The 102,313-nt window shown below is 37.1% G+C and overlaps 7 protein-coding genes and 2 pseudogenes across 27 annotated transcripts; 3 read left to right on the plus strand and 6 right to left on the minus strand.

The window, feature by feature from the left end:
• Window positions 1–17,771: 17,771 nt before the first annotated feature.
• LOC103939070 (tRNA-specific adenosine deaminase TAD3) lies at window positions 17,772–27,076 on the plus strand. 7 transcript variants are annotated; one of them, XM_009349126.3, is made up of 10 exons: window positions 18,178–18,195; window positions 18,450–18,571; window positions 22,378–22,561; window positions 22,647–22,720; window positions 23,202–23,323; window positions 24,253–24,335; window positions 24,891–24,990; window positions 25,661–26,116; window positions 26,235–26,356; window positions 26,463–27,076. In XM_009349126.3, the coding sequence occupies exons 3-10, from the start codon at window positions 22,440–22,442 to the stop codon at window positions 26,620–26,622; spliced, it is 1,239 nt and encodes a 412-aa protein (XP_009347401.2). In that variant the 5' UTR covers window positions 18,178–18,195; window positions 18,450–18,571; window positions 22,378–22,439; the 3' UTR covers window positions 26,623–27,076. The 7 variants fall into 7 exon arrangements, with proteins under 7 accessions (XP_048436673.1, XP_009347404.2, XP_009347401.2 ...); XM_048580713.1 differs by having other exon boundaries at window positions 18,179–18,195; window positions 21,940–22,561; XM_048580715.1 differs by having other exon boundaries at window positions 18,179–18,195; window positions 21,940–22,561; window positions 26,241–26,356.
• On the minus strand, window positions 26,961–28,960 carry LOC125475816 (annotated as a pseudogene).
• A 219-nt stretch (window positions 28,961–29,179) lies between these two features.
• On the minus strand, window positions 29,180–31,327 carry LOC103939071. Its single transcript, XM_009349130.3, has 2 exons — window positions 30,380–31,327; window positions 29,180–29,661 (listed from the first exon to the last, which is right to left on the minus strand). The coding sequence occupies exons 1-2, from the start codon at window positions 30,543–30,545 to the stop codon at window positions 29,429–29,431; spliced, it is 399 nt and encodes a 132-aa protein (XP_009347405.1). The 5' UTR covers window positions 30,546–31,327; the 3' UTR covers window positions 29,180–29,428.
• A 9,535-nt stretch (window positions 31,328–40,862) lies between these two features.
• LOC125475682 (eukaryotic translation initiation factor 3 subunit K-like) lies at window positions 40,863–51,829 on the plus strand. Of its 14 annotated transcripts, XR_007257036.1 has the most exons (10): window positions 40,863–41,934; window positions 42,152–42,231; window positions 42,520–42,603; window positions 42,909–43,010; window positions 43,120–43,205; window positions 43,297–43,359; window positions 44,930–45,001; window positions 45,437–45,521; window positions 49,322–51,456; window positions 51,551–51,829. XR_007257036.1 is itself a non-coding variant. In XM_048580721.1 (7 exons), coding segments are annotated over exons 3-7 (276 nt in total). In that variant the 5' UTR covers window positions 40,873–41,934; window positions 42,152–42,231; window positions 42,520–43,145; the 3' UTR covers window positions 51,552–51,829. The 14 variants fall into 14 exon arrangements, 7 of the variants coding, with proteins under 7 accessions (XP_048436678.1, XP_048436679.1, XP_048436682.1 ...); XR_007257033.1 differs by having other exon boundaries at window positions 42,520–43,010; XR_007257037.1 differs by having other exon boundaries at window positions 42,193–42,231; window positions 42,909–43,205.
• Window positions 51,830–52,322: 493 nt separating this feature from the next.
• Window positions 52,323–54,517, minus strand: LOC125475680. Of its 2 annotated transcripts, none has more exons than XM_048580718.1 (5): window positions 54,147–54,517; window positions 53,855–53,917; window positions 53,168–53,273; window positions 52,730–52,862; window positions 52,323–52,648 (listed from the first exon to the last, which is right to left on the minus strand). In XM_048580718.1, the coding sequence occupies exons 1-5, from the start codon at window positions 54,205–54,207 to the stop codon at window positions 52,487–52,489; spliced, it is 525 nt and encodes a 174-aa protein (XP_048436675.1). In that variant the 5' UTR covers window positions 54,208–54,517; the 3' UTR covers window positions 52,323–52,486. The 2 variants fall into 2 exon arrangements, with proteins under 2 accessions (XP_048436675.1, XP_048436674.1); XM_048580717.1 differs by having other exon boundaries at window positions 53,855–53,925; window positions 54,147–54,510.
• Window positions 54,518–58,882: 4,365 nt separating this feature from the next.
• Window positions 58,883–67,834, plus strand: LOC125475817 (annotated as a pseudogene).
• A 391-nt stretch (window positions 67,835–68,225) lies between these two features.
• Window positions 68,226–74,195, minus strand: LOC125475683 (sucrose-phosphate synthase 4-like). Its single transcript, XM_048580727.1, has 14 exons — window positions 73,571–74,195; window positions 72,751–72,840; window positions 72,440–72,666; window positions 72,269–72,332; window positions 71,937–72,136; window positions 71,354–71,834; window positions 71,069–71,197; window positions 70,666–70,797; window positions 70,402–70,578; window positions 70,222–70,275; window positions 70,023–70,085; window positions 69,033–69,875; window positions 68,788–68,915; window positions 68,226–68,681 (listed from the first exon to the last, which is right to left on the minus strand). The coding sequence occupies exons 1-14, from the start codon at window positions 73,775–73,777 to the stop codon at window positions 68,402–68,404; spliced, it is 3,075 nt and encodes a 1,024-aa protein (XP_048436684.1). The 5' UTR covers window positions 73,778–74,195; the 3' UTR covers window positions 68,226–68,401.
• A 10,980-nt stretch (window positions 74,196–85,175) lies between these two features.
• Window positions 85,176–85,802, minus strand: LOC125475818. Its single transcript, XM_048581181.1, has one exon. The coding sequence runs from the start codon at window positions 85,800–85,802 to the stop codon at window positions 85,176–85,178; it is 627 nt and encodes a 208-aa protein (XP_048437138.1).
• Window positions 85,803–88,146: 2,344 nt separating this feature from the next.
• LOC125475684 (eukaryotic translation initiation factor 2D) lies at window positions 88,147–94,034 on the minus strand. Its single transcript, XM_048580728.1, is given in 9 exon segments — window positions 88,147–88,326; window positions 89,369–89,503; window positions 89,768–90,413; window positions 91,147–91,255; window positions 91,351–91,775; window positions 91,863–91,961; window positions 92,054–92,244; window positions 93,231–93,342; window positions 93,720–94,034. Coding segments are annotated over 8 exon segments (1,839 nt in total). The 5' UTR covers window positions 93,855–94,034; the 3' UTR covers window positions 88,147–88,326; window positions 89,369–89,381.
• Between the last annotated feature and the right edge of the window lie 8,279 nt (window positions 94,035–102,313).

Consider the following 102,313-nt stretch of genomic DNA (forward strand, 5'->3'; position numbering starts at 1 on the left):
CAGACTCATATTTCAATTGTTTTTTAAATGTGTCCCGGCTAAAAAAAATGTAAAATTATGTTAGTTAAGAGACTATGAACCGTTGAAAACTCAACATTAATACTCTATCTTCATTGACACTAGGAGGTCTTTGTATAAGGTGAAGTTGGCCCCTTGAATTGAGCTTAAGGAGATCGGTCCTCGGTTTGAATTGAGGCTTTTTAAGGTTAGTACTCTATCTTCATTGTTGAGAAATTTGTGCTTCTTGCAAGGATATAGCACATGTTTCATTTTGCATTCACATGTTTGTGTTGTTTATGTCGTATGGACATTAGTTAGATATAAATAAATATGAATTCTCTTTATGAATAGTTATGAACTCTTTAATTGTTTCTTCTTAAGAAATGCCATTTAGCATGAATAGATTTAAAATTTAATGTTGTGCTTACTTTGTACATATTGAATATGTTATTGCATTTGAATTGGATATGTGATTTATTGTATTGGAATTTGGATATATGTGTGGTTGTGATATATTAATGTGCATTGTTATTATATTTGTTAGGATGGATGGGTCTAGTAGCCAATCTAATACACCTATGGTCTCGGTATTAGGAAAACGAAAACAAATCCAAACTGGTGGTACCCTTCAACTAGGCACTCCCTCACCTCAAGATTATTTGCATGATGATTATTATGAAGATTGTTGGGATGATGATCCGGATGTGGAAGAGGATATTGCATTAGAACAAGTAGAAGAATAGGGAGAAGAGGGGAAAAGGAAGTAGAAGTAGTGAGAGAATGGGAGGATCCTCCTAAAAAAAAGGGCAATAGGAGAAAGGGCCCAAGTCCAGCGTGGAACGATGCTAAGAGGGTAACTACCACCGATAATAATGGGGTGGAATTGTACATGGCCGAATGCATGCATTGCAAACTCTTAGTACCTACACACCTTAGAATTCATGAGAGGGCGGGAATTCTTAAGCATTTGAATAAATGTCTGGGTTCTAGTCTCTTTGAGAGTGTGGATCCGAACCAACCAACATTGACACAACTGACGATGGGAGGTGCAGTTGTCACTCACACTTTCAGTCAAAAAAGACTTCATATGAGATGTGTAAGGTGGATTATAATAGCAGGAGATGCCTTTTAAGGTGGTCGATCAAGCGGACTTTCTAGCTTTTATTTGTGACTTGAATCCAAAGTACAAACTTCCTAATAGGCAAAAGGTGGCGGCAGCGGTTTTTGAGTCGTTTTTCAAAGAGAAAGCAAAAATAAAAAGTGTGATTGAGGGTTTGAGAGTGAGTATCACGACCAATACTTGGACTTGGATCCAAAAGATAAACTATATGGTCATCACGGCCCCTTTTTTGGACACTAATTGGGCATTGTATAAAAGGATCCTAAACTTTGTCCAAGTTATATCTCACAAGGGTGATGACATTGGAAGGTGTCTAGAGGTTTGCTTGAATGATTAGGGCATAGACAAGATGTTTAGCATTACCGTTGACAATGCTAGTGCAAATGACACCGTTATTGCATACATGAAAAGAAGACTCAAGTTAAATGGTACTCTTTTACTAGACAAGGCTCACTTTCACATGAGATGCGCTTGTCATATCCTCAATTTGATAGTTAAGGATGGAATGGCGGATCTTAGTTGTGAGATTGATACCGTAAGAAATTGTGTGAAGTTTATATACTCATCCCTGGCAAGATTTGAGTCTTTTAGGGAATATTGTGTCATGTTGAGACTTGATAAGATGTCAAGTATCCCTTTTGATGTTGTCACAAGGTGGAATGCCACCTATGAAATGCTTAATAGTGCTTTCAAGTTTAAAGAAGTGTTCTTTAAGATGGTCTTTGAGTGTGACTCTTTTATTGCTTACCTTATAGAGGAGGTCTCGAAAGACGTTGATGGGGTGACAACAAAGGCCAAGTGGGTGGGTCCTCCAGAGGTGGATGATTAGGAAAGGTTGGTGAGTTTTGCTCACTTTCTCAAAAAGTTTTATGATGCCACCTTGACATTGAGTGCAACCCTTACTCCAACATCACATTTAATACTTAGCACGGTGATTGCTTTGCAAATGGAGATAGAAGAACAAATTTTAAACACCTCTAATGCCACTTTGCAAAGTGTGGCTACCTCAATGAAACTCAAGTTTCACAAATATTGGGGTGACATTGAAAATGTGAACCTTATTCTCTTTGTAGCCCAAGCACTCGACCTAAGGTACAAAATTGAAATGTTGGAGACAAATCTAGAAGAGCTCGGCTATGGATGGGACAAAATAAGGGAGGAGAAAGCATGGGTTAAAAGCCATGTAACCGGGTTGTATAATGCATATAAGGAGGGAGTGGTCCTTAGTAGTAGTACTAGTACTAGTAGTAGTGTTACTTCAAATGTGGAGCAAAGATCAAGTGTTGCACTAGATGATTGGGGGGGTGTGGTAGATATTGATGTTGCTAAAAGGATGACAAGGAAGATCCAACAAAAGAGGGCGGTGGCACAACAAAATGAGATAGCCAATGAAGTGGATATGTACTTCAATGATCCACATCAAAGTCTAACATATGAGGGTTTCAATCTTTTGGATTGGTGGAAAGGAAATAGTGGTACATATCCAACTCTTAGTAAAGTTGCTAAGGATGTATTTGCTCTTCCCGATGTGGTAAAAACCAATACACAAATTAAACCCTTTTTAGACAATTGTAGTATGAGTAAGTAGGGATCGTTCTAAGCCGGGGATTAGAATGGATGCTAATCAATACAAATTGGACTTAAAAACTGTAAACTAGGCGAAACTAACATAAATAAGAACTAAGGGGGAGTTTTGGACGAATTTTGCACTAAAAGAACTAAATTGCAGAAACAAAGTGAATTTGGACGACAATTGGGCGAAAGGCTAGCTAGAGGATTCTTCTCCACACATGAACCATATGCATACAAATCGATTTCCAAAACCATGAATGACAATGCCCTAAATTAATCGTGAACATCACTAATTAACTCTCAGATTTCATTGAATTGGACTTAGCGACACAATCAAATTATTCTTATCAAGTTCCTTATATGAACAGCATGATCGAGATACATATCAATGATCATTAAGTTCTCTGAAAATCATAAGCATTGATAAGGCATTTGTAACTATGAACTGCATGATACTTCTGCCAGGAATTTACATAACACAATCATGACTAGTGACATTTACTACTTGTAAATAGAAGTTCATAACGATTAGATGAAATTCCCTTATATTCTAGCATCAAATCCCTGCATGCAAACTAAGTGTGCACCCTTAATCAACACACAAGAACATGTTCTTAATAAAGCAGATAAGTAAATCGCATTCATGTTTTGTGAAACAATAACTGGATGTAATCAATTCATATAAAACATATGTTCATGGCTTCGAATTCACCTCTAGCTAAAAAGGAATTTAGTTACACATGTTTGTCATAACTAAATAAAAACAATCTAATTTAAACATTGAAACTAAAACTAAGGATAGAAAGAACCCAAAAAAGCTCCAGCAATGACAGATTCGGCACCCCCTCTCATTCCTTGCAAACTGCGACACAATGTGTTTATTCCGCTATATTTTTCTCTTTAAAACTCCCCCTCTAAGTTCTGTGGCAAGGGTGTGCATTTATAGGGTAGACATACGGCACCGTTTGTGGAGGAAAAGGATTAGGGCATCGCACAATTCTAGAAGAAACGGAATTAAATTGTTTGCATAATTTCATGACTTCTAGAATCAGATATGCATTGTTAAAACATGATAAGAACTCATAAATTCAGATGGAGATGAGTTTAGAAAATGTTGGATTAAATAGGATAATGTTTGGATAATATGGGATAAGATAAGATAAGACTGGATAAGATAGGATAAGGTTGGATAAGATCTCCTTGTTTTCAGCTGATTCCTTGTCTTCCAAGCCTTAATTTAATTCTTCCAGATTTGTAGCACATTTTTAGCATCATTTGTCACCAAAAACGTCCATCCATTATGCTCTATACACATGTTATCCAATCCAAGTCCAAAACTGCCCCAAATTGCTCCTTTTGGCCATTTATTGTCATCTTCACCAATTGAACCTATAATAATACGAAAATAAACTAAATCACTATAATAAATGGAAATTAACTAAGTAAATGCAAAGAAATAAGATAACAAAGTCGCATAAATATGCTCATATCACTTACTAATAGCACCGTTGCTAGTGAGAATGCCTTTAGTCTTGGTGAGAGAGTTGTTGATCCTTTTAGAGCTTCCTTAACACCTAAAATGGTTGAGGATTTGGTGTGTACTAGTGATTGGTTTAGAGGAAATGAATTTTGTTTCTACAAGGAGCCTACACTCGACGAATTCAATTTCTATAAGGAACTTGAACGCTTACAAAAAAGTAAGTAAATAATTTAATTTCCTCTTTTATTTTCTTAGTATTTATTATCTATTTCTATAATTCAATCTAAATGATTTGTGGTTTATTGTTTTAGGCACGGCTAATTTGGGAGGTGAGGAGCATACAACACAAGGAGATGAAATGCCACTTCCACCTCCTCGACCACCTCAAGTTGAAATTCAACAACGTCAAAATCAATCACAACCTCCACGAGCACCCATTTTAAGGGGAAGGGCTCAACCATCAACATCAAGGGGAAGAGTACCAAAAAGAAGGGGAGATGGTCAACAATCAACAACAATAAGCATCGTAAGGGAGCAACCACAACCATCAACAAGATCAAGGGACCGAATGGGCCGAAGAGGCCAACAATCTTCATAAATTTTAAGCTTTTCTTTTTGCTTTTGGTTTGTAAGTTAATTTATTTTGAAACTTTGACTTGTAACTAATTTTTTTGCATGCATATGGAATGTAGAATTTAAATAGTTTGATAGTAGACTATATTTGAAGAACAATTCATAATTTCATATTTCAATTTGGGATTCCCGATTTGTCCCGAAATGCCTAAAATATTTCAGGATTCCCGAAAATTTGGTTTGGGATTGGTTTTCAAATTCTCATCCCGAAAAATTTCGGTTTGGGATTTGGGATACTAGTTTCAGTTCGGTATCCCATACCAAACCAGCCCTAAATACCAGAGTTATTCTTTTGATTTAACCAAGGCCTCGGAGATCTATGAAGAATTGGTGCGGGCAAGAGTGATCGTGCCCGACAACACCAAAAAGATGCCTAAGCTAGAAGAGCTAAGAGGAAAGAAGTATTGCAAGCTGCACTATACCTTCAGTCACTCCATAACCCATTGTGTCAAGTTCAGGGATTGGATACAAGACCTCATAGTGAAGGGAAAGTTGTTGTTGGAAAAACCACAAGCCAATATGATGATTGACACGGACCCCTTCCCAGAAGCCCCAATAAACATGATCAACTTGACTTGGGCTGAAAAAGGGAAAGGGAAGGCCACTTGGGAAGTGAAAGCAGAAAAAGGCAAGTTAATAGATCGACAGAAGGAATTATCAAGTTGCCTGAGAAACCTAAAGCAGCCATAGTTAAAGGACTAGTTTTGTGTAGCAAGTGCCAACATCAGGAGCTATTATTGATCAGGAGTTGATCAGAAGAAAGAGACTTCCAAGAATGTTTTCCAAAGGTTGGGAGGGGACTCTCAACCAAAGAGATTGTCAGAAGTATTCAGAGATTAGGATGCCTCTGAAGAAGTGGAAGACAGAGAAGCCAAAATACCAAAATGGGTGGATGTGAGGCCCCCCCAGCCAAGTTATGTCAGTGGAGATGTCAGAATAAAAGAAAGGATAGTGAATCCAGTCACGAAGTAGAATCCTGCCCGATTTGGGTAGAAATGGTATGTGGTTGGAAATAATGGAATACCTATCAAATAAATGGGAGCCTTTATGATCAGGAAGGTCCAGATGCAACATAAAGTCCATATGAATTCACTAAAAGTCTTTGCTGCCACAGAAATCTCTGAAAATGTGAATTTGAGAAAGTACCTCATAAAGGGAGAAATCAACTTCGTTAGGAAAGCAAAAAAGAGGTAGAAAGGGCAAATAGCAAGACTGAAAGGGAAAAAGATCACATGCCATAGAGCCTTCATCTAGGAAAATACAGGATCTTAAGGAGAGCTCAAAAGGACAGGGTAATTATGCCAACCCCAAGATGGGGCTCAGAACCTATATGTTTTGGAACTATTTGGCCCAAGAGAGGATTGCCCGCACCTTTACTGGTCGATACTCTCTGTGAAAACATAAAGCAAGTGCAAAACTTTAGTATAACTCGGGATGAAAGGTTATCCGAGCTGATGTTGCCAAAAAAAACACAGGTCTGGTTAGATGAATTCATGGACCATATTGGGTGCAAGAATGAGGACTTACCTGAACCTAGCAATTTCAACTTAAACATGACATATGTTTTATCTACCATGTTTTATGTTGAGCCTGATCAACCTGCCACAATAAAGGGTGATTACTTAGCAACATAACCTATGATGACACATGTTAGTGTTAAAGAAGCAGGAAAATAGAAGTCTGGCAAAATAGGTTTGCCTAAACTCGCAAAGAAAGAGCCCGAAACAGTATACACAGACATAATGGTCTTCAGTTTCCCGAGTTTAGCCCTAACTAACCATCTTAAGCCTATATATATGACTGCTTATCTGGAGGGAATAACTTTCAAGAGGGTTTTGATTGATGGTGGAGCGACGGTGAATGTGTTGCCATATAAGCAGATGAAAATCATGTGTAGAAGTAAGAAGGATCTCATCCCCACAGATTTAACACTTTCCAGTTTCTCTGGAGCCATCATTAGAAACCATGGGATATTGCCCCTAGAGGTTAACTTGGGTTCCAAGCAAATCATGCTGGCCTTCTTGGTTATGGACAGTACTTCCACCTATAGAGTTTTGCTTAGCCGAGATTAGATTCATCAGAGTATATTTGTGCCTTCCATCCTACATCAACAAGTAGCAGTTTACCATGAGGAATGAGCTATAAAACCAGGATTTTGGGAAATAGTGTAGGTCGAGTCACGGCATTCTTCCCCACAGCCAATGTGGCAGAAACCAGCTTTTATAATCCAAGTATTTGGATTCTCCAGTGCTTGGAGCTGATGAGAACGGCCGCTCGACTAAGGTGACGGCCCAAAAGCTAGTGGAACAAGGATTGTTCCTCACAATGGAAGAATGGGATAAACCCCATATTGTCTCGACTCCCCAACACCAGTAATGTCAGAACAAAGAAGAAAAGACCAAGTAGTTGTAGTCAGGTCCTTAATCAAAAAATTGTTGGTGTATGGAAGAGAGAGGAAACAAGAAAGGAATAGCTTGGCCGACGAACAAGAGGAAGAAGCTTCAAGCAGCTAGAATAGAGGTGAAGAAAATTTTTTGGAAGAAAGTTGGAGACAGCTATCCAAATGGCTAAATGTGCATATAACTTGGATAGGCCAGAAGACTTGCCCGAGAATTTAGAGTTGGTCGAATTTTTGTGTGCAAAACCTGACAAGCCATCACCAGAGGTACAAAACCCTTAAAACCATTGATTTAGGGACTAAGGAGGATTCAAGGTCTATACAAGTCAGTGGCTTGTTAGAAGTTGAAGATCAGGCAAAGATAGTTAGCATTTTGCACCAGTTTAAAGACTATTTTACTTGGCATTACACTGAAGTGCTAGGTTTATATTCAACCTTAGTAGAACATAAAATGCCTATTAATGAGGGATATAAACCTATAAAGCAAGCCCCACGGAGGATGTCAAATTAAATCAAAGAAAAAGTCAAAGAAGAAATTGAGAGGCTAGTAAAAGCTGGATTTATTAGGCCTGCCAAATATGTCGAGTGGTTGGCCAACGTTGTACCTCTATTAAAAGCTTTAACCAATGTAGTTCGATGTTGTGTTGACTATAGAAACATTAATGGAGCCACGCCTAAAGATGAATATCCCATGCCCATAGTTGACTTATCCATAGATGCAGTGGCAAAACATAAAGTTATCTCTTTCATGGATAGGAATGCTGGTAATAATTAGATAAAAATGGCTAAAGAAGATATACACAAAACAACTTTTAGGTGCCCAGGTCATGTTAGAGCATATGAATACTTAGTAATGTCATTCGGACTCAAAAATGCTGGTGCAACTTATCAAAGAGCAATGAATGCCATTTCTCATGACTTAATTGGCCATAAGTATACATTGATGACATCGTGGTGAAGTCTAAAACTAAAGGACAGCACTTGGTAGACCTCAGACAAACACTAACAAGAATGAGGATCCGTAAGCTAAAAATGAATCCTAAGAAATGTGCTTTTGGGGTGAGGTCAAGCAACTTTTTGGGATTCCTCGTTCATCAAAGAAAAGTGGAAGTCAACAAAAATAAAGCTCGGGCAATAATAGAATCACCTCTTTCTACCAATAAAATACAACTACAAATGCTACTGGCGAAGATCAACTTCTTAAGGAGATTCATTGCTAACTCGGCAAGCATGATTCAGCCGCTAACTCCTCTGCTAGGATTGAAAGACTAAGAAGAGTTTGAGTGGGGCCCACTACACCAAGAAGCCTTTATTTTGAGTGGGGCCCACCACACCAAGAAGCCTTTGACAAAATAAAGGCTTACTTGGCCTCTTCACTAGTGCTCATGCCACCTCAGAGAGGGAAGCCTTTAAAGCTTTATATTTCTGCCTTTGGGAAATCAATGGGAAGCTTGTTGGCTCAAAATAATTAAGGTGGGAAGGAACAAGCAATTTACTACCTCAGTAGAATCTTTACTGAGGTAGAAACAAGATATACTCTAGTAGAAAGGTTGTGTTTGGCTTTATACTTTACTACATGCAAGCTAAGGCATTACATGTTGCCTTGCCACATCCACATTATTGCCAAGACTGATGTGATTAAGTATATGTTGTCAAAACCAATGCTAACTGGAAGGATTGGAAAGTGGATTCTTACACTTTCAAAGTTCAGCTTTCAATATGTGCCTCAGAGAGCGATCAAAGGATAAGCAATTGCAGATTTCTTGGTCAAACACCAAGAGTATCAAAATGAGATTATCATTATCTCAAAAACTCTGGAGGTAGCCAGTGTGTAGATCCCACCAAGCAAAGCCTTCTTGAGTAGAGAAGAATGGATCCAGCAAGAGATAAAAAGAATAACTAGCCTCTAGATCACTCATTGGAGATTGTATTTTGATGGTTCTTACACTCAAAATGCTGATGGAGCTGGGATTGTCATCATTGATCCCAAAGGTACTCACCATTGTTATTCGTTCCTCTGGATTATCAAGGGAATACCAACAATCGGGGCAGAGTACGAAGCATTAATAATTGGCCTAGAAATCTTAATTGAGTTGGGGGCAACTGAAGTCGAGGTGTTTGGTGATTTAGAGTTGGTGATCAATCAGCTAAGTGGGCAGTACAAGTACAGACACATCACCATAGCCGGTTATTACTTGGCGGCCACTTAATTGTTAAGCTATTGGGGCACTGAAATATCAGTCAGCCATATCCCCAGAGAATCAAATGCAAAGGCCAATGAGATGGCACAGTTGGCTTCTGGAGCACAAATCCAAGAAAAAAGATTCAAGGAAGAGGTGGAAGTGCAAAGAAGAAATCTCCCTTCTATCTTTGATAGAGGATTCAGCTTAGATGTAAGGACTAGGGAGCCCGAGATGGAAGATTGGAGATCACTTATTATTCAATACTTGAAAAATCCTTCTTTCCTCACAAGTAAGAAAAATAGACATTAAGCAACTAAGTATGTCATGTGGGAGGAAAACCTGCTAAGAAAAACTCCAGATGGATTGTTGTTAAAATGCTTAGGCCAAGAGGAATCTATAAGAGTTATGGCTGAAGTACATGAAGGAATTTATGAAGCACATCAAACGGGAACCAAGATAAGGTGGTTACTCAGGAGATATGGTTATTTTTGGCTCGACATAGAAAAAGACTGCAAAGCTTATGCCTGAGGATGTGAGGAGTGTCAAAGACATGAACATTTCCAACATGTGCCCTCAGTACCCTTGAACCCCGTGGTCAAGCCTTGGCCTTTCCGAGGATAGGCAATGGACTTCATCGTGCAAATCTACCTAGCTTCTAGTAAATGACATACATTCATAATCGTGGCAACAGATTACTTCACCAAATGGGTGGAAGCTTCAACTGTGAAGACTATCACTTCAATTGCAGTCAATAAGTTCATTGAAACCAAGATCTTACACAGATTTTGGGTGCCCGAGACAACTTTTACAGACCGAGCCATCTTTTATTTCAAATGAAGTAGAAGAATTTGCAAATAAGTTCAAGATAAAGATGTTCCAATCTAGTCCTTACTACCCCCAATCAAATGGTCAAGCAGAAGCCAACAACAAGATCTTGGTGAACATTATCAAAAAAATGGTGGCAGATAGTCTAGAAAAGTGGCATGAGAAGTAAGGAGATACTTTGTGGGCTTACAGAACCTCCAATAGGGCAGGAACTGGACTACTCCTTACGCCCTAACCTTCGGGCAAGACGTCGGGCTCCCTATAGAGATAAATATTAGTTCTGTTAGGAATCAAAACCAATTTGGGTTGCACAATGAAGAATATATTCAATCTATGTGTCAAGGAGTTAAAGATCTGGATGTAGCCCGAATTGAAGCTTTAAATAAAATTCAAAAAAGGAAGAGAGTTGTTGCCTGAGCATACAATAAAAAGGTAAGATTGAAAAACTTCAAAGAAGGAGAATTAGTTTGGAAAACAAATTTGCCCTTAGGAGCTCAAGTAAGAGGCTTTAGGAAATAGAGTCCTACTTGAGAAGGTCTTTTTATTATTCACCAAGCACTGGATAAGGGGGGATATTACTTGACAGATCTAGAGGGAAACTTGCAAAAACATCCAGATAATGCTAAGTTTTTAAAGAAATATTACCCAACCTTATGGGATGTTAAGGATTGTTATATTGTAGAAGGTTAAACACTGTGAGAAATTTAAAATTAGTGTATAATAAACATAGTAGAGTTTAAGAAAGAATTACAAGCTAAAGTAAGGGAAGAAGCCTCTTTCATTTCATCAGATATTGAAGTTACATCAGGATTAGCTTAACAGTTTTACATCATTAGCTAAGGCAACTACCTTGGAATGGTATGCTTGCATGATAGTAAAGATTCTGCCAGGCTCTTCCAAGGAAATATTACTATTGGCTAGTTGTGCTTTAGCATCCTCAACTTCAACATTTACTTCCTGAACTTCTTCAATCTTGTGAAAAAGTTGGTTGGTTAAAGTCGTTTGTTCGGCCTTAAGTACAAAAAGTTTCTCTTCCAACCTTCCAATTTCAGAAGTCACCTCTGTAATTCTTGCCTCTACAACAGAGCCTTCTTCTACAAGGTTCTCCTAGGAAAATGAAGTTCTCAAAAACTTCTCTTTGTAGCACCGTACTCTATCAGCATTCCTCTTCACCCTCAAATGCTGACCTCTTAATGCTCTTAAGTTCTCAAGAAAGTTAAGAAATGACTCAAACTAAACCTTTGACATATGTTGGGCTTTATAGAGTTTGGTCAGAGCCTTAACCTCTTGAAGATCCTTGAGACTAAAAAAAGCATTGAAGTCCCTCTGCATCCATTTTTGAAAAATCCTACGTTGATCTTGAAGTTGTTGAGGCTCAGAATGGCACCTAGATGACCTCAACCTTGTTTTGATTTGCTCGAACTCTTTGACAAGATCATGTAATAAAGTTATAGCAAGAATAGGTGCAGAAGATGGCGGTGGAACTTCACTACTCTCAGAAGCGGTAACGGTAGTAAAGACAACCTTAGTTACAAAAGAAGGATGACTGGAAATTGGAGAGGTAGCAGTAGTCTTTCTTTTCCTTGGTCGAGGGATGGGAATCCCTGTAACCCGAGGAAGATGAAGGAGGCCGTGAAAGATCTGATTTGCCTATCAAGGGCGGTGGAGAATTGCCCGAGCACTCTATAGAACCCTGCTACAACCAAATGAGATAAGTTAAGAAAATAAGTGCAATTCAGAATAAAGGAAGGCATGATGAGAAAGGTTATTATACTTGAGTGGAGCTCAAAACCTTAGAGGGAGGTGGAGGAGAAATTGTTTCCCTTGCTTCCTGAGAAGGAACATCCTTGCTTGCTAGGGAAACAGAAATAGTGCCCGAGCCCTCGTCAAAGGCCTTTAAACATCAAGGAGACAAATGTCAGGAAAGTGGTTTGTAGAAAACAAAAGGCAAAAGTCTAAGTATTAGTATACCTGAGGAGGAACTTGACGTTGAGAAATAGGCACCTTAGGAGTCGCAGCTGCATCAGCAAAAGAAGCCCGAAAAGTCCGCAAGCTAGTTGCCTCTAAAACCACGGGGATCTCAAGAACTATAGACTCCCCAAATGCAGAGGCTACTGGCTGATGATATTTTTGTGCTAGGGAAGACTGGGAAGAAAGTAAAAGGAAATGACTATAAAAGGAAGAAGACTTTAAGCATAAAAGTGTTAAGGGAAAATACTCATTGAAATCTTATCTTCATCCACAAAATGCAGCATTTCCCCAGTCTTTGGATTGAATTGGGAGGTTGGAGTCACCACCAATGCAGGAACGAGAATAAAAGACTTAGGACTTAAGCCTTGCCTGATCGAATACACAGGTTCTCTAACCTTGGCCTACAAGGAAGTGTAAGTTAGTCATTAACTTCCAAAGTAGTAAATTTACAAATTTAAAGCCAAGAATGAGAAAATATACCTTGGAAGATTTAGCCCGAGAATGAGAAACATGTGCCTCTTGTGCAGGAAGTAAAGAGGCATCGGGCAGAGAGATCCTTTGTTCCGTTATGGCCTGTTTCATATATCAAGCAAAGAGTCAAGAAGAGAGTAGAAAAGAAGAAAATGGAAGAACTCAAAGGAGTAAAACTTAAGATGCAAGTTATACCTCTAGAGCTTCAAGAGTGGAATATTGCAAATCATTGGCCTTTTGATACATCTCGACCCCTAGTGGATCCTCCCTTGAAACAACGATAGGCTTCTTGGTTGCTTAAGGCCCTAGATTCGAGGAAAATGAAGTTGTTAGCTCTTAAACACAAAATGCAAGAATAGAGGGTTGAAGCAAAATTTACTTACTGGAAGCCTTCTGCTTTTTTCTACTCGCTTCAACGGGATGAGCAGTGGAAGACTTAGAAGACTTGGCGGTCTGTACCCTTGTTCTTTTCTATGTTGGGGTTGCCCGCTAACCAGGAATGGAGAGTTAAGCTCAAGGTCGCTCATCGGGCTCGGACTCTAAATAATCTATCACCAATGCCCTTGTCCGACGCATAGCCCGAGGCTTCATTACAAGCTCTGCCTCGCCCTCTGAGTCCCCAAGCAGCTCAGAGACATCCCCACCTTTTCCAACACCTTGTCTCTCTGCTTCAGCCGTAGCTTCTTGAAGCACAAAGGCGCCTACGACATCCTCATCTTGCCCGACGTCCATTTCTATGAGGTTGCCTTGGGGTGCAGGTATAAAGAAACCAAAACAAGTATTAGAAAAAGGCAGATTCATGAAATTTCATAAAATTACAAGTTAACGAAGATAATAAATACCTATTAGAATAAGCTGGTTCTTATGGTGAATCATCTCCTTCCAGTCTTCTAGCTCGCTCGAGCTGGGATGAGACTTGATGGAAAATTGCTTGAAGAGGCGGTCATGGGCTTTGCGCATATCTCATCCATACTTCTTGTTCCATTTTGCTTCCCACCAAAAAGAGAAGGATGTGGAGCATTCAAAATTAAGAGCCATGGGCTTTCGGGCAATTTTGCTCATAACTTCAAGGCTTCGTCGGGCAGCTCGGAAAGTAATGGCTGGTGGAGAATGAAGATGATAGGAAGTGCCACAATGAATGAAGTCAAAAAATGGCACCAGGATAGCTTATCTAAACCCCAACTATCTAGCATAGAAGTTTGCGTGGTAAACCTCTAGCCCATCATAGCGGTCACTTCTTACTCACCAAGCTAAGTCCCTTGGTCAAATACAACTGATAAATCTCTTTCTACATAAAAGACTAGCATCTTCTCCAAATGCGTCTTGGAAGGCTTGGTCATAAAACCAAGGTTATCTCCTAAGCATGGAGACCCCGCATTCCAGATCTGCCTGAGTTCTGCAAACTCTGAAGAAATAAAGACAAGCGAATGTAGAATGATTGGTTGGAAAAGCTTTGGCTAAATTCAAGCAAGAGTAACATCATCAGGGAATTCAAGGTTGGGAGCCCGAAGCTCGAGGAAATACCATTGAAGCCAAAGTTAAATCATCCAAGTTTGACCATTAAGGTTGGTTTCAAATGGTTCACCCTTGGTAATCTCATTCAGGAGATGATAAAGATGAGCAAGGAGGAAGGGGCTTGTTGCCATATCATCGAAGTTATGCAGAGTTTCCACTAAAGGGATCCATTCAACTTTCACTCATTTGGACTTATTTGGGAAGACATGTTTGTTGAGCTAATACAACTGAAAGTACATGTGTTTTTGGTCTCTGTTGGCGTTGGAGGAAGAGAGGCCAAATTCTTTCTTGGAAAACTGGATGAAGCCTGTAAATGAGGTTTTGTAGCTCTTGAAGGTTGAGGAGTTATACTCCATTTGAAGAAAGGGGGCAGAGCTGCCCGAGCTCTCAGCGGTCGGGCGAGAAGGAAGAGCCCAATCATCGGTAACATCTACGACCCTGCCCGAGGGCCTTAGCCTGAAGACCTGGGCCATGTCGAGGATGGTTGGGGACATTAGGCCCATCCTAAAGTCGAAAGTATTGGTGCCCGAGTTCCTAAAAAAAAGAGTTGTTATGAGCAACTCAAGCTTGGCAATGACCGTGGTCTTGGTGAGCATTATCAGCTCATAAATTCCGTTGTTCATCCATTTTTGCTTGAAGGTGGGCTCGAGCTTGTTGACCCATTGTGTCTATGTCTCATCTTTCATGAGTGGGAATGCACGACGGTGGTTTGACCATTTGGAAGACGAAATGCCCAACTTGGCCTGAAATGGGTTAAGGTATACCAATTCTCCTTGGGCATGTTGGTCTCTACTGCAATTGGGACCTGAGATGTCCATGCAGGCCCCAATGAATGTATTCATCCCTCCTTGAAGATAAGTTCAGTGTGCAAGCCTGCCCAAGGGCTATGAAGGCCTTTGAGCAAACGGCGCATGGTGGAAATGCCTTCACCAAATTCACAGGGAGATTGAGTTCGAACAACTTTGGGTGCCATTGAGGATTCTGAGAAGAAGATGGGAAGAAAAAGTTGGAATTAGAAGTAAAGACTGAGAAAGCAAGGAGAAATTTCTGGAAATTATGAAAGTTCTAAGGATTCTGGGAAGTTCAGGAAGTTCGAAGGTTTAAAATTGCTAAGGTATTTGGCCAAAGAGTTTAAGTGAGTATTATATAGTAAGTGGTTGGTTAACGTTGGAATTTGTGGGTTAGTGCAAAGGTTTATTAAACAACGGTTAGTTTAAATGGCGCAAGTCCCGAGTGAAGGCGTGTGGCGGCTATTTAATCATTATTAACACCTCGATTTACAGACTCAACAATGATTAAAGGGGGCACTGTTTGGGTTAATATTTGAACATTGGGCTTAGATAAAGGAAAGCCCAAGGATGCCAGATTAAAGGGGACTTGGCCGAAGCCCAGCATCGAGTCCAAGGGCAAATTAAAGCCTTCTCAGCCAAGATGTAAGCCACGTGCTTACCATTGAAGTGACAAATGATGGAGACTAACCTATAACCAGCCAAAGAACACTTTCTAGTGGCATTCTAAGTAAAAAGCTGATGACTCACTACCCTCCAAGTGTTTTTAGGCAAGAGCAAAAATCACAGCAGTCAGGCTAATTTGCCTATAAAAGGAAGAAGAGGCCCCAGAGTCAAGGACACTCAACCAATCAAACAAACAAACAAACAAACTCTGCTCTCAAGTTAGATTTTGCATCAACAAGCTGTAATCAACCCAGATCTCAGATCTTTTAGTAACAAGCTATCTTTTGTCTAGTGTAAAAGCTCTGTTATTTCCCTCAGTGGTGTAGTATCAATTCCCTTGTGTAAACTTATTTACCATCCATCCCTTTTTAGCATATAAACCCTATAATTTCAAGGAAAAGTAATTGTAAGAAGTTCAACCTTGCCATACAAGGTGAAATCTTGCCCGAAGCTCTTTGTTTGTTTTCTAAGTTAATAGATCTATTACTTAATGCATTCTCCAGTATGTATTCAAGTCATATCCACCTCTTTTCCTACTTTAAGAGTCTCATTTGTATCTAGATCTAGTCACTTTAATGGATATGCTTTCATCAAAATCAATCAAGAACCAAACAAATGACTTAAGGAGATATGGACTCCCTTCATTTGAACATACAAGATTATGAATTAAAAGTCCTTGTTCACAAGGCAAGAAAAAGAACTTAATGTGGACTTAACCCATCCACGACAATCCTTTGATAACAAGAAATCCGATTAACTTGGGGCGCAAAGTAATTGACTTAAAACACACTTGTTCTACATCTGCTATACTAAGATAGCAGTGGCACGCCTAGCACTTAGTTAGTTTTGATTACAAGCCTCAAGGCCTACACATGAGGCCCCACAAAGGCACATTTCAGAACTAACTTTGTCTTCTTCTTGTAGCACATCAACAAGCAAGAGCGCGACTACACATCCAAAGTGTCAATCCCTTGGGAAGCTGTGCTGAGGTCCGAGGAGCCTTCTTCAGCGAAATTTTTGCCCGAACACCTATATCTTAAAATTCATTGTCCACTTGTGATTTGTTTTATTTTTTTGTGGTTATTTTGCGAGTTACATCAATTGCCACTTAGTATGAGGGTCTAGTGATATTTTTTTCCACCAGTGAGTGAGAGCTTTTAGGTTTGATTTTTGCCAAAGGCTAATTTGAACCATATTATTGCTAACTCATTATAAAGGCTAAGCCCACTCCCTCCCCCTTAGTATGGATAATATCATTTGTTCAAAAAATAAAAAACACGATGTATAACCTTCATTATAGTATTCTTATCCTACTCATGACAACTTATCATGCGCTAACAAATACATTATATACATATGCAATTAGTGTAATGATGTATTTATGTAAATACAAATAAATTAATTAGATACCTTTTGCAATTTGAGAAGCAAGAATTGGCACATAGACTCCAGTATAAGACTTTCCTGAAATATACAACAGATTTGGTTTAAACTCTGAGAATTGCTGAGACCACTGTGATTGCATAAACAGTACGTAATTCTTAGCAACAAAATAGAAGAAACAAACGAAAAAGAAAATATATAGCATCACAGGACAACAATTTTAATCCCCTTTATAATCAATAAGCATATGATGATATGTAATATGATATTGAGGAGTAGATTAATTCATTAGAAAAACAAATTAATTACCTGGAGGAGAAAGGCATGGGTATCAAGAGCAGTCTGGATATCCCGAATGATATATTTGGTTTGGTTTTGAGAGTAAGAAAATCCAACACCAGCAGAAGAATCCAAATAAATTATGTTGGAAATCTGATAATTAATTAATTTAAGTTTTATAAACAGTATGTGTGAGGACATGCAAATCTCACACATCAGTTTTTTTTAATTTTTTTAATATTAAAGTTACGTTTTTTCATTAAAATTTAAGTTCTTTTGTCTTTTTTTTAAATTAAAAGTTAAGATTTTTTTTATTAAAATTTAAATCTTTTTTATTAAATAAAATTATAGTATAGTTTTTTGTTAAAATAAATTTAGCTCAATCCTCATTTCTCTTTCGAGCCCACTCTAAAACCCAACCGGAAAATAACCCAAGTTACCAACACGTGACGTGACCCATCAACGCAAAAAAAAAAGATAAGAATATAAAGCAAAGTGAAAAGATAGCCTCGGCTAAGTTGTTGTCGAGTTGGGCACAGTGACAGCCAGCCGAGAAGGAAGAATACTGGGAGAATTAGGGTTTCAGAGAAAGAGCCGTAGACTCTTCTCACCACCTGATCGATCAATCGCGCGTCTTCCATTACTAAGGTAAGTCCCCCAATTTTCCAGATCGATTTTATCGAAACCCTAATTTTGTTTCTGGATATTCTCTTCCTAACCCAAAAGAATATATTGACGGTTTCCGCAAAATCCTAACAACTGTTTCAGCTCAATTTTTGTTTTTAATTTACCAATTTTTTTTATGTCTGATGATGGATGTTGGCGTGTCTCGATATGCAGGATTAATTCTTTGCTTCGTCGAAAAATGGGTAATTTGATACAAGAGTCGCCAAGTTAGATGGAGGACTGGGGTAATACTGCTTGCTTTAATTCCATCTTAAGTATTCCTGTAAAATTTTGTGAGATGTGTTTGTGGGGTTTTTTTTTTTTTTTTTTTTTTTGTGGGTAATTTTTGTTGATCTTGTTATATTCTCTTAATAATTGTTATGTTTAGTACTTACCACCTAAGTTCTCTTGCCTAAACCTTTGAATAACAATTCCTTTGCTATAATTGATATAAGTGGAGTTATTTTGTTTACAAAGCTGGCTTTTTTCTCTGCTTCAGAAGATGAGAAAGTTTCAGCTCTCCCTGCTAAGGACCAACCAATACATAAATGGGATGACGAAGATGTGGATGAAAATGATAGTACGGAGTCATGGGAGGATTTAGATGAACCTGCTCCTCTGGTACGATCAATAACGCAGTTGTCATCTTATTATTTTGTTGAGTTTCTGAAAGCAATTTTGTTCCTGCTCATCATTCAGAATCCCTGTCATAGGTTGATTGATGATTGTTCTTGTTTGAGTACTAGCTAATTGGCTGGGGAATGTTTCATGTATATTTATCTTTAAAATGACCACGAACAACATTGTTTTTTTTCTTGTGATGTGAAAATCCAATTTTGTATCTTGCGGCAATATATGCATATAAATGGTGAAAGGCACACGACTTTTTAATATTATATGGGATGTCTTTGATTGGTCACACCATATATTGTCACTTTGTACTGCATTTGTCTATGCATAATAGTAGTCATATTACAAATAGTTCATTGAGCGGTAGTTCTCTTCCTTGCCCTTAATTGAAAAATGAAAATAGCAAGGTTCTAAAAAACGCTAGGCGCTACTTGGGCGGCGGGCTAGCACCTAGCGCCTAGGCATCTAGGCGGTCTAGGTGGATTTAGGTAAATTTCTTGTATATCTTGTAAGTAAGTGCATATTGACACTTACAAAAAATTATACTGGTATAAAATTCATGAATACAATAATAAATAATAAAATAATAAAATGCAAAACTAGTATCCAAAGTTCAAAATTTAAAAACACACATATATGCCATATTAGTTAGGATATTTTGAATGGTTCTCTCTATTTTTCATAAAAATAAAAATAAAAATCCCATGTATTGTGTGAAGAGGTGCATGCATCCTCCCCAATTTCAAAAAGCACGTGGGGTGACCCTTACCCCCCATCCCTAGTCCCCATCCCTCACATCAGTCAAAAAACCCCCTTTTCATACCTTGAAAACCGAAACTTTTAGTAATTTTATTTCTTTTCTTTTTCTTATCTGCTTCGTCTTCTTTCCCACTTCTTCTTCTTTCTTTTTCTTTCCGTTTCCCTTCTGTACATTTTCCCTTTTTTTCTTGTTTCCTCTACTTCTGAGTTCCTCTTCTTCGAAGGAATTCATAGAGAGCGAGTCGCAACAGCTAAGAAGGTGGTGGTGCACAAAGAGAGGGACTCGAAGCGGTGGAATTTCTTCTCTGGAAACCTCCACTCCGCCTACACAGCCGCCTTGACCGCCGCCTAGGCCGCCTAAGAGCGCCTAGGCGAGCGCGTAAAAGCTCCCTGATTTTTCTTAACGATTTGGACCTAATCGCATCAGCATCACCACGCCCAGCGCCTAGGCCAATGCCTAGGCTTTTTTTTAGAACACTAGAAAATAGAGACTAGGTTTGAGAAAAAGGGTTCCACATTATTGTCAAGTTTGACCTCCTTTTTTGCAACAACTTTGATTGATTTCAATGACTGGATTTATTTCTGCTTTACTGTTGAAAGTGAGATTTATAGTTTAGGCCATATCAAATGGTTTTTTATGACAATTTTGTACTAACTGGTTGACCACTCAATTTAAATTTTGCCGACTCCATTAGCCTATCACCCTGACCTGCTTCACACAAAACCAAGCCCTTAAACGGTCCGAATCTGTTTCTTGAACTGACTGGATTTTTTGGTCCGCCTGCTACGGACACAGAAATTCGGTGAAGATCTCAACTTCCTTTTCACCAACCTAAAAAAGGAAAAACAGTGAAACTTTTTTCTGTTTTTGTATTTTTTAGCACTTACATGTAAATGCTATCAACCACCGGGTTTCTTGTGACATAAATAGGTTATTGTTGTTGAGATGGGAGTGCAAGTCTCTAAAAAAACCCTTTTGAAAATTTCACAAAAGCAATAACTTTCAAACTGAAATGTAGTAATTTCCTTGTTCGGGTTTATAAACATAAAATTTAAAATCCAATGTTAGTAAAAAATCCATGCAATCTGGAGGTCATGAATCCTGAATTTTAAGCTTCACGTAAGTAGTGTCATTTCTAAAAATCCCAAGACAGTAGGAGGCTTAGGAAAAAATTCACAACAATATACATTCTCACAACCACCCTCACCACCTTGCCACGGTCACCAATTCACTACACCTCCATCATGCCTTGGAAGAGAGCAATTTCTCTATCATCAGTCCATTTTGTACCGTTTACAGCAGCATGAGCACCTACTTCTTATACGTCGTATTGGGATTGGGGCACTCTGCATTATAAATCTTAAGAGTTGAGACGAGCTGGGGTCTTACACTTCTTCAGCATGTACCTAATGCAACCAATTTTGAATTGTATGAAGGAGTTCGATATGTGCTTGTCTCATCTTCTCTAAGTGTATGACCATAGCTCGTCTCAGGACTTGAAATGTTTATGTCTCTCCATATTTTTTTCGACGAAAGGGTGAATTCATTACCAAGACAACATAATTAAAAAGAAAGAGCCTCAGTTACAATATGCACACAACTAATTTTTCTCGTCCCAGTCTATTACCTAAAGCCATAATTCTGGGACACTTTCATACATTCGTTAAGTTTTCCGTTAGAACCTTCGCTATTGACTACGTGTCACATGGACATTAAAAAATTTTAAAATTAAAAATTTTAAAATAATTAAATAATTAAAACTGAAAAAACTAAAAACCCCAATTCCTTTCCCTTCTCCTCCTCCGCTCGAGCTACCCGCTTCTCCGAAACCCCATTTCTCCATTTCCCTTCCTACCTCCTTCGAGGAAAACAAACTGGAACTGGGAACGTGGACGTTGTCGGCATCGAACTGGATTCGTCATTGTTTTCTCTACCTTGGTCCTGGAGCCCAACCCTCTCTCGCTCCGCTCCTCCCTTTCCTTCCCCGATCCCCTTGTCCATCTAGAATGCACCCTCAAATCCATCTCCTCCTTCTCCACATCGTCTGCGGTAGTCGATAATCAGAGAGGCCCAAGAGCCCATTCTAGGTAATTTCACTAAGTGCTAACTGGGTTTGTAATTGAACCCAGAAAAATCTCTGGTGGGTCTGAGTCCATTTCGAGTCAGACCTGACACGCAGCTCATAGAACCCACAAAGAAGAAGGAGAAGAAGCAGAGAGAGGCGGTTGAGGAAACGGGTAAGCACTCCATTGGCAGAGTCCTTTGACACTCTTTGTTCATAAAGAATCTCAGACAAAATCTAGATATGAATCAACCCCATTACCAAGATTTGGTTTTGGAAGAAAAACTCAAATCTTGAAAAAGTGTCATTACTAATTTGATTACGTATCTTAGGGGCAAGGGAGATTTATAAGAATCACATGGGGAGGTGGGTAAGTGAAGGAGGATGATTACATCTCTTCGGCTTGATCTCAGAAACCCAGAAAGAGTTCCTTATGGTTTAGCTTTTAGGGTTTTTGTTTTTTTTTTTTTTCATAAATTTTTTGTAATATACATATGGGCCATATTGACACATGTCTTCCATTCATTGTTCACGTAGGCATCACATCATCAGTTAACTGTTCACACAGGCATCACATCATTCAGTTAACGGAAGTTATGACGGAGAACTACGGATGTATGAAAGTGTTCTAAAATTATGACTTTAGGTGCTAGACTGGGACAAAAAAAACTTGATGTATGAAATGTTGAAAACCAAAAAACTTTAGAATAGTAAATTGAGATTAACCCTTTTTACTAATTAAACCCTAAAAATCAAAATCTACCTTGTCTTTGAATGAAATTTCAATTCCTTTTTTGCAGGTGGATAGCCATCCAAAGTAAAGTTTAAAACTTTGAGCTGCAGTGTTTTGTCAATTTTCAAATATTAGTTTAATCTTATAAAGTCCATAAACCCTAAGAAATGAAATTATTCCGTTCCATGTTTATTCTGGTTCACATAATCAGTGACTTACGTGTTACTTGGTGGTAAGTGAAGCCTCCAATCATCCCGGCAAGTGCAACAAGGTCTACTAGTGGTAGCTAGGTTTAAGCTAGAATATGGAGGAGACGTGGCAGATAGTCCACATCCCCGACAACCCCCCATTCCCTCCCGACCAACAACCTACCGTCGATGCAATTGCTTCACTTATAGACCCTTTATTTGCCAATACTCTCGTAAGGTAAGCTTGGTTTGCTTTACTGGCGGCCATGTAGCACTTGTTTAATTTCTTTCTTACTTTTGACAAAATTGATGTAATTGTGTAGGCGTTTGAACCAAATTGCACCGCTGGAAAATCTTCGGCACATCAAGCGGGTGCACAAGAAATTTGTTCAAGGAGGTCTGTCTGTATCTCTTAAACCCTAAACCCATTTGTTAAATTTATTAAGATTATCAAAAAGCTAAATTGTGTGTGTGCTCGACTTGGTTCAAAAGGGTTATTGGTAGTGAATTGGAGATGTTCATTCGTTATCCAATGGAGAAGGTTTTCTTTATTGCAATTAGTCAAAGAAAGCTACACCTCCCTAAGATGGGGTGTCCTGCCCTACATCGCCTCTAATATGCTCTAACATGTCTATCAAACCAAAATAATAATCAGCATGACAAAATTGTTTATGAATGTTACCCTAGCATATCAATAGGATTTGTCTAACACTTATGCATATTTCCAAGTCTTGCTGGATATTCCCCTGATTTGGGGTTCAGGCAGCAAGTAAATGACGGCCAAGATGATAATTACCTGACATGGTTACCAAATTGTTCTTACTATCTTATCTTTCGGGTACATCCAATTCGGTGTTGACTATCAGTTCACTATACAGGAAAAACTCAGTTGTCTGTGATACTATGTCTAGCTTCTCAAAATGGTAATCAGTTGGACAGCATTCAGAATGATGTACAGGAGCTGATGAATTCCTACCAGTTGAGTCCTTTTATCACAAAAGTGGGTCTTTCTCTTTTTATTTAACAAGGTTTGACTTGTACTTTTTTCTTCATCTGAAAGTAATAATAGCAGAATAACAAATAATCTGAACATATGTATTGCCCATTCTTGTTGTTATGATTCTTTTCTATCATGACAAAAATACATTATAAAGACTACTACTGTACTATTGGAATAATTATGGTCGTAGTTGTTTAAGTTGATTATCTTAAATACTTCAGTATGTAACCTTAATGTTTCTCTTGTTAAAATATTGCACAGTCAATAAATTGACATTACGAATTAAATAGCTCGATGAAAAATACTATTAGTTATGAATCATCTATTATTTTGTTGCCAAGAAAGAATGAACCTCTTGTTTTCTTTCTTAAGTTTTCTTTTATGAAAGTTGGGCCTCTTGTTAATTTATGTTAGGATGTCTGCTTGATCACTCTAGGAACATTTACTTTTCCTCTCAAGATGCTTAGGAAGAATTTGCTCGTGCTTGATCGTAGATTTGAAATATGGTGGGCTTTGATGATGTAGGATCAAAAGTGTTTTCCTAAGGGAGTCATAAGGTCATAAATCCATGGATTTGAAATATGTTAATTACTACCATTTTTCTTCTTCTGTATAATCTTATATCTGAATGCAATCATTTTAATTGTGTTTTACTGAATCCAAGCTTGTCTTTGGACTTTGTCTTACTTAATACTTCACTTTCATGCTATTTATTTGGGCCTTGCCTTGTATATACAGTGATATGGATCCGTTTCTTTCACATAAACTTATGACCCCATTTTGGCTATTGAATTTCGATTTGTTTGAGAGTTTGTTATTATCTTCTGAAGGCCTACTCTTCTTCTAGTAGTCTCCAAACTTGCTTTTGTGTTTGTTTCCTTTACCATTAAACTAGACTATGGCCAACATCTAAAGCCACTCAATTTTAGGTCTGCAAGTATGCTGCATCATCAAAAGAAGAGTGGGAAGAACAATGCAAGTTATGGCCAACATCTTATCATCCCCCAACTTAGTAAGCTACCACTCTTTTAATATTAAATGTAATCCAACTATGCTGGTTTACGTCAGTGTTTTTTAGCACTATTTTTTCATTTTTCATGTATTGTTGATGTTCAGGAGTCTTTAGTTTTTTTCTTTCTAAGATTGAGCTGAATTGGAGGTGAAAGATGTCTCAGTAACAATGAACACTAGTCCTAGATTTGTTCCTGAGCATAAATGATGGAGCAGGGTCATGCGATAGCTTCCCTTGATTAAAATCTAGGGTCATGAGGAGGTGAAAGTTGCCTTATTTATATATGAACGAAAATTTTCATCACAACTTATATGCACAAACTCGAAGCTATGCTAACACCAACAGGAAAACATTGGCAATTACTAGTAGAAGGCATTATATTGGATGGTTACATAAAACTTCCTTTCTATCTGCACCTTTGCAGTTTAGTTTTGTTACTTGCTTTTTTCTTGGTGGCTCCTCAGTTCTGCAGTTCCGGAATAGATATGTCAAATAATTATTTGTTTAACATTATTCTGACTCTTTTTGTGTTTGCCCGTGATCTTTTAAATACAGTAATATTGAAGGCATTACTGGATTCAGTCAAGAGGACTCACAATCAGTCTTCAGCTTCATGAAGTATGCTATTCAGTTGGCAAAGTCTGGTGATAATTTGGTAAAGTATTACTCTCACTCTCAACAGGATTGGTATTTAGGTCGTCCTTTCCTGATCAGCTTTCTAATATTCAAAATGACGCTAATACTTTGAAAGTATTCCTGAATGAACTGGAAGGGTTGGGGTGAAGTCAATTTTGTTATCTCTTGCAGTCTTATTATTTATTTATTTTTCAGCCAGCGTCCTGTTGTAGTCTTGTTATTGCTTCGCATGGATCAGCATTAGTCTGAGGACTACAATAGTCTACTCTTGAGAAGATATTCACTTTTCCTTTTAAAAATAATGAGAAAAAGGCTATCATAATCTTGATTGTTAGTTAATTCTGCAGTAGGAACTAAGTTCTATACGAAACTTGTTAAAGTTGATGTAAGGCTTACGACCTGATGTTGATTTATATTCTCAACACATCCCCTCATGTGGTTGGCCTGAGCGCAACATGTGGATTGGGTGATGTAGAGTATGTGTGACCAAACTGGTCTTAGCTTGTGGATGGATTGCCTGCTATGATATCATGTGAAAGTTAAGGCATCCAACCCAAAACCAAATGGCAATGGGTGGAGAGTTCAAGGAGTTCATTTTGTGCAATGCAATGCAAGGCCTCATTTTTTGCATACCACTGAGCCATGCTTGGTGCTTGCTATATAACTGTTCTCCTTAACTCTATCTGCAGGAAGTCAACGCTGCAGTTATAGTGGATCCTTCTGTTAAACAGGTTATTGCGAAAGCATGTGATCAAACTTGTTCTTGCTATAATCCCAAAAACAAGATCACCCTTGAAACCAGCTGCATTGAAAAGCTGGAAACTTCTGTTTGCCATGGCATTTCAGGTGGTGCATTGAGCCGTAAAGAGCATTCAAATGGCTTTCCAGCTAAATCAGAACAGTTGTACACCGGCGTTTCTTGTTTATGTCCTTGGGGATGGGCTGAGCAAGAATCAGACATGAGTTTGCGTTATTGCCACCCTTTACGCCACGCTTCCATTGTTGCTATTGAGTCTTCTGCTGCCAGGGACAGGCTTCTTTTCCCCAGTTCGGGAAAAACACAAGATAAGTCATTTGAAATGGACCGCATGCAGTCTTGTTCAGCAGCCTCTCTGGCAAAGAGACAAAAGACCAACCCCACAAATGTGAGTTGTTTCTTTCTTCACAATATATTTTCATTTCCCTGATATATGCTACTTCACAGTTGAAGTTGTTGGGGCTGGCTTGTGTTCAAGTTTTTATACTTGAGTCGTCTTATCACAGATTCAGGTTAATGGTGAAGACAATCTGGACTTGAATGGTGAAGGTTGCAGCAGATCGCTATCAGCGAGGCCTTATCTATGCACAGGTTTTGACATGTACCTTGTTTGGGAGCCGTGCATAATGTAAGTTATTGAAACCGATCGAGCTCTGAGTTTAGATTTTTTTTTTTTTTCTATTATGGTTAAGTAATGATAATAATGGTGTTGTGATTGTGAATTGTATATGAAGGTGTGCAATGGCACTTGTGCATCAGAGGATCAGGCGGATATTCTATGCATATCCAAACCCAAAAGCAGGAGCATTGGGAAGTGTCCACAGACTGCAAGGCCAAAGAAGCTTGAATCATCACTATGCTGTTTTCAGGGTCTTTGTGGGGACGGACATTTGAAGCTTCAATTCCCCCGCTTTAGCACTTCACTCTCAGCATCGAGCCGTCTTTAAGCAACTCGGGGAGTTTGTGTCGTATATCTGGTTGGATTGCATACGACTGTCCCAGCCTGTGGTCGTCGACGGAATATGATGCAATATAGTCAAAAGGCTGGAGAGGGGCCCGTGCTGCCCTTTCAGCCCAGCATACGTCACTTTCCGCAGATGATGTTCCTTAAGGTAGGTCTCCTAAGAATCTGGCTTTCCAAAGACGAAACTCTTGGGCGGGAACTCCAAGCCCTAAATTCTGGATTGGATTGGATTGGATTGGATGGGGGCTCTGATCTTTTTCTTATTTTGAAAATATGAATTTCATTCCATGAAGAAGAGCATACGGCTGATGGAGGCTCTTAAATATTCAATTTATAGTTTGGTGGGGTCCCGCTCTAGTCTCTATTGAAAATTAACATTTCTCTGAGAATTTATTCCTATTAGAGATGCCGCGTCTCAATATTTCAAGCAAATGCTACCTTTAAAACGGTTTGCCCAAATGGTCGTCCATGCCAGAATGCTTCATTGCATGATATGGTACACAAAGCACGGACATGACGGACCACCAAAAATCCCAGCAACTAAGAAGAGAATGTTGTGAAATCACTAAAGAGCATCGGAACACTCCGACTGACTGAGAAGTTCGTATGCTCATAAAACTAAGTATACGACAAATTCATCGACCATATACTTCTCTCACTCTCTCCTAATCCACCCACCTTTCTCCGCCAACTATTTCTTGATGACATGACTTTCTACCCCTCCAGTCGTGATCTCAAACTTCACTTTAGACACTGATCACAAGATATTCAACATATGCACTCGATACCACTACAAATCAGTAACCAAATAAAAAACAGTATAACACAATTCGCACTTGGCGGCACCACTTGTTTCGACTGCTTTGTGAACCTGACCTAATCCTCATTGATCCCAAATCCTTTTGTAATGCAACTGAGGAATCTGCTCCAGCTTGGTTATTGGAATCCAAATTAGCTGATTCAATACTGACTCCTCTCTCCGTAGATTTCCTATGTTCCTCCAACTCAATGTCTCTCATTGCAATAACATGCTCTTTAGCCTTCTTGTTATCTTGCTTGCTGGACTTCCCCAACGGAGGGGCTTTTGTAGAATTGGCAGCTTCAATTTGTCATTTCGCACTACTTGGTGATGGAGAAAGACCGGCATGCCCTGTCACTTCAGCTGTCCAATTACTACCACCCTGGGAAACAGTCTCCAAGGAGGTGATCAAGCGGTGGATTACGGAACAAGCTGTTCTTGCATGCCAGCAGAGCTCATACTCGACAGACTTCCCCTTGAACCCTTCCTGGCTATCTTGTTGAATTCGTCCCTCAAATGCTCTAAAAATTGAACAACCCCGGTATTCCCCAAACTATCATCAACAATAGTGAAATAAGTCCTTTTACCCACCGTCTCGAAATACCACGTTCGAAAAGGAGGACTCTTTTCCAAACACAAAGTCGCCAAGTTGCCAATTTCACAATCTCCGCCATTATACACTAGAGGATCCGGTTACCCCTTAACACACAACAGTAGTAAACTCTATCTGTTGGTCTGAGTCAAAGTTTTAGGTGGATTAGGAATTTGTTTATGTTTCCTAGTTTGGTTGTAACTCTCTCTTTAATATTCCTTGTATCACAAGGAGAATGGTTGAAGATTCCAGCCAGTGCTAAGGGGTAATGGATGTAAAGAGCCTCGAAGAAGAATACAATGCTCTTCTATCAGATAAAGCTGGGGAAACTGAGTAGTTGAAGATTCTGCAGGACCAAATTGAGTAACTGCGGGTAGACTGTTTATCAGGCTTTTGTAGGAAGACCTAGGTGTCGTCTCCATTCTGGTCCATAACAGCCCATGGCTATTACAAATAGCCTCTGCCTGCTGCCAGGACCATAAGTAGAACCGACATTGCTATTGGACGGGGACATTGCAGTTATGGCTTCAATCAGTTTCCCTTTGTCTAGTTGCTGCAGTATGCTTGAAGTCTCCTTATACAGAGAATCTCAAAGAAAGGCCTTCCACATCTTTTAGAGAGTCACTCAATGGTTCTTCAGGAATTGTCATGATCTGAGGCGGGTGGTGGGGTGACGGATTCGGGAATGTGTAACATGGGAGTGGTAGTTCGGCAGTGTTCAGGCCATGAAAAACGGTGGATGTTCTTTAGGCCGTTCTGTCTGCATTCGAAGCAGGGGTTTTCTTTTCCTCCAACAAACTGCACGAGAGAGTCGACTGACTGATTCTTGCCGGAATTGGCTTGGAGGATGAAAATTCGAAATCGGGGGATACTCCATGTCTATGCTAAATAGTTATTTTACCATTCGATATTTGCAGCTGCAATAGATGAACAATTTGAAGCCAGCGGCAGCAATTACAGACCAAAATAAATAATAAAAGGATAAGAATTTCCCTTTTTTTATCTCAATCCGAAGGGGATCATCCACTCGAAACAAACACAAGAAAACAAAACAAAATTCTCAAAAAGTGACATTCAAAACAAAAGAGCTTGTGAATACGAATAAGGAAGGCTCAAATACTTGTAAACATTAACATCCAACAAACAGAATTCAGTACATTGCAATAATAGCACCGGATAACAACAATTATAACACCATTGTTCCTTAATAACATCTCAAACAAATTCTCCCAAAGCGATGATCATTACACGATGAAGATAAAATCCATAAAATTCCTCGAACCTATGTGAACATCTCCGAATTCTTCAAACCACAGATAAAGCTTGAGTACAGCGCTCAGTATGATTACCACCTTGATAGTGGCAGAGAACTCTTGAGCACAGCTCTTGTTACCATTTCCACATCAGCCACATCAGGGTGGGCAGTTTTTGGATCACCATGGCAACATGTACAGACTATTGCAGCATCTGGGCCAACAGTTATGTCTGGTGAGCAATATCTCCCGTACGGGCAAAGTGGTGCACTGTGATCATTCTTCATACAAATGAGACAGTACCTGAACTTTGGGGTTTGTTTAGCTATGGACCAAACCAAAAGAAGAAATCAATGCCACTGACCACACAACGCACATTGCATGACCAATAACTACAAATTGTCTCTATTTTAACATAGAGAAGTATTGAATGATGGTAAACCGGGAAAAAGATAAAATTAGCAAGAGTCTCAAGAACATAATGAGCATAGAGAAAAATCAATCATCATGAACCCCATTGATTCATTTCATAGAAGTTAACTCAGTTTCCACGTATTCTATTTTTTTCAGTATTTCCGATCTCAAGTCCATCAAACAAAGAAATTTATGTCAAATTAGCCACACCCCAACTAGAAGTAAAAAGGGATGTGTGCATAGCACACCCCAACTAGAAAAACTGATCAAATTGATCCAAAAACTTTGGCACGACATTTCCTCAAAACATTAGTAATAAATCATTAGTCCTCTCAACCTATATATGACAATAACAACGGACAGGAAAACCTAAACCTAAATGGAGGGACTGGAGTACCGGTGACGGGGGTTGAAGGAGGATCTCAATACAGTAGGAACAGCTGGATTTATATGTGTGTGTATATAACAGTCAATAAATTACACAAATTTTCAGCATAAACTTACGATATCAAACGAAATTCTAATACATAAACCAAAAGTAAATAATTTCAAATTAAAATCTCAAAAATTTAGGTATGAAATTAAATTCTGGAACAAAAAGAAAGAGAAAAAACACAATTCCTGCACACCATAATCAAAAGCAAACTTCTTTCGTCCCTGTGCCTCAGCCACCTTTTGTTGTTGTGCCTCTGCCGCTTTTGATTCTTCTGCCTCTGCAAGCCGTGGTTGTTTGGTAGGCCGCATCGGTTGTTCATCAGGCCGGATCCGGACGGATTCTGATTTCAAGGGCCCCATGGCTGTGTCTGTGAATTAGAGAGAGATCGCGCAACGGTTTTGCTCATGTGGTGAGAGAGAGGCGGCGTTTATAATTTTTTTGGGTCAGCGGGCGTTTAATACAAAGTTTCGGACTGGAATCATCTCCGGATACCTTCCCGGGGATCTTGGGATCCTCTATCCTGAGCGTTCAACAAACAATTAACGGTCCAGATTCAAGTCTGGGTTGTGGGTGACAGAAGAAGAGGATTGTCGGTGTTGGTATCGACGGATTTGTTAGGCTTACAGAAGAAGAGAGATGGAGGGCTTACGTGAGAGCTCTCTCCGGAGTTAATGATACGAACTGGAGATTCCCAGTGGCTCTATAATACCTGATTTCCCAAATTTAATCCACGATTTTATCTTCAATTTATCGATAGGTTGCATTGGATTGCCGATATCGTCGGACAGTGCTGCGGCGATGTGAGGCAGCAGATAAATGCTACGGCGATGTTGGGTGCAGGCAATTCTTGTGCTCCGACGACGTGGGTTTCTGTCGAATCTAGTTCAAATCCGAGAAGTCGACGGCGGAGTCCAGGTTCAAGCCTGATGGCAGAGTCTATGGTGGTGGGATTCGACGGGCTGCCCGCAATATGAAAGCGTATTTGTTTGTACTTGAATCTTGACCGTTAATTGTTTGTTGAATTAGAGGATCCTTGAATTCCCAGGAAGGGGATCCGAGATGATCCCAACCCAGAGTTTACTGTTAGACCAACACCAACAATGGCTTATAACCTAAAATTCCCTCTCCCCCACCCCAAAACCTCTCTCCAACCCATGTGCTAAACAAAACCTAAAACCCAAAACTCAAGAGAAGGCCAGATAGCAGCCTGTTTTTAGGCCAGAAGTCATTATGGGCCCTACCTGTTGTGAGTGAAACACGGGCTGTGAAGGCCGGATGCTTGAGCCAATCGCCCAACGCGCAGCAACGCGCCAGCCGGATTCCCACAGGGACCCCACCCACGTGGGCATGTCCCCTGCTGTCAGATGGCGTCAGCAGCCTAACAACTACTTTTTTTGATCAAACAGCCATATTTAAATGGGCCGTTGGTTAATCCAAAGGTCCAGTTTCAAATTATTATTTTTTAGTTTTATATTTATATATTTATGGAGTCCAACAGTTTAGATCAAATATAATCAAATCTAACGATAAAAAAAAAATATAACGGTCCAAATTTAAATCCAACTGCTAAAATAATTTTAAAAAAAATATTTAACTTAAAATTCAACCAAAAACTCTATAAATACCTATGTATTTGTTCAAACATCCACACAAAACTCACTTTTCTCCTACAATTCTTCTAATTTTTCTTTCTATCATTTCTTCTCATTTCCAAAATTTTCAAGATGGCAAAAGAACATGTTAGACGTCGTAATTGGACCTTTGACGAAGATATTGCTTTATGTTTAGCATGGATTTCTATTAGCGAAGATGGTGTCATCGGCATCAATCAAAATAGAAAGGTTTTGTGGGGTAAAATAGTTGATAAGTTCCATGAAAACTCCAACGCCGGTCGAAGGGAAGTTGGTGGTGTTTTATGATCGGTGGAAGATTATCAACAAAGTGTGCACTTTGTGGAAGGGAAGCTTGGAGAAAGCCATGGTTGACATGCCTAGTGGAAGGGGCGCCTCAGAAATTGTGAGTTTATTTGTTGATATTTTAGTTGTCATGTACATAATAGGATTTTGCAACTAATTGTTTTAATGTATTTGTTGCATAGGGTGACAAAACAATGACAATTTACAAGACAAGAACTACACCAAAAAATCAAGCTTTTAAGTTGCATCATGCTTGGGACATCCTCAAGGATTGTCCGAGGTGGGGAACCGATGCGAACCAACAATGTGGAAGATTATTTCATAGTGAAGCCTCACCCCCAAATGATGTCAATGAAGGTGTGAATTTTGCCGACAATGAAGGTGTCGAACAAATAACCCCAACTTCTTCTTTTGCAAGGCCCTCGGGTAGAGATAAGCAAAAGGAAGCAAAGAGAAAAGGGAAGTCCCAAGATCCGACACGTACACAATTTGCTAGCGAAATGGCAAGAATGAACAAAAACCAGTGTCATCGGCAAGAAGAATCGGCCCAAATGCTTTTGGCCATAAAGGAAGAAGGGGATAGGGAGCAAGAAAGGTATGAAACTAATTTGATAATGGAGGACCTCGACAAATACACTCTAGAGATGAAGAAATACTTACGTGGTAAGCAAAAGGAAATTTTATGAAGGAATGCCACAAGGAATATATTTCAAGATGATGATTCATCTCAAGACTATCACCCAAGTCCATCACGAAGTCAAGATGGTGGATATCATTATTAAGTTTATGTAGTCTATGAGTTTTCGATTGTATTAAGTTTATGTGGTTTATTAATTGTCATTTTTTTTTTTAAGTTTATGTGGTTTATCATGATTTTGATGTATTGATTTAGTAATTTTTCAAAATTTATCGGAATTTAAATATTTTTAGGTTAAAATGTTCATAAAATTAATTTAGGATAGTCTACATAATTTTTTTTTAAAGTTAATTTTAAAAAAAATAGCCTTAATTCATTCTTTGATAATCTGGAGCTAAAATTTTAGGCCAGAAGGGTTAGAGTAGAAAAGTTGTTTCTGGGCTAAAACCTAAATTTTCTGGGCAAAATATTTTTAGGTTTTAGGTCACCATTGGAGATGGTCTTAGGAAATGCATTTTATTCCTTTTATTTGTAATTTTTTTTTGTTTTTGTCATTGGTTAAACTTGGGGGTGGGGGGAATCGAACTTGGGTAAGGTGAAAGTTTTCTTGGCTCTAGTGCCACTGCAACTCGGCCCCCATCCTCTTTTTATTTGTAATTTCAGTTGGTTAAAAAAGAGTTTGTCATTTCGTGAGTTAGTTGTAAAGGAATGCTAAGTTAGCATTTCTGAGTAGACTGGCTACTTAAATGGAGAAACGGTTGGGTTGCTTCTTTAACAGATATATCAATTTTATTAATAAAAAATTATAGGCATGAGTTCCTTGCTCGTCGTCTTCCCTTCTACTCCATTCCATTTCTCCATTGATGTACTATCTAGGTTGAGTAGGTTTTTAACATTGGTATCACCCAATTTTGATCTTGGTCCCTCTGTGCATGCTTCACTACAATCCCAACACTCGATTATCTCAAATGGACGCTCGAGTCGTTGCTTTGGAGTATTCTATTGCTGCACTCTCTGAATCCATTGATTTGAAAATGGCGATGTTCATGGAACAATTCCGTCACGAGATCGCTTGTACTCATGGGGGTGGGGGTTCCTCTTCAAACGCTGATCCTCCTCTTCAACCCATCATTGCCGATTCTCCATATCCCGGCGACCTTGACCCTTATCCGCCTCCTCGTTGCGAACCTCACGACGGCGGTCCCTACCCTCATCGCCAAATTTGGCAGCCTCGCATCAATTTTCCCAGATTTACTACTGATGAAGATTTACTTGCTTGGATCTATAAATCAAAGCAGTTTTTCACTTACTTTTCCCTTCCTGAGCTTCAGAAAGTCCTAACAGTTTCATTCCACTTGGAAGGGGAGGCACTCCAATGGTTTCGATGGCACGACTGTTTACAGACCACTCCTCGGTGGGAGGATTTCACACACGCCTTTTGCAGAGAGTTTGGGCCCTCTTAATTTGAAGACAGTGTTGAGGCACTCTTCAAATTGAAACAATCAGGTACTCTCAAATATTACATCACTGAGTTTAGACATTTGGCAAATCGAACTCATAATATAGGCCCTAATTTGTTAAAGAGCTGCTTCTTGGGTGGCTTGAAGCGTGAACTTACATATGATGTTTTGCGACCCTCTTATATGCATGATGCTATTTCAATTGCCTTACAACTTGATACTAAATTGTGTGCTCTGAAGAGTAGCTCCGTTTAGCCTTTTCCACAGGCTCGCACCATTCACCCATCTACTACACCACTCATCACTCGTACTGTTAAATCCTCCAATTTTCCTGTGAAGAGGTTGTCTCCTGAAGAGATTCATAGAAAAAGAGAGAAGGGCGATTGTTGGTTTTGTGATAAGAAACTGAGCAGGGGACATAAATATGCTAACAAGCAACTTCTTATCCTCGACTTAGTGTACCCTGAAGATGAGATTACCACTAAATTATTAAAGGAACCACCCCCTAAGTTATCTTAGATGGAACTTAGTAAACGTGCATTTTATGTCACACTTGCTAAGACCACTGTGAAGACAATGAAGGTCATAGGCTCAGTGAATGGTCAACAAGTCATAGTTCTTTTGGATTTAGGGAGTATCCATAACTTCGTGGACTCTAGACTCCTTAAGAAATTTGCTTGGCATACTCAACCTACTAGACCATTTGAAGTGATGATTACAGATGGGGGTAAGGTTAGTAGTTCAAGTTGTTGCACTAATGCTACTTTGTCCATTAGGGGTTATGATTGTGTTATGGATCTAGATTCCTTGCCATTGGGAGGATGTGAAATAGTCTTGGGGGTCCAATGGCTTTCCTCAATTAGCCTGGTTCTCTGGGACTTTCAGTTACTAACTATGGAATTTACCAATAATGTACAAACTCACTCACAATGATACAACTGCTCCACTGATTCAAAAAACAACTCTCCAACATTTGGACAAGGAGATTTCCAACTCAAATCTGGGATTATTCATTTACTCCTTTGAAGGAAAAATGGTTGAAGCATGTGAATTAAATTCCTTGTAGCTCAAGTAACTACAAGAAGTGTTGGGGCAGTTTGGGACCGTTTTTGCCTTAACTACTGCACTACCACCTAGTAGGGTTCACAATCATCAGATTCCACTACTTCCTGGATCTAAACCCCCTAACATAAGACTCTACCATTATGGTCCCTTGCAAAAGATTGAAATCAAGAATGCAATCCAAGAACTACTTAATGCAAGTTTTATCAGACAAAGCCACAGTCCATTCTCTTGTCCAGTTCTCTTTGTGAAGAAGAAAAAAGGATCATGGAAAAGTGTATGGACTACAAGGAACTCAATGCCATAACAATCAAGGACAAGTACCCTATTCCTTTGATTAATGACCTCTTAGACGAGTTACATGGTGCTAGGTTTTTCTCTAAACTTGATTTAAGGTCCGGCTACCATCAGATTTTGATACATCCTCAAGACATTGAAAAATTGCATTCAAAACACATAAAGGTCATTATGAGTTTCTAGTGCCTTTTGGGCTCATTAATGCCCCCGCAACCTTTCAAAGTTTCATGAATGATATATTCAGGGCCTATTTGAGGAAGTTCATCCTTGTGTTCTTCGATGACATATTAGTCTATACTAAGACTTGGGAGACCATTTGTTGCATCTCAAAATGGCATTTGCAGTTTTGCAACAGCATCAACTTTATGTTAAGAAACATAAATGTGCTTTTGGATAAAGTAGAGTGGAGTATTTGGCCCATGTTATGTCAAGCAAAGGTGTAGAAGCTGAGCTCTCCAAGATTCAGGCTATACTGGAATGGCCTAAGCCTAATACAGTGAATGAGTTGAGAGGTTTCCTTGGTCTCACAACCTATTACAGGAAATTTGTGCCTGGTTTTGGCAAAATTTACTAACCACTTTATCACATGACTAATAATGATGGATTTGTGTGGACTACAGAAGCTAAATAAGCTTTCCAGAAGCTCAAGGATACCATGACTTCTCCACAGGTCATTGCTTTACCTAATTTTAAACACTGTCATTCGAGTTGGAATGTGATGCCTCCAATAATGGGATTGGTGCAGTTTTGTAGCAACAAGGAATACCAATTGCATTCACTAGTCGAGCATTGGGCCCAAGAATGAATCCATTTCCACATATGAAAGAGAACTCATTGCGATTGTCCATGTTGTCAAGAAATGGCAGTTTTATCTACAAGGTAGGCACTTCATAATCAAGACTGATCACTGCAATTTGAAATATTTCCTTAACCAAAGGGCTTACACATTATTCCAACAAAAGTGGGTGTCTAAATTGATGGGGATTGATTACGAAATTCACTTCAAGAACGGGGCTGACAACATAGTTGTTGAAGTTTTCTTTAGAAGACATGACACAGATTCTGTTACTCAATGCTCTAATGCGACCACCGATTCCTCTATGAGTTGTCAAGCTATCTCTTACCCTTATTTTGGTTGGTTTGATAAGTTAAAAAGGTACAATGAAGGAGATGCTTGGATCAAGCAAAAATTGGCAGAGATTACAGATCTTGGGAAGGGAGTAACTAGTGGTTATAAGTTAGCCCACTATCATGTTGACAATAGCTTACTCAAGTATAAGTCCAAGATAGTTCTCAGCCCCAATTCCACTTGGAAGTCTAAGCTTTTGGCTAAGTACCAATCTACACCTGCAGCAGGACACCAATGGGTTTTGAAAACCTACCAAAGGCTAAAAAGGGGTTTTTATTGGCTAGGTATGAATGGTGACATTAAGACCTACATCTCTGAGTGAAATACTTGCCAACAAAACAAGTATGAAACTCTATCTCCTCCAGGTCTACTTCAACCTTTGCCAATTCCTCAGAAAATTTGGACTGATATAAGTATAGACTTCATTGTGGGATTACCCCCTTGCAAGGGAAAAACTGTCATTTTTGTGGTTGTGTATAGGTTGATTAAGTATGCTTATTTCTTGGCTTTAGCTCATCCCTACACTACCATGACTGTTGCTCAGTTGTTTGTTGATAACATATTCAAGTTGCATGGAATGCCATCCACAATTGTTAGTGATAGAGATCCATTGTTTTTAAGCTCTTTTTGGAATGAGTTCTTTAAGTTGCAAGGATCCCAACTTTGCATGAGCTCGGGGAACCAACCTCAGTGTGACGGGCAAACTGAGGTAGTGAATATGTGTGTTGAGACCTAACTGAGGTGCTTTGTGGGAAATAAGTCGAAATACTGGGTTAAATGTTTACCATGGGCCGAATGGAACTATAACACCTCCTATCATACCTCTTCAAAATTCACTCCATTTGAATTGGTACATGGGTACCCCATTCTTGTGTCACTACTTATGAGCAAGGTACTGCAAAAATGGACTTGGTGGAACAAAAGTTGGTTGAGAGGGATAAGCTGCTCATTGTACTCAGGTCTAACTTAGCAATAGCTCATAGTAGAATGACAGTTCAAGCAAACAAGAAAATGACTAAAAGGGAGTTTTCTGTTGGTGACTTAGTCTATCTCAAATTGTTGCCATACCAATTACAAACATTGGCTTCACGTGTTCATCACAAGATGCATCCTCAATAATGTGGGCCTTATGAAGTGTTAGAGAGAGTGGGACCTGTTGCTTACAAGCTCAAATTGCCTGAAGAGACAAAAATACATCCGGTTTTTCATGTTAGCTGCCTCAAAAGGCACATGGGAAATGTGGATCTACCAGTAACAACATTGCCACCCTTGATTGATAAAGTTTAGGAGCAAGGTTCTCATTCCTCACATGCACTTTTGGCAATAATCGCCGGAAGAATTTATAAGAAATGAGACAAGGCAAGTGTTCAGTTGCTAGTACAGTGGGTCGGGCAAGAAGAGAACACAGCTACTTGGGAGGATTATGATGATTTCCACGCCAAGTTCCCAGAGTTTCAGCTTTGAACCTTGTGGACAAGGTCGATTTTAAGGGGGGAATGATGTTAGGAAATGCATTTTATTCCTTTTATTTGTAATTTTAGTTGGTTAAAAAAGGGTTTGTCCTTTAGTGAGTTAGTTATGTAAAGGAATGCTAAGTTGGCATTTATGAGTGGAAAGGCTACTTAAATAGAGCAATGTCTGGGTTATTTCTCTAACAGATATATCAATTTTATTAATAAAAAAATTATAGGCACGAGTTCCTTGCTCGTCGTCTTCCCTTCTACTCCATTCCATTTCTCCATTGCTGTATTGTCTAGGTTGAGCAAGTTCTTAACATTTCCTCCCTCACATCATCCTTATCTTCTATACCTTACTGAAAGGGAAAACCAATTGTTGTAAAATTCCGAAACTACCACTATTTACACTAAAATTATTAGCTAGTTTGGAGTAATACTAGGGAAACTAAATTTATAAACAAAAGAAACTATCACCACTAAAATAGTAGCCATTTAGTTTGGGATAATGTTAGAGAGAACAAATTTGTAGATAAAATTTTAGAAACTAAAGGATATAGAAGTTAATGATTGAATTATTACTTAAGTGTTGATAAATTTGCTCATTCCTATTAGTGACAGGTCATTTAGTTTGCAAATTTTGTCTCCAAATTAAATCTCCCTAGCATTACCCTTTAAATTGGGTTACTTTTTGGTTGGATAAAAGATTTTCATTTCTTTTGTTAGCATCCAGTCAGGCCCAATACAGCTGCACCCATTATTTTGAGACAGCAAAATAACACAAAGCTGCTTTAAAAATTCTAACGTTAAATTCCAACAAAAAATAACAACGCGAAACTGGTTATAAACTTGGCATGTGTGTGGCTTAGTTCAAATTTATGACTCGTTGTAAACTAATGGTAAATCTCATTAACACTCATTGGATTTTTTGTTACTATGAATTATTTTAGACTGACTAGCTTCAGGCGTGAGATTTGTGAGGGTTTTGGTGGGGGTGAATCGCTTCAGCTGTGTGGGTTTTGGTTAATTTTACTGAACAAAGATTCCAGTCGAATCTCACCCCACCAAATCCTAAGAATCCGAACCATTGAAATTTAATCCAACTGCTACAAACAAGGAGATCCTTCTAAAAGTGATAATAATTATAGCTGTTGGATCAAATTTCAAGGGTCCAGATCTCCGAATCCTTAGGATTTGGTGGGGAGATCCGACTGGGATCTCTGTCCAACTTTTCTTATTAAATAGTCTTACATCGGGGGTTGAGCTTGATCATATGGAGAAGATTTATGAGGGAAAGCTGAGAAGGTTTATGAGAACACCCCAAGCATGTTTCCTAGGGGATCGGAGACCCGAAAAGCCATCCGAAGGAAATATCCTAGGGGATGGGAGACCCGAAGAGCCACACGAAGGAAATAATGATGACATGCAGCAACCAGATGTTTTGATTTAACGCTTTAGGGGAAAATAACATAGACTAACCTCTCAAGTAATATTCTTATTTGGTGACGAGAAAAATGGAATTTAAAATTAACTACTCCCACTCATTAATGTAACCAAAACACGGGATGGTACATCATATGTTACTATACAAATAGTGAGATATGTGTGTTAAAAAGTTAATAACTTAAAAGGTAAATTTCCTACTACTTATATGAAAACACGTGGTGTACCATTTATATTCCAATCACAATGAAAAATTTCTCATTAACTTGAATTCCCACGTTTGGAACACCAATCAAATCTCCTTGGTTCCCGAAAATGTCATCTCCTTTGCACTGACAAAATAAATAAATCAAATTACATAAAAAATAAATTAAAAAAATTACAATAACAACAAAAGTAACAACTAACCAAAGAAGTCACCACCTGTGAAACACTCATGTTTGCAAAAACTAAGGGAATGTATTCAATTGGATTTTGAGGAATTTTAATTTTTTTAATGAATTTAGGGTATTCAACTAAGATTTTAAGTGATTCTCTGAAATTCAAGTTACATTCAATTAGAATTTTAAGATAGTTTATTAAAATCCTTAGAAATTCGGATGTATTCAATTAGGATTTTAACAATGTTTATAACATTCAAAGTGTATTCAATTAAAAATTGATTTTAAAGAAGTTAAGAAAGTTGAGGAATAGAGATTTCGTAGTGTATTTTAAACATCCACAAATCTCACATCTTCTCATGAGATTTCGAGAGAATTGAATCAAAATTTTATATGGAATCTCTACAAATCAATTAAACTCCATAAAAATCCATAAATTTATAAATCCATTTAAATCTCTCAAATTTTCAATTGAATACACCCCTAAAGCTCTTAGTAAGACATTTTTAAAAAAAATCATCAAAGCTTTCAATCTCCCCCTCCCCCCACAAAACCAAAAAACTCATTTCAAACTTATTAATCTGCTTAGCCCTGAGATAATAATAAAACTATACTCAATAAAAGCTCAGAAAATTCCAAATATTTTCACAAGAGAAAAAACAAAAATTACGTATTACTTTGGTCAAGAAGGCTTGTTAATTGCACTGGAGAAATGAACAGTGTTTGAATTCGAATATCATTTTATTTACGAGGCTGCCACTATCTCTTTCTACCGCTCTTCATGCCGCGTGTTGATAATCGTGGAAGGGCAGGCGTGCGATAGTCATTTTAGTCTGCAGGGCTTCGAACGGATTGGGTGGGTTAGAGACTTTCATTTCCTTTCTTTATAAAGCTGCAGTGGTACTCGGTGACACCATGCTGTCGGGAGAGAGAGCGAGCGAGCGAGCGAGCAGAGAGAGAAGAGAGGGAGGGAGGGAGGGAGAGAGAGATAGGGATTTGGTGAGAGGAAGGCATGCGGCTTACAGGCAGACAGAGTCACGGGGTGTACGATTCGAGGGAGAGAAAGAGAGGGGATTTAGTGGTGATGCTCGATTTGGGAAGAGAAAGAGAGAGAGAGAGCGGGATTTTGGGGTTAGGCGAACTCCTTGACAGCTTGCAGCTCCCTGCTCCGCCTTCAGATTCGTCGCATATACCAGCCGAAATGGCTAGGGCCTTGTGACTAGGGATTGCAGAGGTACAGAGAGAGGGGGAGTGGGCGGGAGTTGGGATGGCGGTCGAGTTCAGGTCTGGCTTGGGCGACGCCTGGTACGACGTCCTGATAGCGAAGGACGGCTGTGTTCGACTGAGAGTGAAGTTCGTCGGCTTCGGCGACGACCATGACGAGGATTATGAAGGTGAGCGAGTTGAGTTCGTTCAACGACATCGACGAGTTCAGGCGGAGGTTCAGGCAGGTGTCCGTACAAGTTCAGGGCACGGAGTGCATCTTTGCCTCGACTAATACAGCGCCGTTTTCTTAGCACCACCACCACCAATGTCTTAAAGAAATGGGCCGTGAAGGAAGTGACGAAGTCCAATTTTCCCGAGTTCCTGGAGGAGTTCAAGAACCACCTGTCCACTTCCGACTTCGTGCCCATCTCGCTTTGACACCGCCGACAAGTCGTATTGCAAGGCTAACTACGCCGCCGAGCGGTTCTAGCTTCTCCAGTTCGCCGCCTGCCCTTTCACTCTCAGAGCCTCCAAGCTTAACCCTTAACCTTCCGTATATTCTCACTATATAAATTTATATGTATGTATCTATAGAATGTGATTTGATGATTTGTGTTTGCTGATTTTGGTGCACAGACAACTTCGATTGTTCCCAAGGGATGTAATGAAGATGGGGATGCCAACTTATAGCTTTTCAGTTCAAACATCACATTTGACTTCCATGGCGGAAGAAGGTTTTGATTTCACTGCCTGCATATATAATGGTAAGTCTCCCCTGTGAAGTTTTGGTGTTTAATTTCACTCCCCAATTTCTAATTTTGTGGAATATGATTTTACCCAAGTTAATATTTTTACGAAAACTAGAGAAGTTACATTAGTTAAGAAATTGTCTTGATGAATTTGGGAAAGTGTAACTTGGGATTCTGCAAGTCTGTAACTTTTGATGTTGTTTTGATATTTTGTGTTTTTTTTCCTTCACAGCAGCTATGTTGGTCTCTCCTCACCTCTCCTTTTTGGCGCAGGAGCGTGGATTAGATTCTGCAGATTTGATTTCATTCCTGGTAGAACTTAGTTTTCATGTTAATGGCGAGTTATTAGTTATATGCTCTTTATACATGACTATTCTCTTGCAGTAGCATATGCTTTATTGGATTCCCCCATGTTTTTTTTGGCTTATAGTTATTTCCGACTAAAATATGAATAGTGCTGCAGTAAATGTTGCCATAAGAACTTTTCATAGTATTCACTTTTTTATTTCTTTTGTAGGAAAGTGTTTTCTTCCATATGGAAACTTTCTACCTGGAATTAATCTCTCACCTCTTGATTCTGTTCTCTTTTTTGAGTGTTAGGCATATAACATAAATACATTGAATGAGAGGCAAAAGAATGTGGTCAAGGATCTTGCAGATTTGGGACTGATCAAACTTCAGCAGGTTATACTTTTGTGATTTATTTTTGGTATAATGTGCACTAAATTGGTAATAATTTCCCAGATGACAGTTTAACCATTTCCTGACTCCAAGTTTTAAATTTCTATCTTTTTGTGTACTTATCCAGGGAAGGAAAGGCAGTTGGTTTATACCTACTAACGTAGCTTCTAATCTTTTAGTTAGCTTATTTGTACTCATTCTAGCTTTGTCTCTAATCGGTTATTCCACAACTAATTCCATATCATCAAGAAAACTGATGTGCATCCATACATGCTACTTACGAATTTTTTACTCACTTTTTTGTTCAGGGATTTGTTGAAGTGGAAACAAACTTCAGGCTCTATGCCTACTCAATATCTAAACTACATTGTGAAATTTTATGTCTTTTCCTAGCTGCTTTCCCCTTTTAGGTACAATTGCATGTTTTAGTTTGATTTTAGGGAGCTCTTGTAATGGAATCTTCCCCTTTTGCAATATATTGAACATAAGACCTACCCCTACACGGGGGCGGATCGACAGTGGGTTAAAGTTGGTCAGTTGACCACATGGACGCTGGAAAGTTGGCTGGGGAGAGCACCCAAATTGTTTCTCGCATCTTGGTTAAGGTCTGTACTCAATCTTGCTGCTTTGGAACATTTCTTTTAGTTGTAAATAAGAAGTATGTTAAATGTTTATGAGTGTTGTATTGATGTGCAGGCACTGATGGCAATGCTGTCTCCTGATTTCAGCCTTTGTCTCTGCTTAATTCCAGAAAGAGTGGTATAGTTCTCTCATTTGCTTTCCCCTTTCAGTTTATTACATACTCGGTTACAATTTCTATATTTTCTTTCACATGGGTGACTGGATTTTCAAAAATTTTGTGCACTCTATGTGTGCGAGCCAGAATTGTGGTATGGTTTTCAAGTTGCATGTTTATTTATATCTCATTAGTTTCTGGTTCTCTCTTTTATCATCTCGACGAATTTCATTATCAAAACTTGAGATATTTTTGGATGTTGAATGTTATTCAATGTTGGCCAACGAAGGTTATTCAGCTAATTCCCTCTGTTGTTTACTCTAATTCTTTATTAGCAAATGGATGAGCAGTTTAAGACACTAATTGTTTTATCTCACTATTTGGAATTATGTTTAAGACACTAATTGTTTACTCAAAATGGGTTAAATGTTGAGCTGACTCTACTTTCACATGAATGAGATCTGACTCTCTGATGTTTGTTTATAAGTTTTTGGGTTAATTTTACATTGTAATTGTTTTCCCCTAATTTGAATGATTAATTGTTGAACTTTTCTTTCCTCCAAATCCTCATGTTTTCATATCGACAAGCCAAAAGAAATCGAATATGCAAAAGTGGTAATTGAAGCTTTAAGAAGTAAAGGTGTTTCTGTAATTGGTGTTGTAGGCTTTTTGTTGGGGCGTTGAGTTCATTTACCTGCTCTCCATAATGTCTATCTATTTCCTGGTTTATTAGTATAATTCCTGTTTAATAATGTCTCATATGAGGAAGTGCTTATTTTCCTGCTCAATTCATTATGGCATAGGTTTTCATATAACCTTGAATTATGTATGCTGTTTCTAGGCAATGCCCGCGCGATGTTATCAAAATATTGTATGTAAAATATGTTGGTTGGCAATCCATTGGCAGTTTATCACAAAAATAATAATTGAACGTGTTTCAGTTGCCTTATGCATAATTATCTTTCACCCCTCATATGCAACTGAGACCTATTGACCCTTATGGGGCCGGGTATATATGTGTTATTTTTTGAAAGTAATACCATGATTTATTAGGTACATGGTAAAAAATTGTTCCCCCCCGGGGGCGGGGTCATGAAGACAACTGTATGTGGGATTTGTAATCACACTTGAAACATCACTGAAAAATTAATATCCCCATTTCGTTTCGATGAGACCGAATGTGTGTGTTTTGAGTTCTTAAGAAAAAAGATTAACTGAAAAACTAAAATAGTTCGCATTTATATCCATATCGAAATTCCAAAGAATGTGTGTTGTATTATTGTCATAGCTTTCTGATTAAGTAGATATCAGAGAGTAAGTATGAGACAATGTGAATAATTAGAGGAAGTTAAAGACATCTTTGCAAGTAAGCAAAAATCTGACCATGAGATAATTGGGTTTTAACAAAGAGTTTAGAGAGAGAGAAAGAGGAATAGTATCATATTTGATTATGGAATCTGATATTGAAGGTTTGATCTTTCAGGAAAATTATAAAAAGGGTTCAATTTAGTTTTGACAAATGATTGAGGGTATTTTGTGTGATTGTATTAGTGGTTTGGTGAATGATTGAAGAGTTGAAAATGGTTTTTGCAGAGCAGACTTTCATTGTATTAGATAAGCAATTGGTTGTGGGAGAGTTCAGCCATGGAGAGCCTCATGGGGAAGGTTAGCCAAATTTACAGTCTTTCTTCACAAAATTACCTTCTGATTGGTTGCTGAGAAAAATTATGGAGACATTCAAATGATTACTTAAGAACAGTTGGTTGGATGGTTTTGGATGAAATATTATGAGAAGTGTTTGGTAAATTTTGTTCTTAATTTTACCAAGATTTTGAGTTTTTTTTTTCCCTCTGCAAATTTTTATTAAATTGCTTGCAATTGAATTATTTTGTAATTTTCTATAAAACTCCCTGTATATTTATTATTTGTTTCCAATAGCAGGTAATCAGGTATTGTATTTTTTGAAAACTCCGATTAATTTTTTCATGTTCTTTTCTGGTGAGAAGATTAGGGATAAGCTCCGCACCCAAACTTGAGAGTGACCCAGACTATTTGCTATGCTTTTGGATTTCATTTTTAAATTTGATATTTTGTTTGCAGCCACTGGAAAGAGGCCGCATGAAAATTTCTCTTATGGGAGTTATGAAGGAGTTGGGGAGGATGAACAGTCTTGCTGTCAAATTTAGTAAGTACTTGCTGAAAGCCATGGAATTTGAAAATCAATTTCTTGCTTGCTTATTAGCTCTGCTTATTAGCTAAAACATCTAAGAACCTAGGTAATCATTTTTTTCTATTGTCTCACTGCATACAGTGTGTTGATTTACTTGCAGTGTATTTATTCAGAAAAGTTTGATTGCATAATTACTTAAAAAAATAAGTGTATTTATTTTTAACTATTCTGAAGTGAAATCAGTGGTCATCTACTGGTCCATAAAAACTAAGAAAATCACTTGCAACAAATTTTTTTGAGATTTTACAATAAAATCCCTAGCTAAGGTGGAGCCAGAACCTAGAAAGCCACAATTACGATGTTCAGAAGCTATGGAAACATCCAACACTTATGGACTGACAAGACTCATGCTGTAAGCTTTTGGAACCTAGAAACCGTGAACAAAGAGTCATGAAACTTTAAGATTAATAAATAAACAAACGAATTAATAAAACAAAACATACCGATTTGTCAAATCCACAAATAAAGCAACACGAATTCAAATACTTATATCTGAACTTGATAGTATCAGGATCAGTTCGATTAGTATTTGACTCCAACTTTTTATGGGCCTGTTCCATTTGATTCAGCAAATTTGAACGTGCCACTTTAGCAACTTCATACTCATCAAGAATTTGATTTTCAGCTTTACGTTTAGCAACATATTTCTTCAAGTTTTCAACCTTCTAAAAACAAATTTACTACCACACATCGTACCATACAGGTTTGGAGCATATTTATGAATCTTCAATAAGTACTCATTCTCTAAACAAATTATCAATATTGAGTAGTAATTAAAAATAAAAAATTAAAATTTAATTAAAAACCCAATAACCAAATCAAACAGAGAGCATAACTTATTGATAGTTACCATATCCGTGGAAGTTAACCTAGAATCGGTTGTAATTGTTGAAAATTAGGACAATGTTTGTAGTGTCAAATTCATCAGAGTCCTCAGAATCTTCACGAAGATTCTGATCATCCATCATAGCAGGAACAAAAACCTCAAATATGGTGAGAAAACAGAAGAGAAAGACTTAATAGAAAGAAGAAAAAAACATTGATGAAATAAGAGGCCAAGATTCGAAAAAGAAATTGATGAAACAGAAAAAAATTATAAGAGGACAATATACTATAAATAGATGGAAAAATTACAAGAGATAATATATTAATGAAGAATAGTCTACTTAGCAAATAGAGATGACAACGACTTCTACCAAAATATAAACTAGTATTATAGTGTCAAATAACCCTAAACCCTTAGGATTTAACCCTTTAAAAACATATTTCTTCAACCCTCTAAAAACAGACTTACCACCACACATCGTACCATACATGTTTGGAGCATATTTATGAATCTTCAAGAAGTACTCGTTCTCTAAACAAATTATTTAATAAAAACCAGATCAAACAGAGAGCGTAACTTACGGTTACCATATCCATATAAGTTAACCTAGAATCGGTTGCTATGAATATGTAATTGCCCAAAATTAGAAAAATATTTGTAGCGTCAAATTCATCAGAGTCCCCAGGATCTTCAAGAAAATTCAAACCATCCATCATAGTAGGAACAAAGACCTTAGACATAGTGAGAAACATAAGAGAAAGATTGAAATAGAATGAAAAAAATAAAAACACTGATGAAATAAGAGGAAAAGATTCAAGAAAGAAAATTAATGAAACGAAAAAAATTATAAGAGGACAATATACTATAAATACACAGAAAAATTACATGAGAAAAACATACTAGTAAAGAATAGTCTACTTAACAAATATAGATGACAACGACTGCTACCAAAATATAGACAAGTATTTTAGCACCAGAGTAACCAAAATCTTTGAGATACAAAGTTCATCCAAGGAACATAAACATTCGACATACTAAGATTTAAAGGAAAATCGCTGAAATATAAAAGACATTTTTACAGAATCAGTAAGCAACGACAAGAAAGCCAAACGGATTGATAACCCCATTTATGAAAACCCAAAAGTTAAAAGAGGAGAAAATACCTGCCATTCAATTCCATTTTTGAAACACAAAAGTTAAAAGAGGAGAAAGTCTATTCGGGGATGTAGACTGTCATTCAATTCCATTTTCTAATTCTCTAGCCAGGTATTTTCTCCTCTTTTAAATTTTGTGTTTCATAAATGGGTTTTTCGATCCGTTTGGCTTTCTTGTCGTTGCTTACTGATTCTGTAAAAATGTCTTTTATATTTCAGCGATTTTCCTTTAAATCTCAGTATGTCAAATGTTTATGTTCCTCCTATGTTGGATGAACTTTGTATCTCAAAGATTTTGGTTACTTTGGTGCTAAAATACTTGTCTATATTTTGGTAGCAGTCGTTGTCATCTATATTTGTTAAGTATACTATTCTTTACTAGTATGTTTTTCTCATGTAATTTTTCTGTGTATTTATAGTATATTGTCTTCTTATAATTTTTTTCGTTTTATCAATTTTCTTTCTCGAATCTTTTCCTCTTATTTCATCAGTGTTTTTATTTTTTTCATTCTATTTCAATCTTTCTCTTATGTTTCTCACTATGTCTAAGGTCTTTGTTCCTACTATGATGGATGGTTTGAATTTTCTTGAAGATCCTGGGGACTCTGATGAATTTGACGCTACAAATATTTTTCTAATTTTGGGCAATTACATATTCATAGCAACCGATTCTAGGTTAACTTCTATGGATATGGTAACTGTAAGTTACGCTCTCTGTTTGATCTGGTTTTTATTAAATAATTTGTTTAGAGAACGAGTACTTCTTGAAGATTCATAAATATGCTCCAAACATGTATGGTACGATGTGTGGTGTTAAGTCTGTTTTTAGAGGGTTGAAGAAATATGTCGCTAAATGCATAGCTGAAAATCAAATTCTTGATGCGTATGAAGTTGTTAAAGTGGCATGTTCAAATTTGCTGAATCAAATGGAATAGGCTCATAAAAAGTTGGGGTTAACTCCTAATCGAACTGATTATGATACTATCAAGTTTAGATATAAGTATTTGAATTCGTATTGTTTTATTTGTGGATTTGACAAATCGGTATGTTTTGTTTTGATTCATTTGTTTATTTATTAATCTTAAAAGTTTCATGACTCATTGTTTCACGGTTTCAAAAGCTCTACTATCGTACAGGTTTGGAACATATTTATAAGTCTTGAAGACTTACTCGTTCTCTAAACAAATTATTAAAATTTAATTAAAAACCTAATAACCAGATCAAATAGAGAGCATAACTGATTGACAGTTACCATATCCGTAGAAGTTAATCAAGAATCAGTTGCTATGAATATGTAATTGCCCAAAATTAGGGCAATGTTTGTAGTGCCAAATTCATTGGAGTCCCAAAATCTTCACGAAGATTCAAATCATTCATAATAGCAGGAACAAAAACCTCAAACATAGTGAGAGAAAAAACACTGATGAAATAAGAGGACAAGATTCGAAAAAGAAATTGATGAAACAGAAAAAAATTATAAGAGGACAATATATTATAAATACACAGAAAAACATATCAATGAAGAATAGTCTACTTAATAAATAGAGATGACAACAGCTGCTACCAAAATATAGTATGGAAAATTTGAAGCCTCGGCTTGGGGTGGATTACACATATCCTTTGATATTAAACAAGAAAATCTGAAGAAATCATAAAAGATTTGAAGAACTCTTTCTCATTTCATATCAAAAAACATGCACGCATATTAGTACGCAGTCAGATGATGTATATCTTAATCTTCCACATGCTCATACTGCCGTTTTCCTTCGGATTAGATTACGACCGAGGAACGCTCATGCTACCGTTTTCCTTCGGATGTACTTTGGCTCTGCTTTTAAAGCGGCTGTAAAGAGTTCTGAGCATTAAGTATGACTCTTAAACACAACCAAACCGCACCTCCTCCAAATTAGTATCCGGATCGTTGATATATATTAGTAGAATTTGATCCAACGGCTCTCGCGTTGAATTTTTTCTCATCATTTAATTCTAAGCTTGACACTTCGTTTCATTTTTGGTAAATAAGAGCATCTTCAAAGGAGATGTCAAATATAAAATTTTATTTGATGGCTGATATGGCAAATTGAATATGAGTGTTAAATTATCTTCTTTTCCAATGGATGTGTTAAATATTTATTTTATTGGGCCTAGAGTTACATTAACTGTTAAAAAATAATTGTAGTTTTTATTCTATTGATTGTTAATGGGACTCGTGTATTAAAAAATTCAATTAAATATATTTGACTCCTTTGTTTGCTGTTAAAAAAGGCAGCCAGAAAGCAAGGAGTCAAAGGACTCACATGCCACATCGTATATGGCAGCATATCCATTGGAGAACAACTGAATGTCTTTTAATCCTATTTACCATATTTGACGTCTTTTTTGGAGTTGGACTAAACTGACTCCTTTTATATTTATATTTTTTTCTTCTTTCTTTTTCTCGTATAGTCTATTTATTTCCCTTTACTAATTGCGTTCTGCTAATTGCTCCACACGTTATAAATTACTTTGAGATTTGCTAGGCAGAGTCGCCTATAAAGCAAGTTTTATAGGCAAGTTTGGAAAGAATCGGGGTGTTTCATTAAGATTTTCTTTAAAAAAATCAATTAAAACCTCCTTATTCTTTTATTTTTGCCCTTTTGATTATACCAAAAGACACATCAGTCATAGTCTCTTTCAACTCTGAAAGATTTTTTAGTATGATCAAAACATGGGATGATACATCATAATTTATTATACATATAGTAGGATATGCGTATTGAAAAATTAATAACGTGACAATTAAAATTTTTCACCATTTGTATAAAAACACATGGTATACAACTTATGTTCCGGTCATAATGAAAAATATCTGCTCAACACCAAAGTTTTTGTCCAACACACCGAGCAATCCACCAATCTCCACCGTGAAAAGCACGATGAACCACAACGAACGACATCAACCTGCAATTGCAAACCCAGTACAAAACCTACGAATAAACATTGAAGAAAATCCCTCGCTACAGGACAAAGCAAACTATAAAATATTTACACATAAAATGTCCAAATTTTTCTGATTGCAAATGGTGCATACAAGCCACGAATTTAAGTCAACCTTCCCACCAATTATTTTTATGGAGACATTTTGCTCCGCTAATTGCTCGAGCAAATATTTTGGGAGACTTTCTGAAAAACCAAGGGGATCTCTTTAATGTATTGTCCCTCCATAATCTCTCCTAAATACACATTAATCTACATGACATGCATTTGTCTGATGGTTTAGGAGGGTTTAGGGTTTAGGGGAAGAAATGTCAAGCTCTCCTAAACCCACACATTAATCTAAACCATTTGTCCAAATGTAATTACGATTTGTTTGATGTGTGATAGTATCGAGGTTTTATACTTATTTTCTTATCCTCCATGGATCCTTAACTTGGAGTAAATTCGGTGATAGCATTTTTAAGTTAGATGTTAGATTAACTATTGACGGGGTCAAATTCATGCCGTTATGCAAGAGCAAGATACATTTCTACCACTGTGGTTAAAAGCCACTTGCGTCCAAACTCCCTTTAAACACACAACTTTTGGTAGGCCAAAAGACAAAACCCTAAAGTCAAAGCTCTAAATGATGAATTTTTACTCTGAAATAATAAAAACCTAAAGTCGAAGCCCTAAATGATGAATTTGTACTTTGAAACAATAAACTATGTTGATAAATGAGATCAAAATTGAAAAAAAAAAAAAAAAAAAAAGATGAATACAAGTGAGATTTTCTCAATGCTTGTCATGCGACATCTTAATACGAAGACTAAGAGACATCGTGACAGCAAGGCGAGGCGCTAGTGATGAGGATGTTTCGCTTGCAAGATATTGAGAGCTGGGGGACCCTATCGAATCTCATTTCTTCTCCTTCTAGACAAAAAATGACTATAATGTGAGGATTTTCCTTTGAGATTATGTTTGTGCTAAGATTTTGTATTTTATGCTTGTTGTCACTTGTTTTAATTTTGCTTGTGCATTATGTGTAGATATCGATTTACTCGTGACATGGGAGAGAAAGCAAGACGGAGGGCGGGACGTAACGGCTTGCAAGTCATCATAGTCGTAGAGAGCGATTGGCCGAGTCAGATGCTTGTTCATATGAGAAGAGAGTTCAGTTTCATGGGTTTATAGCTTATACCACCATATTTAAACAATCATCTTTCATCCCTCCCTTGAGTCAGATGCCTGAGCCATGTCATATCATATTGTCTCAACAAAATCTTACGTGTTTAAAAATATAATAAAACAGATGTCCCTTCAACTTATCCATAGCCATCACCTCCTCCTCCTCGTCGTTGCAAGAAACACTGTAGATAGCCAAACAGTCGTATTGACTTAATTTGGTCCCAACAGTAACTTAGCAAAGTTCCCAAAAAAAAAAAAAAAAAAAAAAGGGATATGGCTGCAAAACAGGCAGTATTGCTGTGACCTTTGGAAGTGATCAACTAAACTTTTATTTGAAAAAGAGAGTATTCATTTTTATTCCATTATTGTGCGCTCAACGCTGAGACAAAGTGAAGTTTCAGCTCGCGCATGCCTCCTCTCTGACCAACAAAATTTCCCCCTCCCCCTCTCTCTGAGAATATACACTAATACCTATTCCGTGAATGAGGTGTCTTGCACCGCGGTATATCCGATGATGCAGAGAAACAGAAAGACGCATCAGTTTCCCTGTCAAATTAGTTAATCACATCATCAGACTTTAATGGACTTCTGCTGTCCAGAAGCCACCTTGGTTAAAATATAAATACGACATCATAAAGAATCATACTTATATAATACACGCTGAGAGCCAGAGCAGAGTAAGCATCGTATCACCAGTGCTGTTCTATGTACTTGGGGTACTAAATGTCAGAAACATGTGAACAAACTTCCCTGTTTATGGCACGAGAAATAACTGTGTGTGGCTATTACAATTTTAGTCAGGCATCTCTTACCTTAAGCCTGACTTCTGTGGTTGAAAGTGATTTCTTTGGGCTTAAAGGAACAGCGCTGAACTTGGGAACCAACACCTTAAACAATGGTAAAAATGCCACGTACAGAGCGGCAAAAATTAAAGGAGCAGCAACAAGCCATCCCAACAACTGCAAAGATTGATACCAATTAGACGTGAATAGCAAGAGAGAGCGGGGTTATGACTACAAGGTGATAACTTGGCAACCTACCGCATGCGCAATACTTATTAAGACCTCATATGAAGCTTGGCCAGTTAACACTTTCTTGAAAGCGTCAGAAGTTAAAGGAAAATGAGCTCCACCAGAGATAAATTCACCAAAACGCAAGAAAGGTACAACCAAACTTGAGAGCAAAACAACAACAACAACAAAAAACAGTAAGATAACAATCATATGTGTAGCATAAAATGTAATAGGCATGGTACAAGAGAAACTGAAAGCTTTAGGACAAGTTCTTTTATACATGTTGTTTCTATTTCTAAGGCTTCTATCAACATAGAGACGAACGATGTACCAAGACCGCGACCAATCCACAATCTGTCATTGTTTAGACATTTTATGAAGGATGTGCAAACACAATTTGTCGCATGTACAGTGATGACATAAACGTAATGATATTACAAGATGCTAGGATAAAAGCACAAGTACCTCAGTTCTATTGGTGTAGCAAGGACATTAGCCAGCATGACAGTTGGAGCATGGCAGTGCGATCGCAGCAATGCAATTGCCATTCCACACAGAACCACAGTTGTCCCTATTAATGAAACATCGGTTAATATGAGGTATTTATTAACATTTAGAGAGTCCAACATTAGTACTGACAAATCTCCAGAAATACCAGATCCATTACAACAACTACAAAGGGGGGATCATATCAACATCCTCCCAATTAAATCCAGCCTACATTTTCCTACGTGAACTTCCCACTCTCAGATAGCAATTTCTTTCTGTTCTCTGTACTGATATAAGGCGGCAACTACTCCTTGTAAGTTTTCTTTAAGGAGAGTCCTATATTGCATATTATTGCAACATTGCTGAGCCACATCAATATTCACTAAGGAATGATCTAAGGAACAGCTCACAGTGAGATTATTTTCGGCATTTAGAAGTAAAGTGTGACATGATAAAATTATGAAATTGCTTTTCCAGGCGGTTAAATAAATCTGTTCGTGAGTGTATTAATAAGAGAAAATTTTGTTCAGGTGGGAAATCATCCCGTATTAAACTAGAATGGGGAAGCAACAGCATTGATAACAATGTTGCTATGCAGAATTACTGCATTGTATTGAAAGAGGCACCGCACGGGATTGGAGAAGATAAAAGATGCATGCGTACCGCATATTGGAAATAATCCAATGGTAAGGCCAAGAGCCGCAGAGAAGGCCAACAGCTTCGGTTCTGCACCCCTTCAAAATCCAAGTCAAATTTTACAACTTTCTTTCTCAGCAACCACCAAATAGAGTAACAATCAAACATGATTTTTTAGAGCAAACAAATTGTTGAATCATTATCAATCAATCAAACCCGACAAAAATATTATATACCAAAAAAAACAGAATTTGTGAATCTGAAATAGAAAAAAAAAAAAAATTAGAGAGAAAGAAGAAGTATAGGGTAGTAGTGGTACCTGCGGAGGATTTCGAGGAGGGGATCAACCACCTTCCTGTTGAACCAAATCGACACCCCATTACTACTTGCTGACATCACAACGGAACAGAGAGAGAGATCCCTTTTACAAATTTCAGCGACTAATTCTTTTATTGTGTGGTTTATAAATGGATTTAGGGTTTGAAATTGAATGGATTTAGGATTTTTCTGAGGAAATGGAAGCCTCTAGCAGATCTAGTACAGGAGAAAGAAATAAATAGAAAACCAAAACAAAAGATTTGAATAATAAACAACAATTCAGTATTAATCTGAAATTTTATATCAAATTTTGTATTCTCAAATCGAATTGTCAAATGCTATTTTCTTATTTAAATAGAGTTTAAAATGGTTTTAATTGTAAACAAAATTGTTGAAACAAAATTTTTATTAGTTGAAATGTAAGCAGAATAAGGATCCCTCATTAAAATGAATTAAAAATAAATTTGACATTGATGTCAAATTTGATTCCTAACCACAAAGCTTTTAAATCCAATCAGCAAATAACACTTCAGTTTGATAGATTTTTTATGTCAAATATGCACAACAACATTCCACCTAAGTTTTTAACATCTCATTTGAAGATGCTCTAAGAATATTGATGGGGGTGAAGCTCTTATATTGGGAGTTTTTATAAAAAAGGCTTGGCTAAATTTATTTTAACAAAAAATAATGCTATAATTTTATTTAATTAAAAAAATTCTTAAATTTTAATAAAGAGGACAAAAAAACTTAAATTTTAATATATAAAAAATAAACCTGACATGCAGGATCCGCACGTTCATCACATGCACTGTTTATGAAACTTAACAGTATTACATTGTTTATGAAACTTAACGGTACTACATTATTTATGAAATTTAACAATATTATATTATTTATGAAACTAACCAGTACTACACTATTTATGAAACTAAATGGTATTATGCTTTAATAACAAAAGGCTTCTCCAAACTTTATATTAACAAAAAATCATCTAATAACATTGATTATTTCTGAAACCGAATATTAACTCTTTCTGGAACTGAACATAGATTATTTCTGAAACTGTGGTCGGTTCTAGAAATAATCAATGTTTAGTTCCAGCAATAGTCAATATAAAATCATTGTTAGAGAGCTTTATGAAAATGGCTTCTCCAAATTCTTTATTAGCAAAAAATCATCTAATAAATTTTGGTCATTACTTACGTACATACATACATATATACATACATATACATACATACATTAGTATGTGCAAACTAGATAAGAAACCAAGACGTATGAATATGATGCCAAATGCATAGGAGACAACAAAACTCATTTTATAATATGATCGATCAAACTTTGCTATTAAATTTATTTTACAAAATTGTAGAAAAAAATAAAAAATAAAAAACAACATCATAAGATATATATCATCATAAACATCAACTCTACATTTAAACTCGAGACGCAGTGGGTAGAGGTGCAACTTGGGTTAGACCAATCCAAACCCTTTCATGTCCAACCCGACTTTAAACACAAACAAGTGAGTTTTTTTTTTTTTCAGTTATAACCAGCCCAAACCCAACTCTATTTCAATCCGTTCATTGATTGGGTTGAGTTGGGTTGATCATTTGCTCGTTATCCCTAATCCAACCTAGTCCGATTAACTAAACTCAATCTAACCAAATTGTAACACATAGCAATTAATTCTCATACTACACTCAAGTGGGCTAAGTCCAAAAACCAATGCCCTTTCTAATTTTTTTTTTTTAATAAATTACCCTTTATAATTACTTAAGCTTTTAGATAATAAGAGGCTTTGATTAGTCAACTCATATTCGTAGTCTTTAAATCCTAAAGGTTTATAGTAGATTATTAGTCTCCAAAACCTAAATTCTTTATGTCTCGAAGCAATTGCTCAACAACTTTGATTAATTTACGAAATTAAAGTTAACTACTTTTGATGCTATTTGGCTTAATTTTTTAAGAATTTTTGAAACTAAGTTGTTACATGATTAAACTCGAAAAAGTAGTGCAACCCTGAACCCAATTAAACCCAAGCCCAAATGAACCCGAATGAAATCCAATCCAAACCCAAGTCCGAATTATAAAAGTTGAGTTAGGATTGGGTTGACCTTCCAACCCACCCAACTTGCCTGAGTTGCACCTCTCACAGTACTTGGTTTTTAAAGGTAAAGGAAGTTCGCAACTGAGAGTTTATGGTAGGCGCAAATTCCTTCTTTCAATGAAAAGGCGATCCACCACTTACAACTTTAATTTAAATAATTCCAGAAGAAAACTGAAAGGAGGAAGTAACAAAAATAAAAAATAAAAAACAAAAGGTTGGGAAAACTCAATGCTGTATCAAAGTCGGCAATGTGCTCCTCCACCTCCTCACATGCATGAGGCAATTCTACAGGCTATTGAAATTTGAAATGAATGAAGTCAATGATATATTCACACAAATCAATAAGACTATATATTAATGATTAAGGATTGATCAAGAGCGAGTGAGTAAAATCAGAGGAGGATTTAGTTAGGAATTGATCAAATTCACATATATAAAGGATAATTATACTTGTAACACGAAAAAGAAATAAGCTCCTCTGCTTTCTTCGAATACGCACGCGCTTCCGTTAGTTTTTTATTTTATTTTATTTTTTTATATATATATATTTGTTTTCTTTCTCTTGTCCTTATCATTAAATAAAGTTTTTAGATGAGTTTTGGTTAACATTCAAAGTTTTGAAGTCATTTTCATTAGTTTTCCATATATATTTAAGCCCTAGCAAGAAATTTAATTCCTAATGAGCTGAAAAATGGGGCTAGATCAATCATTTGAACTAGCAACATCCTTCTTTGAGTAGCAAAAAATTAGGTCACATCTAGCCTCAAAGAACAGTGGGCCTCAAGAGAAAAGTAAATATCTATGTGAGCTAAGAAAAAGTAGCTACCCATTTGCGAATACTCTTATGGAGACTTTTAAGGTAAGGGATTCCCATTTATTTTAAATGAAATTAGTTGTGAGATCTACATCATATCAAACTTCAATGATTTGAACTGTCTATTTTTCAAATTGAACCTTATAGATCATCCTTGCAAAATATTAGGCCAATCGGAAATATTTGAGACATCTAATTGAGTTCAAAGAAATTGACAAATACTTTGTTCTATAAGAAATAATGAAATTTCATCGTGATAATTAAATACGTAATTGGTTTCAGATTAAATTGAATTTTTGCAAGGATAATCTATGAACTAAGACTTACAAAATAAACTGTTCGGATCATTGAAATTCGACTTGGAGTGGATCCTACAACCAGTCACTGTTGGAGTTGTTTTCCTTCAGTTAAGTAAAGAACATACAAGTAGAGATCATGAGTCCAACCCCACCGGGGGAGGGGGGTGTTGGTTCCCAGTGTGGACGCTCTGATGCTTAAGTCAGCAAGGTAAGGAAGGAAATGGATGAAGTATCTTTTTGGGGTTTTGAATATCTAACCTTTTTTTTATGAGCCACCAAGCGTATTTATAAGCATTGCGGAGTTAGTCCATGTCATCCGTCCTTCCCCTGAGTCATCGAGGATATTGATGGCCAGTAATGGAGCCCTTATGACGTACCTATGCCACGTCGAGGAAAGACTATTTGTCTCTTCCACATCATGGGCGGAAGGTGCAGTCTGACATTTCATGTGGGCAAAAAGGTATCGCACTGTCTAGGCACGACAGCCTAGTACCTGAGCAGGGACAGTTGGCCCAACCCGTACTCTAGAATGAATCAATCCGTTTAGAGTGCCTCAGCTATGGATACGGGACTAAAAATGCATTCGAGTCAAGAACCACCTGATTAGATCAGTCCCCTGTAGGGAAGGGTTTGGCCTTAAAATGAGTTATATCCACCACTTTTCTAGCTCCATACAAAACCCCTCACTAGGGATGCTCTATTAATTTTACACATTTTTTGTTTTAATTAATATTAAGGAGGGAAAAGTATTCACAAATATTATATTAATTTAGCGGATGAGAGTTTCGAATTCGAGACATATTTGTAGAAAATTCAATACCCTATTAGGATATTGTATTGAGACACGTAATTTTTAAACTCTCTAACAGATCAAGATCCTCTCCTAAGCAAATGGTGAGATCCTCTTGATCAGGCTCATCGGACCGTTCAAATTTTATCCAACGGCTACAAATAGAGGGTCCCTCTAAAAGTTATAATAATTGTAGCCGTTGGATAAAATTTGAACGGACCTGATAGACATGGTCAGAAGGATCCTCACCATTTGCTTAGGAGAGGATCTTGATCCCTCTCTAACCCAAAAGTATGATATTCAATGCTGATGCACTTTGCCACAAGGTTGGAAAGAAGACCGGTTGTGTGTGGGACAAAATAGAATGCGCGTGAAAATCGTTAATTATATAAAAAAGTTATTAAACCATTGAAATATTATACGTGATGTAAAAATAAATGTGAGCAATTTAATAATATTCCTCTTCACTTGTAAATGAGATGTTTTATGTTCGATTCTCGCCAAAGGCGAATTTGAACCACATTATTGCTAGTCCATTGTGAGGGCCACTTAGTACTACGGTCTAGTGATATTCCTCTTCACTTGTAAGTAAGAGGTTTTAGGCTTGATTCTCGCCAAAGACGAAGTTGAACCACATTATTGCTAACCTATTGTGACACTAAGCTCATCTCATTCTTCTTAGCGTAGATAAATATCGTTTATTAAAAAAAAAATCAGCAAAATTGTTTTGGGCTAAATAAATATCAGCGATGTCTGTTTGAGCTCGGTTAAGTGAGGGAATGTATCAGGCGACCAGAACTTCGTTCTTCTTCTCACTTTCCCTCCAAAAATCGGCGATTTCTAAATTGCAGTCTTCACTTCACAGTTGATGATTCACATACTCTCGCTCTCTGTGAGCTAAAGCTGTAATGAGAGAAGGAAAGTACAGAAGAAGAAGAAGAAGAAATGGAGGAATACTTGCAGTACATGAAGACATTGCGCTCTCAGATGGACGGTGCATATCCATTTCCAATCCATCTCTTTTCAATTTGTTAATATTTCCTTATTTTTTAATTAATTACGAAAATTAATTGATTTTTCTTTTTTTAATTCGAAAAAATTATAGATGTGGAAGATCAAGCTGCGAAGGTCTCAATGGAAGAGCAAATGCAATTGACCACCATTCAGACATTGGAGAACGATCTCAATTCTGGTTGTCTTTTTCTTCTTCTTCGCATTTATATTTCGTGCTTATTTTACTCAATTTCTCGAAAAACAAACTTAATTCTGCTCATTTCGGCTTATTTACGTATTTTTAATTATTATTTCGATTCTGTTTTTGAATAACTTATTCCTAAAATCAATCCATAATTCGTGAAACAAGTAATTCGAGCAAGTTTTCATTTTATTCAAAAAAGATACTATTTAAAAAAAAAAAATCAACTTCTCATACATAACTATTAACTATAATTTTTTAATTGGAAATGCACACTAGAAAATTTGTGCACATGATCTTAATGAATATCACCTGTCCTATTTTTATAATGTATGTTCTCAATTTGTGTATCTGTGCAGGCAGTGTGATCAATCTTTATTTCGTGTTTTAAATTAATGAGTGCAAAATTCTGATTCATTTCCCTTCAATCTAATAACTGTATTTTTTCTCATATGGCGCAACATCGAATTATACTCCCCAGCTTCCTACAACAGTTGACTCGTTTTGAGTGTAAATTTAATTCTAATTATGTGAAGAAAATGCCAGCAATTTATAAAGGACCTTCAAACTGTTGAATCAGATCTACCTTGATTCTTTACTGAAACTGGCTACTCTATGGTTCTCAGACATACGAGAAGTGAGATTTAGGCATGAGATGCATATCATGCATTCGATTGGATTGGACCTGTGTTCAACTTGTTTGAATATTGTAGTTAATCAAGGGATTTCTGTTGATTATTTATAAGTCCTTTACAACATTTTTAGCAATTAATTGTATTGAGTTCCAGATGTTTTAGTCATTAAAGTTTTCCTTTTAATTTGTAGTTAGTTGGGAAATTAGAAATCCAGCATTTTCCATTTGAACATTTCGAGCAATTTAATGCATTGAGTTCCAGATTTGATACTATATTCTAAGTTGCCATTTGTTCTTCAGTAAGTTGTTGCCTTTTACACTTTTGAACTATGCCTCGTTTTTATTGCAGCAATATCTGAAACAAAACGATTAATGGAAGAGCAGATGAAAAATGCAGAGGCTCAAGTATGCTCGCTAATTTTGGAAAAAGCAGAGAAAGATAGCTTCTTTGGAGTCTGATTTGTCCTCCCTTATCCTGGTAGCCTTTGTGTGTTTGTGTGGCTCTGCTGGTGCATGATAATTAAGATGAGGTTAAAACCTAAGCAATCAACTTGGCACTATACATATGGAAGTTGTGAGGTGTGCAAATTGTTGTAATCATCAATCAATTTTCATAAAGTAAACAGGGAAAAATGTAAAAACATTTTAGGTCCAAGTGACAGCTGCATCATCTTCCTCGTGTCTTCTGTTTTAACTTTTGAAATAGTCATTTTCTTCCTTATGTCTTCTGTTTGAGATGGAATTTCTAATTGCCCACCAAACACGTGGCTTAAAATTTACTTGAGATAAAACACATTGACCTGTTTTGAGTTGCTTCACATCAATGGTATGACTATCTTCTCATCCAATAGCAGCCTGTTTGATATTACGCTTGTGTAGTGTTCCATTTGCAGGTCAATACTTGGACTTTGGTCATTTTTTTATGCTTAAGTTTTGTTTATGTGCTTAACTCATAATCAGAAGCCCTTTCTTCTCTATAATAGTATAATGTCAGTTAGCCTTGCTTATATTCAAGTGTGTATAAGCTATGCATTTCTGTACATTTTGTTAATACCATGTAGATAAGTGTTTTAATCTATTTTCCGGCCATGCATGTCTGATTCACTGTAAGAAGTTAAGAACGCAAGGAGCATCTAACAAGTTAAAATTCAAAGTTCTGATGTTGGCATTTGTATTTTGCTGATTACACTTTATTTGTGAGTCCGAGTTATCAGTTTTGTATAAGACAAAATTTGTTTCATAAAAATATTTCTTTTGAATCTTTAATGGAATAATAAAGGCAAGTTGAATCATGCATGTAGTGCTTATCATTTCACATCCCTGACCAGTATTCATTTTACTTTTGACGAGATATGAATAAGTTTATCATATGTTTAATTGCTCAAGACAATAAATATTTTGATACCTATGTAGGCTCTGGAGCTTATAGATCAAGAAAGAATCAATTTATCTTCCAAGCTTATAGAAAAGAGGTAATTCAACACGCAAGCTAAATTGATAAACATGAAGCTGATATTAAATACCTACTTATTCCCAACAATGACACACATAAATCCAGAAAAAATACTAATCAACTTTCCATGTATGTCATAACAGCACTTGCTACATTAAGGTTAGGGAGGATGTTGATAGGATTAAAAGCACTCCACAAAGTAGCACACAAATGTCCTATTAATTTTCCTTATTAACAATAATATTTGTCAATTGTAGCATATGAAAATAAGGGTCTTTCCCGCAGAAGATTGTTTTATCTAACTACCTAAAATGTCACAAAAACTGGGCTGCTGTCCCTACTGACCAATGTATTAAAAGCGTGAGGCGTAGGTGAGGCGTCCGAGGGGAAGCCCCGCCTAGGCGTGAGGCGTGAGGCGAAGCCTCATGGAACCTAAAATTTAAATATATATATTATATGTAAGTATATTTATAACAATATAATACTTTGTAAAAACAAATATAACTATAACTAAATCAAAGATAAAATCATCTTCTTTATTACTAGGTCTCGTTGTACTTGGAAACTATGTCATATAGTCTCAAAATGTTATAATTCTTTATTTTATTGTAAGCAATTACAGAGAACTTCAAGGAAAATAAGGATGAATGGTCACAATTATAGGAAAATTTCAATAAAAAAATAAAGGCTTAATGTTGCAATTATAAGTAATTTAAAAGGAAATAAAGGCTGAGTGAAGTAGTTATAGGGTATTTAAAATGATATAAAGCAATAATTATGGGAATTTGAGGAAAATAAAGGGTTGAGTGGAGTATTTATAGGGTATTTAAAATGAAATAAATGGGCTGGAGTATTTATAAGGTATTTAGAATGAAATAAATGACGAAAATAAAGAGTTGGGTGGAGTATTTATAGGGTATTTAAAATGAAATAAATGGGCTGGAGTATTTATAAGGTATTTAGAATGAAATAAATGACGAAAATAAAGAGTTGGGTGGAGTATTTATAGGGTATTTAAAGACAAAAATTAAAAAACAAACTCAGCCTAAAAAACCCTAGCCGCTGTCTTCATCTCCATCTCCATCTCCTTTGCTAGTTTCTTGGTCTGCAACTCAAAAACAGCCCTACAACTAAAAGAAATCCAGATTTTTGCAACCTAAAAAAGAAACAGGGGCGCCCAGTTGACGCCTCAGGCGCCTAGACGTGCCCCGACGAGCCTAGGCGAGTATTTCGCCCACTCCCACAAAACAGAGGCGAAAATGGTGAAGCCCCGCCTCCAAGGGCGCCTAGGCGCGCCCCGAGGCGAGTTTTTTAAAACATTGCTACTGACCAGCCATCGAAAAATAATTATTAGACCGACTTACACTTATCTAAAGTGTACGAAATTTTATGTGCAGATACTAGACACACAGAGCTACACTCACACAAATTTTTGGGATTTTTGGAGTTGATTTGCTATTTAAATTAAATCGAACAAAAACAGAACAGAGACAGAATTTTGAGTAGTTCACAAATTAAGAAAAACGAGTTAGGGGAATTGCTATCCACCACCAAATAATCATGCAAACATGTTATGTTTCATTCAAATTCCTTTCATTTTCGGATGAAGATGCTCAAGTTGGCTCAATGTTAGAACCCAACCTATTACTCTTTCTTATGTAGTATGTTAAGAGAATGACGTTTTCAACTTAACTTAGTCCCTAACATGCAATCTAGAATGGTGTGTTCATAGATTTAACAAGTAGAAATCATTAAGAACGAAAGGAGTTTGAGTCATCACAAGGCATCATAAGTACTAGCGTTGTCTTACTTATCCTAGAAATTGATTCACATGTTAATCGCAATTAACAAGTACTACTCTAGAACATATGTAGGTCCTCATTCGACAAGGGCAGGCACACACATATTCATAGCATTAGAATCCTAGATATGCTTACTAAGTATGCATCCATAGAAAACACATAAAGAATTCATCAATGAGACAAGTAGTGAACCAATTTTCATCCATTCGTAAAAGTAATTCAAACGAAATGTCATAACAAATTTGCAATCATATTAGGGGCTTCAAAACAGCCCCTAACTACTAAAAATTAGTTACACATAATTCTCAAATTAAACCAAAAGAAAGACATGAGTGTGAGAAGATAACACCGAGAGAAGAGAATGCTAAGATTTCCTCCTTCCTTTCCTTCCTTCCCCAACGCAGCAGCCTTGCCTTTTTCCCTTGCTTTGCTTCTTTTTTTTCTATCTTTTTTTCACACTTTTTCTCCCCCTTTGTTGCTGCAACCTACAGGTCTTTTCTCCTTTTCTGCTGCCACAGTTTTTTCTCCATAACTCACCCCACTAACAGCCATTTAGTGATGACAATAAGTGGGAGGAAATGCTAAAACAATTGTAACTCTTTGGGCAGCCTTTATGCCCATTACTCTCACTTAATTTTTCCTTTCCTCTGATATTTGAATAGGTGTTAGCTGGCTTGTTCTTGGCTGCATCAGTTTTGGCTGTTAGTTTTATGGGATTTATTGCTTTCAAAGCATTCTTGTCAGTTACAAACTGCTCAGCCTCCTGGGAACCTTTCAGTGTTTGAACGGCCATAACTTTTTCTAGAAAAATGATATGAACAATCCGAAAAATGCTCCAGAAAATAGACATCCGTAGCTTTCCAAGCATATAAGGCTCATTCTCTAATTCATTCTGAGCTGTCCGTAACTTGCTTCCAAAGTCAGCTGACCTGCACAGGCAGTTTTGACGAATTTATTACTTCAAATTCCACTTGTGTTATTTTTCTTTTCTTTACTTGACAAATCCTACAAAACACAAAAACAAGGTAAATAACTCAAAAATATAAGGAACTAACTAAGAAAAGACAAGTGAATTTGATATAAAATATATATAAATATGAGCTTATCAGATGTCAATGCCAAATTGCAGCAGCAACAGGTTTGGTTGGAGTCACCTTCATTTATATTGTGCTCTATCTTCATTGCATTTATAGGTCCCTTTTTAAATTTTTGGTTAGGATTGGGTCTATTCTCACTGCACTCACATGGAACTGGAAGAGCATGGAATGGCACAACTTCATATTTTCTTTTCGTCTTTCCTTATTTACATATATGATAGCTTGGTCAATGCTGTTGAATATCTTTCGAGTTTACGGTAATATGTATGTATACAATTGCCTCACTTCTTTGGCTTGATGTCTTGATTCTTTATTGAAGAAAGGGTAATGTTTGTGCAATGGAGGTGGGACTCCTATGGGTAATGAGAAGCTTAAAAAATGAAGCCCATTTCTTTGAAATCCTACTATAGTAGTGGAATAGATTTTAAGGGGGAGGCAGTACTGAAGAGCCCCATAATAATGCATGAATCTATGTTTCCAACTGTCCACTACATGTGGCGAGTCATTTTCCCCTTTTCTTCATCAAAAGCCCCTTACATCTCCAGACTTAGGCTAAATAAATTTTTTGGATTTTTGGAGATATGACACTCATGCGTAATTATGTAATTCCTGCTAGGTCTTTTATATCTTTCTTGCTTTGATTTTGATATAAATTTTAAAGCAATGCGGATAGAAGTTAATTGTGTCACAGGACTGATTAGAATTTATGCAGGTTAAGGATAGATCTGGTGAGAAAAGAGGTGAGTTTCAAGGTCCATCCCTAGACTTCTTAACTATACACTCTTCTAAGTTTGGGGTCTCTATCATCAAGTTTATGTTGTGCATATAACAGATGGTGATGAGAGCAAATAAAATGTGATCTGTTAGCAAAGTTATTTATGCCTTCTAAAGTGAAGTCCTGAAAGAAAGTTGTGATTTAGGAACCATTGCATTGAAATTGTTACTACTTTGCAACACAGTTGAACCTAAAAGCCTCATGCTGGAGTTGATGAGACCTCTTTATGTGTGCTGCCTTTGCACCCTACCTTCCAAATGAAAATATGTAATAATCTTTCAGTTTAAGAAAGAAGCAAAGCCTTCCTAGCCAAAACAAATTTGTCAATTATATTATGATGTGTTTTTTTGTTTTAAAGTAGCATATAAATTGCGGTCTATAAAATGGGTTGTGAACAAGCTGTGCCACTACCAAATTAGGTATTGTAAGAGCAACTGCCTCTGTTATACACCATTAAGGAAAATATATCAGGCTCTATATGATGCGAGCAAGGTGTCTTGTAATGCAAGACATGCCTCTGATACATAGTAATTTTACTCGTAGTGTAATTATTTTTACTCATCTTATACAGGGAAGGCTAGTTTTGATAACCACCTCAGCATGGGCAACCAGGTATGAAACTACTTTGGCTGATCCTTAAGATCTATGGAGTTTTATGTAGTGGCAATCTTTTGATTTATTTTGTGATAACAGGGCAATGATGCAAGGAAGAACCTAATGAACATGTTGGACTCTGCTAAAGCCAAGCTTGATGAGATTTTACAAATGAAATTTGAACTCGTTATCGAGAACTGCAAGGTTGCCTCCACAGGATTTTTTTGGTTCCACTAGATTAATATATATTAATTCTTTCTTTTAGATGGGGTATACATAAAGTATATCTTGCCAGAAAGTTTGACATGCTATGTTATTAGACAGTCAATTTGGGTGATAATTAGACAATCTAAACAATAGTCTAGGCTTGCAGTTTGGCCACACCACATGTCAGTGTCTGACAAGTGAAATTTCTCTCTCTCTCTCTCTCTCTCTCTCTCTCTCTCTCAACATGTATATGTAGGAAAACATTCTCTGGAAGGCAGTATGATATACTTTGTCGCCAGATTGTTTGAACCTTTATTTAGATGCATTCTTGTTCTATGTATGATTCAGAATGATACTCTGGCAACAGAATGTTTTATACTATTTGTTGATTAGAGTGGATCATGGTTGTACAAGGTTTGCTTTGTTTGGTTTTCTGTTTTTTCTTTTTTATTTGGTATGTTCAGGCTTAAGTATTTAGCTAAAACTGACAATGTATTTTCATGAGAACCTACGGTTATGATATACAATTTGACTTGAAAGGAATCATATTAAGTTTATTCTGCATCTCACATCACATCCTGCAAAAAAACTTTCCTTTCCTTTGTTAAATTAATGTTGCAACTATTCGACATCTCTTTGAGATCTGCTTCACAGTTTGAGTTGTGATTGTTTCTTATGCTGCTTTCTTGTACTCGATTCAGACGAAGCAGGCTATTGAGCAAGTAAATTTGAGGGAAAATGATTTTAAGGTCAGTTGTTTTGCTAATACAAATAGGTTGATGGCTTTGTGGATGTATAGATGCATGCACGGGTGCTTTCAATCAGATGCAGATAGTAATATATAAACACATAGGATGTTAAAGTTCCATGCTAAGATATGCTCTGGGAAGTTGGGCTCACATGATTACTTTATTTTCTGCTAGTGTGTGTCCTTGGTTTTACTGTCCAGAATATGGAGTTTTGATGGATTTTGAATTGAGTGAACTAATTTTCATTTCTCTTCTCATGACGGGTGATTCCAGCCAGAGCTAAGGGCAATGGACATAAAGAGGCTGGAAGAAGAATTCAACGCTCTTCTATCAGATAAAGCTGGAGAAACCGAGTACTTGGAAGACTCTGCAGGACCAAATTGTGAAACTGAAGGTAAACTGTTTATCAGGTTTTTCCTTGGTGTTTAAAGATGTACGGGGTTGCTACTTAGTACTGTGGTCTATTGGTATTCCTCTTCACTTGCAAGTGAGAGATCTTAGGTTCGATTCTCGCTAAAGGCAAATTTAGACCACGTTATTGCTAACCCATTGTGAGGCTCGCTCACCCCCTCCTCTTAGTGTAGAAAATATTGTTTGTTCAAAAAAAAAAAAAAAAAAAAAAAAGAGAGAGATGTACAGGTTTTTCCTTGTGCCTTGTTTCCATGGAAATTTGATGGTTTTGAAATGTAGGATAATTGAAGTATATGGTCGGTGCACGTAATTTCTGGAAAGCAAATGATTTTCTTTAAAAAAGTAAAAATAAAATTTGTGTCCCCTTCCTTTGATTGAAACTAAGCTTATTACAGGGAATATCTCATGTGGTTAAATGTGCTTGCGGAGTGGAAGACAAAGTGGAACTGGACATTTGTGCATATAAAAACTTGAAACACACGAATGAATTGGGCAAGATGGAAGTCTGGGAAACGAAATCATCAGTTGGCTAATAGCTAGAGCCTAGAATACTTGGCTTGCTTTTCTGTTAACTGTTCAAACAAGAACCGAAACCAAATCTAGTACCTTTCTTGCAACAGGGACATAATGATATTTACTTTAGTTGTTGGTACAGTGCAAGTTGAAATTAATTTGTCATTTTGTGCATATACGTTGGTTGAAGTTGTACAAATTTCGGTCAAGCAATATACAATAAGTGAAAATGCGTTTGTGTAAGTGAGAAGTAAATCACCAGATAAACAGTCTATCTGCTATTTACTCGCCACATGCACATGGGTAAGTTCTGCGACCTTGGTGGTTCCTATATTCCATGCTAACATAGGCTAACAAATGTTTAAATATCTCACATCGACCGTGTCTTTAAGAAAAGAAGAGTTTAAATATTCTAACCCCATTCTAATTAATACTGAGGTCTTTTGTGATAAAACTCACCCCACACTTGATGAATAGTGTTGTTCAAAGTGGATCTTTGGCCCGTTTCTTTGATAATTTGACAATAAATGACGAATTGTACTTTGAAGACATTATCGGTATTGTTAGAAGTGGGTCTTTGACCCATCTTGAATGTCAAGTGGACATCAGTAATGAAATTAAAAGATATAGAGGGTAGGGTGGAAACGGAAACTTGAATTATTTTATATGTATATGCTTGCTTGCACAAAGCGAAATTACTTGCAAGTAGTTGAGATGTATATTCCCTTTATGTGTGGCACTCAGACTTTTGCTTGAGTTGTCGAAATATACTCCCCATATAGACAAGTGAAGGAGAAATAATGAAAAAAACTAAAATCCCTTGATCCCAAGTGCTTCAAGTGCCGCTGAGATGTCATGGGCTTGATAGCTCTCCACAAGGGCAATGTTAGGGCTATCTTGTGGGACTACATCTTCTCTTTTGAAACTATCTTCACCGTGAATAAGCTTCTCGCTGCCATACTCAACAGAACATCTTAGAACAAGGGTCTTGTGGAGGCCGGCCAGCAGGTCTTCAATGTCTGTATCTCCTTTTTCCCCAGCAAATACAACCACTTTTGACAGATCAATGGCCCACCTGACGGAAAGATATCTACATAGGAGAACAGAAGAGTAACTTAGTAATACCTCAACATTCTGATGGCTTTCATGAGTGTAGTGTTGCATAATAATAATGTAGTAAGTAAATGAGACCCAACCTTAGTGCTTGTACTCTTGATGCAACTAGGGGTACAACATTTAACCTTGATGCTACACGAGTGTAGACAAGGTTGCATCGGAAGCCTCTCATCCGCAGCCGTTGGCGCAGGTCGTCAACCCGTCGAGTCTACAATTGATACAGCAGATCATAGAAAGAAAAAAATTTATGAAACTACAAATATGTCTTAAGGAACCACTTTCCATTGAGGTTAGTAGTTTTTCTACAGTATAGCAAGTTTCTCACCTTGGCTCCTGGCCTCACACTATAAGAGTAGCACCTAGAGCTACTTGATCCAGCATACTCCACGATATCGTCGTCAGCCCCAACTTCAAGCCTGGCAAGCCTTGGAACCATGGACCTCACATTCTCGCCAGGCCATCTGTACTCAATATGGGTTTCATAATCTGCGTCAGCTGCCAAATCCCTCCACGGGTAGTACATTTCACCACCACTTTTGCAGACCAACGCGTCAAAATCTTCAATGTTTATTTGGCAGCCTTTAAACGCTTTGACGATATCTTGTAAGCTGGAACCAGTTAACAACACAATGCCTACTCGACCCTGGCCATAGCCTAAGCTTGCTACTTTCTTTACATTCACTAGAACTTCTTGAAATACTTGGGTGCCGTCTCCATTCTGGTCATAACAATCCATGGCTATTACAAATAGCCTCTGCCTTCTGCCAGGACCATAAGTAGCACCGACATCGCTACTGGACGAAGACATTCTAGTTATGGCTTCAATCAGTTCCCTCTGTCTAGTTGCTGCATCGAGCTCTCCATTATGCTTGAAGTCTCCTTCTACAGAGAATCTCAAAGAAAGGTCTTCCACATCTTTTAGAGAGTCACTCAATGGTTCTTCAGGAATTGGCGTGATCTGAAGGCGGGTAGTGGGGTGACGGTTTCGGGAATGTTCAACATGGGAGAGGTAGTTCCGGCAGTGTTCCGGCCACGAAAAGCGGTGGATGTTCTTTAGGCCGTTCTTTCTGCATTCGAGCCACAGGTTTTTGTCTCCTACAAGCTTTAGCAGTGCCTCTTCTATGGCTTTCTGGTCATGTGGGTCAACTAGGAGGCCGTTGTTTAGTGCCTGGTAATACAGAGTCAGCTATCTGTTAGTTCATTAGGCACAAAGCAATACTACTTATTCCACCCCTCTGATAGTTGTGACAACCACTAATACAAGTGTGCTCCACCTCTATTTCTGGAAACAATGTGGTATAAATAATATACTTACCTTCAGAATATCCACAGGTCCGCCATTTTTGGTGGCGACCACTGGTAAACCGTAAGCAGCTGCCTGGAAACGAAACCACAAGAACATCATATACACTGTTTGCAGTGAGGAATTTAGGACAAATAATTAGCGTCTCATAAGATTATCTGCACTAGAGGCTAGAGCCTAGAAGTGAAGCAGAAGACGGTGAAAGGCTCACCTCTATAATTGTGAGCCCGAAAGGTTCCACGAGAGCTGGGTTGACGAAAACTCCCTTCAATAGAAATCCAAATTTAAGTGTTGAAAATGACCTTGTGAAGGATCATCTGACCTTGTGAAGCCAACCAGGGCTCATTTTTAAAGACATAATTGAAGCCTGTATCATACAGTATGTATGTACCTTTGTTTTTGCAGCTAGACGATATATGTCAGGTACATCTGATTGCTTGTGATGCTTAGGATAGGCCACTTGCCCATACAGATCATACTTGTCAATGAGCTTGAGCACGGTTGTAAGAACAACCGAGCTACTATTTGACATTTCTTCAATGTCATCTCTGTTGCCAAGTATTAGTGTCTGCATAAGCAACAGGTGTAACCCAGTATTAGTGTCCGGTATAAGAATATATGATCCAGTTATCGGAAATCAAAGTATGAACGGTACCAAGTTGGCTAGCTCCCGAAGAGCTCGGCATTCCCCAAAGGCCTTGAGCAAGGTAGTAACATTTTTCTTGGGGTCAGGACGGGACAATGCAAGTATAGTGGGCTTGTGAGGGTTCGTAAAAAATCGCATTACCTGCATTACAACAAACAAAATCAGCCGAAAACACAACTACAGTATCGCCATATCCTTTTTGGTATCAGCAGGCACTAACATGCCTATTGTAAGTCGGTTTTAGTTTATTTATAAGAAGATCTTCATTCACTCTTTCCCTGGAGGAACGGACATGCCATGGAGGAGATGGGAGATTGTTTCCTTTTCGGTGGACGAAATGCATATACCTGTATAACCAATTAAAGGGGATGGGAATATGTGAAAGGAGAAAATAGGTGGAAGAATTTGCAACCTCAGACCATATCGGAGGCAGATGCCTTTTGCTTTGACCTCTATCAGAGCCAATCAAGGATTTGAGATCTCCATCTCCTTCGGAATCATGGGCAGCAACATAGCTGAAGTCCATGCCTGGCGGTATGACCTAAATGTTGTCATCACATAGTGATTAGTCCGTACAAGACTTTGGGAACAAAAGAATGAAATCTGAGACATGACGTTGTTAAGTCATTAATCTTTCATTTGGAAATCCACAATCAATGACAGTGAGAAGGAGAAGAGAATGTGAAGTATTTCTTACCACCATTCTTGGCATGTATCGCCCAAGGCAACTAACTCCACGGCGTCTCCTAACCCTAAGCTTCCTCTCCAACTTGAGGTCAAAGCCATCGTAGAGTCCCCATTGCTCTTCGATCTCTTGCCTAGTGCTGGTGACCACCATTTCAGCAGAATCCAATCCCAGCTCCTCACCTTCGATCCTCCTCATGATCTTGTAGGTTGCGTTGATATCCTCCTTGGTCAACCTCCCTTGTTTGAGCAATTGTTCAAACTTGTTTCGGCCTAACGAATGCCCTGTTAGCACCATTGGCACGTTCAAAGCCCCAGACAAGTGAGCAGCCACCTCCCCTGCATCTGCATAGTGGCCATGAATCACATAAGGCCATGTGGGTTTCCCCCCATTGACTTCTTCACCAAGAGCTCTTGCCATGTTCACAATATGGCCGAGAGCGCCATCGACGAATTCAGGTATGTGCGGCCAAAGTGACTCTTTGGGTATGTACCTGCAGGCAGCATGCCTCAATCAAATTCATATTCACATCTGGATTTGGACTAGGTGTGGTCAGTAGACAATAGGATTAAGAAAAAAAATAGAAGAGTATTACTTATCGCGGGGTCCACAGGGGATGCGGACAATGTAAGCTCCACAGCTGCCACTTCCATCAGGCGGACATATGAGCATATCATTGGGTTCACCGTAGCTGGAGTCTACCTCCGGTGAAGTAATTTGTCTCGTTAGCAGATCAACTCGGTAGACTCCCTTTGTATTTGCGAGAGCACGAGCAAGTTCCACCACATACTTCACCTGAATAAAGCAGGTACCATACGTAAATCCGTATACATTTCATTAGCATTAATTTCATACATGATATTACTTCTTGATGATTTTAGTCATTTAGTGTATTATCTTTCTTAATCAATAGATCATTGTTCTTACCTGACCGCCTGTATCGGAATCTCTTCCGAGTTCCATGTTTTCTGCACGCACCAACCCATGCACGCTACAACATGTCAAGAACAAGAAACACTCTATGAAAAATTACACAAGCTGATCAAATTGTATGACACATTTTGACTTTTAACTGCATATGTAAAAATATATACGTACCTAATTAGGACAATGTAAAGATGCCTAGACTTGTTAACATCATCGGACCATACATGCATGTCGGATTTAGTTCTTAAAATATCCTTGACACTTGGTTCTGCAGAACTCATGTCCCCTTTTTCCTTCTCGCCTTCAGACAGCTCGGAAAGGTCATCCTCCGCGTCATTGCGCCCTTGCTCCCGCTCCAGGCTTCGTTTGACAAGCCTTTGAGCGTCATCCCATGCTATCTGCACTCATTCACCCACACATCAATAAGAACCAGATTGTTTTTTTTTCCTTTGTTAAGTAGCTAGCTTTAGTTGTTCACTCACCTGCTTCTTTTTACGGGCGAGGTGCCAAATGCGCCAGCACATATTCTCAAGCCTATTGCTGCGTTCGCGGGTATTCCTTGTAGCTATTACCTGAGTTTACACACCCCCACCATAACCGTTAATTTAATACTTCTCACACTAATTAAACTTTTAGACATAAGTTAATTAGCTAGTTAGTTTCTTTTTTCTTTTTTTTTTTCTGAAATGAGTTTCCTAATTAGCTAATTAGTTTTTTCATCAACACTAAACAAACACACAACAACTTCTAGGATTGGACCCAATAACATATTTAATTACTTATATTTGTGGGCGCCAAATAGTATATAGAAAAACCATTTGTTATTCATGGGTCTACTAAACTTTAGAGAATATCAGTGTAAAACACATATGTGGCCCCCACAAACCTCAAGTATGTGCTCATCACTCATCACTCATCGCTCATCGCTCATCGCATCCCCGTCCTATTTTGGAACCATTTTTGTGAATCAGATTCTCTCTATTTTTATTTCCACAAGTGCTTTGTATCTCATTCAATTTACTAAAGCGGGAGAATTTTATATATATATATAGATATATATATGTGAAATAATTAATTCACTGCCATTCTTCATTTCTTTGTGGAAATGCATTGTTCATCAATTCAGATTCAAGAAAAAACACAGTTTTACAGGACACGTGGAAGTTTGCGGGCCACAAAAAATGAACGTTAACTAAAGTTAGCACGGGAGGGGTATGAGCTTATGAAGGGCAGCCTGAACTGCAAAACCTTGATTACTGAACTAATTAGTATTAATTTTACATAAAATTAAAAACTTAGTACCTTAACCCATGTCCTGTGGAGTTCAGACTCATCAAAGCTATTGACTACTTCTTCCACAAAGTACTTGGTCGGACTGAACAACTTCTCAGCCTTTACTTGCTCTTCAAACTTTGCAATTTTCTGCCTCCCGTCGTTCCTCTTCCTTGTGTTATTTCCTGCATCCAAAATTGCTTCTAAATAACCATTTAGCCAGTCGTTTCCCGCCATCTCCCTCCCTTCCTCCCTCCCTCCCTCCTTTCTCTCTGCTTTGAGACGGTGGACGACTAGTATTGATTCGAGCTTCTGGTATGTGAAATAAGAGACGTTTGATGTTATATATATATATATATATATATATGTATGTATATATATATATATTTCAGTTCATGCTACTAAAAGCAATGAGAACTAAGAATAAATATACTTGTAAAGTTTAATTCTTGGAATCTTGTAACTATGAAATAAGAGAAAATAGAATACTGCAGATATTGGATTACAGTATATATGTATGTATAATTCTATAGAATATATAGTTTGATGCTGTCTTGAAAATATATGCTCTATAGTCTAGAGAGAGAGAGAGAGAGAGAGAGAGAGAGAGATGGTTTCAAAGAAACTAAAACTTTTTGAAACCATCTTGGGTAAAGAAGCAAGGCTCCTTATAAAGGCTTCGCCTTACAACTTGGCACTAATTAATTTTCAGAAAGCATATATCTACATATATATGTCAATATGGATTGGGTGGATTTTGGTTCTCACATTTGCTTGCAAATGGTTCACACAAACATCCACATTTCTTTTATTATTTTCTCCTAAACACTCAAAAATCATACTAAGAAATGTTATTAAATTTACAAAGTTAATCCGGTTTCGTTTACACAATAATAAATTTACATCCTCCAATCCAATTTGAATTCAAGATGGGGGTTTAGTATAAAATCGAAATTGAAAAACCAAAAGATCGAAGGAAAAGAATTTAAGGTCTAAGGATGGGGAGATTTTATTTGGCGACTTATTTAACATTGAGAAGCGAAATATTACGATACCAATAACAAGTTAGTCAAATATCAATAGTCTATATAAGCAATTTACTTTGACGCTAACAAATTTTTGTAGATACACTAGAAACCAAATGTCCATATATATGTTAGTGTATGGAGGGCGTGAAGTTAAAGTCCTATATTGAGAATTAAGCAACCTTGCATAGAGTTACAGTTAATATTTAAGGCTAGTGGGTCATGGCTATGTAGAAGAAAGTATCATAAAAGATTGTTTAAAGGCATGTACATGAAAGTGGTGGATTGCCTTAGTGGTTAGGTCATTCCTCTTCAATCTACTGTGTCTTGAGTTCAAACTCTTATCCTCCTGCTTAGTGTAGATTAATGTAGGGTAACATTTGTACTTAAAAAGGCATGTACATTATTATGCCATTTTGTAGGCTTAATTCGCTCCCACAATTTATGTGCAACATGGAGTTGTGATTTAGCTTTATGGATGCAATGAAGCTTGGTTAAAGTTTTGCACAGTCCTAATACAAAACCTACACAAAGATAACAAGAACACTCAAGGTTAAACCAAGAACAAAAATTGCACAATTTTGCTCTTGGTGCTTTTGGATTTCTATGAAAAGTTGGAGAGAATTAAAAGCTTTTTCTTATAGCACTTTTGGGGGCGTTTGTTTGCCCTCACTAAGTTGAACTGGACTGGACTGGACTAGCTATTAGTCAAATACTGTGTTTGTTCCATGCTGGGACTAACATTAATGAGACTAAAGGGGACTAGCATGGACAAAACCCTTCACTAAGAGGTCTTAGCGAGACCCCCCAATAACCATGGGACTAGCTAAGACTATATTCTCTTTCTCGTCCTCGTTATGCTCAACGACCACTCCCGACAGACTCCTTGTCATCTTCGGTCACTTAGATCAATCATTAACTTTCTGACTCCCATTCAGATCCATTTCACAACCAACTTTCATATAAAATATACCAAATTGAAGCTGGGAGTGACAAGATGAAGATTTTACCTGAATAGAGGCCAAAATGTGGTCAAATGTGGCCGGAAAATGGCCTGGAAGTCTCGGCCTGTTTGGGCTTCTTCAAATTCATGACAGATTCGAGCATTCAAAGCTAAGATCTCGGTCTAGGGATGGTGATGAATTTTTTGGCGGTGCTAACTTCATCCAATTTAACGAGGGTTGGCCAGAAAACATATCGAGAAACCTGCAACTCGTCGGGAAAATTGGAGCTGTGAGGTTCCGTTCGAACAACACATAGCTAGAGAGGGAGGAAGGACAGAGAAATAGACACTGGAATCAATAAGGAGTTTGACCAGGAATGAGAAAGAGACATGAATTGAGAGGTCTAAGAGGAAAAAAAGAGGGAGATATTGGGACGATGAGAGAAGAGGAAAAGAGTGGGACGAAAATGGTAGGAAAAGATGAAGAAAAAGATAAGATCATAATAAAATATTAATAATTTATATATTAAATAATATAATATTAGAATTTGTTATTATCCAGCTTCTTAGTCCAATACTGCACCAAACGCTTTACTAAGTTAGTCCAGTTTAGTCTAGTCTAAGCCAGTCCAGCTTAGTCCTTGAAGCTAATCCAGTCCGAGATAGTCCGGCGCAACAAACGCCCCCTTTATTTTATATGATTTTGTGCGGAAGTAAATGAATAAGAACTCTAAAATTCGTCCTCTATTTGAAGAGGTTTAAGCGTCCATTTCTAAAATGGTTTAACAATCATTCCAAGCCATATACCTCTTGGTATGCACCCTTTCAAATAAGAGGCATCACGTCATGTGGAACATGTCTATTCATATATATGAATTTGATCTATAGCTTGTCAAATATGTTTCTAAAGTGTTTTTTATATTTAAATACAGGTATCAAAGTTTAAAATCGAATGAACAACTCTTTAGCTTCAGAAGGGTATATGAAGAATTTTGAATTTCAAAGCAGAACCATAGTTCGACACCTCTGACTGGTCGATTGGATTAGAGAACCCCCTGTAAGTTTTTTGTTGTTTAGCTGGTAGGTCGACTTGATTATCCGATAGCATCTGTTACTTTTCTCAAAATCCGATTTCTGCGTCGCTCATTTCAAATTAGTTTTGAGGTGTGGAATCTCATCTTTTATGATATTAGAGCAAGTTTGTCCATACAAGAAGCCTCTCAACCACATATACTCCATGCCCTCCAGTTAAATTGTTCACATGTTAGGACTCAAAAATTCATCACACCTGAAAGGTGGGAGAATGTCACGCACGTTAAAATCCACAGGGAATTAAGAAACTTTGCCGGGACTTATAATGAGTTGGACTATTCCTTAAATGAGATCGTGTAAAAATGTTAGTTAACGGCCCGCTACATCGAAGATTTAAGATACATTGCATGAACTTATAATGAATTAACTACTTGTTGGCCTAAAAACTACAAAGCCTACGTAGCGCACAGGCCGAATAAGTATTAAGCTAACTACGTCTTTTTCGTGAATACGGGCGTGCCAACTTGTGACAAAGCGCAGTCGGGCGAGTAGAATAGATATGGTGGTAATGGTGTCGAATGAGCTGCTGACTGCTACACCTAAGCGACTACGTCCGAGGAAGGAATACCTCTCGGCCTAGGGTTCTAGAACCTGAAGACAAGGTTGCTTAATTCACTCGAAGTTCAAAATCTTATGCACCGGTTCAGCTACTTCAACTATATTTGTGAGAATATAAGTGTGCCAAATCGGTATTAGGCTGTGGGAACAGAGGTACTCAAAGGAGATGAGTGTCTTCATAATTAATGTGGTTCGACCGTCTGAATGCCGAACTGTGAAATGCACCTGAGAGTAATGAACATAGAACACTTCACTTACCTAAGAAGCTAATAAAGTGACGTCTTTAGGTGAAAGAATTGAGAACTCTTCGTCAGTCGAGACTTGAATAGATAACCAACCGACCATAAATAGTGTTGTTTGAAGGTGCTTCTAAATCGTCTGTGTTGAGAATGAATCCCACATTGATGGGAGGAGGGACCTTGTATGGGCTTATAAGTAAGTTGTGTTACTCCCTACATTGCCAATTAGTTTTATGGTGGAACCTCAACTTTCTTCATGGTATCAGAGCAGGTTATCCCGTGTGTGAAGTCAAACGGCCACACGTGCTCCACGTCACTCTGTTGTGTTGTCCACGTATTAGACTTGAAAATTTGCCACACGTGGGAGGGGGGCTTGTTGAGAATGAATTTCACATTGATGGGAGGAGGGACCTTGCATGTGCTTATAAGTAAGTTGGGCTACTCCCCATGTTGCCAATTGGTTTTATGGTGGAACCTCAACTTTCTTTAGTTTGATTCTACAATTCCAATGTTGTTTACTTATCCAAACTGAAGATGTCGCCGGTTGTCAACACAATGTTGCTTACTTTATCCAAACTAAGGGTGTGTTGACGGGAGAGTTAGAATAGTTAATGTTTTTCTTAGGGTTGTGAGAAGGGTTTCACATAGAGTATTTTTGAGTTGTTTGTTGAGTTGTAGGGGCCTCTACATGGCAAATCCTCTTGTATTGATAGGGATGACTTCCATGATACCCAACTCTACCAAATGTTATAATTACGATAATTTTTTGGGATATTCTCTTAATATACTTGAAATTATTCTCGGCCGAAATTCTATTGCTGCCAAATATCGCCACTTCGACCAAGACTTCAACCATAGATTGGTTATGTCATTGATTCAACCTTTATCAGAAAACTAATCATGATCCTTAATATTTCTATCATCCAACAACTTGAGTGCAAAATCGGGTCCAAACACTACTCCCGTATTACCAATTAACTTTGAATTGAAACCTCAACTTCCATCTTACTTAACTTAATTCCAAACAAACAAATTACACACCCACACAATATATATATATATATATATATATGTCGTGTTAAAAAGGAATTTATTGTATTTGGGTCACATATGTCATGTCACGTAACATGTTTAACAATCATCTAAGTTCGAAAAGAAATTGACACAATAAGTGATCATGTCTTAGTCGAATTAGTTTCTTTAATTAGAAGATAGATAAAAAGGAAGGAAAGAAGGAAAAGAAAGATGTATAGTCTACCTACACTGCACTAGAGGCAAAATAGTAGAGTAAGAGAATAATTTCCAAGTAGAGTTTGCTTTACATGCACAATTTTGCATTGTTCGTCTGTCTGTCCATTTTTTTTTTTTTGGCATGAGAAGACAAAAGAGAGGCACCCTCGTTAAGTTTCTTTTGTCTTATTCCGCACGACAGAACAGACAGTTGTTTCCAATCTCTATTGTTTGTCCGGTTCTAATGCCATATGCGTTGCATTGCATCCCTTCGTTTTCCAATCACAGCACTCACTAATCAAACGTTACACTGCAGAGTGCAGAGTATACAACATTCGTTATATACTTGCAGGCTTTTCCAACCACGCACTAGCTAGCTAGTGTTATATATGACATCATCACTAACGATGCAGGGACACAATGATATTCTCTCATATCTCTGTGTCGTGTCGTATTCTTTTGTGATCATACACTGATTATTCTTGTTAATTTGACGTATTCTCATGTCATGTCGTGTCGTGTTCTCATGTCCATGTTCGTGTCATGCATCGTAGATCATCACACAGCAATATACTACTCTTAGTGTTGTCTTTCCATGGTACGTTGAAGCATGGTAGTGCATGCAGTTGCATGATCCCAGCTTATTGGTCAAACTAGAATAATGCTATTTTAACACACAAAATTGATGTATTGTTAACACACTTTTTAATATAAACTCGTATGTATTAGTAGGGTCTCATTGCTCACTTATATTATGTTATAGTTTTGTGTGTCTAAATAGCATTATTATTTTTATATAAAATTAAAAAATAAAGTAGAATTTAATTGCAAGATATTCTAACGTTTTATAGAAGATTGTTGCTATTTTAACCAATTTACTGACCACATTATTAATCATGTTTTGAATAAAGGTACAAATTAAATACAACAATGATCAATAGGACTAGACCAAAATAAAATAGATCACTATATATAACTTTTTCTCTTTGGCGCTCAGAAGGACTTAAAAAAAAACTTGATTGCAAGAGGACAGTTGTGTGATATATGATTAGTTAAACTCAATATGTCTTTTACATATTTAATAAAAGTCATAATACATAAAATACATACATTGGCAATATGTTACTATTTAATATTAAAAATGTGATGTTCGTAGCATTATTCTCTATAGAATCATATGTAACACATTTACTGGGCACGATTTCTCCTTTTTTATAAGAATTTTGTTTGGGTTGAGTCAAGTTCATCATTCATGCACGAGTCATGACTAGTAGTTGTCCACCTCACAACTTACTTTCATGTATTCGCATGTAAGTCAGTTTATTCGGTTTATTCATTAACAATGAAGCTCATTAGTTAAGTTAGATATCGATATTAATGAAGCCCCATCATTGGATTCTTGATGTTTTTGTTCATTGAGAGGAGAATGAAGGGAGCGAAAAGGAAAACGGAGAAAACAAAAATTAAAAGTGCACCTGATCATGATATTACTCAACTTTGAGCATGCATGCTTCAGATCAAGTCACCATATATATAAAGAAGAAAAAGTTAAAAAGATTGAGAAGCTATCGTGCCTCCTCTCCTTTATTACTCTCGTTTCACTTCAATGAAAAGTAGAAAGATAGAATTAATTTGCATTGATTCAAATAATTAAGAATCTTATACTCTACACCCCAATCGTTATCGTTAGGAATAAATTTCTCTATCAAGTTGCTTAATTTACTTGTTGTATCATGTATGGTTTCTATGAGATCTCAACTTTATGTTTTTCTTTTTCTCAAATGTTGTAACTCGAATGTTCGATAAAAACTATTCATTACATATATAATGCATTTTTTTAATATAAATATGAAGGCTTAGCAAATTTACTATTCAATGAGCTGAGGAAATGGAGGGGTGTGTGTGCATAAACCCTGCTAACTTTTTATCTTATGGGTGGCCACATGGTTTTTGCTTAAATATTGAGTTATAATATATTGGCCTAAAAGAAAATTTCAAGACTTAAAAGCCTAAATTCTAAACCTTTACGATCATCCTAAACCTTTAAAGTAAATAGATTGTGTTCGGATGGAATCAAAGTCGAAATAATAACATGTTGGTCGACCCGAAACTTAAACATTCACGTCCGCAAAAGAATGAATTACATTTATATGTGTGTTTTTTTTTTTTTTTCTATAAAACTTTATTTTAATCCTTGTCAAATATGACTTTTAGACTAAAATTATGAGTAAGAACACAATCTAATTTTAGTCCATTGATACATTAATCAACTAATTTATTACTTATATTTTGATGTTTTAATTATTTCTTCTTTTTTCTTCCAAATTTTAATGTTAATTTCATTTCAATATAATCATAATTTTCATTTCATTCATCGTAATATATTTTGTTGTAAATAATTAGATAAACTAATTTTTATTACACAATATATTTCCATATACTTTGTCTTCTTCATTATAATACAATTCAGTGCATACATTTAGGTACACACATTTCGGTACATGCATTTCGATACAAACATTTAGGAACATTAATTCAATATAATACATTTCAGTACACACATGTAGATATATTAATTCAATATAATACACTTCGGTGCATACATTTTGGTATATACATTTTTGTACTAATATTTAGTTACATTAATTCAATATAATACATTTCGAAACTAATATTTAGGTATATTAATTTAGTCCTTCAAGTTTGAAGAATGTTAAATAAAATTAATGAATTAATATAAAAAAAATTGTGATTAAAAAATAAATTAAAATGTGTATATTAATAAATTTAAATATTATAATGGGAGACATTTAATAAAATACACATTAATTAATTTGAATTAAGAACACATCAAGATACTATAATCAATATGTAATCTAACATCAATTTTTTATTAAATTTCTATCTTCTTCAAGAATTAAAGTTAAAAAACCTCTTTTTTTTTATATACAACCTTTAAATAGCCTTTCCACTATGCCACGATGTAAATTTGCATGAATAGTTGAGCGAAGTAGGTATTCTTGTTAGGCATCAGATACCGTAAAGCAGGCAATAGGCATCAGAGGCATGCACACTCCACTCACTAGCGTCGATGAGGCTTTTTTTTTTTTTTGGAAATTTTTTTTTAAAAAAGAGATAATCGGTGGCAAATCACGGTTATCCATCTTTTTAAGGATAAAAAAACCTCACAAAGACATTTCAGTTTCTCTCTACCCACTTGCTAGTGTCGAGCCTAGTAGCTAGGCTCAAAATTGCCACCCTCTTGCAGAAAAATGATTCAATTAATTTTAATTGTAGGCAAAAGAAGAAATAAATCTATTTGTAAATTAAACTTTTTAGGCCTTTACGCCCACATGTAATATTATTTTGTTATATCTTAGACGTCTGTAAAAAAGTTGAATTAACTGTAGTAGTTAGATAGTTTAACTTTCACAAAAGACTGGATTAATAATGAACCTCCCAACATAAATTGTATATTATTTTATTATATGCCCCACATATAAACTTTATTTTCCAACGCCTATCACCGTGACCATGTTAAGAGAGCGCAAGAGAAAGAAAAAGAAAAGGAATGTGTATATATAAGGCCAATTGAAGAAAAGAAACAAAAGAAAATTAGAGGTTATTGAAAGAGTTGTATAACGTATGAAGATGAGAGTTAAAAAACATTACATGAAAAGGATAAAGAGATGATGGAAGTGGGCAAATATGTGCATGAAACGATGAGCATAAAGGCCATATGGGATTATGGGGCTCAAAACCGATGGAAAGGAAAAACCCCATTAGAACTTGGAATTTTTGGATATTACAAAGAATATACGATGTCCTTGCGACCCTATCATATTTCTTGCCACTCAATTCTTCCCTTGTTTTGTCTTTTATTATCTTCCTTCCCATCCCATGACAACATCTAACCAACTTGCACTTACTGACATTACAGCAGCTTAATAATTAGGCTTCAGTTGTATGATTTGTGTAGATTATGTTCGGTGATATCTCGCTTCTTTTTTTTCTTTTTTCTTTTTTTTTTTTTTTTTTTGTTGTTAGTGGAGAAGAAAGAGATTTGATTTTAGAAACTTCGGTTGAGATTATCATGACCGCTACAATACAAGATTAGAGATTGCATAAGTATTTTGCTTAGCTATCAGCTCAGTTTAATTTAATCGGAGCAACAACTAGCAAGAGAAAATAACATAATTAACTCAACTGGCATACCTCTCAATATCTCCCAAGTAACAACTTTTAAGCAACCAAGTTTAAGAAACTAAGACCATCTCCAACCGAAGGGTCCAGAGTGCCAAAAATTGTCCGAAAATCGTCTCCAACCGAGTGCCAAGCCAAAGGGCTCATGGACCTCACTGGACAAAAAAGGGCCAAAAGGCCAATCGACCGGCCCAAATGAGCCAGCCAGCCGGCCCCGGGCCGAGACAAGATTCAAACTTCCAACGGCTAATTGCTGACGTCAGCTAGTAGTTTTTTTTTTTTTTTTTTTTTACAAAATTTGTAAATTCTATTTTTTTTTCCTATAACTTCCTAAGCCATTAAATAACATTAAATTAAGGGTAAATTACACTTTCATACCTCAGGTTTGGGGTCTATTTCAATTCCTTACAACATTTTCAAAACATTTCACTTTCATACCTTAAATACTATTTTATTTCAAAATAATGTCTCCGTTACATTTTTCATCCATTGATCTATTAAATGTTGACGTAGCTGCCACATATATACCACATGACTGCCAAATGTTTGCTACGTTGCAAATAAAAATAATTTTTTAATTTTTTTTTTTTTAAAAACCTGAATTTTCTCAAAAAATGAAAAAAATAAATAAATGAAACCCACTATCCCTCCCCCCACCCTAGCAACCCACATCCCTATCCCTAACCCAAAACCCAAAAAACCTGTTGCAGCAGCAAGAAGAAGAAGAAGGGACGAAGAAGAAGAAGAAAAAAAAAAAAACCTGCAGCAGTAGCAGCAGGAAGAAGAAGAAGAAGAAGGAAAAAAAAAACCCCAAACCCAGTTTGTCCCCCCTCCCCCCCGGCGTAGCACGAACTCCCCCCGCTGCAGCAGCAAGAAGAAGAAGAAGAAGAAAAAAAAAAAACCTGCAGCAGCAGCAGGAAGAAGAAGAAGGAAAAAAAAAACCCCAAACCCAGTTCGTCCCCCCCTCACCCCCCCTCGGGTCAGGATCTCGTGATTTTCAGTATGGGTGGGTTTTGAAAATACTTTGAGTTTGAGATAATTTTTGGACTGGTTTTGTGGTAAATCCACCTAATCTCGGGTGGAATTTTTGTGGGTGATGGGGATTTTTGGGAGGGGTGATGGGGGAAGGGAGAAAGGGGTGGCTCGGGTGGGACAAAATGGGCCATTTTTTTTCCCCTCCCTTTTCTTCTTATTCTTGCAAGTTTTTGAGTTTTGGGTTAAGGTCGCTTGGGGGGGGGGGGGGGGCCGCCGGGGGAAGGCACTGGTTTCAATTTTTTTTTCTTTTTTTTTGAGAAAATTCAGGTTTTTTAAAAAAAATAAAAATATTTTTATTTGCCACGTGGCAGACATTTGGCAGCCACATCAGCATTTAACATATCAATGGATGAAAAATATAACGGAGGTATTATTTTGAAATAAAATTGTACTTAAGGTATGACAGTGAAATGTTTTAAAAATGTTATAAGAAATTGAAATAGACCTCAAACCTGAGGTATGAAAATGTAATTTACCCTTAAATTAAATTAAGTAACATGAAACAATATTAAACAATATGAAACAACATTAAATAACATTAACCAACATAAAAATTATACAACATAAAAAGAAAAACATTTAACAACATGAAACTTAGACAACATTTTTAAAAACATTTAACAACATAAAACTTAAACGACTACTCTATGCTTCTTTTGGCCCAAAGATGTGCAACAAGATCTTGTTGTAAGTACTTATTTGTGGCATGGGAACATATCATCCTATAATGCCTTATGTACTCATTTATAGAGATACTACCAATTTTTGGATTGAAGGGCAAATTAGGCCCATCATATATTTTTGCACGAGCTCTTCTTGACCTATTTGGATACTCTTAGTCGTCATCAGACTCTCCATCAATATACCCATCTCGCTCATCCTCCACAATCAGGTTGTGTAATATGATGCAAGACATCATGATGGAGTCCAAATTTTCTAGACTCCACCCTCTTGCCGGTTCCTTGATGATCTTCCACCGCGCTTGTAGAACACCAAAATATTTCTCAACATCTTTCCGGTATGCCTTTTGGTGTAACGTAAAACACTTTGTGGCATCATTTTTAGGGTTTGGAATTGCTTGGACAAGTGTTGCCCACTTTGGGTGGATGCCATTGACGATGGTCGTTGATGTAGTAGTCAAGTTGAGGTGATTTATCTTCAGTCAGGTTATTGAAGAGGGGTGAATGCCCAAGAACTGTAATGTCATTTTGAGATCCAGGGACTCCAAAGAAAGCATGTCAGATCCATGTGTCATATGAGACAATCGCCTCTAACACAATAGTTGGCTTTCTCAACCTTCCGCTAAAGCCTCATTGCCATCCGGTGGGACAGTGCTTCCAATTCCAATGCATGTAGTCTAATGACCCTATCATGCCCAGAAACACACAGTCTTCAGCTTTGCAAATAAACTGATCCAGATCTTCTTGATTTGGCTCGCGGAGGTACTCCTCTTTGTAAAGCTGAACAATTATGTTACAGAATTCAACAAGAGTATTAAGACATGTAGATTCAAACATATCATGGGTTTCATCCATCGAATCAGCTGGGAAGTCATAGGCCATCATTCGTAGTTCAATAGTAACCTTCTGATGAGGTGAGAAACCAGAGCGGCCTGCGCTGTCTAGCTTCTGTTGAAAGTATAGATTAACCTGATGGACATCATTAAGTAAACGCTTGAAGACAGGACGCCTCATCCGAAAGTAACGTCTGAAATCATCTTCTATGTACACCAAGTTGGGGTTGAAGTAGTTGTTCATCAAATTGGCATGCGTCATCACTCTGTTTCGTGGTTTGTAAGAGCAACCAGCAACAAAGCCAACCCATTGAGGTTGTTCCTCAGTTGGCTGACACACCATGGCCGCAGCCATGGCTACCACATATTGTGTGTTGCGCCATGCTTCATCTTCTTCATCAGACTCCTCATCTTCCCGTCTCATATGCGCCCATTTTTCTTCCAATTCGGAATTGGACGAGGACTTCCAATTCGGAATTGGATAAGGACCCCCAATTAGAATTCGAAAAGGATCTAAAGTTGGAATTTATTATAAACTTGAATTGAAAGAAATTGAAATGAAATAGATTGAATTCAAACGTGTGTGAATTATAGCCCAATATCCATCCTATTTATAGCAAAAAAAAAAAAAAAAATCAAATCGAATGGCTAGCTGACATCATGCTGACATCAACTAGCCATTGGATTTGAAGTTGAATTTTTTTTGGCCAAAATTTGTAAAAAAAATATTTAAAAAATCTCATTTTTTTTTTCTATAAATTTAAGTTGTAGTTTTTAAATTTAATTTGTAGTTTTTAAACATAAGTTGTAGTTGTTAAATTTAAGTTGTTGTAGTTTTTAAATTTAAATAATAAATTGTGTTTGGCCCTCTGTTAGAGACGGTTTTTTTGTGACAGGGCTAAACCGAGCCATATAGCCGTTTGGCCCTCGGTTGGAGATGGTAAGAAATATGACCATGCATTGTTCATTAAAATATTAATTTCTTAAAGGGTCAGAGGGTTAAAACGAGCCATCTGGCCCTCGTTCAGTTGGAGATGGTCTAAAGTTGAACAAAACGGGACTTGCGCCATAACCATCCAACAGTAAAGGTAAGTCTTCCATATAACTAAACTAATCTAAACTAAGGGACTAGCCAAGATAACTTCTGCAATTCTTAACCTGCCTTTCATTGGTAGGAGTCCACCACAGAAATCGACCTAATATACTCCAACCAAGGAAACATTCAGGGTGCTTGAAGGGCTTGGGTGCGGGGCAATTGACCTGGAGATGGACACCAAGGTGTGTTTGTTGCACCTGACTATTTCATATTGGATTAGCTTTAGGAACTAAGCGGGATTGACTCGGAATGAACTAAGTGGTATAAAAATAATGAAGCATTTGATCCAGTGTCAAACTAAATTACGGATTAAATTATTCTAAAATTTAGATTTTTTGTTTTGTTTTTTTAGATCTCTCCTATCTCTACCATTCTTTCTCATCGCACCAGACAAAACTTCTCAAATTTTCTCGAATTCTCAGAAATCAGACTAAACCAATTGTTCATCTCTCTTCGCACCAGACAAAACTTCTCAATTTTTCTCCAATTCTCAGAAACCAGACTAAACCATGCCTAACGAAAAAAATCAAAGGGATGAGTAGTGCAAAGAAAAGAAGAATCGCAAGAAGGAATTGAGATCCAGAGGCTTGGTTCCTGTGGGCACTGGTATTCGATAGCGACAGGGGATAAATATTTGACAGAGGCACAATTTCTTCCCACTGGATGATCCGTTGCTACTTGACTCTCTTTCTTATCTGTCTTCCCACTCTGAATTTTGAGACTTAGGTGGTGGGGGCTGGGTACGGCCATACAAGCATGGGTGGGGATCGGAGTTGCAAACAACACAGTGTGGGGATCGAAGATGTAGATGGTGTGCAGTCATGCATGACAAAGACGAGGACGCGGTGGAAAGACCGTATTAGCTACTCCTAAGGTATTTGGGAAATTTCACTAGGGCCGGCTAAGTAAGGTTTTAGTCAGAACGACTGAATGTTAGTTTCACTATAGTTAGTCTCTTGCGGGTAACAAACATGGGACTGAGCTAAACTTTAGTCTAGTCTAGTCCGGTATTGGTGAGGGAAAACAAACACCCCTTAAGATCCTGGCACCAGCAGGTCTTTATCTGGATCTTAGGTCGCCAAAGGCGAATTTGAACCACATTAAAAGAAACATAAAAGAAAATCCTAATTAACTAGAGAAATGGAAACATAATCCTTATGAGACAAGAAAATATAAAAGGAAGTTTTAACGAAAGCCCAAGGTACTGTTCACTTTAACGAAAAACCACATTTTTTTCATTAGTTTTCCTAAAATAAAATTACTCAAAGCTTAAAAACCCAAATATTCCGATGGTTGTAGCGATGGTTGAACATGAATTTTCTTTCTTGCGTGGTCTCTTGCCAGCCGTCCATCATCGTATTTTCCGTAATTTTAGCCACTTTAATCGACCCCTATTTTGTCATACATTAGCCTCTCCCACTTGTAAAAAAGTTGTCAAACAAGATTGAAAGCACGAAAACTGTAACATCATCCCTTTGAGCACTGGCATCTTGATACACACCAAGCCACACAATCTCTGGAAAGCACGAAAACTTTAACATCATCCCTTTGAGCACTGGCATCTTGATACTCACACTTCAAAGTCGGCATAATTTTCTTCTTGCATTACAAACTCGCATGAATGGTTAACCTTGAAAAACACCAAGCCACACAATCTCTGGAACCCACCAGATTGAAATAAAACTTAAAATGTTTAATTGATATAAATCTGAAATCTCAAAGTTACAGCAGAGAAGTAGACTTTATATATTCTAATAGATCTAATAAAGTACAAAAATCAACTTTTATTCCTCCACAGCAATCAAAAACGCCCAACACTTCCAATCTGAATCCCTTCTCTTCAGAATCGTACCTGAAACAAAAATTTCATATTTGACATCCAACAAGATTTTGAGTACAATACACCTACCTTCTTTTTAGAAAATAAAACTACAACAGCAATTTTGATTGTTGAATTAAATGCTCAATGAATCTTGGACAATAAATCACATCCGTGGTTTCAATAACAGTTTTCAACTTAGTTTTTCTGAGACACAAGCTATTAATGATAAACTTCAGATAAGTGTAAATATGCACTGCAGTGGCTCGGTGTTGAACTTATCTGAATACCAAAAAAATGAAAATTTCAATCAAACAACTTATATTGAAGACAAAGAACCAACTGCAGCAGATCTATCAATAGAAATATCGCGAAAAAAACCTACCAGAAAAATTTATCAAAGATATTATAGGTATTGAAAGAACTGAATGCATGATTGTCAATATAAATGCTGAAAAAGAAAAACATTTAAAGGAAACATCAGGAGCATAACATAATTTATTTTTATTTTTGTATCAATCTACTAACAGGAATCCAGGACTACCATTTCTCATCATGAAAGTAGAAGTAGTTATGAGTCTCTCACAAGGCAGCATGCTATGGAAACTAGTCCTTGCCAACTGTTTTTGGTGTGTGGAATAACAAGGGACAATGGATATCAAAATTTAATGTGTACAACAAACAAACATAATCATAAAACAGAAACACAAAAGACCAAATCACACATCACATATACAAGAAATTACTTATTAATCATGGGGAAAATATGAGAAATATGAAAGCAGACGCAGAGGTGAGGACAAAAGGAAGAAGAATACATAAAATTAAGTTTAAAATCTACTATTCCCTTTTATTTTTAACATTAAAACTTTACTTTTTTGTATTTTATTCTTCTTCTCTCCTCTTTCTATTACCATCTTCATCTTCCATTTCCTCTATCTGCTAATTAGAACAAAAGCACAAGCATAACTAACAAACAGGCTCCTAGAGACTGAATCCACTCAATCAAGGCATTAATAAGAATGGTTTGCCCTACATCTCTTTACTACCATCAAGATGAGTCAAGTATACTAACCTCTCTCAATCTCTCATCTCCTGGTTTTATCAAGAACCTCTATGTATCTCTTTGGGATCCCATATTGTTCAATCATATGCTTTGCCAGATCATCAATCACGCCACCTTGAACCAGAACCTCATGCCCTTTCTTACCTGAAAAGAGAAACATGTGTTCATAAGAAAACCAAGGAAGGAATCCTTGAAACATCGCAACAAAATACTATTTCCAGACAACCAAAACTGGCAACAGGATTTATTACCATTGGAGAAAGGTTATAAGAATATACTTTAAACAGTAAGCAGCAGTATTCATTCATTAAGACTAACGTTGCCAGGCTACTAGAAAATTTTGAGAGAAGAAGAGAAAAGAATACACCTCACTAATATCAATTCAATTAACACAACAAAACACTGCACCTGGTAGTTCAGCCACCGTTGTGCTGCAAGCAAACTTCTTCTGTAGCTCTGATGCCAAAGCTTCAGGATCGACCAAAAAGGATTCCAGACCTGATAATTTGGTCACTTTCTTGTTACCTTGCCGCCTTTCTGTCATTATCTGTATTGTTTTCAGACCACCTTTACGAACAACCGACTCACTTCCCCTCGTCACAACGTGATGGGCTTGCATCCTGTTTACAAATGCTGCTCCTAAATCTCTCTTGTGAATTTCTGTTGGGTACATTGCACCTTTTTTTATGGCTCCCTTGAATAGTGCATCACATAATATTGGATCCAACACCACAATGGATTTATCTGAGGGCTTAACCAGGTTTTCTTTTTCAACATATGTAAACACAATATCTGTGGCATCTGAAGCACTGTATAGCTTTCCTGTGTCAGCCCCAACAGAAGCTAGTATGGGATTGACATGTACACTTGATTTATAGATCTCAGCCACTTCAAGCATTTTGAGGGACCGCCTTTCACTGACAGTAGCAACACCAGTTTGAACAGTTTTCTCCACTTCTCGTTTCTCAGGCTTAAAAGATGAGTAATCTGAATGCTTGCGGTTAACCGATAACAATACAGACTCCTTTTTGTATTTATCTTCTTTCACTGAAATCTGCATGTTTTGGAGCCAACATAGTGCAAACAAAGAGAATACAGATTAATCTCAGAAAACTGAACTGCTAAAAGGCACAGAGTACAGGAACACCAAAACTTAATCACTTGCTTGTTTTAAATTCCTACAAAAAGGTTACATCCTCTTTCCGAATGCACCAGAGTTTCTGTTTTTATTTTATAAGCATGACTTTTTTCATTTTTTTTTTCACACACCAAGGGGCATATCGCCCACGTACGCACTGTATATAGCAATTGAAATAGAAACAGAACAAGACTAAGAGCAATCACCATACAATGCTGAATCCCAATAAAGAAAGACTATATAACTGATTTACTGAAATTCAAGTTTTCCTTTTATGCTAATTGTGTATTGATTTTGCCGAGAGCTCATAGAAACCTAGGATAAAAATGTAAGTCTCTCTTCCACTTGATAATGGAAATTCCTATTAACAGAGCTGATACAAATAATGCCAATGCTCAAAATCATTTTAACACATGTGAATAGATCTGAAAACATTTAAACTTACTGCTTCACGTATACCCTGAATACAATAAAGCAACATCATTTATGCATCCAATTCAATAAGATCACTTGGTCCACTTCGTGGATCATACAGCACCTCTTAGGAAGTTTGAAACTCGGGGGTTTGCATAACAAGCTCCCAAAAGTGACAAGGTTAAAACACATAAGGGTTCTCTTTCAAAAAGAAGAAAACGAAAGAATTACGCACCAAGCCTGTAGAAGATTTAGCTTGTAACCACTTTGATAATTTCTTGTATGATGATTTCTTGATGTCGAGTGTGATGCCTGAAGGCCTACAAGTTAGAACGTGGTTTGACCTGCAGAAAGCAGAAAGCAAATGAGGAAATTTCTATAAATAGGGCATTTGCCCCAGATAGAGCATGGAGACCAAATATCATATAACATATTATACCATAGTGTGCTGCCAGGCATAGGAAGGTCTTTATCCTTAATAGTTGTATGCAATGCTTGCAAAAGGCATTTTTCCAGAAGCACATCCACATCCTCAGTGGAAAGAGGATGTTGGTCCTCCCCATTAGACTGATCAGCAGCATGATCATCTGTTACCTTCAGATCACCTACATGAGCAGTTATTTCTTTAGCAATCTCGTCCCCAACCTCAATCTGTGCCTCTGAAGTGGAACTAGGTTCAGAGTGCACGTCCACATCAACGGGTTGTCCAATTTCTTTTTCATTACTTCCATTCTCTTGGTCATTTGAACCTTCAGTTGTGCTAGCATAAGACTCAGAAATTTGTGATGATGACAAGGTAGGATCCTCAAACACAACATCTTCATAAAAGCCTGCATTTGGAACATAAGGCCCTCAACTGATTCCCTGGAAAGAAAGAAAAAAAAATCTAAAAACGTTACTTAAAGAAAACTTTAATTATTGACCAATCATTTAGTCAGTAACCCCCAATACTTGCCAAAGTAAGTCACGATAATAGTGAGTAATCTTTAAAGCCTTTCCTCGCAACCCGGCTTTTAATGCTTCAGTGCTGCTCATAGTGGTAGTCCCCACCTGTAGTGGTTTTCAAAATAAGAAAGTCCCTATCTTTATTTGAATAAATAAATGAAGTGAAGGTTTGTCCTGCAATCTACGAGGAAGCTTACAGCGATGGGAGCTGGGTTTCCTGGAACTTTTACTGCCCAGGTTTCTCCTGCTGTAAAAGAAGGTAGACCTTCAGCAGGTATGCTGATACCAGGGAACATCAAATCCGCCCCTCCAATGATATATTGGGAAACCTCACCCCCTTTCAGCATGAAAGAAGGCAAGAGCTCAGGGACCTTCCAGAGTGCAAAAACTGCAATGGGAAACCATCAACCAAAAAATTGTGAATATCTTGCATATAAGCTGAGCATAGCGTATTTTTCATGATTGACCATGGTCTACCACGGACTCCTCCAATTTTTTATTGGTCCAATTAGGAAGTTAAAAACCAAGGTCAAGGGTTTAAACTTTTGAGGTTCCTGTATTCTTTAGAAGTCTTTGATACATATACGGCAAATTTCTTTACTCCTATTATTCCAAACTGAATTAGGGGGCAGACTTCTAAGCTATTTTCTTTTATTTCCTTTATTAGTGTGCAGGTGTGGTGCATTCCGAAAAATCTTTGAGATACAAACCCACATAAGATTGATTCCCAATCAAGCATCAACACTTTGTTAAAAGTTAAAACTAGGCAAAGATTCAATTATTGGAAACTTTACAATCTTGGAATACTTTTGAACGCTACAACTTAACATCCAACCTCAAAAACCATGAAAACAAGCCATCCTATTTCTAAAGAGAAATAAAATATAGTTCTTTGAATAAAAAAAATTACACTTTCGAACTTCAATACGATAGTTTATCTAAGAATGTCAGAAATAGGTTTCACTAATGGAAATAGGGAACTCCAGTAGTAAATGCCACTGCACAAAAAGTATGACATCGAATTTATTTGCAACAAGTTTACCCAAATAAAACCCAAACTAAGCACGATGTAATGTAGGACAATTATACTTTCAAAACTCACAACAAGAAAGAATATATGTTACATTAATTTATTTGTTTGATTACATCATGTTTTGAGAATGATTACAAAATCAAAGTAGTGTCTCTGCTACCCATGCTTGTCTCAAGAAGGAAAATATCAATTATACTGTAGATACTTCATGAGTGGCAAACTAACATCATCTTTATTCGAGAGAGCGCTACATCGTCAAGTGCGGTACATACTAGAAAGAACTATGACACCCCAGAAACCAAACTGCAGTTTAAAGAAGGAATATTTGAAAAAGATGATACCTGTGGGAAAAATGTCTGTGCCGCGCCCATCAATATCAAAAAATATAGGAAAGCCCCCCTCCACTCCATATACATGAACACGATTTTGAAACTTTGAAACTGATATCTCCACCTAGAGAAATTTAATAAAAAATATTCAGTTGTCAGTAGCTAACAAGATTTGATCCTGAGTTCAAGCACTCGCTGCAAATGGCAATAACTAGTAGTAAGAAAGCCATATTTCAATTGAGAATGACAATAACCAGTCCAATACGAATGACAATAAAAACAATCCGAAAAGAAGTCTAGAGTCTGCAAAACACATAGAAGGGCTAATCTCGGAATAATCTAAATCCGAATGAGAATGATTTCGTTATCAATTAATAGAAACCATTCAAAGTATTGAAATTGGATCGAAATTAATCAATTGTACAGTCTACAACCCAAGGCAGCCTTAGCACATAACCACTAAACGATAAACAAAATACAAAACCACCAATTTAAAGGGACCTTTGGAGGGAGTAAAGCATCGATATCGGAGTCGGAAGCTCGGGGAAATTTGTCTTTAAGATTCCGCTTGAGCTTCTTCCTGTCAGCCCCTGACAGTCTTTGGTGTGACCTTGCTTCAACTGCCTTCTTGAACATCTTCCTTTCCTTCTCTCAGAATCCTTCAAAGAGCGGGCAGTTATTGTTTCTGCGTTTTCACAATCGACTTTAGCAAACAGTAGCCAGTCCCTCAAAAGTAAGTTTGTTTATTGGGGAGAGGAAGGCACTGGAAATTTAGGGCGGTGCATTGGCTTTGCTATTAAATTATTAATCACCGCCCCAGCCCAATACAGGAGAACCTAGGATTTGGTACTTCTGTGTTTTTGAAAAAAAAACTTCTTCTGTTGTGCTGTGAGAATAAACAGCTGTGAAATAAAGTAACATAGTGTTTAGTAAACTTTGTTGTAAAAGTGCTCTTGACAAAAAAAAAAAGTCGTATTATAGTGTTTGGTAAGCTTTTATGTAAAATAGATGTGAAAAAAAAACCAATTTTTCAAAGCTGGGTTTTGCAGCTTCTTGTTTTTGGCTTTTTTTCACCCAAAACTGTAAAAAAAAGCTAAAGCTGAATGTTTACCAAACACAAAAATAGTTCCCAACTTTTTTGATACCAGCTTTTTTCAGAATCACCTCATTATCAAATCAGGCCTTAACCTGTTTACAATTCTGTCAAAAATAGGACATATATAGGAATAGTACCTTGCCACACGCGCATTCTTTTATTTTTTTTATATTTTTTTTAGTAGATCAATATTTTTACATTAAAAAAAGTTAAAATAAGATATAGATGAAAATTTAATGGGAGAGAGTAATTTGGGATTATAAATGTTTCGCTATTTTTCAGATACATGATCAATGTAGTCATAAGGTATTCGAAAGATAGTCATGTGGTTAAAAATTTAAATTTAAATCTTTTTGGTGAAGTCTATTAAAATTTATGCTCAAATTTAAACTTCTATTCATTGCTTTGTTAATAGCAAACTCCACCCTTTATTTCTCTCTCTTCCATTTTCCCCTTCCTTTCTTCTATCTCTGCATCCTGCCGAACCAGAAACAGAACCAACGCGACAATTTCATCTTCCCGATAGGTTGATTTGATTCCCCCATTTAAATAGAAGCTATGGAAGCTTCTCATTCTTCCACTCTCTTTGCCCAAACTTGTAGTCATCTCCTCTCACCAATTGAGGTTTTTTAACCGCCATTCCAGCCCATGAACATGTTCACAAAGACCCTCCACTTTTGGCAACACTTCTCTCTCACTTCTCTCATTTGAATTCTCATCTCCGAGCCCTCTAAATAGCTCTCAACCAACGCACCGTTCTTGAATTTATTGCTCGTCTTCGACAAAAATTGCCCCCCCCCCAATCTTAACATTAGTCTTCAGAATCTCAGCCTAATCACTTCCCAGTGTACATTCTTCTATCTCCATCTGGGTTTTTGAAATTTGGGTCATATAATTTTATTTTTTTTTTTTTTTTGTCTTTCCTAATTTGGGTATTGCAAGTGATCAAGATTGCAGCAATACCTGATTATTTTGGTGCAATGTCTCCATCCACTCCTCTTAGCCATGATGTGGCTATTCAAACATGAACCAAACCTTTCTGATTCAATCCAAGAATTCTATTTGTGATTTCATTGCTTCAGAATTGGGAATGGAGTTTTAGTTATGAACCGCTAAATTGATCGATTAGTTATTAGGAAGCTAAACTGACCAATGAAATGATTATCTTACCTTCACACTAACGGAGGAATAACGGAAGGTTCAATTTGGGGTATAAATCTTAACAGATTTCACCACAAGGGTTTAAATTTGATTTTTTTTAGCACATGGGTTATCTTCCGAATACTTTATGGCCACGAGGATCATTTATCCGATTTGGCCAATATCTATTCTTCTATTCTATTAAGAGAAGAGGTCTTGTCAACATTTTTCCCTTTTTTTTTCAAATTTTGCCCTCACTTTTGAATACACAATATTGAGATGAAGAGAGCAAAATAGTAATTATGCAAGGAGGACAAAACAGTAATTATGTAATATTAAAATAAAATAACAATCATATCCGTATTTTTTGACAAAATAGTAATTATGTAAGCAGGACAAAACAGTAATTATGTACTTTTTGACAAATAACACTCAAATCCCTATTTTTCTTATTTTACCATCTTTTTTTTAGAAAATGACAATCATATACTTATTTTTTCAATTTTACCCTCCCTTTGATACACTTTTTCCAATTTTACCATCACTTTTGATACACATTATTTATATAAAGAGAACAAAATAGTAATTATGTAATATTAAGAGAAATTGTTCACATACACAAAGTGTGTGCTCTTTGCTAGTAGACGTAGAAGATACACTCTTTATTTTATTTTAGGGATTTATCTGAAAATTTTTATGCAATTTGGCTCGATAAACCAAATAAATGAAAGGTTAATAATGACCATGCCACTTGTTAATTGTTATCAAAACCATCACTTTGTTTGACATATATAGATGCCCAAATTCTGTTCCCATGGTAAAACTACATTAATCTAAAGGCGAAGCCAGATATTCAACTAAAAGATAGCACTTTAAAATTTAAGCCTATTTTTTCTAAGACGATCTTCAACTCTTATGTTTAAACCTAAAATTTTTAACCTAAAAACAGTTTCTGCTCCAACCGTTTTGGTTAAATTTGTAGCCTTATATTTTAAAGAATGAATTTAGGATAATTTTTTTTCTTAAAGTAACTATTTAAAAATAAAAAATTATGTAGACTATCCTAATTTAATTTTATGAACATTTCCATCTAAAAATATTTAGATTCAAAAGATATGAAAAAAATCACTAAACAGACACCATGAAACTTATGAAACATTATGAAAGAATATGAAACACATGAAAAACTTTGTTTTAATCACTTTAGCCGTTAGATTTAAATATGAACTATTAAATTTTTTTCTTTTACCGTTGAATTTAATTATATTAAATCTTAGTCGTTAGATTCAATAAATTTATAAATATAAAACTTAAAAAAATAGACTTATATGGTGGGCCAGCCTACTAACGCGGATGAATCTTGGCCTAAATTTGCCCCATAAATGAGTTTTGGGTTAAAACTCGTATTTTTCCCAAGGTTTGGAGCAAGTTGTGGTGAGTTTAAAACCTAAAATTTGAGTTTTACTCCAAGGAGTAAGGATTGTAGTAGGTCAAGCTAATTTTTATAAGTGCAAATAATATTTAATTCAAATACCTAATTTTGTTATGGAATTGTTATTGACACTCCAAAAATCTCATTTTGCACTCCAAACGTTTAATAATTAGAAAGAAAAATACACTTGTGAGGAATGTAGAATGAGATTTTTGGAGCGTTAATAATAGTTCTCTTTTGTTAATCTATTCTCTAATTTTCTCTTTAATTGTTTTAATAATAATCTGATACTCAATTGTAATAAACAAAATTTATGCAACTTAACAAGATTAAACACGAGAGCGAGTGACAAACAAGGAAGATGACTTGAACGATTTTGTTCCTTTGTGTTTGACCTGTGAACCTTGTCCGTCCGGTTCCAAATTCAGAAATTCCAATATCCAGCTCGGTTTGTTTAATTGCATTGTATAAAAAATCTAGTCCGTTCCCTCTAAATTTAGAGAAATTTTTTATTGTGACTGGAACACGGATGATATATCACATGTTTTTATATAAATGGGTGGAAATTTTACTTTTAAGCTAATAACATTTTAGTACACATATCCCACTATTAGTATAATGACACATAGTGTATCATCTCGTGTACTGGTCACACTGAAAAATCTCTCCTAAATTTGGACTTGACCCTTTCCGTGCCCAATGACATGTTGACAACACGTACGGATGTATTAGCAATTTTGCCGCTCACCTTTGATTAAGAAAAGGACTTGCATTGTTTCAGTTCCTTTTCAAACAGCAGCTGCTTTCAAATATGCCATTGAACCGCACAGAAGAAGAAGCAACTAGAAGCTTTTTTCTTTGGTCAAACTAGAAGCTTTTAATTAGTCCTTTTTTGATTCTTCGGTTTGACTTTGACCGATGAATGCCATTTTATCAGTTGATACAATTTTTCCCATCCCATCCAATATTATATTTGGGACTTCTGATTTTGTTGAAACGTTTTATGGCACGTTTACTAATCTGTAATCAAATTGAAGGGAATTGAATTGAGAAGGAATCAGATTGAGGATGAATTGGATTAAGGAGAAAACAAAATTAGATTCTTGTTAAATTTGTTTACTATACTTGCTGGAATCGGAGTAAAAATGATATTGATTTCATATAACTTGTTTACTAGTTCACCTAAATCGGAATTAAAACTAGCTTGATTACTAAACTACCCTTGTATAACATAATTTTTTTTCATGCTAGCTAATGAAATTTAATTTTATATCATATTAATAAATTTCATCACGTAAGGTTTTGTGTTAATAAAAAGTATAGTTATTTAATAAAAAATAAAAATATTATACCATCCTTATCCCCCCCCCCCCCCCCATTTCACCCAGATGCATCCTAATCCATTCCCACGCCTTTGTTATTTGATAAGAAACTCTTTCTTCTTCCCGATCTTCATCATCCTCATTCTAGCCCTTTGCCCAAATGCATCCTTAACCTTTTCTTTCCCAACTACCCTCTCACTTGTTTCAGATGCATAGACCCCACGCCTTCCCCTTTCATTATGATCACTTCTCTTTGTCGTCTTTTCTTTTCCAACAGCCCTCCCACTTGCCCAGATGCATAAACCTTCACGACGCCTCCTATCATCCTCAATCAAGTATCGTTTTCGTCAATAGTTTATGCAAGCAACTAGGAGAATAGGGTCCGTTGCCCTAAGCCCTGAGCCTGAGCCTGAGTCCTCCAATGGAAATTGGTGGGATTGGAGAAGACGAATTTAGTGTCTGCCCATTGATGGTGAAATTGTAGATTATTTTGTAATAAGCAAAATTATAGGAGGGCAATCTAGGAAGAAAAGTTGTATTCTGGATGGCCTTCAATATCCGGAACTCAAATACTAGCTTAATCTAGAGAATCCCACTCCGCCAATTTCAGGAGTCCAATTCTGGAATTGGTGTGGGTCCCACACAAAACCTGATTCCTGCCCAACTAGTAAACACATGAATCCATCGAAGTGCGTGCAATTCCATTACCGTCCCCTCCATTCCTCTCTAGTAAACACGCCATTAGTATGCAGAAATGGAAGGGGATCATTTTCGGATTCCTTTCTCCTAAACTACTAAATTTGAAGATCTGGGACGTTGAAATTTGATCTGACGGCTAAAGTTATTATAACTTTTAAAGTGGATCCCTGTTTGTAGTCGTTTGATCAAATTTCAACGATCCGGATTCCTGGACTTGGTGGATTAGGAGGAAGGGATCTGAATGATCCCTTTCTTGCGGAAATTCTCTTTGTACATTTTTTTTAAGAGTGAACAGTTAATATTTAATTAAATGTGCTTTAGTTAAACCTCAGACTTTCACTCGAGAAAAAAAATGTTCAAGAAAACAAGGCTCTACTAAATTGTAATTTTTTATCGAAAGATGCCGTTTTGATTAAGAATATATACTTTCACAATTTGAAATCAAGTGTTGGAGTTTTTCTTCCTCCATTACCATTTCTCTTTAGTAAAAGTTGAGTGGTGGTGGAGCACCTTAAAAATTATATGGTTGTGAGTTTGTGACTTATGAGGTCGGTTACTACATAACTATCTAAATTTGTCTCAGCTCATAATGCTGAATGACTCATTTTCTAATAGAGCAATGCACAATCAACCTTTTAGGTAGTATTAGTAATATGTTTTCTTATAAGTTTATCATAAGCCCCGATCTAATATACTAAAAATCCCAAGGAAACTTTCATATTCAGGATTATAAGGTTTATAGTTTCTATCTTTTTTTTTATCAACAAACAGCTTCATTATAAAGTTATGCAATAAAATGGGTTTTATAAAGACAAAACATTTTGAGAGCAGATATCTCGTGATATCACTTTTACAAGAGCTTTGTAAAGCTACTTTCGTGACAAGCAAAGTTTTAAAGAAATCACTTTCTTTACCCATAAAAGAGCGAAAGAGAGAAAATAAGGAGGTCCTTAAATCTTTTCTATTTGTTTTAGGGCTGGGCAAACGGGTAGAGGAACCGCGGGTCGGGGCGGGTAATCACGGATGGGGGAGGTACAGGCCGATTCCTAATATTTTAGAGAATAGACAGGGTAGGCTGGGCCGGGCCCTTTTCATTTACGGGGTGGGCTGAGTCCAGATACTTAGAAAAACGGGTACCCTGATCGACCAATTTCTAATTATAATGAATGGGCGTGATTGAATGATAATCTATCATCCAATCTTAGCCGTTGGTTTCAACCCTAGTGAATTTCTCTCGAGTTCCAGAATCAAACTCTCAGACTATTTCCCTCGGTCCCTCGCCTCTAGTCTCAAATTCTCAATTGTCTTCTCCTCCTCACAGTGCTCACCACTCACCAGCCTCATCTCACTGATATTATCGCTCAACCCCACTGCCACGTCGCCGAAGCCTTTGTTCAATTCGGCCACTCTCAGATATGTAGTGCCAGTAAAGCTTTTCATTCGATACCACATCTCAGATGCTGAGTCGAAGTTCTGAAGGAAGATCGATGAGAGTCTTAATGTCGGAGACTAAGTCGAAGATCTGGAGGATGAGCGAGTTCGGGCACCGACTCTTTTCTTTCAACGACTTTGGTGTCGTGGCAAGGCCTCGTTCTCCTGGTATATAACGATGTTGTTTTCATGGAGGAAGACTTTGTAAGTATTTCAAGGATCGGTGGGAATAGCAAGCATGGCCAAGCCTAAAAAACTGGCTGATTCGGGTAATTCTTTTTCCACTTTCATTAATTTATGTGTAATGCTAGCTGTTGCCGGGAAATTAAGACTTAGGGTTTTGATTTTCTTTAATTTCTACATAATTTTCAAGGTTGGGTTCAACTCAGTGTACCATTTAACTGATTCGATTTGTCGATTTGAACAATTTGGTTGTTTGTGAGATTGATTTGATGTAGTTTTGTGTGCAAGAGTAATGGGTTCTGTTAGAAAATATGGATCTGGGATTTCATGGTTTGCTTATACATTGATATGAAGAATCGTTAACATGTGCGGAGTATATACATTGATTTGGTTGTGTTTAAACACATGGAGTGCATAAATATTTGTAGGATTTGTTTTTCTGTGTTCTGAGTACTGCAAATGAGTGTCTAAAATTGTTGGTTTTGCTTCTGCTTTTGCTCAACAAATTGGCATCGTTCCAAAACCAAAAAAAAAAGAAGAAAGTAATTGGACCCGTGGACTCGTCTCGAACCGGCCCGTTTGAAACGGGCCGGGTTACGTCTGGTTGCCAAACTCAAAATCCTTCTACTTGGCCCAGCCTAGCCCGTGCCCAGCTCTAATTTGTTTCCATATACTATAAAAAGATCAAAATAATTTTAAAGAGACAAGAGTCAAGCTGCAGCTTGTCTAGTATAACGAGGAGACGAATCTAACAAAATACAATCCAAGACTAACTCATACCCACAATTAAGTAGGATTTTAGATATCCCTTCCACTAAAATCCACTTGAAACTAACACATTTGGCGTGAACAGTGCCATAATAAGAGTGACAACTTTAGCCATGAAGGCCTCGTTTGGTAGCTCGGACTGGACTGACTATTTCTATCGGATAGGATAAATAGCCATCGGATAGTACTGACTAAATTAGTCTGGTGTTTGGTGCAGTATCGGACTAGTGACCGTATTATTTATACTATGTTTGGTATTATACTAGATATGAGGAATCAAACTTAAAAAAAGGTGAAATCATTTTTTTGTTCCCAGATCTCTCCACACCCCCCAAACACCCTCCTTCTCTCTCCCTTCTTCTTCCCCGACTACAGAAGAATCCCAAATAATTGTTCCTCAACTCTCTCAGCCACACCCCCCAAACTCCCTCCCTTTCTCTCCCATATTCTTCTTCCCTGATTAAATAATCCGGGCGTTTTGGTTGGTTTTATTAAGCGGGTGTATACCGTGTTATCCTATCCGACTAGTTAAATTAATCCGGTGCTTATTTAGTACGAGTGAACGCTAAACACCCGAGTCCGTATAACTAATCCTATCCGATCCTTTATCCGATATGCCAAACAGGGCCGAAAGTATTCATATGCCACAACGACACTTGTAATGATGAGACGACTAACATGATTTTTGATGATGACTCCTGCTGCGGCCAAAGTATCACGAACAGAGCCCATCAAAGTTAAACTTAAGATTGTCTTTATAAGCATTTTTCAGTGAATGTAAAGGTTTGCACTCGGTCAAATAACCTTTAACTGAACCAACTGAACCAAGGCCACTGGTAGAAGGTGAAATTTTTCAAAACTTGGCTGCAGTCTTGATCACTTTCAATGGGCGAGGGATGATATTTCTATAGACAAAGTAATTTCTGGCCCCCAATCATGTCAACACAAAATAAAAATCTTACACAACATAATTTGACAATAGAAGAGAGGAGGAGGAGGAGGAGGAGGAGGAGGAGGAGGAGCG

This window comes from the organism of the source record quoted next, unplaced genomic scaffold (genome assembly GCF_019419815.1).
Source record: "Pyrus x bretschneideri cultivar Hongxiangsu unplaced genomic scaffold, Pyrus_bretschneideri_v1 Contig16, whole genome shotgun sequence".
In the NCBI taxonomy this organism is placed as follows: Eukaryota; Viridiplantae; Streptophyta; class Magnoliopsida; order Rosales; family Rosaceae; genus Pyrus; species Pyrus x bretschneideri.

What these genes read in the sequence shown, in the direction of transcription:
- LOC103939070 (XM_009349126.3), top strand. Translation starts at nt 22,440, where the DNA reads ATGGAGGAGACGTGGCAGATAGTCCACATCCCCGACAACCCCCCATTC. An exon ending in TGAGTCCTTTTATCACAAAA is followed by an intron (nt 23,324 to 24,252) that starts GTGGGTCTTTCT and finishes ACTCAATTTTAG; the next exon opens with GTCTGCAAGTATGCTGCATC. An exon ending in CAAAGTCTGGTGATAATTTG is followed by an intron (nt 24,991 to 25,660) that starts GTAAAGTATTAC and finishes CTCTATCTGCAG; the next exon opens with GAAGTCAACGCTGCAGTTAT.
- LOC103939071 (XM_009349130.3), bottom strand. Translation starts at nt 30,545, where the DNA reads ATGGGGCCCTTGAAATCAGAATCCGTCCGGATCCGGCCTGATGAACAA. An exon ending in GAAGTTTGCTTTTGATTATG is followed by an intron (nt 29,662 to 30,379) that starts GTGTGCAGGAAT and finishes TTTGGTCCATAG; the next exon opens with CTAAACAAACCCCAAAGTTC.
- LOC125475682 (XM_048580721.1), top strand. Translation starts at nt 43,146, where the DNA reads ATGGACGCTGGAAAGTTGGCTGGGGAGAGCACCCAAATTGTTTCTCGC. An exon ending in TTTCTCGCATCTTGGTTAAG is followed by an intron (nt 43,206 to 43,296) that starts GTCTGTACTCAA and finishes ATTGATGTGCAG; the next exon opens with GCACTGATGGCAATGCTGTC. An exon ending in GCTTAATTCCAGAAAGAGTG is followed by an intron (nt 43,360 to 44,934) that starts GTATAGTTCTCT and finishes TTTGCAGAGCAG; the next exon opens with ACTTTCATTGTATTAGATAA.
- LOC125475680 (XM_048580717.1), bottom strand. Translation starts at nt 54,223, where the DNA reads ATGTCAGCAAGTAGTAATGGGGTGTCGATTTGGTTCAACAGGAAGGTG. An exon ending in GCTACACCAATAGAACTGAG is followed by an intron (nt 52,863 to 53,167) that starts GTACTTGTGCTT and finishes TTTGCTCTCAAG; the next exon opens with TTTGGTTGTACCTTTCTTGC. An exon ending in TAATAAGTATTGCGCATGCG is followed by an intron (nt 52,649 to 52,729) that starts GTAGGTTGCCAA and finishes CAATCTTTGCAG; the next exon opens with TTGTTGGGATGGCTTGTTGC.
- LOC125475683 (XM_048580727.1), bottom strand. Translation starts at nt 73,777, where the DNA reads ATGGCGGGAAACGACTGGCTAAATGGTTATTTAGAAGCAATTTTGGAT. An exon ending in TCGCCCGTAAAAAGAAGCAG is followed by an intron (nt 72,667 to 72,750) that starts GTGAGTGAACAA and finishes GAATGAGTGCAG; the next exon opens with ATAGCATGGGATGACGCTCA. An exon ending in GATACATGCCAAGAATGGTG is followed by an intron (nt 71,198 to 71,353) that starts GTAAGAAATACT and finishes GACAACATTTAG; the next exon opens with GTCATACCGCCAGGCATGGA.
- LOC125475818 (XM_048581181.1), bottom strand. Translation starts at nt 85,802, where the DNA reads ATGAGACGGGAAGATGAGGAGTCTGATGAAGAAGATGAAGCATGGCGC.